The 114,535-nt window shown below is 39.1% G+C and overlaps 2 protein-coding genes and 1 long non-coding RNA gene across 6 annotated transcripts; 2 read left to right on the forward strand and 1 right to left on the reverse strand.

The window, feature by feature from the left end:
- Positions 1-2,711: 2,711 nt before the first annotated feature.
- On the reverse strand, positions 2,712-57,383 carry CCDC186 (coiled-coil domain containing 186). Of its 2 annotated transcripts, none has more exons than XM_058697850.1 (16): positions 57,200-57,383; positions 46,798-47,490; positions 40,404-40,530; positions 33,057-33,185; positions 27,805-28,017; positions 26,742-26,861; positions 19,145-19,249; positions 18,606-18,704; positions 18,336-18,422; positions 17,355-17,497; positions 13,953-14,208; positions 12,624-12,813; positions 11,423-11,503; positions 9,386-9,596; positions 7,865-8,084; positions 2,712-7,027 (listed from the first exon to the last, which is right to left on the reverse strand). In XM_058697850.1, the coding sequence occupies exons 1-16, from the start codon at positions 57,346-57,348 to the stop codon at positions 6,944-6,946; spliced, it is 2,907 nt and encodes a 968-aa protein (XP_058553833.1). In that variant the 5' UTR covers positions 57,349-57,383; the 3' UTR covers positions 2,712-6,943. The 2 variants fall into 2 exon arrangements, with proteins under 2 accessions (XP_058553833.1, XP_058553834.1); XM_058697851.1 differs by having other exon boundaries at positions 57,167-57,340.
- A 321-nt stretch (positions 57,384-57,704) lies between these two features.
- Positions 57,705-58,519, forward strand: LOC131493404 (uncharacterized). The gene is made up of 2 exons (XR_009252630.1): positions 57,705-58,104; positions 58,357-58,519. It is a non-coding gene; the product is annotated as an uncharacterized LOC131493404 (long non-coding RNA).
- A 3,643-nt stretch (positions 58,520-62,162) lies between these two features.
- On the forward strand, positions 62,163-111,523 carry TDRD1 (tudor domain containing 1). 3 transcript variants are annotated; one of them, XM_058697852.1, is made up of 26 exons: positions 62,163-62,314; positions 70,313-70,640; positions 72,869-72,918; positions 80,011-80,155; positions 82,262-82,367; positions 83,074-83,137; positions 84,108-84,212; positions 84,439-84,621; positions 85,134-85,277; positions 86,037-86,208; positions 87,284-87,370; positions 89,241-89,408; positions 89,530-89,637; positions 90,492-90,662; positions 92,260-92,502; positions 93,344-93,481; positions 96,305-96,415; positions 97,393-97,563; positions 99,466-99,741; positions 100,464-100,583; positions 102,706-102,822; positions 105,979-106,146; positions 107,192-107,419; positions 108,026-108,072; positions 108,154-108,246; positions 111,073-111,523. In XM_058697852.1, the coding sequence occupies exons 1-25, from the start codon at positions 62,186-62,188 to the stop codon at positions 108,244-108,246; spliced, it is 3,672 nt and encodes a 1,223-aa protein (XP_058553835.1). In that variant the 5' UTR covers positions 62,163-62,185; the 3' UTR covers positions 111,073-111,523. The 3 variants fall into 3 exon arrangements, with proteins under 3 accessions (XP_058553835.1, XP_058553836.1, XP_058553837.1); XM_058697853.1 differs by having other exon boundaries at positions 111,076-111,523; XM_058697854.1 differs by lacking the exons at positions 107,192-107,419; positions 108,026-108,072; positions 108,154-108,246; positions 111,073-111,523 and having other exon boundaries at positions 102,706-102,837; positions 105,979-106,099.
- Positions 111,524-114,535: the final 3,012 nt, after the last annotated feature.

A 114,535-nucleotide genomic window follows, 5' to 3' on the forward strand; every position in this document is an offset into this window, starting at 1 on the left:
CTGTGCTTCATACAAAATACTCAATGAGTCCAAAGGCAGGAAGAAAATCTAGGAAATGGTGAAAAAATGGCTTTATATGTGTGTCTTGTGGAACGTAACGGCTTTGAATTGGCGACAGCAAACAGCCTGACTTCCATCAAAACACAAATCATGGGGCGCACGGGTGGTTCAGTGGGTTAAGCACCCGACTTCGGCTCAGGTCATGATCTCACGGTCCGTGAGTTCGAGCCCCGTGTCCGGCTCTGTGCTGACAGCTCCGAGCCTGGAGCCTGCTTTGGAGTCTGTGTCTCTCTCTGTTTCTTCCCTGCTCATGCTCTCTCTCTCTCTCTCTCTCAAATAAATATTAAAAAAACAAAAAACAAAAGCCCACCACAAATCATCTGCGTGGGAGGAGTGTTCAAGCGATCTCCACGGCTTTGAAAGCGCCCCAGAACCTCGCCAAGAGTTTCTTCTGCTCTGTGACCAGTGGTTGCTGCAGTGGAACTACGTTATCCCCACAGTAGAGTCTGATCTGTAAAATCCATCGGCGACATTTGTGCTCGACGGCTTGGGATTTGGCACCCGAGATGCTAGATCGAGCACGACAACTTCATAACCCTTCGTGAGACTGGATCGTCCGATCCCTCAGGGGGCACCTGGAGCTTGAGCGTGTGGAACGTCCTCCCGCCACAGAGCTCTGTCTCCCGGCCTCGGCTTCAACTTTTTTTTGGAAGTTGGTGCCTTGGAGCTTAGAAGGCACTGAACCTCATAAAAGTAAAGAAACAACGTAATAAATATTTCAGGCAAGCACACAAAGGCCACTTTACACATAAACTTCGAGTAAAGTACTATTTAAAATAGGATTTTAGGGGGCACCTGTGGGGGCTCAGTCAGTTGAGCATCCAACTCTGGCTCAGGTCATGATCTCGAGGTTCGTGAGTTCAAGCCCCGCATCGGGCTGGCTGCCATCAGCACTGAGCTCGCTTTGGATCCTCTGTCTCCCTCTCTCTCTCTCTGCCCCTGCCCCCACTCTCTCCCAAAATAAATAAATAAACTTAAAAAAAAAATTAAATAACATGGGATTTCTATGAGAAAATGAGTTCTGAATTCCGGTCAGAATGCCGGGGAAAGACTCTTTCTGGCCTGCTTGTCCCAGCAAGGTCTCCCTCCAACCTTGTCTCAAATTCACAAGAACAAAACACAAAATCCAGAGAGAAGCTAGTTCTGAGCCCAAGGCGGCACCCTCCCTTGGCACGGGCTTCCTGGTTACCTGGTTTTTGGGGAGATGGAATCTACTGGGGATCTGGGTGGGCAGAAGCAGGGCAGACCTGGAGGAAGGACAGCAGCGGTGATGGGCATTTGGGGTTGTCTCACCTAGTCAGAGCTCATAAAGAGAACCTAAGAAACAAGTAGTGTGCAAGTTTAACTGGTATTTCCTGAAACAAGCAAAGTAGGAGGGTGCTGAGTACACACACACACACACACACACACACACACACACACGACTTACTGCCCTGCGCCTTAGTCATTAAAAAAAACAAAAAAAAACAAGACAAAAAAACTGCATAGTGAAATGATGTGGAAAGCCATTCTAATATTTAATGTATTTCCCAAGTTAATGCAGTAGAAGTTGACTATCAGTAAGTTTTTTGTTTTGTTTTATTTCAGTGGGTCCTAAATTTACAAAACTACTTTGGCAATGTGCTAAATGGTAGAGATTCTTCTCTGGAATGTAACGACATCCTATTCCGTGTGTGTGTGTGTGTGTGTGTGTGTGTTCTGGAGTGCAATTAGGAGCGGATAGTCTAGCCAACAGCATGGCCTTCGGACAATCAAAAAATAAAACAAGGCTGAAAATTCCTCAGAAATAGAATACTTCTTAAATGCATGCTTAAAAAAAAAAATCAAGTTTCTTAAATATAACGTAGGTTAATAGTGCATCTCTACAGGGGCAGGAACATCAAGTCTGGTCACTCACACTGTTCTCAGAGAGAATCATTAAAACAGCATTGGCATTTGTCAACCAGAGGCATCCTCTTAAGCTTCTGGTCCTAAAGAAGTGTGTACTCTTTATACATTCACGGATTGGAGTAGAGTTATTAAGAAAAAACCCAAGGGGAGCCCGGGTGGCTCAGTCGGTTAAGCATCCGACTTCGGCTCAGGTCATGATCTCACAGTTTGTGAGTTCAAGCCCCGCATTGGGCTCTGTGCTGACAGCTTAGAGCCTGGAGCCTGCTTCAAATTCTATGTCTTCCTCTCTCTCTGCTCCTCCCCTGCTCATGCTCTCTCTCTCTCCTTCAAAAATAAATAAAACGTTAACAATTTTTTTTTTAAAAGAAAAAAATCCAGCATGGAAAGAAATTCAGTGGGATGGTCTTTCCAATCTCTTCACTGATGAGGCTCAAACTGACAGTTAAGAACTACAAGCCAAAACGAAAAAACAAACAAAAACCCCCCACCACAGCTAGTATCTCTTTCCCTCGCTCATTCTCTTCCACGTATACATTCCTCTCACAAAACAAATCCCTAGGCTACCAAAAAAGAGACCATTGAGGACATCATGCAAGCTTCCTGTATTCTATTAATTTTCCCTTTATTCCAAGGATCCTGATTTCAGGGGATTCTTTCCAGTAGTAAAGTCATTAAGGTCCGTGGCATAATTTAAGTGTATGGAAAACAACACGGTGTGATGTGAAATACCCACCACACACACATTAACTTCATGAAATTAATGCCGTTTCCGTATCTTTTTATTGAACATATTAGAGCTTTATTATTAAAGCTAGATAATTTGGGCAAGTTACATAGTTTGGTGGAAAATGTGAATATATCACTGGCTCGTCCAGTTCAATGAGAAATTTTCACACAGGCATGTGAAAATGTCTATGTGAAGACAGGCATGTGAAAATTTGCCTTTTGTAAAAGGCCAAGTTTTGCTACCAATGATATAAACACAAATTTAAAATAGAACCTGGCATTCAATTTAAACTGCTTACTATTCATTGACTTCTAATAATAATTGGTATAATAAAGAGAACTGTGGTAAGCAAAACCTCTTAGTGGAGTTTAAAAAAGAAAATTCAAGCAATTTGAATCAGCCTTGCCAACAGTCTGGAGAATCAGTCTGTTTAGCAAGTGGTGTATGTAAATAAATAATCAAAGATGCTATAAAATACAACTTGGTAAAGAGGCATTACCTATTTAATAAGTACAATATATACATAGAATTCTCTTGAAAAGCTTCATTACAGAAACATATTTACAAAATGAACAGTGTAATCAAATTAAAGATTATCTGTACAATGCACACACACACATACATATATATATACACACATATATATATGTGTGTATATATATACATATATATATACACATACATATGTATATATATATATATATGTACACACTTTTGGAAGATAAACAAGTTTTATCATTGTCATCAAAATGGACAGGCATATGCATTTTAAAAAAGAATTCATACCAGAAAATACATCTTTAATATACAATTATATTTTTCATTTATTTTCCTGAAAATTCTTCATGTTTGGATACGTTTTCAATTATTTGCTCTTGTTCAGAGCCTTGAGAAATTTCAGGTTTCTAGTGCCACCAACTGGTGTTAAAAATGAACAATCTCAGTGTCAAAAGAAGATTGTTTTGTTTTTTAAAAAGGATATCGAAAAACAGGCTAGTAGAGTCAACATTCATAAGGCAAACTAACCATACCGAGTAACATGATTGAGAAAAATATTTTCACCACAGTAGCATATATATAACATTTACAACATTGATGGTTTTTTAATGTCTTGGTAAATCTTGATCTAAACTTTTATGAAGAAAATCTTTAGAAAAGAATATGCTGTGAAACAAAGTTTAGGAACACGCATGAAAACGTGATTAGATTCACTTTTATGAGCATCAAGTAGGCATTAATAATTTACTAAAATGGCAAAAATCAAATACTTGTCTAAGCTCTTTGGATTTTTCTTCTTTTTTCCTAAAGAAGAAGTAAACACCAAACTATGGCAGAGGACGTGCAGACCTCTCAGCCTACCCCAGAGCAAGGACTCATTTCCCGAAGTTTCATGCCACGGCGAGACTTCTGGGCCACTACTTGCACAACTGGATTAACCCTCTTCCTACGGCAGCTGGCTGGGAGCTGCAGAGGCTCAAAGAGCTGCTTCTGGTGCCTTCCCTGCCATTGTCACTAGACCTCAGCTCCATGGGGACAGCAACGGTCCTGCCCGGTCTGTTCACCAGTAAAATCACAATACCCTGGACGGTGCCAGGCAATAGCACGATAGCAGACTTTCAATACAGGTGTTTTTTTTTTTTTTTTTTAATGAATAAATAACATGCTGGTAGCCTGATAAAATAATTCAAGATAAATCACTTTAAATGGCGTCAAAGATAGAAAGTTAAAAGAAAAACCAAAATACCGAAGTTCAAACCCATTTCTTTGCTCAAACCCACTGTTTTCAATCCTGAACACTTCACAGGCTAAAGGGAAGTAGTATGCGAAAAAAGGAGCCACAGTAAGAACTCACTTCAAAATGAAGGCCTAGTAAGCATATACAGATAAGACACACACACAAAATAATTTCCTGTTCAAAGAAACCAAAGCAGTGCTAACTATCAATGTAGCCTTTGATATGTACAATGAATAATGAACATCTAAAATAAATATTCCCCCAGATCTCAGGTTTATTCAGGCCATTTTCCTTTTTTGGACACTCCACTCTTCTCTCCGTATATTCACTATAGTAAAAGACTCTCTAAATCCCTAAATCCTCACACCAGGAGCTTTTTGTGAGTTCGTATAAAGATGTGATATATGCACATTTTCATACATTACTTTGTTTGCTTCTAATCCACAACAGAAACTGAAGATACAATAGAAACTGAAGGAAAAAAAGAAGATAAAGCATTCTCTTCAAAAGTTTTCCATAGTTTCTTATATTTATGGGGGGGGGGGCGGTAAGTAACAATAAGTCAGAACATGATTTATGACAGCTTTCTTCTAAAGTTGCTTCACCATTTAACTTTCCCAAATGGTGGCACAAGTGTTAATACTGGAATGTTTTATTTTTGTATGTAATAAATGTGTATATTCTTAAAAAGTGTGTAGACATAGGACACTCTAGATCTGATCACTGTGTGGCCTCCATTCATATATTTTGTGTCTTGGAAGGAAAAAACAAATATTGTAGTGTATGAATCTCTATCACGTAAGCAGCCATAAAAATGTAGTTTTGTTGGCTACTCTAAGCAGTCTAGAGGAATATCAATAGTGTGTCTAGAAACAAAGGGGAAAATAATTCAGATTTGATTGCACTCACCCTCTTCTTTTATTTTGATATATTATTATTGGTAAAAATAACAAGACACATTATGGTAAGACTGACACTTGTTACAGCTATTTTAAAAATGTTTTTGAACTTCTATTTCCATGCTGAAAAGATTTTGGTTTTGGATGACAAGACAACTCGATACACAGAAAAAATAAGACACTACATTGAATCCTTAGTAAAAATTAAGCATATGATCCTTTTAAACAATGTTGATATAAAAAAAATGTTAAAACACATTAACGGGACACTGCCACCGTAAGCCCAACTTTCAGAGCCATATAACTTCTGAAAGGCTTTTTCATCATCCCAAAGCTTACTTCTCTTAAGGGGAGAGAAAAGGATGCAAAAATCCAAAACAAGAGTGACACTTGTGGCAACATCTGCATGTCAGCCAAGGTGTCCTATCGTAGAGATGACCTGAATGTAATGAAGTGTGAAAAACCACACACAGAAATGATAATAGGTGACAAATTACAAGAGAAGGGAACAAAATTCAATGATGCAGAAGTACCGATACCGTGGACTGGCGACATGTAAGTGCGTATTTTAAATAAATATTGTAAAAATCCAACAGGCTACACAAATTTGGCTCTAAATTTCCCCTGGTTACAGAGATGTAATTATTTTGTATTTTAAATAAATATACTGAAACACATCACATTTGGGGACTGTAAGATCACTCTGCTGGAATACATAATTGTATCAATGGTCAAGCATGGTGCTCAAATGAAATGGTTAACAGAGCCATACGCTGGATTCTCTGGGGAACTGGTTCTTCATAAAAGCCTTACACATTTATCTTAACACCTGATGTCAGTAAAACTAAAGTATTTCAGCTTCAAAGAATTCATTATTCATCTCTCTGTTCTAATGAATAATCTATTTCACATTTTAAAATACAACTGAAGTCCGCAGAGATTTTCTAAGTGAGCGTGTTATTTAAAATCAGATTTTGTGTAACTGAAGGCTAAAAAAACTCAACTATGAACTCAAACAATTTGAATCTGACGAAACGTACCTAGCACAGAGAAGGAAACCTGATGGAGGCATTCAATGGCTGATTATTGCTGGCGACCAAGAGCTGGCTTTCCTATTAGCGTCCATTAAAATGACAAGAAGTTAAGACTCACTGGCATCCCTGTGACACAACCAAATGGGATACTGGCAGGTCAAATATGATCTTTATCACTTTAGTTTTCTTCACGTTGGAGAAACAGCACATGACGGAATGACGAACACGTGTCCTTTCATGCAGAATTTTAAAAGCTGAATCATTTTTGACATTATATATTTTAAAAGGAAGAAATAAGGAGAAGGGGTTTTCAAAAGCCCTTGTAGTAATGTTCAGCACTTTGTATGACCATTAGCAATTTCGGGTGTTCTGATTCAGGGACAGGCTGTCACTATACAAAGACAAATTTCATCAAAGCTTTTGCTCTTACGGTATACACAGCAATGCATTCATATTGTAAAAGGATACTTTTTTATACAGATGAAGCAAAACAATTTTTCTACTGACACACAAAGCAGGGAAAAGTTTCCAACAATAATGGGCAGTGGCACCTGCTCCTTATGTGGCTTTTGTCTGTTTAGTGAATGAGAGCTTTGCGTTAGGGTTTCTTCGTTCTCTGTTCGAGTTCATGCTGATGTTTAATAAGGCGCTCAATTTCTGTTCCAAGTGTTTGTAGATTTTCCTTCACCAGTTAGAAAAAGGGGGAAAGAAAACGGAATTATTAGGTAGCGTAAGTATAAAGATTCAGTTTGTACTGTTTTTGCTTAAATTTTGAAACCAAAAGGGTGAGGATGAGTCTTAAATGCTCGGTGACACTGGCCAGGAGCACAGTGGTTTTCAGTAAAGGAGTCCTGTACATTTCAGAATCTTGTCTTTTTACTGAAGCGACAGTAAATTTTGGTGCACAAAATTATTACTAGATTTAAAATATTCTGTTTGAGGGACACCTGGGTGGTTCAGTCAGTTGAGCGTCTGAGTGATTTTGCCTCAGGTCATGATCCCAGGGTCATGGGACTGAGCCCCACATCAGGTTCTGTGCTGAACGTAGAGCCTGCCTAAGATTCTCGCTCTCCCCCTCTGTCCCCTGCTTGTGCACTCTCTAAAACTGAAAACTGATAATAATTAATTAAATAAAAACATTCTTTAAAATCCATTACTGACTATGGAGGCCCAAACACAGCACAAACAGAACAGTCAGGTCAGGTAATATCTGCAAAAAGTAGAGCTAGAATGTACATTAGAAAAGACACACCTCAATCTTAAAGCCTCAGTGATCAGTCATAACTGACTATAATAGAGGTCAGAGGCGGCCCACTGCAAAATAAACAACTGTCTGCCCAATAGTGACGCTGATGTTTTGCTCTTTCTTTCTCATTAAGAAAAATACAGAAATTTGATCTCTGGGTCAAATGGCTACCTTGCATTACAGAACTGGTCATTTACACGCCAGCTCACGCAATGAAAGAGGCCCCATTACGCCATGCGTGCTGGTTGGTAAGTAAATGAAAAATATAAATACCTTCAATGTAATGTTTTTTAGTAATGTATCCTCTAAAACAGCCTGTAATTTTCTATTGATCTCCAAAGAGAGTTCCAATGTTAATCCACTATCAGCTGGATGGGATGTATATAAAGATGCCATAATGCCTCCCCGTCTACTTAAATGGACTTTGTTAAAATCAGATGCCTCTGAAGAAAGTGTGCCTGATTCTTCCCGTAAAATGTAACTCTGAATTATTCTGTAAAATAAAATGACACTGTCAGTTATATACTTGCAGAATTAAAAACATTAGAATTTACAGGAGTTGGCTAATCATAAGCATAAAGATGATTAGCATAAAACAAATATCTATTAGGTTAACAAGAAATATACTAGAAAATAAGGGAACTTTTCTCATTCAGTAGTTTCTTAATCCCATTTTTGTTCAACATGGTATTTATATTAACGATACACAAACACTGCTTTTCAATTTCTTTATTACTTTAATTAAAATACTTTTGAGTAATTTCTTTATTGCTCCATTCTTAGTTAGCATTTTCTATTTTCCTGTTATTAAGCTCAGAACTTTATCCTTTTTCTTTTTTCAAGTCATGGGCAAAATTTTCTCCAAGACTAAAATTATTTCAAAATTAAAATTAAAAAGGCATGGGTACAGACTTTTTATATATATATAAAACCTCTTACTTAAAAGAATATGACATTTGTAAGAGGACTCTGGCACAGCACAGGCTCTGGAGTCAGTCAGAGCTGGGCCCAGACCTCCAGCTTTTGGTCACTTACTAGATGAGTGGTGACTCTGGAACATTTAGTAATTTGACCTGAGCACCACCAGTTAACGTATAGGTCACTCAGTTGTAAGAAATCAATGAAATTTCGTTAAGTCACAGGCACAAAATCTTGTACTTGGCAGGTGCCCAATAAATTACCCACTATATCCTACCTGATAGGAACAATAACCCACAACCCCATATTATCTCTTAGAGCCACAACAATGAAAATTGAAAGTGAAGTAGAATATTCTTTTTAAATGCAAAGTTATTTTAGTATCTTAAAAAAAATCAACATCTCAGGCATCTGGGTGGCTAGGTTGGTTAAGCGTCCGACTCTCGGTTTCGGCTCAGGTCGTGATCTCACGGTTTTGTGGGTTCAAGCCCCGTGTCAGGCTCTGTATTGACAGTGCAGAGCCTGCTTGGGATTCTTTCTCTCTCTTCCTCTCTCTCTGCCCCTAGCCTGCTCACGTTGTCTCTGTCTCTCTCAAAATAAATAAACTTAAAAAAATTTTAAAAGAAAAATCAACATCCACTGAACTCTCTGTATCACCTTAACGACCTGTTTTTTCTTTTTTTGTTTTACAGAAAAACTAGGTTTTTCTGTATTCCCAAAACCTAGAACATAGTTAAGTGATCAATATAAGACTGGGAAATTAACAAATATTTTTTGAAAGATGGGCTCTTGTTATAATTAGTTCTGAAAACAGTAACTTTACCATACAAATAACGGTATTTCAAACACAGACTGTGTTATCATAATAATACATACTTTGTTTTTTTCCTAATTTCTTCTACCAATTGTTTGATATGATCCTCCATAAATTCTATCTTTTCATTTTTCCGAGCATGTGCTTTCTGTAGCCTTACTATCCTCTCAATCAACATGGTCTTATCTACTTCTGGAAAGTTATCCACAGCTACTGATGACCCAGTATTTTCTGGAGATCGATCTTCTGCACTGCTTCGAGCATTGAGGGACCCTGAAGACAAAAAAAAATCAGTTTAGATGCTGTGCTTAGTCTAAAGTCATCTCTAATAGCGCATATTATTTCCTCTAGTATTATTTTCAAATATTCACTCTAACACAGCTGGGCACAGAACACAAGTCCTACCTGGCCTGAGCTCTCGCTATTGAACACATGGATGTCAGAAGTACCAAAGGGCCTATTATGTCTCTCAGCAACAGGATGAGGAAGTGGCAAGAGAGAAGCAAGAAACTCAGAAAAAGTCACAATAACAAGCCTGAAGTGAAACGAGGAGCCAAAGGCAGACACAGAGAGAGAAGACAGAATATACCAGTGGGTTCAGCTCGGAAGCCAGTCTCCTTAGGTACAAATCCCACTCCTCCGCTTTGTAGCTCTGTGACTTTGGCCACGTCATTTAACTCTCTGTGCCTTGGTCATTTCATCTTAAAATGGGAATAATGTTATTATTTACTTCATAGGATTGTTATCTTTATTTAAATGAGCTAATGTATGTGAAAGTGTTTGGAACAGTGCATATAATAAGCACTAAGTGTTAGCTATTATTTTTACCAACATCAGTTGAGAAAAATTTCTGATCCTTTTTATACCACAAACATAAGCCTTTTCAACTCCATTTTGTAGACTGAAGACAAGGAATAGATCTTATTCGAGGTTGCACACTAATAAGTGACAGACTGGGTTCTAAATACCTATGTGTAATTTCAAACCCATGTTCTTTCTACTACATGATTTTCCCATTACTGGAACAGCTGATTCTCCCTGTAAGGTACAACTCCTGAGAGGGAGTGTAGTGTAATGGCACGAAAGGACTCTAGAGGCTGAGAGTTCTGTCGCTGTGAATTCGGAGCAAGTCATGGAACCATTCGGAATCTTAGTTTCCTCATCTCTAAAATGTGAATTATAACACTTACCTCACACGACTATTCTGCAGAGTCAATAATATGTTTGAAGTGCTTAGCATGGTTCCTGGCATTCCAAAATGACAAATATACTGATTTTTTTTTTTTTTTGCTGATCATCATTTCCACAATGGTATCAATCATAATTTTTGGCATATTTATCATGAGAAAAGCTAAAAAATTTTAAAATACACATATATAGAAGCACTTGGGTGGCTCAGTCCGTTAAGCATCTGACTTCGGCTCAGGTCATGATCTCACAATTTGCGAGTTCAAGCCCTGCGTCAGGCTCTGTGCTGACAGCTTGGAGCCTGGAGTCTGCTTCAGATTCTGTGTCTCCCTCTCTCTCTCTCTCTGCTCCTCCCCCACTCATACTCTGTCTCTCTTTCTTAAAAATAAATAAACGTTAAAAATTTTTTAAAAAATAAAATACACATAAATAAAAAATCTGGTAATGATCATTTCATTAGTTTTCAGGTGTTAAAATATAAAAGGGAAAAAAAGAAAGAGGGAGAGGGAGAGGGTGAGGGAGAGAGAGGGAGAAGGAGGGAGAGGGAGAAGGAGGGGGGGGAGAGAGAGAGAGAGAGAGAGAGAGACAGACAGACAGACAGACTGTATTATACCCAATCTCTCTATATGGATGGATACAAATCTAAATTGAAAAATGAGGAAATTGTTACACAGAATAAAGAAGCAGCAGGTAAAAAAGGAGGTAGGGAGACAGACAATCTAGAATCCCGTGGCAAACTGGAAACCCTGGACGGTGATGAGAATGTAAATATTTAACTGGAAATGCTACAACTTTTTATAACTCAAAATGAGAAGAAAAAAAAAAGCATATCAATACCTTTTAACACACCAAAGAAGCTACTTCTTTTTACAGTCAGTCACTAGGTAACATCTGAAGCCTGAGATTTTTACCTGATGAACTAGAACGACTCCCCATGCTGCTGACTTCTTTATCATAGTTTCCATTCTCAATCTGATCTAATTTTCTTCGTGCTATAGGAAAAAGAAATGGATTGCTTGTGACAATTCTCATGACCATTTGCCCCCACTATCTCTGATCTTAATTGCTAAAATCACTTAGGCAAAAATGGCTTAAACATCAAGAGAAATTTCTTGAATACATACTTCAGACAGGAGAGATATAGTAGTCATTCATATAAAATGACATGTAGAAACGTACAGGTCAAATACAAAATATATAGAGACAACACTATGATGATATCATTTAGGTACAGTGACCTAACTTTCAGAATCCTGACGAATTTAGATGATCTCTGTGATGCCAAAGATTTCCCTTCAATTTTATCTATAAAAACAAACTGTATCCTTAAGGCAAATACCTGAATATATTCATATTAAGTAAATGCTAAAACTCTTTTATCTTATTACTATATTTTACCATATTTTACCACAAAGTAGTGAGGAATAGTAGAGATGAGGAATTCAGAATACATATCTTATTCATCTTTTATCCAAGCATATAGCATAGACTCCAAATAATTGCATGAATTTTTAGATGAAAAGAAATCTGGGTTCTAGTCCTAGTTGTTGTGTTCGGGTAATTCATAGCGTATCTGGGTCTCGGTCTCCTCTAAGATGAAGGGTTAGGGTTCAATGATCTCTAAGAGGTCTATGAGGTACAGGTACCTAGATGCTAAACAAAACAACTCATAGCATGTAGAGGGAGAGAATATGAGAATTTCCATTTATACTTGTATTTCGTCTGATCTTTTAAAATTTACATTTGTAATGTAGAATACACATGTTTAAAATTTATAAATAAGTATACATAAATTGGAGAACAAATGCTTAACTACTTTTTACTGAGAGGAGCATGTGGTCAAAAAAGTTTAGACACTACTTCCCTAAGGTACGTTCCCAACTGTCACATTTTGGGATTCTGCGAATAAGTGCCCTTTACATAGAGGATGTTATAGACTATTTGTGGAACTATAAGAGGTTTAGCGATTTGGTTTATGAACATTAATACATTAAAAAGAACACAGAGTTCTAATCAAAGTGGTAGAACCTGATGCAAAGTAGATTTTTTTCTATAAATCCTTAATGACTAAAAGAAACAATATTAAGGTCTGAGTGGGTGAGAAATCGGTACCTTGCTGGAGTTGTTTGATAAGATCCTTGACACTGGAGGCATGTTTACGTCTCTGAGTGACTAATTCATCTTTTAGTTCTTCGACCTGGGTGCTCAGTGCTTTAACTTCTGTTTGTCTGCAGGTGAGTTCCGCTTGCAGGGTCTGGACCTCCTCTCTCCGCAGTTCCTCCTCTTTCAACAATCTACTTTCCTAAATATTAAAAAGGATAAAACAAAACACACCAGTTTTAATACCTGTTTCCATTATTGCTCACAATTCAAAATCCTGAAAATACAAGGTCCCTGATGGTAAATGATGGTAGATTCTTCCAGAATCGCTTCTTACCAGGTTCTGTTTCCTGAGCTCTCCAAATTCCTCATAGAGGAATGCAGGGGCATAGTAACACATTTGCCATTTCATACATGCAAAAGAGCATATGACCGATGTTCTCTGTATTTTGGACTAAAATCTCAAATTATTTTTATGAGTAACTTGAAGATACTTTCATAACACAGAAATATTAAGCCATTTTTAAACTGTAAACATATAGAAATTTGAAATAACTTTAAAAAACATACAGTAATTCCAGTTAGGAATGACAAAAACCATGGTTTTCTTTTTTTTTTTTTGATTGTTTATTTATTTTTGAGAGAGAGAGTCAGAGCGTGAGCGGGGGAGGGCCAGAGACAGGGAGACATAGAACTGAAAGCAGGCTCCAGGCTCCGAGCTGTCAGCACAGAGCCCAACGCGGGGCTCGAACTCACAAACCATGAGAACGTGACCTGAGCCGAAGTCGGCCACCCAACCGACTGAGCCACCCAGGCGCCCCCAAAAAACCATGGTTTTCTTATTTTCAAAAGTGAAATACTTTTTCATAAGCATTTTAGGGAGACATTTTATTATAAATTAGGAAGGAAAAAGGACACTTTGAACAAATTGGAAAGAAAAACTGTTACTTTGCACAGCATTTGAAATTGCCAGAAAGTCAATGCCAATACAAAAATAGAGTTTAACTCAACTACCAGTGGGTTTATGCTAGTAGGAAAATTTAATTTGTGTTTCTTGCTATGTTGCTTTAAAAGTTAAACGTAGGGGCGCCTGGGTGGCTCAGTCGGTTGAGTGTCTGACTTCGGCTCAGGTCATGATCTCACAGCTCGTGGGTTCGAGCCCCGCGTCGGGCTCTGTGCTGACAGCTCGGAGCCTGGAGCCTGCTTCTGATTCTGTGTCTCCCTCTCTCTCTGCCTCTCGCCTGCTCACACACTCTCTCTCTCTCTCTCTCTCAAAAATAAATGATAAACATAAAAAATTTAAAATAAATAAATAAAAGTTAAATGTAAATTTATACTTACCAAATTAGTATTTGTCTGTTTCATTTGTTCACATTGGCTTTGTAACTGACTTTCACTACAGGAAAGCTTATCCAATTGTGACTGCAAAGAATTGGATTCAGACTGGAGCTGTGCATTCTTACTAGTGAGCTTTTCTGTAAACAGCAGTAGCTCAGATTCTCTTTTCCTACTGCCTTCGATGTCTTTTTGTAGGTCATTAATCAAAGAATTGAGACTTTCCACTTCTTCCTTCAAATTTTCAATTTCTTGTTTACCTCTAAAAAACAAAGTTTATGTTTAGGGAAAAAAAAAACTATTAAAATACATTAAGTTAATGGTTTCGGAGTTTTCATCAAATAAAATGTTTTATGAAGGTACTTTTACGCATTCATCCAAGATATTTGGATTTTTATGACTACCTGATATGTGCTAGGAACTAAGAGCTGGGAGTGTAAGTGAGCAAGACCGACACGGGCTTGCTTTCAAAGGGCTTTCATTCAAGTAAGGAAACTGTATGTGTGATAAAACATTTTTGATGAAAGCGCAGAGTGGGTTGCCTCACCTCGTATAAGTGATGTTTAAACAAATACTTAAAGTAAAGGTTAGCAAACTTTTCCTGCAAAAAGTCCAGACAGTAAACAATTTAAGCTTCTAGGGCACATGGCCCTGTGGCGACTGTTGTTCCCTGGTACCATGGTGTGAAAGCAGCCACGGACAGCCCATAACGGAATGAGAGCAGCTGTGTTCCAAAACAAAAAACTTATTTACAAAAAAAGGTAGCAGGCTGGATTTGGCTCTCGGGCCACAGTTTGCTAATTCCCGACCTAAAGAAAAAGTAGGAGTGACCAAGACATCAAAATACGTTCTTGGGTGAAATGAGCCATACACAGAGAAAGACAGATACCATGTTTTCACTCTTATGTGGATCCTGAGAAACTTAACAGAAGACCAAGGGGGAGGGGAAGGGAAAAAAAAAAAAAAAAAAAAAAAGAGGGAGGGAGCCAAACCATAAGAGACTCTTAAAAACTGAGAACTGAGGGTTGACGGGGGGTGGGAGGGAGGGGAAAGCAGGCGATGGGCATTGAGGAGGGCACCTGTCGGGATGAGCACTGGGTGTTGTATGGAAACCAATTTGACAATACATTTCATATTAAAATATATATATATGTTTTTGGTAGAAGAAACAGTATGTGCTAAATCTGGGGAGGGAACGACGGAATGACTTGTTTGTTGCTTCAACACTGATGGGGACAGCGACAGCATTATATCCCCAGCATTGAACACGGGAGACACTCAACATTTGTAAGCAATTGTGCTGAAAAAAGAGAAGGCACAGAGGGAGAAGCAAGGTGGCTACTGATCTTCCAAGCCATGCTAAGGCATCTGAGCTCACAGGGCAGTTTGAGCCAATGGGAAATCACTGAAAGCTTGTGAGATTTCCATTTTAAAAAGATTATGCTGGCCACAGTGTAGGAAATGGATTCAAAGGGAAGCAAAACAAAAACAAACAACCCCACCAAACTAAAAAAAGACAGTTTAGAAGTTGGGGCAGTTTTCCAGATGAAAGGACAATGATAGCAGTGGTGGGAACGTAAAAAATACACGACTTGAAGGATACTCACTAACACTCTGTTTCTGGTTAGATGTGTGAGGGGAAGGAGAGAAGAGCCAAGGAGGACCCCCAGGTTCCTGGGCTGCAAAGTCACGTGGGTGCTACACGCATCATTCACCTCAGGAACAGGAGAGGAGTGTATTTGTGGACAGGATAGATGAATCAGTTTGGGACACATTAAAGTTTGAGGCGTCTGTGATACTTGTGTGTCTGGAGCTGAACAAAAAGGGCTGAAGACAGTATCTGAAGGTCCTGCAGTATGGTATGGGAACGGTAAGGCTCACTCAGGGGTATGATAAAATAACAACAAAAGAGTTTTATGACAAAGAGAAGGCTGCCGAGGAAAGGAGAAAACGAGTGGCCACAAAGTGGGGAGGAACACCAGGAAAGCAGATATGAAATGAAGCCGAAGAACAGAGCATGTCAAGAAAGATAAGGGGCTTAATGGTCTCAATACTGAAAATTCAGGGCTCCTAGGTGGCTTAGTCAGTTAACTGTCAACTCTTGACTCCAGCTGGTCACGATCTCGCAGTTCATGAAATCAAGCCCCGTGTTGGGCTCTGTGCTAGATGTGAAGCCTTGTTGAGATTCGCTTTCTCCCTCTCTGTACCTCCAGCACTCATACTCTCCCTCTCTCTCTCAAAATAAGTAAGTAAAATTTTAAAAATACTGAAAATTCAAGCAAGGCTTAGTCTGAGAAGCGTGTGCTAGATTTAAGGAGGCATTAGCAGTTTTTCACGGGAGGTTGGGGTAGAACCTAGAAGGACGCAGAGAGAAAAAGAACAAAGGAAGCAAGGGCATGGAGGATGCGTATAGATGATTCTACGAAGATGCTCAGTTGTGAAGGACAGGAAAAGGGTAGGGGAGTCATAGGAATTTTAATGTTTTTAATATACAATATTTAAGTGCAGAAAGACAAAAAATTTAGAGAGGGGTAAGAAATAAAGGATAAGAGAAGCAGAAGAGCATGGGATCCACAGAAGTTGAGAGAAAAGCTCAATTCAGAGGGGAACAGGAACACTTCTTCCATAACAACAAAAGGAAAAGAAAGGTTGCAAAGGCTGGCGAGTTCACAGGACAGATCGAGAACTTGTTAGCTCCCATTTCTTTTGTGAGGTAAATAAGAGGTAATTGCCCGCTAAGCTAAGCGTAAATATCAAGGGGAGGGAGACCAGAAGTGTGAACAAAGCAGGAATAGATGCTTCCAGGTCAGGGAGAGGCTATGACTAGGGACATCATTATCATTTCCAGTTGAGGTTACTAACTAACCATGGATTTATCACAGCATCAACCCTGATGATGGCGAGAATTTTTAGCAACACTCAGCAGCAGATATGGGTAAGGTATGAAAAAGAAGGTATTTGGATTCAAGCTGAATCCACGCTCTGCCAGGTCATGTCACGAGTAGAGTCTAGCTAAAAGGTTTTACAAGAGGTCAAGGAATAAGGTCAGCTCCTGACTCTGCACTACTCACACACAAAGATACAGGTATACGTATGTATCTACCTTTGAGAAGAAAAAGTAAGTAACATAATTTGAAAGTTAAAGAATGGATAAAGAAACTAAAAACCATTCTGTCTTATAAATTGCTATTTCCAATATTGAGGGTATATACACTTTGATTTTTAGAAGCCATAATAGGAACTTCAAAGATAATCCAAAAAAGTTCAAACAAAGACAGGAATTTAAAAGTTTTTCACTAGTCAAATTGTAAAATCATTCTTGTTTAATGCAGTAATGGCATTTAAGAACACAATCTTGAGACAGAAGAGCCTATTGATTAGCATAAAGAAAAGTTGTGAAGTTTATACCTTTGATGCTGCTCCTGTATCTGATCCGCAATTTTCACTCTGTCCAATAAATTCTGAATTTCAGCTTTCTGGCGATTAATAATTTCCTTATATTTTGATAACTCATCTTCTGTTCTTAATCGTTCATCTTCTAGACATTTCACCTATCAAAAACCATAACCAAGTTAGCGTACAAACAATATTTTCTTGTTCCTTAATTACTTCAAATAGTGATTACATATTAATAATCCAAGCTAAATTCTGGAGTGGAACTAATTAATGTGAAGAAAATACAATGGGATGTTGACAGTCCTAGGACTCAGTCTCAGATTTCTTATGATTTAGTCTCGGGAGTTTTAGCCTGTCACATTGTTTTTGCTGAATCTCCATTTCCTCACCTGAAAACCGTATACCTTCCCTACTTACCTCAAAAAACTGGCATGGAGAACAAATGGAATGCACACGAAAGGCACTTTGAAAACTATTAAGTGATGGCAAATTCCAGGTCGTTACTTAAAAGCCTATTTCTAAATAAATAAATGGTATTCAATGATATTTCACATCCATATCAAAAGGGATACTATTCTTCCAAGAAGGACTATACTAGATTGTTAGAAATTAACACTGTACAAGGCTATATGGGAGAAATATAAAGTCTATTATTTTTTGTCACTCACAGTTCTAAAGTCCAACTTTCTTTCCAATTAATTCGCTGACAAGACTGCCTTACATTAGAGGCCCGAGGAGAAGTTACAGAAACAGCAAATGTGCTGTAAAACAGCAATGTGTGGCAAATAGTTCAAAGGGACTAAAGTAGAAGACATTTTCATTTCAATAAGAGACTCACCTTCGTTGCTAGGAAATCGACATTCTACTCCTCTGAGTTCTTTCATTTTGAAACATTTCTATATAAATATCCTTTCTCCAACACTTGGAAAATCAGAATGAGTCCCAAATTAAAGACATTGACCTTTCCTCTGAAATGACTAATGATTTAATTACCTTTGTTCTCAGTGTTCGTAGTTCATCCATGCCCTCCTTAAATGTCCTCTTTAGATCTTCCAGTTCTTTTATTTTGGCATGATGCATCTTTTAAAAAGTTTAAAAGAAACCACAAATCATTATGTACCAGACAAGATCTAAAAGTTACTGCGTGTTCCTTCGAAAAGGCCTTATTATTCTCTTATTACACTTACTATAACATTATTTATTATTTCTCTCCCTCTGTATTTATTACACAATCCACGGTATGAAAAGAACAAAGCCACTCACCTCTAGCTGGTCGGATTTTTCTTGCATCTGTTTTTCAAGTTCTCCTTTTGTGACTCTAAGCTTGGCATCCAGCTCGTTTGATTTAATTTCTTCTGACTCCTAACGGAAAAGAAATGAAAAAAGTATGACTTAACTTTTAAAGTTTTATACTTTGGAACGTGACAGCTTTTGCCATTGTTTACTGATTGTGAAATGCATACCTTACATACTAAAAAGGATTGCACTGAAAGGTTTTTAAGATGTCAATTCTGCACGAACAAGAATAGCACTTAAGATACGGAACATAACACAGAGTAGGTTTTATGTTATACGTTTCCTGTACTCTTCATTCTTCTGACATTTTCTAATGTTTTTATTTGGTTAAAACTTCCCCAATAAGATCTCTATTTAAGCTGCAAGTACTTTAACACAGGAAATAGTCTGCAATTTATTTAACTGTCCTACCAAATCCATTCCACACTACAAACACTGGAGATACAAAACGAGTACTGATATTTGGTGCAATTTTGTTACTAATCTATTTGAAAAGTTAAGCATACCTGATACGTTTTTATCATATCCTGACAATTTTTCCTTATCTGATCTGCTTCTTCCTTTGCTTGAGTTAACTTTGTTGTTGTTTCTTTGAGTTTATCTTTGGTTTCCTGCATTGACAAAAGACAGTGTGAGACAAGAAAAAAATACATAGTGGTCTTTGCCTTGGTCTTTGACACAAAACTCCTAAAACCCTTGTAATATCCTAAGTGATAAGAACACTAGGAGCATTTCTTGTTGCAATATTGTGTGTGTGTGTGTGTATGTGTGTGTGTGTGTGTGTGTGTGTGTGTGTTTGGGCGTGGAGCCCAACGCAGGGCTTGAACTCACAACCCTGAAAGTAAGACCTGAGCTGAGATCAAGAGTCGGACATTTAACTGACTGAGCCACCCACGCAACCCACTGCAATATTGCTCTTGGCCTCTGCTCCTGACATAGAGCTCTTGAAACCCCTGTAACTTCCTGAGTGACAGGAGTGTCTTTTGTTCTAATGAGACAACGCTAGGTGGGCTCCTGGATGAGAGCTGGTCACCAAAAAGACCATGTCATGATTAGAAGCCAGGAATTTTTAGCCCCCAAAGAAAGCCTGAAGATGGAGCTGACGATCCATCATGTCTACTTAACAAAGCCTCCATAAAATCCCAAAGTGTGGGGCTCAGAGAGCTTCCACGCTGGCAAGTATGACCACGCTGAGAGGGGGACGCCCGCCAACTCCATGGGGATGGAAGCTCCTGCGCCTGGGACCCTTCCAGACCCCACCCTACACAGCTCTTCATCTGGTTGTTCATCCGTGTCCTTTATCATACCCTTCATAATGTGGTAAACGTGTGTTTCTCTGAGTTCTTTAAGGAAAATTTCCAACCCAAGGAGGGGGTGGCTGCAACTTCTGATCTATAGCTGGTTGGTCATAAGCACGGGTGATAACATCTGAAGTATGTATGTGGCAGGGGGTGGGTGGGCATTCTTGTAAGACCGAACCCTTAACCTGTGGGATCCGATGCTACCTCCAGGGAGATGTGTCAGAGTCGAGTGAAACTGCAGGACACCTAGGTGGTATTCACAGAGAATTACTTGCAGGGAGGGAAAACCTCCACCCATCTGGTGGACCAGAAGTGTCAGAGGTCAAGTGTCTTGTGTAAAAGTAAAGGAGACTCACAGGGAAGAAAGACACAGTAGGGAGAACTGGGTTCTTCCCTACACTGGGGAAGGAAAACATTGTCCCTCACAGACAGCGACAAGGTTGAGCACAGTAACGTGATGAACGGTAAGAACAATGATCAGAATAGAGAAAGTTCTTGTCTTGGCACTGCCACTGAGGGGTCACATATTTTCTAGAAAAAACACTTTATGCTTTTGACAACAAATAAAGCGGCCTATGCAGTTAACTGATAGCCATAAAATAAAGTTAAATTTGACAGAGTTTTAAGTAATTCGCTACAAGTAACTAACATGATAAGCCAAGACGAACACAGCGTTAAACAGCTCTTTGCACACACACAAAAGACAGTTGTTTCACAGCCATGGTATCTATTCGAAACTGTCTTACACATCCATGCTGTGATTTGGTTTCTGTTCCTAACCACTCTCCTGAAATAGCAATTCTGAAGGTTTGGACGGACTACCCTTACCAAATCCAACTACTTTCTCTCATTTTTAATTCTTGACTTACCTGCTCCAGTTCTGACCCCTTCTGACTCTTTGGATAGCCTTCCTCTGTTTCTACTACAAGACAATATACTGTTTTTTCCCTCTTTGCTGTTGCCTTCTCTGTATCCTCAACTGGCTTCCTGCTTCCTGTGGCAATTTTTCAGATACAGCCCTGCTCTGCAGCTCATTTTCCACAGTTCTCCTTCAGAGCACCCATCCAGTCCCATGGTCTGGGCTATCCTGTGGATTTGAGACGAGGGTTTAGGTATGACCTCCTGGTAGCTGCTAGTCAGAAGGGGGTAGATGCTGCTATTCTGCCTTCCCATAGACAGAATCCGGGGCATCATAGGGTATAACAATGTACACGCCGTACTGTAGCTTTCGTGTTCCCCCCTTTGAGTACACAGCTTCTGGACAACCCCCGGCTTAGTACCTGCCACATGTTTATTGTTCAAGTATATTTGCTGAATCAACAAGGAATCACTAATATAAACTTTCTGCTGTAGGTAGGCCGGTCTTGCTAAATATCAAATACTCATCTCCCATTTTTCCTTTTTTCTTGTTGTTCCTCCACTTTGAACGTCTTTCTCTTCGTCTTTTGAACCATCTAAATTGCACCTATCTTCACACACCGCTTCTCTCATGTCATTTTTTATTATAATCTCTCATACAATTAAGTACTTAGCTAGACACTTCCAGTTGCTGGTCTTCTAGTAAAAACTTGGTTTGGATTAAAACTCAGCATCACTTCGGGGCGCCCGGGTGGCTCAGTCGGTTAAGCGTCCGACTTCGGCTCAGGTCATGATCTCACGGTCCGTGAGTTCGAGCCCCACATCGGGCTCTGTGCTGACCGCTCAGAGCCTGGAGCCTGCTTCGGATTCTGTGTCTCCCTCTCTCTCTGACCCTCCCCCGTTCACGCTCTGTCTCTGTCTCAAAAATAAATAAACATTAAAAAAAAATCTCAGTATCACTTCTAAAATACAAATTATTTGGAGAATTTTTCAAACCTTGGTTTTTTTTTGTTTTTTTTTTTTTTTTGATATCAGAGTATTAGCTTGAAGAGGGGAGGGGAGAGAAAAATCGTTCATATATTTTTTCCCACTTTCATATCAATAACTGAAATAGCTAGGCACACAGTAGGTACTCCACTCAAAAACCAGCAATTGAGAGATTCGTATAATGCTAAATCATTATTAAATAATCGAATAAAATAAGTTTGGTTAAGGTATTATGTGTTCACTGCCATGTAAGGCACTGTTCTAAGCTTTGGGGAAATATTACTGGAAGACAGTTAAAATATCTACTCTCATAAAGCTGGTATTCTAGTGATGATCATAAATAATACATAAAATACATAAGTAAAACGTTATATTAGATAGTGACAAGTGCTAGGGAGTAAAAATAAAGGGCACAAGCAAGTCTGAAGGGAGGTATGAATGTTGAGAGAGCCAGGGAAAGTGACACTGAGAGGTGACAGATGGGTAAAGACCTGAAAGAAGTGAGCACGAAGAGTCGCTAAAGGACTGGATATGGTGACTGAGAATTCAAGGACAATCCTCAGGTTTTGGGCCTGGGCAACTACAAGACTGAACTGCCATCTACTGAGAAGGGAAGCAATGGAGGGCGGGCACATTATCCACTGAGTTTTAGACATGTTCAGTTGAAGATGCCTGTGAGTCATCCCAGATGTCAGATGCCAAACAGCCACTGGACTCTATGAATCTGGAATTCTGTGTCCAAGTTATAAATCTAGGAGTCACTAACTAGCATAGCTTTTAAAGTTTCATGTTTTTCAAGTCCACCAATCTTGTCTTCTACAGTATCTAATCTTGTTAATTCTGCCCACTGTATTTTTCATCCCAGACGTTACATCCATTTCACCTTTTATGTCTCTACTTTTAACACACTCATGCTTTTATTTACCTTCTTGAATATATGGACTATATTTTTATAACAGCTCTTTTAACATCCTTACCTACTTCTTTCGCCTAGGTCATTTCTGGCTTTGTTTCTACCAATTGATTTTTCTTTACTTCTCATTATAGGCTATATTTTCCTGCTTCTTTGCATGTCTGGTAATTTTTTATTGGATTCCAGACACTGTCAATTTTAAGTTTGTAGATCCTAGAGATTTCTGAATTCAAGTTTTTTGGGCTTTCTTCTGGGACACGGTTATTTGAAACAATTTGATTTGAGGTTTTCTTTCAAAGCTTTGTAAGATGGGTCCATAACAGACTTTGAGTTCGGGCTAATTAGTCCCCACTGCTAAAGCAACACCCTTCTGAGGACCACTGGATGCCCTGTATGTTAAGAGCGCTCTCTCTTGGTTGGGGGAAACGTGAGCCGCTCTTATGAGCCCTAGGAATTGTCACCCCTACTCCTTTCTGAGTACTCCACCTCTTTCTCATACACATATACTGATTAGTACTGAAGGGAACACAGTGCAAATCTCCAAATCTTTCTCTTCTCTGGTACTCTACCCTGTTTCCCATACTTCAAACTTTGTCTCCTCAATTCAGGGAGACTTGCTGGGATCTGTCTGGGTTCTTCTTCTTTGCAGCAACCTGCAAATTCTCCATCTTGCTTGATTCCCTTCTCTCAGGGATCACTGTCCCGTGCTGCCTTTGTTGTCCCAAACCTAAAAACCTTCATTTCATATATTTTCTTTTTTTTTTTTTTAATTAAGTTTTTTAAGGTGGGAGGCTAAACTGAACCCTGTTACTCCATAATGCAACCAATTATAGTTATAGAAGAGTTACAGAACTGAACAGATACTTCTACCATGTGAGGTAACAGTAAAGCTAATTAAAAGTGAGCACCAGGGGCGCCTGGGTGGCGCAGTCGGTTAAGCGTCCGACTTCAGCCAGGTCACGATCTCGCGGTCCGTGAGTTCGAGCCCCGCGTCGGGCTCTGGGCCGACGGCTCGGAGCCTGGAGCCTGTTTCCGATTCTGTGTCTCCCTCTCTCTGTGCCCCTCCCCCGTTCATGCTCTGTCTCTCTCTGTCCCCAAAATAAATAAAAAACGTTGAAAAAAAAAATTAAAAAAAAAAAAAAGTGAGCACTAGTTTCTAATTAGTGGGCTTTATAAGTTAAACCATACAAGAATGAAGTTATCACTGACAACATAACTTTCAGAGAAGAGCACAGATCGTAAGTAGCAGAGTCTTGTTGAGGGAATAAATTATAAAATATACCAACCCTTAGTAGCACATTAGGTCTGCAGGATAGTACAATCTCTTGCATCTGGGGGTTTAGATGTTGTCCTCATATCCAAGAATCCACTCCTCAAGCTTTCCCTGAAGCAAAATTGTCTAGCAAGCACCCAGTACAGTCAAGCTACAGTCTACTGCCACATCTGTTGCTGGCCCTATCTAGGCTCCAGTGAGATTATTTTATCCTGGGACCAAGTAGGTAAATAGGTAGCAACCAGGTAGGTGAACAATTATATGAGGTACACTGTGGGGAAAGTCCTTCACTACACTAAAAATAAAAGGCTTTTGTTTTTAGAAGCTAGGCGTTAAAAACACATTTCAATTTAACTTCCAAAGGAGTTTCAGAAAAGGAATAAGTGAAACTATTTCCATTGTCTGATCCAATTGATAATTCTACTGATGAAGGAGCTATCCGATCGAACTAAGACTTAGTTTCTGGTAATAGCTCTGGAGGTCTGTTCAGCGGTTAGTGATCACAGTGAATCCAGTAACATCCAGAACTTCAATATTAATACCTAGGACTGGGTGGGCAGAAACTAGAAATTGGAAAGGGTGCCTGGAGAAAAACTTACGAGAGTCCTGGCTCTTGTTCACATTTTAAAAGGTGGCCTATACTGCCTAGACGGTCATTAAATCTTTGCATCCTTTGATCTAGAGACGCCACCTCACATCTCCTAGGTAAATACGTATAACAGGTAACCAGGATCCCATTCCAGACACTCTCTCAAAGCAATTACTGTGTCCTCCATGGCTTTTACAGCATCCATATTATTTCATACAGTGCTGTGCACAGAGGAAGGCCCAGTTAAACACCTGCTGGTTAATAAATGCCTTAAAAAAAAAAAAAAACTGGTTAATTTCTAATTTCCACATACTAGGTCAATATGCTTATTTTCGTTTTCTAGCAATCCACACCACGTGACCTCATTATGTCAGCCTTAAACTATTTCTCTAACCTACTTACAAAGTATCTGGTTTCATCTCACCTCAAAGCTGCCATTAAGTATCTATTATTACCAATTTTTTAACACATATGGTCACAGAAGACCAAATGTTAGCCTTTCACTTTTCACGCTCCAATGCTAGTATTCCAATAAGTTGCAGCATCCCATCCCTTAGGGCTAGAGATAATGAGGAGAAAAGTGCCACAGATATTAGATATGACCCACTATTATCTTCAGATCTTGAATCAATTTGGATAGTTTGGAAATCATTATCATGATGTAGGATTTGGAATTTTAATTCTTCATTCTGTAACTTAAAGTAAAGGGAAATTTTAAATGATTTACAGCCCTGCCTGTGTGAACTGCAAGGATTTCCGCTCCTAATTCCTTCTGGCAATTCCGTCTCTGCCTGTGTAGCTCGTCAACACTCCTGTGCGGATCAGCATTTAGCTCAGAACTTGAGGACAGCCGCCATTCTCTATTCTGTCACCACCGTCAACACTTCTCCCAACAGTTTTCTCTGATAATATTATATGCAAATATCCAAAGGTTATTAACAGTTCTACTTAGAATTATTTAGTGAGATAACCTATGATTATGGTTTTAAACAATATCATTAATCTTATTTTTGAAAACTTGGCAATTGTTATAAATAATACTGCTCTTCAGTTTAAATCCTATTTTGAAGTTGTTCTTTTACTTCACATCTGTCATCTTCAGATTTTTATTAACTCTTATACCAGTTCAGTTGGCGCTTAAAATCATGGCATCACATACCAGCCTTTAGGATCACTTATCATTATATTAATTTTTTTTAAATGATACTCATTAGGCATAATACCAATGCAATTATATTCATAATAAACAGATATGGAAACATTCTTAAAATCTTTATTATACTCTTATTAAAATAAAAATTTATATTTATTAAAAATTTTTCTTAAATGTTTATTTTTGAGAGAGAGAGCATGCATGTGCGTGCACACACGTCGGGGAGGGGCAGAGAGAGAGAGAGAGAGAGAGACAGAGAGAGAGAGTGAGTCACACAGAATCTGAAGCAGGTTCCAGGCTCCCAGCTGTCAGCACAGAGCCCAGCACAGGGCTGGAACTCACGAACCGCGAGATCATGACCTGAGCCGAAGTCCGACACTTAACCAATTGAGCCACCCAGGTGCCTCTATTTTCTTTTATTTTTGAGAGAGCGAGTGGGAGTGCACAAGGGTGCATATAAGCCGGGGAGGGGCAGGGGACAGAGGGAGAGAGAGAACATTAAGCAGGCTCCACACTTGGTGGCACACATGGGGCTCAATCCCACAACTCTGGGATTATGACCTGAGTTGAAGTCAAGAGTCAGACGTTCAACCGACTGAGTCACCCAGGCACCACATAAATAAGAATTTATATTTCTTGATTATAAGAATCTTAGCATCACTGATATTCCTTTTAAATTTTCAGAGTTTACTTTTAATTTTTATAAATAACCCACAGACTCCCCTCTTTCCCCTAAATTTCTGACGTTTAATATTAAATATAGATATCAAAAAATGCTTGAAGAACAAAATCAATTTTGGATTTATAAACAATGAATGACAAAGTTTAATATTTTTTAAATTTATAAAATTTAATAGTGTAATTTAATATGTAAATCATGCAAGGAAATATCTTTTCACAATTACCAAATATTTAGGCCCCACCTACTCCACAGAAGTCACTAAATTAAGCTTTATGCCTCATTAACTATTATTGCATTTGCTCTTAAAACTGGTTTTAATAATTTTGCCATTGCATTACAGTACTTACCTTGTGTGAATCCATTTCTGCTTTTAATTTGTTTTGTGCCCATTTTACTTTTATGACATGAGAGTTGATATCTTCTTTTAATTTGTCAATTTCTCTGGTGAGTCTAGTAGTTTCACTTTCCTAAAACAATATCACTAGGTCATATTTTTCACTTAAACAATCAACCAACTCTTTGTGTATCTTTTATGCCTCATCAAAATAATCAGTGCAATTAACACTGTATTTCAGGGGCTAGCATATTATAACCTACAAGCTGTAAACCTAATTTAAAGTTCAAATGATTAAGAGAGTAGCAAAACCCTACATCAAATTAATAGACGTAAGATGATTAACATTTACATTTTAACCAACTAGGTACGTTGCAAGTACAAGCACACCTTCATGATTCTTCTCAACTGGCTGGCATTCAGGCAAAATACAAATTAAATTTTTCCAGAATTCCTGAGAACAATGACAACATTTCTGAACTAAAAGTTAATTTATATAAAAAAAAAAAATAACATTCATCATCAAGAAATGATAATCCACTAGAAATAAGACCATGACATGAGGCAGCTACTTAACAGTAAGGACTCTAAAAAGCTCAGTAATTAAATCTTTTGGGGCAGCATCTAAGAAGAACATGTTTTTCTGCAAGAAAAATATAAATTCTATTCTATGATAAATAACTGTTACACTGAGATTCAGTCAAATTGTATACTTCTGGCTGAAAAATTGTTTACATCTTGATCATACTATGTATATATTTTACCAAAATAAAATGTTTTGAAGCAGGACTCTCATTTCTTCAACATATAGATATTAAAAGAGGACTTTAAAAAAATACCTGTCAAGAAAATGTTGTTTAATAAACATGTGTCAATCTCATTTTTTCCCAGCAAAGACTTTTCGCAGACAAGTAATGAGATATTAAAGTTACTAAAACATTCATGTTCTTAGAAGGCAAACTAACAAAACCACTTTATGTTTAATAGTGACTTAACCACATTAAGTTATGATTATTTGATTAAAGAAAAGCAAAAAGAATACATTTCAACTAAGGTACAACAGCACCACGTTATACCTTTGTCTCATACAGCTGGTGCAACCGTCCTTTCTCCTGAGAAAGCTGCTTAATTTTGTTAGTGTTTTTCTCAGATTCTTTATTTGCATCTCTGAGTTTTCTTTCAAGTATCTCTTTTTCCTTTCGAAGGTCTAAAGATTCCTTCTCGCCTCTTACATACTTCATTACCATTGCTTCTTTTTCCTGGCGTGCCTCTTCACATTTTTTGTTGGCCTTTGAAAAAATATCCAGCATTAATAAAACTTTTTTTGCAAAACAAAATCAAAATCAATCAAAATAAGTAATACTTAGGGCACCCGAGTGACTCAGTGGGTTAAGCATCCAGCTTTGGCTCTGGTCATGATTTCACAGTTCATGAGCTCGAGCCCCACATCCGACTCTGCCCTGACAACAGATCAGATCCGCTGTCTCCCTTGCTCTCTGCCCATCCCCTCCTCTCTCCCTCCCTCTCAAGAACAAATATTAAAAAAATAATAGGGGTGCCTGGGTGGCTCAGTCAAACATCTGACTTTGGCTCAGGTCATGATCTCATGGTTCGTGATTTCAAGTCCCACGTAGGGCTCTCTGCTGTCAGCACAGAGCCTGCTTCAGATCCTCTGTCCCCCACTCTCTCTGCCCCTCCCCTGCTTATGCTCTGTCTCTCTCAAAATAAATAAACTTTAAAAATAATTTTAAATAACAAAAAAATAATAAAATAAAATTCTTCTACAATATCACCAATGTATTTTTGGGTTTTTTTGCACAACATTCTCAGGCCTGTGTCATGAAATTTTTAAATGAAAGGAAAAATTCAGAATTACAGAAAAAAGATACAGCCAATAAATTACTATCACTACTATTTGCCTTTACTCTTTCCTTTTCCTTTTACTTTGGCTGACATAGTTACTGTTTCCCATTTACTCCTCCAGATCCACTCTTCCACTCTTTCCTATCCCACCCTGTGCTTTGGGAAGATGACTATCACGGACCGTATCAATAAGTTCCCTTGCCCTCATACTTCCAGTTGGATTCAGTCAACGGGAGGCATTAGGCAGATCAGAACTACAGGCAAAGAGTGAGACCTGGCTCCTCCAGAGTCACCACAGGTTCGCGGAAGGCCACTGTCTGTGTCAGGTGTCCACACTATACAACTAACCCTTCTGAGTTGCATTACCTGCTCCCTCTCCTTATTCCTTTAGCTCAAAGAGTAACAGTGGCTCCTCTAGCATCTCAAGACCCCGCATTTTCCTTTGGGTCCCCTAAACCTCGTCCATACTTTTTTGTAAAGAGTCCTTTCATTACATTCTCAAATCGGCAGTTTCTGTTTTCTGCCAGGACCCTGACTATATGGCTGACAATTCCTAAAATCTAAAAATCTTAGCTCCCTCGCTAACTGTAGGCTAATGAATGATCATCTGATTTCTTGTATATGAAAAACTTTTCTAAAGCGTTTCACTTAATAAAAAAATATCTAGGGGCGCCTGGGTGGCTCAGTCGGTTAAGCGGCCGACTTCGGCTCAGGTCATGATCTCGCGGTCCGTGAGTTCGAGCCCCACGTCGGGCTCTGTGCTGACCACTCCGAGCCTGGAGCCTATTTCGGATTCTGTGTCTCCCTCTCTCTGACCCTCCCCCATTCATGCTCTGTGTCTCTCTGTCTGAAAAATAAATAAACGTTAAAAAAAAAATACCTAATTGGATTGTGATATCTATATACTCTCAAAATTCTGTTAATATAAGCCAGTGCTCCATATTCTGAAGTTTCATGCAATGAAAACTTCTACAGATAGCCCTTCATTTAAGTAAATTTACACTCACAGCTTGCAAATATGATGGAACACATATTTATGTTATAAAAGATGAAACCTTAAACTTTAGGGCTTTTCATTGGCATCTAGTGGTAAATACCAACTGATACTATAACTGCATTGAAGAAGATAGAACGTTAAAGAGAATATAGGTAAAGCTACCATGGTCTGATGAAAAGTACATGACAAAGAACGTTTCATGAAGTTCTGCTATAGCTGATAAGCACATCTAGTAGACACTCAGAATACTATACAAATACTTTTCAAAATTGTCCAATTGGGCCCCCCCCCTGAAATAACCTGTTAATTTTCAGGAAAAATTAAGGGAAATATTGGAATAGGAATGTCAGAGATCCCTGAGGATTTCACGACGTAATTGTAGACAAGGATTGAGGAAACTGCTGGAACTGGTTAACGGAATTAGCTATATTTTTAGATAATTGAATAACTGTTCTTAGGAAAAGCAATTAATGATAATATCAACTTAAAAAGAAGTCTAGTTTCATAAGTTGATGTTCAGATAATGTATTAGCTTCTGGAAACACAAAGAACAAGTTGTGGCTTCTGTCCCAGAAAAGCTCATTATCTAGGTATGAATAACATATAAACAAAATGTTTACACATTATATAAACAACATATATACATATAACATGAACAAAAGCGCAAATGCCTAGTTGTATAAAATAGCATAACTTTTTTGAGGATATCAAGACATTTTGGAAGATTTAAATTTAGCATGTTGGTTGGACTGGGTGGGGGGAAGTAGTTATGAAACAGATTTAATTAGAGATTAAATCTTCAAAGGAAGAAGGGCTTCTCTTATCATGCTAATGAGTTGAGATTTTATCCTACAGGCAATGGGAAGCCAAAGGGTTTATAAATCAAACCTTTTATTAAACGAATTAGTAAGAGAACTGGTGGCAGGATGGTAGCTTCGCTGAAATTGAGAGATGGGAAGCAGAAAAACCAGAAAAAAGACAATTAAAATAAAGTAGAATAGTATGAGGTTCTGGACTATGCGAGGGATGTCCTGTTTCTCGGTCATCCGTGGATCAGCTGCGAAGGAATAACGTGGGGTGCTGAGTGTTCACATTTCTAGGTCTCAACCCAGATGATGGCAGCACCTACTTCCCAGAACTGCTGGAAGTATTAAACAAGATCATACAGTAACTATTGCTTAAGCTTCTGTAAAAAGTCTGTCCATTTAGGGTACAGATAAAGGAAGAGGAGCCAGTAAGTCTTTGGATTTGACCAGTTTAAGATATTTATCACTGACTTGGATAAACACATAGAAAGCAGGAATAAGATATTCAATAGGATTCAATAGCCAGTTAAAATTAAGATAAAATGTAAGATGTTCTGGTCTCAAAATAGGGTAGATAAACCATCCCCATCTAAAACACCAAAAATTTAGATGAAATACAACAAATATTCTTTTAATAAACAGTTGAGCTCACAACAAAGTATGAGAAACCCCCAGGGCCCAAGAAGCTAAGAGCAAGCAGGAATCCAGAATGGTATGCTAGGCCTGAACTCTTCATTGCCCTGTGGACATTTCCCAATCCAGGAATGGGGGTATAAAGGGAACATGCTGTAAGTCCTTGAGAATTTATAATATAAGCCTACCCTCCCGGAAGTTTGAGGTTCGTATTCATTCTACCTGCAGTCTGAGAAATGGAGAAACCTCAAGCTGGAAAATTAAACTGGGGAATGTACTGTGTGTGCGTGTGCATAAACAGGTGCACACTCATGCTGGGAATCTACTTCTAAATAAAATTTAACCAGGTTTGGTGACTCTACATGAAGGATAAAACAGTGTTCATTTTACTATTCTTTCATCTTTTCTAGAGGCTTAAAAATTTTCAAAAAGTTGACAGGAAAAGGTAGGGGTAAAAAGGAATGAAGCAGATCTATAAATATTTAAATGAAATGAACTCCAAAATCTACACCATAATACCCACTTCGTAGGGTTGTTGTGAAGATTAAATAAGTTGTAAAGTGCTTTGAACGTGGCCTGGCCCATAGCTAAATCTCAATACACTAGCTAATGTTAATAACTTCACCTATAGTTTTCATCATTATAGAGAGAACAATTACATAGTAGTGAATGCAGCATGTTGCCAATTATTTTAAAAAGGGGGGATGGAAGGAAGGAGAATACACACATGCTTGTCTAGGCAATAAACATTTGGGGAAAATACACAGGAAACTGGCATCGATGGTTACCTCTGGGAAGGGGGAAAATGGGAGAAAATGTTTGGAAGAAGCCTCATTTTTTACTGTTTGAATTGTTATTGTATATATCCAACTACTATTTTGTTTTTATTCGAAAATATAATAAACTCTAAAGAATACATTTTTTAAAAAGCTTGGTGGTTCTAATTATCAGTTACGTTTGAGTCTACTAAAACCAACAAACTCTTAAGGTCTCATCCTCTATATTTCTCTTCAATTAGTACAAAAAGTTTGAGAGCTGAGAGCATAGATTTTAAATCATCATATTGTAAAGAATCACAGAAATAAAGGTTGAGGATCAACTGTTTGCTAAAGTTCTTCCAGAAAGCTACCTATGATAGTAGCTTTAGGGCAGAAAGAACAGGCTCCATCTCACTGACAGTGTTAGCAGGCAGGTAACACTTTCTGATTCAATTCACCATAAGGACCAATTGTTAGGCATTATGCTAGGTTTTATGAATAGAGAAATGAAGATGACTAAGATCCTATACTTAAGAGTGCAGGCAATAATAACACAAAAACAATACTTAAAATGATCTCTTCTGAAATCCATATATACCAACTCAAAAATATTACCAAAATGAATTAAGTAGGAACCCCCCCAAAAAGATATACAGTAAGATTCCAATCAAGTAGGAGGAATCAGGGGGCGCCTGAGTGGCTCAGTCAGCTAAGCATCCGACTTTGGCTCACATCATGATCTCACAGTTTGTGAGTTCGAGCCCCACGTTGGGCTCTGTGCTGACAGCTCAGAGCCTGGAGCCTGTCTTCAGATTCTGTATCTCCCCCTCTCTCTATCCTTCCCCTGCTCACGCTGTCTCTCTCTCTCAAAAATAAATAAAACATTAAAAAAAAAAAAAAAGTAGGAGGAATAAGTATATGAATACATACACATAAGCTTGTGTGGCATACCTATGTATGTGGTAAGACACATAACAAAAATATTAATAATTACTACAGAACAAGGAGTGGGATATAAAGGGATTGGGGGCAGGAAGAGAAAAGTACAAATGAAGGAGGACTTTCACTTTTTTTTCTATATACTTCCTTAATTTTAAAAATATTTTTGTAGTTAGCATGTATTTATGCATTGCTTTAGCATTTTTAAAAAGATTAATTACCTATTCTTAAGATACCACTGATACTCAAAACAGTCTAACAAGTTAGTTTATAATAAACAAGAAAGAGTCACCAGAATATCAAGTTAATAATGATATTGATTTGAAAAATACCTGTTCCATTCGATGGGCCATCTCTTTATGTAACTGCTGAACTGCATTTTTAGCTGCAATGTCTTGAGCTACTAGTTTATCTTTGGAAGCTTTAACTTCTTTACTAAGTTCCTCTATTCTTGATTCTAACTGAAAAGAAAATTATTTCCAGTTATTTTCATAGCTATACCAAGTAGGCCACCAACACTTTAAATAAATATAAACAATGAAAAGGAACACAGAGGAAGTAATGAATATACTTCAAACACAGAAATCAAAAGTAAATGTTAGCGATAATTCTAAATCTCATTAGAAGTAAGTATAAAGCTGACACAGATTCTGGTAAGATGTATATAGTAAGCTCCAGAACAATCACTAAGGAAATAAAAAAATATAGTGAAAATATGAAAGAAATTTAAATGTTACATATTTACTTAATGCATAAGAAAGCAGTAAGGGGGGAACGGGAACAAAATAGACATGATACATATAGGGAAAAAATGGCAGACAGAAATCCACTGTCAATAACAACATTAAGTGAGATTGTGTTAAATAATCACATCAAAAGGCAGAGATTATCACACTGGAATAAAAAAACAAGATCCAACAATATGCTATCTATAAGAGGGAGTTTAAATTCAAAGATTCAGACTAAAAGAAAAGGATGTAAAAAGATACAGCTTGCAAACAACCATAAGAGGAGTGGCTATACTAAGATGCAAAATAAACTAAAAAAAAAAACAAACGTTACCAGAGATAAAGAGGAATATTTCACGATGGTTAAATGGTCAATCTATAATAATTCTAAGTATATATGTACCTAATAACATAGCACCAAAATACATGAACCAAAAACTGACAGAAATGAAGAAGGCAATTAATAGTTGGAAACTTCAATACTTCAATAATGGACAGAAGTACACAGAAGATTCACAAGGAAATAGGAGGCTTGAGCAAAATTATAGAACTGGATCTAACACATCTATACAACATTCCACCCAACCAGAGAAGAATACACATGCTCATCAAGTACGCATGGAACTTTCTCCAGGACTGAACATATGCTAGGTCATAAAACAAACCTCTATAAACGTAAAAGACTGAAATCATATAAAGCATGTTCTTCAACCAGAATGGAATGAAACTAGAGTCAATAACAGCCAAGTAATCTGAGAAAATCACAAATATGTAAAAATTAACACAACAATAACTAATGGAAGAAATCATAAGGAAAATTAGAAAATACAAGGTGGTGAATGAAAATAAAGACACAACATAACAAAACTTAAGGTTGTATCTAAAGCAGTCTTTAGAGGGAAGATTATAGCTATAAACACCCCTATTAATAAAAAAGAAAGATCTCAGGGAGCCTGGCTGGTTTAGTCAGTAAAGCGTGCAACTCTTGATCAAGGGGTTGTGTGTCTGAGCCCCACGCTGGGTGCAGAGATTACTTAAAAATAAAATCTTAAAAAAATAAAAGAGGCGCCTGGGTGGATCAGTCTGTTAAGCGTCTAACTCTTGATTTCAGCTCAGGTCATGGTCTCGCAGTTCGTGCGATCAAGCCCTGTATCAGGCTCTCTGCTGACAGCGCACAGCCTGTTTGGGATTCTCAGTCTTCCCCTCTCTCTGCCCCTCCCCTGCGTGCACACATGTTCTCTCTCTCAAAAATAAACGTTAAAATAAAATAAAATAAAATGAAATAATAAAATTAAATTAAATTAAATTAAATTAAAATAAAAAAGAAGATCCTAAATTAATAATCTAAATTTCTATCTTAAGACACTGGAAAAAGAAAAGGAAACGAAACCTAAATAAAGCCAGCAATAGGAAAGAAATAAATATTAGAATGAAAATTAATGAAATAGAAAATAGAAAAACTGAAAATTCAACAAAATGGTTCTTTGAAAAGATTAACAAAATTGACAAACCTTTAGGGAGACTGACCAAAAAGAAGCTGGTGGGGGGCAGGGGTCTTCTGAAATGGAAATGAAAGAGGGGCACACAGATCTTACAGAAGTAACAGAAATAAAACAGTATGAATGAATACTATGGCCACTTTAACTTAGATGAAATAAATGGACAATTCTTAGAAAGCCACAAACTACCAAAACTGGCTTAAGAAAAAAAAAAAAAATCTGAAGAGACCTATAATAAGTAGAGACTGAATTAGTAAAAAAACAAACAAAAACCTGCCCACTAAGAAATATCCAAGCCCAGGAGACTACACAGATAAATTCTACCAAACATTTAAGGAATACCAATTATTCACAAACTCTTCCCCAAAACAGAAGAAACACTTCCATTCTATAAGGAATGAGAAACACTCATTCTATAAGGTCAGTACTACTCTGACACCAAAACCAGAGAAATCACAAGAAAAAGGGCTATAAGACCTTATCACTGTAGATACCAAAATCCTCAGTCAATGGAAAATATAATACTAGCAAACCAATTCTGTAATATACAAAAAGAATTATACACTATGGCCCAGAGGGATTTATCCTAGTAACGCAAGGCTGGCATTATACACCCAGATATCAACTAATGTAATGTACCATATCAATAGAACAAAAACACATGATCACTTCAATAAATACACAAAAAGCATTTGATAAAATTCAATACTTGTTCATGACAAAAAAACACTGAGCAAAATAAAAAACAACAACACAAAACACTAAACAAAGTAGGAATAAAAAGGTACTTCTTCAACCTGATAAAGAGCACCTGTTAAAAACCCACAGCTAGCTTTGTACTTAATGGTGAAAGGCTGAAAGCTTTCTCCCTAAGATCAGGAACAAGAGAAGGATATTCATTCTTGCTACTTCTATTCAATACCATATTAGAAGGTCTAGGCAGGGAGGGCAATTAGGTAAGAAATAAAAGCCACTCAGATTGAAAAGGATTAAGTAAAACTCTCTATTTGCAGATGACATGATCTTATATTCAAAAAATCCTAAGAAATTCACCAAAAAACCTTCTAGAACAATGAATTCGGCAGGTTACAGGACATAATATACAAAAATTAAATGCTTCTATACAGTTGTAATTAACAACCTGAAAATGAAATTAAGGAAATAATTTCATCTACAATAGCATCAGAAAGAATAAATACTCCAGGAACAAATTTAATGAAAGTACAAACTTACACTCCGAAAACTACAAAACACTGTTTAAAGAAATTAAAGATCTAAATAAATGGAAAGACATCCATGTAAGTAGAAGACCTACTATTGTTAAGATGGTAAAACACCTCAAATGAATCTACAGATCCAAGGCAATTTCTATCAGAAGCCCACTTGGCTTCACTGTAGAAATTGACAACATGAGAGTAAAATTCATATGGAAATGTAAGGAATTAAAAACAGCCAAACATGGGGCGCCTGGGTGGCGCAGTCGGTTAAGCGTCCGACTTCAGCCAGGTCACGATCTCGCGGTCTGTGAGTTCGAGCCCCACGTCAGGCTCTGGGCTGATGGCTCGGAGCCTGGAGCCTGTTTCCGATTCTGTGTCTCCCTCTCTCTCTGCCCCTCCCCCGTTCATGCTCTGTCTCTCTCTGTCCCAAAAATAAAAAAAAAATAAAAAATAAAAAAAAAACCAGCCAAACAATCTTGAAAAAGAAGAACAGGGGTTCTTGGATGGGTCAGTTGGTTAAATGTCCAACTCTTGATATCCATTCAGGTTGTGAACTTGCAGTCGTGGGATTGAGCCCCTGTCCAGCCGTGTGCTGACAGTGTGGAGTCTGCTTGGGATCTCTCTTTCTCTCTCTTTGCCCCTCCCCTGCTGGCACTCTCTCAAAATAAATAAATAAACTTTAAAGAAAGAAAGAAAAAGAACAAAGTTTAAGAACTCACATTTCTCCATTTTAAAATTTACTACAAAATAACAGTAACCAAGGTAGTGTTGGTACTACTGGAACAAAAGACAAAGAGATCAATGAAACAGAATTAAGGGTCGAGAAATAAACCCATATATCAAACAATCTTCAACAAAGATGCCAAAACTATTCAATGGAGGAAGAACAAAGAACAGTCTTTTCAAGAGATGATTCTGAGACGATGGAATAGCCACAAAGAATGAAGCTGAACCCTTACATGATACTATGCACAAAAACTAACTCAAAATGAAAACCTTTATTAATTTTTTTTTTTTACATTTATTTATTTTTGAGAGAGTGAGAGTGCAAGCTGGGGAGGGGCAGAGAGAGAAGGAGACACAGAATCTGAAGCAGGCTCCAGGCTCTGAGCAAGTGTTCAGCACGGAGCCCAATGCGGGGCTTCAACCCACGAACCGCGAGATCATAACTTGAGCTGAAGTCGGACACTTAATTGACTGAGACACCCAGGTGCCCCAAAATGAAATAAAACTTAAATATAAAAGCCAAATTATAAAACCCTTAAAGGAAAACATACGGGTAAATCTTCACGATCTTGGATTTGGCAATGGAATCTTGCATATGACACCAAATGCACACGCATACACAAAAAAAGATAAATTGGACATCATCAAATTTGAAAGCTTTTGTGTTTCAAGTATACTATCAAGAAAAGTGAAAAAAAGGGGCACCTGGCTGGTTCAGTCAGAGGAGCATATGACTCTCAATCTCAGGATTGTGAGTTTGGGTCCCACACTGGGTGTAGAGATTACTTAAAAAAATTAAGATCTTAAAAGAAAAAAAAAAGCGAAAACACAATTCAAAGAATGGGAGAAAATATTTATAAGCCATATATCTGATATAGGTTTATTATTCAGAATATAAAAGAAGTATTACAACTCGACAACTAAAAAAAAATCTTTTTTAATGGGCAGAGAATTTAAATAGGTATTTCTCCAGAAATATACAAGATGTTCAACTTCATTGGTCATTAAGGAAATGCAAATCAAAACCACAATGAGATACTGCTTCACACCTATTAGGATGGCTATAATTAAGAAGTCCAGGGGTGCCTGGGTGGCTCAATCAGTTAAGTGTCAGACTTTTTTTTTTTTTTTTTTTTTTTTTTAATTTTTTTTTTCAACGTTTTTTATTTATTTTTGGGACAGAGAGAGACAGAGCATGAATGGGGGAGGGGCAGAGAGAGAGGGAGACACAGAATCGGAAACAGGCTCCAGGCTCCGAGCCATCAGCCCAGAGCCTGACGCGGGGCTCGAACTCACGGACCGCGAGATCGTGACCTGGCTGAAGTCGGACGCTTAACCGACTGCGCCACCCAGGCGCCCCAAGTGTCAGACTTTTGATTTTGTCTTAGGTCATGATCTCATGGTCATGAAATCCAGCCAAGTGTTGGGTTCTGTGCTGACAGCAGGAGCCTTCTTGGGATTCTCTCTCTGCCCCTCCCTGGCTCATGCTCTTCCTCTCTCTCTCTCAAAATAAACAAACATTAAATAAACAAAAACAAAACAAAAAGTCCAGTAACAACAAGCATTGGCAAGAATGTGGAGAAAGTGAACTCTCATACACTGCAGGTAGGAATGCAAAATAGTGCAGCCACATTGGAAAACAGTCTGGCAGCTCCTCAAAAACTTAAATATAGAATTATCATATGACCCAACAATTCCACTCCCAAGTATACAGCCAAGGGAAATGAAAGCATATAACTGATCACATAAAAACTTGTACATGAATGTTCATAGCAGCATTATCTTAACATCCAAATAGTAGAAACAACTCAAATATCCATCAGCTGATAAAAGGACAAACAAAATGCTATATATCTATGCAATGGAATATTATTCAGCCATTAAGAGAAATGAAGAACTGATACATGCTACAACTTGGATGAAACCTTGAAAACATGCTGAAAGAAGTCAGACACAAAAGCCACATGTTACATCCCTCCATATATATGAAACTCGCAGAAGAGATAAACACATAGAAAGTAGGTTGTTGTTCCCTAGGGCTCGGGGAAGGAAGGGGTTCAGAGGGAAATAAACAGTGACTACTAATGGGTATGGGGTTTCTTTGGGAGCTGATAAAATAGTTTACTGTAGTGGTAAAAGATGTACAACTAAAAACCATTAAACTGTACATCTGAAGTGGGTGAATTGTATGGTATGTAAACTATATCTCAATAAAGCTGTTGAAAAAAATCCCTAAATGTTAGCTTATGGAACACGTGCACTAATTTTCCTTATGACAAAATTACCTAGAGTGACACTGTCCAATAGAATACAAGCCATAGTATAATTTATATTTTCTAGTAGACACATTTTAAAAAGCAAAAACTGAAATATTAAACTTAATGTATCCAAAGTATTATCACTTTGACACATAATCAACATGAAAAGTTGAGAGATTTTACTTCTTTTTTATACTGAGTCTTCAAAATTAAGTGTCTGTTTTACCTTATAGCATTTCTTAATTTGGACTAGCTATCTTTCAAGTGCTCAGTGGCTATATGTGGCTAATAACAAGTTCATGAAATGAACAACTCTGGTTCTCTCCCATCTATTCAATCTGAAGTTTCTGGTCATAAGCAGTGACCTGCCTACCAACATGTGGCTTCAGCCCTTTATTAAGACTCCCTCGTACTTTAAAATTCTAAGTTTGGTTTACATGTGGTGTAGCTCTAAAGCATATAAAAATAATGATTAAATAAGTAAAATGTACAAATACAATCACTTTGTAATAATGCACTAAGTATACCAAAACATAAGCAAATGAAGCTTGGTTTAATTTTTTATTATTATGAATTGTTTACTATTATTTTCATTATATAGTTTTTGGTGAAGGATGAGACAAAAGGGAAGACTTTTAAGGCTAAAATGCTTCTAATCCTGTCCACAAGGGGGGAAAAAAGAAAAAAGCAGCTCAGAAAGATAAAGAGCAGCTCAGCTTTGCTACTAGTCTGAATATTCAATTTGCTAATCCATGCATCAGAGATCATTAAAAAAAATTTTTAAAGGAAAGAAAAAGAGGAAAGACAAACTGGAGAAGCCAGCTAGCCAGATAAAATCTGAAGCAGGAGAGCCAATCTTCACAGTATAGTTCACAATAATACTGAGAATGGAATCATCTTAAACTATAAGCTTAAAAATATTCTAATGCCATATACTAACATTAAGGTATATATTACTTCCACCCTTAATTGGTAATAGTCTTTCTTACTACCAAATTGAATCCTTTTTTCCTCTGATCTCTATTATATATAGAATACACTCACATGTCTCGTAAGAATTTAAATTTACATAAGGGAAAAAAAATCAGGCTATAATTTCCACTTCATAAAAAAGAATGCTTTATATACCAATCAATCCTCTGCATTTAAAATACAATTTAGCTTAAAGAACTTCAATTTATACGCAAATTTTCAGGAATGTATTTACTTTATAAATTGAAGTATAGTCTTTAAAGATTTTTGTCTTTTTACCTGTTTAATTGTGTTCATATGCTGCTTCTCTGTTTCTGTTCTTTTTTTTAATTCTTCTCTTAAATTGTCTTTTTCTGAACAAATGTCTAAGATGAGCTCCTGATGCTTCTTATTTTCTTTAATTAACCTAAATATAAAAAGGGTGGTATAAGTAAAGCATAATTAAAACTGGAGATGTGAAATAGAATCTATCTGCAGATTACAGGTACTTATGATAAACACATCAACATTCCTAAGTAATCCTTTCGTAATGATACATTATACTTAAAAAAAAAAAAATTCTCTAGAGGTCAGGCTATTACCTTCTTGCTAGAAATTTGTATATTTCAAATCAAGTGAAAATATAGTCCTATAAAGAAAACCAAATTCTTTTAAGTTTACTTCTTTGGGTATCTCAAATATGCACTTCATCCCTTCAGTATTTGAACTCCTCCAGATCAGTGGTTCATAATCCAGGGCAAAGCCCTTCCAGACATTTGCCTGGAGACATTTTTGGTCACCCCATCAGGGGTGGGGGGTTGCTACTGGATTATTTTGGGTGGAGATCAAGGATGCTGCTAAACATTTTATAATGCAGTACAGCCCCACCACCAACAGAGAATGATCTGTCCCCAGATGTCCACAATGCTGAGGGTGAAAAATCTTGCTTTTTATTTTAAGAATATTTCAGTGATATTCTAATAATAGTTACAGAAGAAGTTGAAATAAAATTAAAAATATATAAAATAGGGGCGCCTGGGTGGCTCAGTCGGTTAAGCGTCCGACTTTGGCTCCGGTCATGATCTGGCAGTGAGTTCCAGCCCCGCGTCGGGCTCTGTGCTGACAGCTCAGAGCCTGGAACCTGCCTCAGATTCCATGTCTCCCTCTCCCTCTCCGCCCCTCCCTCACTCACACTCTGTCTCTCTCTCCTTCAAAAATAAATAAACATTAAAATAATTTTTTTAATAAAAAAATTTTAAAAATAAAATAAAAAATATGTAAAACAAAATACAAAAGTTGAAGCAGAAATTTCATTGAGTCCCCTAGAAAAATATAAACAAAACCTTGCAAACTCAGAACTATAAAATAAGACCTCTAAGGAAGTTAAGAGCTAATATTTTAGATTTTTTCAAAGTTTTTTTTATTTTTTTATTTTTTTTTCAATATATGAAGTTTATTGTCAAATTGGTTTCCATACAACACCCAGTGCTCATCCCAAAAGGTGCCCTCCTCAATACCCATCACCCACCCTCCCCTCCCTCCCACCCTCAAAGTTTTTTTAAAGTTTTATTTAAGAGAGAGACCGTGAGCAGGGGAGGGGCAGAGAGAAGGAGAGAATCTCAAGCCCCCATGAGGGGTTCGAACTCACAAATCATGAAATCATGACTCGAGCTGAAATCAGGAGTCATACGTTTAACTGAGCCACTGAGGTGCCCCTAGAATAGCAACAGCTATTACTTAACATTGACTACTCAATTACTAATTTTTAAGTGCATTATTTCATTTAATGTTCAGGATTATGAAATTATTAAGTCTGTGAAATTATTATGTCTTATGTAAAAAAACAAAAAAATAAAAACCTGAAGCCTAGCACTTGTTCCAGGTCATATAACTAGTATGTGGTTGAACTGAGATTTGGCTACAGGTCTAATTCCACAGCCCAAGCCTTTCTCCTACTTTGAAGTTTGCTCATTTACTCAACAAATGCTTACTGGGTACCTACTATGTACCTATACTATTTTTTTTTTTAAGTTTATTTATTTACTTTGAGAGAGCAAGCAAGGGGGGCCGGGGGGGGGGGGGGGCGGGGAGGAAGAGAGAATCCCAAGCAGGATCCACATTGTCAGCACAGAGCCCTATATGGGGGTTGAATGCACAAACCGTGAGATTGTGACCTGAGCTGAAACCAAGAGTCAGACACTTAACTGAACCACCCAGGAGCCCCCCCTATACCGTCCTATGTGCTAGAAGTATGTCAGCAAACTATCTCCACCCTCATGGTGTTTACATTCGAAGGGAGAAAATGAAAATAAACAACATATAATAAAATGTCAGGAAGTGATCCCGTCCTCTTAAGAAAAGTAAAGGAGGGCATGAGGGCAGAGAGCAACTCGAGCAGCGATTTTAGATAAGGCAGGGTAGGCCTCTCTGAAGAGCACAGGTATACAGTGAGGAAGCAAGTCACACAAATGTTTGGGAAGGAAAAGAATGTAGCATGCAAGTTTATCCAAGCCTTTTTAGCACAGTGGTTTAACTTAGATTATTTATTTGTTTAGGTACACATTCAAGTTGTTGCAGAAAACTACCTGCAACACAAGAATCCTGGCTATAGTTCACAAGTAAACAATTTACCGAGGCAGAAGTGAAGAGCAGCAAACCCTCCAATTGTCACATCCGATGCACAACTGTTCCTAAGAATTCTGGTTGGGACCTTGGACAATATACTGATGTTAGAAAATAGAGACAAGGATGTGTAAACAAAGACATTTGGAAATAGATTGATTCAGGAAAATTTAAACCAAAGGAACTGAAAAGTAATTTTCTTTATAGAATATTAAATGAAGGCGAAAGAAAAAAAAAAAAGTTGTTCTAGAGCTAAGCCGAGTTACAAAGCATTTTCTTTGGAATTTAAAATATCATGTGAGGGGTGCCTGGGTGGCTCAGTTGGTTAAGCGTCTGACTTCGGCTCAGGTCATGATCTCGTGGTTCATGAGTTCAAATCCCTCTCTCTCTCTCTGTCCCTCGCTCAAAACTAAATAAATGTTAAATAAAATAAAATAAATAATAAAATATTATGTGTATAACAAAAGATGAACTTAGTTAAAAATAATATCTAGTATTTTTAAATGTCTTAACGTGTACAAACAATTCCATCAGATGTCATCCCCCTCACAGACATGAAAAATGTTTGGTTCAGAAAGGTTGATATGAACCACAAAACAGAGTTTGCAGGTGGAAGGGGGACTCTCCAACAGCAGGCCTCTGACCACAACTGTGCTTAGCCCAGTCTACCACGCGGCCACTATTCAGACAGGATGGGGCAAAAAGAATTTTCTACTATATTCCTAATATTTTTAGATAAATTTAATACAACTAGTTCATTTCAGATAACCACATTAAAAAAATCTTCTGAAGCCAAAGTAACTAGGCTCAGATTTTAACTCTGGCATCTACTAGCATGTGACCTTGACTTAATCTCTTTGTGCTTCGGGTACCTCATCTAAAAAATGGGAATAATAGTTCATACGACAGAGAACTGTGATTCCATGAGTTAATATATGTAAGTGCCAGGCATATAATCAACAGCGTGTAAGTACTTGCTGTTATTATTATTTAATGTACAACATCTCACAATTTACAAGAGGGGCATTAAAGTGAAGAGTCCAGATCTGAGCAAAGTGGGAAGACACATCAGAGACAATCTCAAAAAAAGGATCTGAAATTGCACTACTAGGCATTTATCCAAGGGATACAGGTGTGCTGTTTTGAAGGGACACATGCACCCCCATGTTTATAACAGCACTATCAACAGCCCAAGTATGGAAAGAGCCCAAATGTCCATCGATGGATGAATGGATAAAGAAGATGTGGTATGTATATACAATGGAGTATTACTTGGCAATCAAAAAGAGTGAAATCTTGCCATTTGCAACTATGTGGATGGAAGTGGAGGGTATAATGCTAAGTGAAATTAGAGAAAGACAAAAATCGTATGACTTCACTCATATGAGGACTTTAAGAGACAAAACAGATGAACATAAGGGAAGGGAAACAAAAATAATATAAAAACAGGGAGGGGGACAAAACAGAAGAGACTCATAAATATGGAGAACAAACTGAGGGCTACCGGAGGGGTTGTGGGAGGGGGGATGGGCTAAATGGGTAAGGGGTTCTAAGGAATCTACTCCTGCAACAATCATTGTTGCATGATATGCTAACTAATCTGGATGTAAATTTTTTAAAATAAAAAATAAAATTAAAAAAATAAAAAGGGTCTGACAGAACAGTACAAAAGGAAAATAAGGAAGTTACCCTAAAAATTAACAATGGTAAAAGCACTGAAGGTCTAAGCACAAAAGCATATAGTTTATTCATAACAGCAGCAGTCCAGTAAGGATATGAGAAGCAGCCATACCCAGGCACCCCAAGGGTAGTATTTTTAAGTTTATTTATTTTGAGAGAGAGAAACAGTACGAAAGGGCCAGAGAGAGAGAGAGAAAGAGAATCCCAAGCAGGCTCCGTGCTGTCAGCACAGAGCCTGACACAGGGCTTAATCTCTCGAACCATGACATCATGACCTGAGCCGAAATCAAGAGTTGAACACTTAGCTGGGCCACCCAGGCGCCCCAGTTTTAGGGTAGTATTAAGAAGAAACTTGAGTTTCGGGGTACCTGGGTGGCTCAGTTGGTTAAGTGTCCAACTTCAGCTCAGGTCATGATCTTGCAGTTCGTGAGCTCGAGCCCCACATCAGGCTCTGGGCTGACAGCTCAGAGCCTGGAGCCTGCTTCAAATTCTGTGTCTCCCTCTCTCTTTGCCCCTCCCCTGCTCCCACTCTGTCCCTCTCTGTCTCTCAAAAAATGAATAAACATTAAAAAAAAAAAAAATTTTTTTTTTTTTAAGAGAAGACTTGAGTCTCAAGAAGAATTTGTACACTCATGTTCACAGTACTATTATTCACAATAGCCAAAATGTGGAAGCAACCCAAATGTCCACTGACAGACAAATGGATAAGCAAAATATGGTATATACATAAAATATTCACCCATAAAAAGGAAGGCATTTCTGACAAATGCTACAATACGGATGACCCTTGAGGACACCCGCTAAGTGAAATAAGCCAACTGCAAACAGACAAATACTATGATTTCACTTTATATAAAGTATCACGGATAAATTTTAGAAACTTTAAAGAACAGTGGTTGTCAGGGGCTGAGGACAGGAGAATAGGGAGTTGTTGAATGGGTATGCTTTTCACATTTGGGTATGGGTTTCACATTTGAAAGATGAAAAAGCTATGGAGACTGGTTGTACAACAATAAACCTAACACTACTGAACTGTATGCTTAAAAATAGTTAAGATGGGGATGCCTGGGTGGCTCAGTCAGTTGAGCATCTGACTCTTGATTTCAGCTCAGGTCATGATCTCATGGTTTAGGAGCTGGAGCCCCCGCGTTGGGTTCTGTGTTGACAGTGCAGAGCCTGCCTGCGATTCTTTCTCTCCCTCTTTTTCTCTGCTCCTCCCCCACTCGTGCACACTCCCTTTGTCTCTCAAAATAAACATTTAAAACAAATATTTAAGATGGGAAATCTTATGTGTATTTTGTCACAATCTAAAATAAAAATTGAAAATAGAGAAAAAGAAAGGCTTTGGATGGTTCAGAGATTCGAGTTCACTGGATAAACCAATGAAGGGTAAGCTGGTTTGGGGAAGACTGATCCACTGAGGAAGAAAATCTAGAAGAGGGGCATCTGGGTGGCTCAGGTGGTTAAGGCTCAGGTCATGATCTCATGAGTGTGGGATCAAGCCCCAGGGCAGAGCCTGCTTGGGATTCTCACTCTCCCTTTCTCTCTGCTCCTCCTCCCTCTCTTTCCCTCAACATAAATAAACTTTAAAAAAAAAAAAAAAATCTAGAAGAGTAAACACTGGAAGCAAGAGATCATTAAAAGCCAGTTACCTATCTAGCAATATTTGGATTATATTTTTTTCTGTCACCCTCCTCTAGTATATAGACTGCTTCCACTCCTTTCTTTACATATGTATCTCCCATTCCAAATTTTTTTTAAGTATCATTTTAAAAAAAGAGAATCGGTCTGTATTTTAGTGAAGGTTAAGAAGGTTTCCTTTCTTAAAGGTTATAAAAGACTGTCTAAACATTTGCATCACTTAAATAAAAAAATCTAGAATAAAAATACAGGACAATATTAAGATGAAATAAAATTAAACCATCATTAAAATAGAAATTAACTCTATCAATCCAAGAGAAGTCTAAAAATAACTATGTTCTTAATTACTGATAACTAACCAATTCTCTAAATTTTAATTTTTAAAACCAATGGATTTACGATGGGAATTTTAAGAAAATCTTTTTTAATTGCATGACTTCTTGTTTCCTTTTGAATTTCTCATAGTTTTAACAATATTATGCTCTACATTCTTTCAAAACTGAAAAACTTGTCTTTATAAATATTTCTAGATCTTTAATGAATTCACATTAATATTTATTCCTTTAGGCATATATTAAGTAACTAGACAAACTTGACGTTTGCTCAATTATTCAGCACATATTTGTTGATGAACTGCAACGTGCATGACTATTATGGAATTCCAAGATGATACTTTCCTTTAAAGAATTCAATCTTTAATCCTAACCGTTGGGGGGCGTGGGGAGGGGGCACGAAAATGTTAAAACCTTACTTCTTTATGGTGTGCTCCTGTTGTAAATACTTCTCCTGCACACATTTTTCAAACATAACTAATGCATGTTCTCCCTTATTCATTCCATTTGGAACTCGGTGTTCTTCTGCAAACTCTGTAGATAAAAGCTCAGATTCTATTTCTTCCAACAAATCCTCTGACGCCGAAACATTCTTTATTTTTGAAATAAGTTTCTTGGTGCAGTCTGTATCGTAAGGACTTTCTGAATAAGTCTTTTGATTTGCTGCTTCTGTAAATGTAGATGACCTCAATTCCGCCAATATCTGTGTCACTGTCTGCTCAGTTTCATTTGTTTTCGAAGCTTGCTCTGTAAAACCTCCACCAGGAAAATTAGCTAGTTGTTCAGAATTTTCTGGGCATATGTCTGTTTTAGCACAAGAATCCTCACCTCCACCATGATCCTGAATATAGTTTTCCTGGGCTTCAATCTGATTGTGTTCATTAGGCTGACATAAAGTTTTATCAAAGTTTAATGATGGCAGCGTAGACTCATTTTCTAAGCTGCTGCTGTCATCACCAGAGAACAAGTTGCAGGAGTCTTCCTTTAATTCAAATGTTTTCCCGATATTTTTATCAGAGGAAATGGAGGCTATGTGCTCTGCCTCTGACATGCTGACTGGCACCACTTCACTCTGCACTGCTTCAAATCTGTTCCTGGTCTTCGTTTTACATCTAAAAAAGCGAAAACATCAAAATTGTAAAAAATTTAAAAAGTTTTGTAAACCATGACCTCATATGTATTTGCATATACTCCATGATATGAAATAATTAAGGCCACAAATTTACCAGTAATAACTCTTTGAAAGGGGGAAAAAAAACCCACAACAAGATAGGCAATCCAAGTGTGCCACAACCAGGAGGGTGCTACAAATCTTACTCTCCTTTCCTCCTTTAATTCAGTCACACAACTTCACTTCAGGTGCAGTGTGCATTCCTTAATCACCTCTATGAGATGTTGGGTATAAAATATACAAGTTTAAATTGTTAGAATTCAACTGAATTGTTTAGAATTCCTTCAGTTCCATGAGAGGCAAAAGACACTCTCAAGAATCTATCAGAAAATATTGAAGGAATATTTCACTAGAAGAGAAAAATTATAAAACAACTCACACTAACGATGATAACAATTTACTGACAAGGAAAACTCTATCTATAGCCCAGGCTCCTAAAGCTGGATGTTAAAGATCCCTGGTGGGAATTTGTTTTTCATCCAGGCAAAAATCCAGGAAGTACCATGGTGATTTTCAAACATTCTCATCAAGAATAAACAATGCTCAATGCAACTCAAACGGAGCCCATATGCACTGCCTGGGTCATAAAAGAAACGAATTCAACAACTAGAATACATTTTTATGCTGTTTATGAGGGTTACTATTTTAGCTATTTTCTGAAAATTAGTCAACTTCAAAAATTATCCTACGACAGATAAATCTAAAATATTTCAGCAATCTTGATGAAAAAGAACCATCAACTTCTTTTCGTCACACATCAACAAAGCATGTATAGAGTAGATGAGCTACCAGTGTCATATAAGGTTGGCTAAAAAAGGGGACAGATCATAGTTTTGACACAAACTAGGAAAGAAAGAATTCCAGATGGAAGGTGTATTTATGGAAAACAAAAATATAAAATTTTTGAATAACAGAAAGATATATATTCATGTTGGTCTGTGATGGAAGCATTGGTCAGGGATTCTGAAAAATGATAAGAGACTGTCAGGTGGAACCTGGGAATGATATGCAGGAATAAATTTTATGACACCATAAATCATGATGGACTTGTATACTTGATTATACTATAGTTTCTAGCACACAGTAGATTCTAGAGTATTGCATTAAAGTACAGAAGTGATCTAATAAAACTAGTACTGTATTTCAGAAACATTCTTCTAGGAGTGTAGAAAATGGGGAAGAATAATTCTAAGAAAAGAGGACCAGTTTGTTAAGTACCCTGTTTTTTTAGTTTAGACTGCCCTTTGAGGCATCAACTATCACAGACACTGGCCTTAATCCTACACATTACCTATCTGTATAACATATTTCCAAAGCACCAAATAGAAATTATCATTTTCTTGCTGCATATATATTATAACGAAGACAAAGCCCACACTTGTATTAAAGGCTTGGTTTACACAATACAAATTAATGCAGTAAGTTATAAAGGTATCATAAGCATGCTGTATTCTAAAACCTAAGATAAAATAATTCTCACACAGGGGCATTAACCACCTGTATAGTTCTCCCTAAAGTAAGTCACTGTGAGATATAACTTGTGAATGTGTTGCTGCTGAATTTGAAGTATTAATTTAGAAATCAATCTAAAAACTAATGAAGTGGTTTTAATCATCATAACCAGTCAATGTTATAGCAACTGAAGGTGAACTCAGAGCTGACCAAAATAACAGGTAACAGATAAAGAATCTATTTAAATGAGTTAAGTAATACAAAGGCATTGTGACTCTCCAGCACAGAGCAAGTAAGTTTTATCATTAGAGAACGTGTGCCATGCTTTGTCAAGAGAAAAGCACTAAGCAAATACTGAGTATCCTTTTATCCAGCTTTCATATTCTCCTGGGTTCAGTCTTCACCCTTTTTTCCCTCCTAGAATTCATCCACTTTGAAAATTTGAACCAACAACTCCTAGCAGATATCCACATTAGTTACTTTCAGTCCAGTATTCTTGAGTTACAGATAATGAATTCCTGTTTGCCTTCACTCTATCTCTGTACCGGTATTAAAATCTCCATCTGAATGTAGGCATTTCAAATGGATATTCCACCACAGCCTCAAACTGAAAATGGTTTAAAAATCTCCAATCAAAATTGTAGCTCCTATAATTGAGCACTCCCAGCTAATCCTTTCGATTTGTCAATGGTATCATTTTTCTTAGTCATGACTCCTTCCCTTCCTTTGCTCTCATATTCTTTTACCAACTTCATGTCTCCTCCAATTATACCTTCCTTTCTGCTGCCACTGTCCCCTACCTGCAACCCAATTCAGGTGTAATCACTTCATACCTTAACACTTGAAATGTTGATTTCTCAGTCTTACTCCATTCCTATTGTCTTCCCTGCAACTCCAAGTAAAAAAATAAAGAGCTTAATAAAAAGTGCAAGTGACTTGAGACCGCACTAGGTCAAGTATCACCCAATCCAGAAAAGGGGTTGAAGCATGTACTACAATAGCTCTGCCAAAAGGGAACAGGAGCTGCCCTGTGAAGGGAGCCGGCCCTCGATGGCAGAAGGGACCAGGGAGCTACAACACTGACCCTAGAAGATCCACACATATCATAACCTCCACAGAGACGACCACCAAATGCAACCAGATGAACCAGATTAAGACCAGGGATATCTCTTTCCTCTTTGGAGGTTCCTATAATAAGAATTCTGCCTCCACTGGCTGGTCTTCGGCCAACTACAAGAGGGCTAGCTAGAGAAAAAAAAGAGGGAACATATTTTAGAGTCAAATTACCTCTTCTTTAATTCAAGCAGCTGGAAACTTAACACCTTTATCCTTTCTTCAGGTAGAATAAGGAGTTTGTAATGTTTTTTGTGGCTTGTTTTGTTTCTTAGGTAATTGAAACCTATCTTAATTTCTGGAATAAGTTTTCTCTGATAATGAAAAGTGGCAGAAAGATAAAACATCAAACCCATACAAGGGACTGTACTTCAGAGGGAAGTAAAAAGGATGGGGGTGTTTTACAGAGGATGATTACGGACCTGAGAATAAAAACTAAAACCATGTTTATACCTCAGAATGTGATTCCTCCTCAGTAAACCAGTCATACTACTTGTCCAATCTTATCTCTCAACACATTCCTAAAATCCTAGGACCTCACTATAATCTACCACCCTGACCAGACTACTCAAGATTCCTTCAACCTACACATTAACATTTCCATGGCTTTGCCACGGAAAATGTCCTTCCTTTCAGTCTATTCGGAGTCTAACTACATTTAAAGGACCAATTCTAAATCCACATCTTCCTCCAAATTTTCTCTCATTGTAAGGACAGAAATAATCTCTCGTGTAAATGCAAACATACTGCATTTGTATATACTCACCAAGCACACAGTCCCTGCCTTCCTAATGACATTTCTGGACAGTCTTTAGCTTTTTAAATGAGCTTTGTACTTTCAAGGAACCTCACTCTGAAGTGAATCAAACTTCTTAAATCCCAAGCAATATAATAAGGGTAATAATGAATAATCTAACATACACTCTTTACTATATTTACATTTATTCTTGCAAATGTTAAATGTTGTTCAGTTCTCAATGAGGGTGGGACCCACTGAGTTTATACAATGATCTGAGACTTGTAATATACGAACAGCGCAGAATATTGTCTCACTCTCAATATTTATCTAAGTGAAAAAAAATAAGTCTGTTTTTATGATTACCTCAGCTTAGACTGTTTTACATATTACCCTTCCATAAATTAAAGGAAGCTTAGTTTAACCTCAAAAGACAAGTACTTTCTATATTGTTGCTCACTATATGCCCCTGACCTTTCACATAAATTGACATCTGGTAACCACTTAGTTTGCAAACTTAGTTTTCGGATGCTCAAATGAATACTACTTGCACAACAAAAGGAGAGGTGTTGAGAAAAATCTATGTGTATATATGTAATAAAGCCATCAACCAAAGATTACGTAACTGTACAAGATTATGTACAATGAGCTTGATTATGTCCACAATGAACCAGATAACTGGGGGGGAGAGGGACCAGTCAGCTGAGTCCTCTTGCGGGCCTCCGGTTGGCAACACAGATGTAGGCCAGTATGGTTGCCGTCCAAGTTTTTTCTTTGGGGATAGGGGAATTGTCATTGAAATTACTGAGGATCCAATAGCCTAAGAGCAGTTAGACACAGGTTTACAAAATTGTTTTAATTAAGAAGTGCTCGTACAAATCTAATCTACACTCACATATAAAGATACAGTGATTACAATTACAGTATCTATTCCTTTTTTTGAGTTCAAAATAACACAGGTTATCTGACTTTTTAGCAACTCTTACTCATTAGGGGAAAATGCTGTATTTAAACCTTAGCAGTCACAAAATTCCTCAGTTGAAGCTTCCCCCGCCCAGAGTTGGTTCTGTTTCTGACACAGTACTACAGGACCAATTCACACTTCAATATTGTTTCAGGAGTGAGAATTGGTTTCGCTCTTACTGGAGCTCATCAGCTGTAGGCAACTGGTCAAGAAACATTTTTTATTTGCCTTAAAGCCAACCATTATCTACCTTTGTTTTATTGATTTATTAACACTTATTCATTTTTGAGAGACGGAGTGCAAGTGAGGGAGGGCCAGAGAGAGAGGGAGACACAGAATCTGAAGCAGGCTCCAGGCTCTGAGCTGACAGCACAGAGCCTGACGCGGGGCTCAAACTCATGAACTGTGAGATCATGACCAGAGCTGAAGTCAGATGCCCAACTGACTGAGCCACCCAGGTGTCCCTGTTTTATTTTTTAATGAAAAAAAACCTCTCATTTCTACAAAATTACTTCCATATAAGAGCCTTACAAATAAAATAAAAACACTGTCTTTAAGAACTTTTAGTACTAGTACTTGTTTTCTTAGTAATTAGCAATATAAACAATAAAAAAAAACTTAAGCCTACTCAATATAACACAAAAACAAATGAATCCAATCCACATATATTTGGTAATAGGCTATCAAACAAGCCTCATACAAAAGTACCAAGTCACAAATACATTTCCAAACTATTAATTCATTCACCAGGTATGTACCGACTGAGCATGCATTACGTGCACATACTGTTCTGTGTTGAGTACGTGGCAGTGAAGAAAACATCCATCCCTTAGGGAATTTACATTTTGGTATAGTGGACCAATATATATAAAAGCTCCGTGTTAAATCTTTTACTCTTTTTGTTTATAGCATTTTAATATGAACATCTGTCAGTGTTCCCTCAGAAGCTATAGAAGATATGCATAAGTGTTTTAAATTCAACAGAAAAATCTGGCTCAGTTCAGCATAAATATTTACAACAAACTACACAGTTTTAAATTACAAACTATCCCATTTGAGTCTCAAGTAATACTAGCTGTATATTTCTTAGATAACATCCACTAAGACAAGCAGGTTGAGTCTGTGAGAGCACTCCTATTCTTAAATATAATGGTTTACTGTCCTTTGAAGGCAAAGTACATTGAAAGGTTTTTCACATATTTCCTAAATACACATTGAAAGCACCATGAACAAAATAACTTATATGACCAGTTCTAAGAAGGTTCTGATAAGTCAATTAAAATCAGAAGCAATAAATAACATCAAAGATGCATCCATAGTCCAACATAATCTGATCACAATCCTCAAGTAACCCAAGTAACTGGTTTTTGATGGATGTTACCTTTAAAATACAAACACTTTCCTGGATAAAGTTTTTAAACACAGAATAAACTAACAGGACAGAAAGGAACGTGTGTAAAAAACATGAAAACCTTTTTTCACATGATGAAAATATCAGACACTGAAGTTCACAGAAGGCAAATCAAATTCTACTTTTAAAAGATTAAAAACAAAAAAAGATTGGAAACTAAGATATTTCAAAAAACTCTAGATAAGTTCTATCAAAAAGGAGAAATATTTTGTACAGTAGTCACATTCTTTTAATTTTTTTTTAATGTTTATTTTTGAATGAGAGAGAGACAGAGTGCAAGCAGGGGATGGGGCAGAGACAGAGAGGGAGACACAGAATCTGAGGCAGGCTCCAGGGTCTGAACTGGCAGCACAGAGCCAGACACGGGGCTTGAACTCACGAACTGCGAGATCATGACCTGAGCTTAAGTCAGACACGTAAACTGAACCACCCAGGCACCCCCAGTACTCACATTCTAGTTAAACTTGTAAGTAAAAATTTAACTTTAATAAAGGAAACTTCGAGTTTCCTTTATGTGAAACATAGCACAATATTTTTAAAGTTGCCTTAAGTCTACAGCTTGAAGAGTATGAAGCCAAGGTCAGTATCCTTGTGGGGTGTGTTTAGCTTTGCACCCAAGACTCAGGGCAGAGCAAATTTTAGGGTTATGTGCATTATATCACAAAAGAAAACATTAGGACAGACTCAGGGCAATAGATGCAGCAAGAGTCCCCCCAAATAATACCAAACCCTGTTACAGGATAACAGGAGAAAGAGAAATTATGATCCATCAAGATTCCAGGAAAAAGAGGTTAAGTAACCATATAATCTATCACGTTATTCGGGGCGCCTGGGTGGCTCAGTCGGTTAAGCGTCCGACTTCGGCTCAGGTCATGATCTCGCGGTCCGTGAGTTTGAGCCCCACGTCGGGCTCTGTGCTGACAGCTCAGAGCCTGGAGCCTGTTTCAGATTCTGTGTCTCCCTCTCTCTCTGACCCTCCCCCGTTCATGCTTTGTCTCTGTCTCAAAAATAAAATAAATAAACGTTAAAAAAAAATTTTTTAAAAATCTATCACGTTATTAAGTCATATGTTATCAGTTTAGTATCTTAGACCCATACAATTTTATGTAACTCTAATAATAAGTTTTAAAGCAGAAAGTTTTTAATATAGAAATCTTAGTTTGAAGCTATCTGTAGAGAGCTATTTAAACTTTACTGAGTCTCAGAAAGGGTAAAAAGTCTTCAGCTAATTTTTTCCAAATCTGAAAATTAAAAGAAGGGTGGGGGGAAGAAAAATGACTGACCTATATAGTTCCTTCTTCAAAAAAGACGACTAATAAAGTTAAAAGTAAGTGGTAAGTCTGCCTTATATTAAGTCGTTCTGGTTAATATTTAAATTTTGAAACCACCTTTGGCCTGGGCTCAGTTAACATGGTATGATATAGTTCACTAAAAAAATTATTCATTAGTACTAACTACATAATCATCCCTATAGTAGATTACCAATTCATGTGCCCTAATGACAAATATACTCACAATCCAATCAGTATTTTCCTTTGCCAGGTTTAATTGATACTTTGTATCTATTGCCCCTCCATCCCAATATTATTCCTTTTGTTTACTTTTTAGCCTAAATATTTTTTTAAATGTTTATTTATTTACTTTTGACAGAGACAACAATCTGGGGGAGAGACAGAGAGAGATGGAAACACAGAATCCAAAGCAGGCTCCAGCTCTGAGCTGTCAGCACAGATCTCGGGGCAAGACTCGAATTCACAAACCGTGAAATTGTGACCTGAGCAAATGCTTAACCGACTGAGCCACGCAGGCACCTCAGCCCAAATAGATTTTTAAAATCTCAGTAGGTAATAAATAAGTTCAAAGAAGTCTGAAATCATGAGATTACAAATGATTTCAAAATCAAATTATCAATGCTCCTAGTGCTGCCCTGAAATGAATACTAAATGTAACATTGCAATATCCTAAACCCAATGAATGTTGTTGAGAAATGCAAAATTTAGCTTTATTTAAAGCTAGAGATAAGGGATAAAAGAAAAATCCAAGTTTTACTGAAAGAAAAAAAAAAACAAAACAAAACAAAACTTGAGACCAAGGATTCTTACTTTAACATGAACCTGTTAGAAGATTTTGGAAAACTAAAGCAGATTAGTCATTCTTCAAAGGGAAAGATGATTTTTCTAAATCTCTAAATAAGGCCGCTTCCACCTATTATCTCTTCGTAAAGGCTGAATATACAGTACAGTTACCTTCACTTTGAGATGTCAGCACGTAGCTGTAAAAAGTGTACTAAGCAACTGCCATCAGGAATGCTGTCATCGAATAGCACTAAAGGCCAAGTCTTGCATTTATGGGTGAAGGACCTAAAAGGTTAAGAGTAGCTACTGGGCTACACTACTCCCTTCATGTTAGTGGTTAAAACTCTGAAACATCAATGACATTCTCTGAACCTCCACTGTTTAAAGTAATCTCGAGGTTTATATGCTGGTATTCTGAATTTGACAAGGTTTTAAAAATTAATAATATCAACAGAAACACAATCCATGCATTTCCAGGGAAAAACAAGAATATAGGCACAAGCCAGGCATTTCCAGGTAGATTCTTCAGTATTTACATGTTGGCCTATTACACTGTAAAAAGGAGTTTTAATTCTTTGTAAGATTTGTGAATTACTCAGTAATTTCACTGAATTTAAAATAAAAAGACCAAAAAGGAAAGAAAAAAAAAACGAGGCCAATCATCACCCTTTTCTATTTCTGTAATGATGAACAAAGAGTTGAAAAGCAGGTGTACAGAGAATAGTATACTTTATTAACAAGGAGATAGTTCAGTTTCACTATCAATGTCTCTTGAACCTTAATTTTTCCCACAAGATCAACTCCGGCTAATACGAAGGTGTAGCCTGTCGTTGGTATGGCTACACCCACAATTAGCATACCTATACACTTGGTCTTTTTTTAATGATTACCAGCACAGCTCTTGAAATACTGTTGCACCGATTTGCTGCATACTTTTCTTACAAACACTTCCAGCCTATCATTTTGAAAGAAGTAAAAACACTAGGCATCAAGGGAACATCAAACACACACACACGGAGAAAACTGTCAAATGCCTTGGTACCGTATGCCATTATTTTTACTAAACTAATTCCCACAGGTAACAAGACTAACAAGTGAAAGGGGCAGATTCTAATCCTGATGCTCCGACTCCAAATCCAGGTCTCTTTAAACAAAACCAAGATGTGAATGTTAGCTACAGCTGTTAAATTGCTACAGCTAAGCATTAATTACACCTGCGCTGTCCCCTAGGCTTGGTACTAAGGAAACACGTAGAAGAGCCTTTCCCGTGTTACAAGTTTGATAAACACAAATCTGAAATATCCTTACCAGCCAAGGTTTAGCAAACGCCTTGGATGTCCTTGGAAGAAAGGCAACATAAAAACCAAGAACAGTATTTTTCACATCCAAAATCCCCCCAAATCTTAAGTTACTTAAAATCATAGTAACGGAAGTGTTTACAGGACGGTAAAAAGTCGCCACAACAGTAAACATAAAACAGTCAACTTGGAGACGAAAAGAGAAATAGGCGATTGAGTCTATGAAAAATCGTCAGGCAGGTGGGGCTTAGCTGCAGTTCGCCCTGGGAGACCAGGCAATCGGCCCAAATTCGACTGCTCTCCAGGCACCACTCAGGAGGCACGGCCCCAGGACCCCCACCGGTCTCTGGGCCGCCGTCTCTCCAAGTCGGCCCGGGACCCAGGGAAGAAGGCAGGGAGAGGAAGGGACTCCTAACTCTGTCCCCCTAGCGCTCGCCTGCCTCCACTGTCCCCGAGAGGCCAGGCGGACGGCCGACCCGGGCCCCGCAGAGGCGCGAGGGAGGTGGGCAGTCCCGCCGCGCCGCCACCACGACTCCCGGTCCGCTTCGGGGACCCGTCAAGCACTCACCCCACTTCTCCGAGCCTCAGGCCGCACCCCTACCGACGCCGCTGAAGCTCCGGCTCAGGACCTAATTTCTCCATAGTGGGGACCGGCAGACCATGAGGTGCGAGGAGACAGAGAAAAGGGACAACACCGACGCCGCGCTCCCTCCTTCTCGGTTTCCTCAAGCCCCCGCGGAGCTGACACATCAACAAAGATGGCGGCGACGCTGAAGCCGGCCCCACTACAGCTGAGGGGGCGGGGCTATCTAGAGGAGCCAATCAGGGAGGCGCGGGCGGTGTGACGCGACGCACCTCGGGGCCAGTGTAACCTGTCTGCAGTGGGCGGGGCCAGGGCAGCACCGCCTCCTGCACTTGAAGCGCTGAGACAGGCGCTCGGACTCTGGGCACCTACGCCCCAACTGACTTGGCTAGCCAGCGATCCTGCTAGTCCTGTCCTGTGTCTCGCGCCACTTCTGACCCAAGCCTGCTCTTTCTTTCTGTGGGACGCGCTCATTGGATATAAGCTCACCTCACCTTATATCCAATATAGAAGGTCAACCCTTCTCATATTAGTCAGGGGCATAAAGCAATAAAAGAGAATTCGAAATTGTGACTTCCCAGCTCTGATGCGCAAACCTTGCACCTGACATAGGAGGAATCAGCAGGAGCAGCCTACCTGCCCGACGACGATTCATCCGTGGGAGAGATTCTGGGGGTTTCCATAACACCGCGTTCGTGTGTACAGGGTGGCACTCATTGCCATTGTTTAATAATAAACTGTTGGTGCGTTCGTCTCTGGCACCAGGCTGTGACCGCCTTGAGTGCAAGAAGTGTCCTATCCGGCCTGCCAGCTGTCCTTATAGGCAGCGTGGGGAATGACATGCGGGAGGTGCTCAAATATTAGCAACAAAAAGTGTATTGGGGGGAAAAGTGTATTGAATACAGTTGCTTAAACAGGTCCAGGTAAGTAAGGTGAATAGTTTGTGGAGGTTTTGCAAACCTATACTGTCCAGTGAAGTGATGTTCTTTGGTTTAGGACTCCTTATTCACAACTTATGAGTGAAAATAGTTAATTGTGACAAGTTGTCGATGTTAGAGTTTGTAAAGCAAAGCTTGTTCCTGTTCTGTTAAGCTTCTTTGATACTAACTGCTGGGGTTGGAAATCACTAAAAAATTCAACATTGTGTAACTCTGTTCCTCTTTCCTTTTCAACAGGAAATAGCACCTCCTTCCTTAAATGAAAATAGTGCACTGAAACACACTGCAGTTAAAAGTGTTTTAACGGTGAAGAAATGATTTAACTTTAAAATAGTCAACCAAACATTCCTAGTGAGATATATTATTTCAAGAGAAAATAAAAATTTAGGCCTTTTTCACAACTCATATTGTCAATAATAACATTCCTATCATTATTTCTGAAATATACATATTAATAGTAAGCATTAAAGTAATTACGTTTCTTGAAACCAAGATTTTGAGTATTGGAGAAAGGAAATGCAATACATAGTCAAAGAAATTAAGTAAAAATTATGCAAACCTAAATTTGAATTTGGTAATATCAGTATGAACTCATGGTATTTTTTTTTCATTAAACGTCTGTCCACTGAAAAGGCCTGAAACAACGATCAACACAATGCACACTCTTATTCTCCATCATTGGTAAATATAATTTCCCACCAAGAGTCACCTGGGCTCCTCTTGGATATCAAGGACTGTTTCTAAGTCGGGGGCAGGAAAAGTACAATAAAGTCTAAGACATGTTGGTTGTATCAGAAAGCAAAGAAGAAAGTGAAGATAATAGGAGTTGTGTCAAAGACTCGGGGACAGGGGGTGGGCATTCAAAGGTATGCACGCTGGTCAAAGGACAATTAAGCATTCAAAAATGGTAACAGCAACTGATTGATACATCTACTATGTCCAAAATTAATGTGTGTTGATTTTTTAAAACATCATTTGGCCACCTTTGGAAGATGCCAAAGAATCATCACATTCTGAAAACTGATAAAAGAATCAAGCATCCTAACTTTCCTGTTACAAACTGAATCTCAAATAGTGTGGGAAAGTTCTTCACAGAATAACGGATAATAAATGCAGAAGATAGATTTTTTCCATTTTTCTAGGCCTGATGAAATAATGGACCTAGTTAACGATCATCAATGAGTCTAAAATCATTAGAAGAAAAGCCAGTGGAAAACTTTACAGTAGATGGATGGGGCTGACAACACTTGAACCTGATAGATCAATTTTAGTATTTCTCAAAGAGACATAACTAGATAATGAAGTGTCTTCTGATGTGATGCAATAGAGGAACACAATACCACCTGTGAAGTATTCTTACCAGAGGAGATGTGCTCAAAATTGAATCTAAGAAAAACTGCCATTACTTCATTTTTTGTTTGTTTGTTTTTACATTTATTTATTTTTGAGAGACAGAGTGAGACAGAGTGTGAGCTGGGGAGGGCCAGAGAGAAAAGGAGACACAGAATCCGAAGCAGGCTCCAGGCTCTGAGCAAGTGTTTAGCACAGAGCCAGACACAGGGCTTGAACCCACAAACTGTGAGATTATGACCTGAGCTGAAGTCAGACGCTCAACTGATGGAGCCACCCAGGTGCCCCTGCCATAACTTCAATATATAAATTGCAAGAAAATCATTAAAAGGAAATCTCTTTTGGGGTGCCTCGGTGGCTCAGTTGGTTAGGCGTCCAACTCTTCGGCTCTGTTCATGCATGGTCTCATGGTTCATGAGTTCCAGCCCTGTGTCGGGCTCTGCGTTGATAGCATGGAACCTGCTTAGGAGTCTATCTCCCTCTCTCTGCCCTTCCCTCATTTGCTATTTCTCTCTCAAAACAAGTTAGAACAAATAAACTAAATTTTAAAAAAAAGGAAATCTCTTTTTAAAGTATAGTACTGAATACAAATAGAGGATCTTGTTTGGAACCTGATTTGAACATAATTATTAAAAATCATGTGAGACGCTGGAAATTTTAAATACAAATTTTATGATATTAAGAAATTATTAGTGGGCCACCTGGGTGGCTCAGTAGATTAAGCGCCTGATTCTCGCTTTCAGCTTGAGTCATGATCCCTCAATATGTGGGATTGAGTCCCACATTGGTCTCTGTGCTGAGAGTCCTTAAAGAGGGGAAGCATAACTCCTCTTTCTTAGGTGTAGATGGTGTATAATGACTTCCTTCCAAAGTGTACAATATGCAAAGAGAGGGAAAACAAAAGTTAACTTTAGAGTACAGAAACCTGAGGAACACCACCAGTCAGGGGGGGTATGTCGCAAGCATGTTACAAAGGTATGTATGAATTGTGTCTTTCTACAATGTCAGTTTTATTCCATCATAAAGCAAGATTAATGTAACCGTAAAGCAGATTCAGGATTCTAAACTCAGTGAGATCTCTATGCGTTTAATTTGGCTTCCTACACATCACACCATGTACGATATAAAGTCATGCAACATACGCGATATGATAAGGATAAGAAGTTAATGAACAAAACAAAGTCAGTGTGTGAGCACACAGTTAAGATGAAGACTTGGTAGGTTCTGGGCCAGCTCTAGGCACCTACTGCTTAATATGTTCAAAAAGTTGAGGGTCTCTATTACGTTTAGAGATCACTCAGGCAGAGCCCTCCGCAGCAGGCGGTCAGATGAGGAAAGGTCAACACCCAGAGAGTCTGGCAGTTTGCTGCAGAAATCCTCCCTTTTAAGAGAAGTTTAATCAATCTTGGGCCTTTGCAGGTTTCTTTTAGTGCTAGTGATTATCAGCTCCTGATTCTTCCAGGCCTTACAGATTATTACCCCTCAGTACTTCCAGTCTATACTGGTTTTGGTGATACCTGGTGTTAGCTGCAGTACCCTTGGCTGCTTTCCTGATTACATCACAATTTGACCTCAGGGACGCGATCTTGCACTCTACAGGTGGAAAGCATCAACTGTCATGAATCACATCCAAGGATGTGCACTTGGTATGATGCAATATGAATGGCACTTTCCCTCTGTAGCCTTCTTTCCAAAAACCTATTAACTCCAGTCTTATCATGAGAGAACCATGAAACTGACAGTGGGGGAATCTTACAAGATGCCTAACAAGTACTCACTCCTGGAAACTATCAAGGTCATCAAAACAGGGAAAGTCGGAAAAACTGCCATAACCTAGAAGAGCCTAAGGTGATATGACAGCGAAATGTAAAAATGTGGTATCCTGAATGGAATTCTGGCTCAGAAAAAGGACAGTAGGTAAAAACTGAAGAAATCTAAATAAACCCTGGACTTTAGTAACAATGTATCAATGTTTGTTCCTTAATTGTAGCTAATGTGTCCTACTAAGGGGAAACCGGGTGTGGTTAATGTGAGAAACTACTAGCTTCTCAACTTATTCTGTAAATCTAAAACTGTTCTAAAAAAAAAATCCATTATGGGGCACCTGGGTGGCTCAGTCGGTTAAGGGACCAACTTCCGCACAGGTCATGATCTCATGGTTCCTGAGTTCCAACCCTGTCTCTCTGCTCCTCCCCCATTAGCGCGCTGTCTCTCAAAAATAACAAATTAAAAAAAAATCCATTATAAAGGAAAAAAAGATACAAGTCAGGATTTGCTTCCAAACAACAGGAGTGTGTGAGGGGTACAGATGCAGACAAGATCCACCGTGAATTGGCAATGTTCAAACTTGGTGATCACTACAGGGGGGTACCAGTTTTCTTCTCAATTTTTTTGAAAGGCCCCTAGTCCGCCCCCCCCCCCCAAAGTTTTCTAAGTATTTAAGTAGCACCAACACATAACCAGGTGCACTTGGGGGAAGAAAAAAGTGACCACCTGTGTTTAGTTTCCAAGACCAGGCAGTGGTAGCGGATTAATTTGAAAAACCTTGCAAGACTTTAAGTGGTTAATGCGACCCAAGGGACCTTTAGGGAGTCGGTTTGCGTCTTTGCGCTCAAAATTCGCCGTCCGCGTTCGCAGGGCCACATTTCTAGAAGCAGCCGGAATAGCTACGGCGTCTCCGCAGAAGAACTTCGTGAGCACGCGGCACCGGAGCACAATGACGTGGCCGGGAGACCAGAGCTCTGCTTCCCCAGCGCACGGAGGGCGCGCGGGGGCGTCGCGGAGCGCACGTGCGCGCGGACTGCGCAGGCGCCGCTCTGGCGCCGGGCCGGACTTCGGAGATGAGGTGAGTGCCGGAAGCGCACCTGGACGGCGGGGTTCCCGGGCACCGGCGGCCGCCACCACGGCCGGGCTTCAGAGACGGGTCGGGGTCGGCGGCCCTTTTGCCTCCTACCAGGTCAGGGTTCCCAGGCGCGTGGCGGAGCGAAGAGGGACTGCGTGAGGCCTTCGGGGCTTCAGTCGTTGGGGACCGGACGTTGGGCGCTGGACGTTAGGGTCGGGCGTTGAGGTCGGGCGTTGAGCGGGCACAAGGGGCCTGGAAGTGGAGAGAGGATGGAAGGGTGTTGGGGCCCTCGGAGCCTTGGCTGGGAAGGGCAGGTTTAGGGTTGGAGGTTGTGGTGGGGGAGGGGCGAGAGCCGTGAGACTTGAGCGCCCAGGCAAAGTGGGGGGGGGGGGGGCTCTGCCGTACGTTTAGAAAATAGTACTTCTGGGCATGATCCTCCAAGATGTGAACGTCCCCTGGCATCCCATTCGAGGAGCTGTTTTCTCTGGTCGCCAAAAGAAACTATAGTTTGTGGATTCAGTCACTGCTTTCGTTTAGCTCGAAGCTGCCTGTGCAAACGACATTTAACGCTGCCTAGACTTTCCCCCTACTTCCTGCCTTCTGTAGGGAACGTAGATGCGCCATGGCTTTAGCGGGATACGGGCGAGCCAGCCCTGGTTCCTTTGGCGAGGGTTTGTAGCTTGTCTGCTGGGCGCCAATCACAGTTAGCACTTGAGTCCTTGCTATGAATACGCTGGCTTGGTTGGCCTCTGGAGTGTGAGAAGGTGCTTCTAGTTTCCTTATTGAGCTCTAAGGGTATTGAATGCGAAGCGGCACGGTCTAGGAATCAGACCTGGATTTTCATCTCCGCTGTGCAAGGGTGCTCGCTCTGGCGCGCGGGGGTGTGGGGAGGGGATGGTTGGCAAGTTAGTTCACCCGCCCAGGTCCCCCTCACTCAGCTGGAGGAATAAGGACATAGGAATACTTTAAACCTCAGATTACTTCAGTGGGCAAAGTAGTTACTCATGAGTAGAAAAAGTTCTTGGTGGGAGTGGTATAAAAGTAAAGTCGAGATCATAGCTGCCTTTTACGCACTTTGTGAGCACCGGCCACGGTGCTAAGTCTTACACACATTCTCAAACTTAATCCTCATGGGTAAGTGTTATGAGGAAGTGAGTAAGGTTGGCCGCGTTTTGCAGAAACTGAATCCTAAAATGAAGTGATTGGGGTTGAGATAGCATAGCTGAAAGAGGAAGATGAGCCTTTGCTCAGATTTGGGTCTGACCCGCTTAAGTTTAAAACTTGTGTTCTGCTGAACCATTGGGTTTCACAGCTTTAAAACTGAGTGTTTCCTTTGAGTAGCCATTCTCTCTGAACGCGTGGGGAAAACAAAAGCAAACATCAGAGAAGAAAAAATCACAGCTCAGTATCTGTTGCAAGTACTTTTGGTATTAAAGGACAATGCACAGTGGTAAAAATTCACTTTAGCCTGTAGGCTGTAGTGTTCTGGGAGGGAAGGAGAAGGCTTACTGTGTCATTGGTTGCAGATGTATGCTGGGATGCTCCTGGCCACATGGAAGAGGGGGGAGCGGGATCCCAAGGGAGTAAAAGAAAAGGCTTGCCCCTCAGGGAGCTTCTTGTTTTATTGATGTCAAATCATGAAGCCCAGAACAAAATTTACAATACAAAGCTAAGGCCTTATTTTTGCCTGTAGAACTCTCAGTAGTCACTTCCATTCCATTGCTCTTTTATTACATCAGTGATTAACATAAATTTGGGGACCCTCCTAATTAACCTCTTGTGTTAGGTTAAGGAAATACATAACTAATTACTATGGATTTGGGAATGGTTATACATTCTTACCACCAGTAGCATGTAAAAAATAGTACATTTTATATAGGGGAAACTGCTTGTTTTACAGCTGGGTAAGATTACCCTATGAGGTCTCATGACCCTTGTAACAGTGTCTGATACCTCTCTGTACCTGTATACCGGAAGTCAGTAGCCCGAGGTTGGGAAGCATGGCATTATGGAATAGTGTCTGCCCACTCCAGATTCGAGCATGCCCAGTGATTGACACAGGATGAAGCCAAGTAGGGATAATTGCAGGTTTTTTACAAGTGTTTTTTAATGTCAAAATACATGTGTTAGAATTGATAGAACTGTAGGGGCACCTGGGTGTCTCAGTTGGTTAGGCGTCTGGCTCTTGATTTCAGCGCAGGTCATGATCTCACAGTTCGTGGGATCGAGCACAGAGCCTGCTTGGGATTCGGTTTCTCCCTGTCTCTCTGCACCTACCCCACTTGCGTGCACACATGCACTTTCTTTCTCTCTCAAAATAAATTAAAAAAGAAAAAGAATCGATAGGATTGTAAATCAAAAAAGGCATTTTTAATACGATAATAAACACTTTTTTAAAAAATTAAATTCTACAAGATTTTAGGTAATTGCAGGTTTTACATGTACTCACAGAATTCCAGGCTGCCGCTCCAAAAGCTAGAGCATGAGTGGAAGTGGTTAGTGTTCAAAGTAAGGGGGAGTATGATTCTGCCTCCCTGCTGTTGGCTCACGTCTGCAGTCCTGTGCTCTGTTAGAAGAAGCCTGTCTATATGAAGGTTTCTGATGAACTAGAGAAAGTCCAGACTTGTGAGGACCCCGGAAGGTGCTACATCAGCTGGTGAAGGACCTGGAGGAAAGTTGACCTGGTGGGACATCTCAGATATTTGAAAGGTAGTGATTACAGGGCAGCAACAGAATTGGGGGGGGGGGGGGGGGGGGGAGGAGTGAATTATTTTATAAAAAAGAATGCAGTACAATTGGCTGTCCAAAATTAAAGGAAGTTAAAAGCCTCTAGTTATAGAACAGGTCTTCACCACTATTTGCTCTGGGCGTTGGAATGAAAATTCCTGAATAGGGTGAGGCAAGTGAGGTGTCTTTCTAACCTACATATTTCACCTTTTTATTTGCTGCTTACACTTGTACATTGGGTCTAAGACTGATTCTGTTGTTCCTGAAGTCAAATTTGTTGGCTAATTTTTGGAGTTTGTAAGAGTGGATGTAAGACTTGAGGATTTGCTATTAAATTTCAGAAAACCTCATAACATGATGTAATTCTCTGTTTAAGACTGCCAAATGTAATTTCAGATAATGAATTTCATTTTTCCTGTCGAGATTGTCATGAAAATAGTGCAGCAGTGTCTTTTAAGTAGTTTTCTATCAAAAGATTCAAATACCTGGGGCGCCTGGGTGGCTCAGTCGGTTAAGGGGCCGACTTCGGCTCAGGTCATGATCTCGCAGTCCATGAGTTCAAGCCCCGCGTCGGGCTCTGTGCTGACAGCTCAGAGCCTGGAGCCTGTTTCAGATTCTGTGTCTCCCTCTCTCTGACTCTCCCCCGTTCATGCTCTTTCTCTGTGTCAAAAATAAATAAACGTTAAAAAAAAAAAATTAAAAAAAAAAGATTCAAATATCTTTTGAATACTTCACTGTACAAAAACACCATGGTGGGTGCTATGGGAAATCAGGGGGTTTTTGTTAATGGTTTTAAGAAGACATGGTTCCTGCACTCAAGCTACTTAAAATAACCTAGAAGACGGACGTAATTATCTATAGCTAACTGTAATACAGGGTGGAAAGTGACTGTGGATTGATTGTCAGCCTTACTAAATGACAAAGTTAGGAAAGGCTATTTTGGGAGTTACATGTTGTGTATTGAGGGTCCCACTGGTGTCTTGAGAAGAGGACTATACCCTACTTTTGTGGTTTAAATATTACTTGATCCTTTACTTGGTTTAGAATTAACTACACTTTAGGAGAAATAGGCTCAATTTAAATGTAATAGTAATATTTTAATTTTTAAGGATATTTTAATCTTTAAATTTTTTTTGATGTTTATTTTTGAGAGAGAGCATGAGTGGGGGAAGGGCAGAGAAAGAGGGAGACAGAGTCTGAAGCAGGCTTCAGGCTCTGAGCTATCAGCACAGAGCCTGATACAGGGCTTGAGCTGTAACTCACCAGCCGAGCCATGAGATCATGACCTGAGCTGAAGTCGGACGGTTAATCAACCGAGCCTCCGAGATGCCCCAGAGATGTTTTAATCTTTTTTTTTTTTTTAATTTTTTTAACGTTTTATTTATTTTTGAGACAGAGACAGAGCATGAACAGGGGAGGGTCAGCGAGAGGGAGACACAGAATCTGAAGCAGGCTCCAGGCTCTGAGCTGTCAGCACAGAGCCCGACGCGGGGCTCGAACTCACAGACCGTGAGATCATGACCTGAGCCGAAGTCGGCCGCTTAACTGACTGAGCCACCCAGGCGCCCCGAGATGTTTTAATCTTTAAAATGCTTTTTTCTGTAAAAGTAATTCTTATAATTTGGAAAATTATATATAGTGAAAAAGATTCCTTTGTCAACCTACTTTACACAACACTCATTGTTTTAAAATTTAATGTATTTCATTGATCATGCTTACATGCAGGGGTTATTTTTTTTTCCAGTCATTATATTGAATATACAGTGTTTCTGATTTTTCATTTGCTGTTCTAACACATTTCACAATATTTTTAAAACTAGGACCCTAAATGGTAACGTTAATATTCTATTTAGTAATGGCATCACAGTTAACTATTTTCTCCAGTATTTTTCATCATTTTAAATAGGATTTTTGTTATTTAGGATTATTTTAATGGGATGATTTCTAGAAGTAGAGTTGCCAGATGAGTGACTAGGAATGTTTTTAAGAAAACATCTATATCTCAGGGTGCCTGGGTAGCTCGAGTGTCCGACTTCGGCTCAGGTCATGATCTCACGGTTCAGGAGTTCGAACCCCACGTCAGGCTCTGTACTGATAGCTCAGAGCCTGGAGCCTGCTTTGGATTCTGTGTCTCCCTCTCTCTCTGCCCCCCTTCCCCCCGCCATGTTCTGTCTCTGTCTCAAAAATAAACATTAAAAAATTTTAAGAATACATTGATATCTTAAGAATGTATACTTAGAGACATACATATACATATGTGTATGTATGTATGTATATTCAAATTGTCTCCCAGTAAGAACATATTACTTTATATTCCCTGCAGTAATGAGTGTCCTTTTTAATCACACTCATGCTGGGTAGAAAATAAGTTACTTAATTTCAATTTTTGTTTTTTATTACAAATGAGGTTGAATGTTTTTACCCCTATGTTTATCAACCAGTCTTCATCTTTTATGCATTCTGTTCATGACTTTTGCTCACATATTTTATTGGTATCTATCAATTGTGCTGCAAATAACAGAAAACTCATGGGTTTATTTGATGCCATAGCAAGTCTATGCATAGATCAGAGCTGACGAACTGACTCCAGGTTACCGCCAGAGACCCCAGGTGCTCTGCCTTTCCAGCTCTACGAACCTTAGAGTGTGTGTTCTTCCTTTTGCTTATTTAAGCTTCCTGATTGCGTTATAGGAAGAAAGGGGTGAAGGATCCTGCTAGCCAAACCTGTCCGTGTTCATCAAGAAAGGACAGAGCTTTCTGGGAAGTTCTCCTCAGGAGGATTGATTATGGCCAGTGTTGTCTCTAGTGCCAGCTGACAAATCGGAGGTAGAAGATGGCCTTTTTGGGTCAATCACAGTGTCTGCTACAGTATCCGAATGTTTTTACTATTTATCCCATTTTTAAAAATTTTGGTGTTGAATTTTTCACCTATGTGTTAATCTTTATTTCCTGGCCTCTTTGCTATTTCTTGGAAGTTTTTGTTTTATAGAGTCATGTTTGCTATCATTTTCTTCGTGATATTTTACCACTTTTAAACAAACAAAAAACCCCGGAACGCTTCATCTTCTAATGTAGTTGTTGTAGGCTGATTCCCTGGGAAATAAAACCTGAGATGGAGGTTTGTGTACTGTGATGAGCGAACATGGCATTTGTGTTTCTGGAGTTTGTTGGGGTGGCCTTTCTAGTCCAGTATATGCCCAGTATTGGAAAAATGAATGCTTTTGGTTGTATTCATCGTGGTATTTAAAATATCACCACTTGCTTTCTGTATCTTGACAACTGTCTAAGGCACTCCTGACATTAAAAAAAAATTTTTTTTAATGTTTATTTTTTTCTGAGACAGAGCATGAGTAGAGGAGGGGCAGAGAGAGAGGGAGACACAGAATCGGAAGCAGGCTCCAGGCTCTGAGCTGTTAGCACAGAGCCCAACGGGGGGCTCAAACTCACGGACCGCGAGATCATGACCTGAGCCGAAGTCGGATGCTCAACCGACTGAGCCACCCAGGCGCCCCAGCACTCCCGATATTTTTGAAGTTGAGGTCTATTTTTATCGGCTATTAATATTAGTATTCCACCTTTTTTTTTTTGGTTGTTTGCATAGCATGTGTTTTAGTTCTGTTATTTACAACATTGCTATATAATTTTGTTTTATCTCTGCTGCTTATGCATAACATTTAGCTGGATCTTTTTCTCCCTAAGTCTTTTTCTCTTTTAATTGAGACTCAATCACTGATACTTGGATTTGGTTCTGTCACATTTGATGTTTTCCACTGACCATGCTTGGAATTTTTTTTTTTTTTCTGTTAGACTGAGATTTTTTCTTCAGTAATTTTATTTTTTTCTTCAGTAATTTTAAATTCATGTATTGTTTTTGTCCTTCTAGTAGTTACCCTAATATGTTAATGCATTTTTTTAATAAGTTTATCCGTTTATTTTGAGAGAGCACATGTGGGAAGGGCAGAGAAAGAGAATTCCAAGCAGGCTTTGCACTGTCAGCATGGAACCCGATATGGGGATCGAACTCTGGTGGTATTTCTTACCACGTCCAACTTTCTTCAGTGTAGGTGTGCTTTCCCTGGCAGCTGCAGGATCTCTCACTGTGACTGCCTATCTGCAGGCCTTGTGTTAGGGATCTTTCCAGGATCTGGTCCTCAGAGAGTTCCCCACCTTTGAGTGTGCCTGTGTGTTTCTTTTTATTTCATTATTTTTTTCTCTATCGTCATGGATTAGGCTAGGCCTAATTTAAAGCAGGAAATGAAATAGGCATTTTAGGACACCAGGAGGAGGACTTTTCTGGTATTTCTTTATCTTCTATTTAAAACAATGTTAAGCAACATTTAGATGATACTCATACCAGTTTAATTTTTTGTGGCTTTTTTTTTTGAGCAGTTTTGGAACGATAGGCAGTTTTGCCTGCAGTCAATAGACAAGCGGTGGTAACTCACTACACAAAGAAAAGTTGTTTGTCCACTTTTATTACTTCCCTTGGGCAGGACACTTAGTGTTCTTTAAGAGTAAGAGAAAAACAACAAGCCAGCATAAGGTCTGGATGGAGGTTTTTCAGAGGCACGTTGCAACAATATGCTACCTTCTTTTCAGAGAAGGATGCACACAGATATTCCTGAAAAACAGTAGATACAAGTTACAGTTTATGGAAGCGCAGCTGGAGATGATCAAAGCAGAGGCCTTGGGAAGAAAAACAGATCGCATGGAGGTCAGCTGAAGCAAACTGAAGGATGGCTGGGAAGAAAGGAGCTAACCTGGGGGATGAGAGAGGCGGGGACGGAGGGGGGGTGGCCATTGGGGAGTTGGGCTCAGCAGATACAAGGTCATACCATCTAAATAGGAGCCAGTAGAGAGATTCTAGAAAGGTAGGCAATGACCCGATGAAAACAATGCCCTTTATTGTATTTCACCTTTAAGTTGCATGCACTGAGTTGGAAATATTTCTTTTAAAATGTGAAAGTTCTATCGTTTCAAAAGCTTTTCAAAGTGAGAAACGGTGTCGAACTCTGAGATTATTCTTGATGTCTCTTGAGTTGTTAGTTTTTTGTCTGTGGTTGAATTGTGTGAAACTTGGGAGTTTGTACTTATCGATAGAGAATCGAATTGTTTTTTTTCTTTTGCCTTTAGGCCAGGCTGTGATATCACAGTTACCTCTGCTTTGGAATCATTCAGGAGCATTACCTGTTACATAAAAAGAAATCAGCTGGGCCTACAATGCTTCTACTTTTGTAATTAAAAATTGCCTTGTAAATATGCTTCTTCCCGTAGACTTCTGTGAATGTTGCATCGCCGCGTAGTATGATGTCCAGAAATCATTTGGAGGCATCTACTTATAAAATGACAGAGCCATTTAATTTTGAGAAAAATGAAAACAAGCTTCCACCATGTGATTCTTTAAGAAGTCCTGGAGGACATGCTAACCACCCTAGCTTCCGGTTGAAAAGTCCAGAGAATGGAAATAAAAAGAACAATTTTTTGCTTTGTGAGCAAACCAAACAGTATTTGGCTAGTCAGGAAGACAATTCAGTGTCTTCAAACTCTAATAGCCTCAGCAGAGAGGTGACTGGATCCAGAGACAGGAAAACGTTGCCTACAGGTAAGTGGAAACTACAGGTTTAATACTTCTTGATTCTGGTGGTTTCTTTGGCTTATCACAAGTATGTAATTACACACCCATGGGCTATTAACAGAATAATGAAATGGCCACCTTATAGTATTTGCATTTAAATATGAATCTAGAAGGAAAAACCAGGTGTCAAGTAGCTGCCTTTGACTAGATTCATCACAAAAAGGATTCCTGAGGAGAGAATGTCTATCTCCAGAGGAGCCCCCTCCCACCCCCACAACTGAAGGACTAGGAGTGGAGAAAGGAAATACTGTACTCTGGCTTTTTATGGGAACTCTACAGATTGACCATATTTAAAAAATACTATGCAAATTGTATGCATACAAAAGCTCACAAAAATGTAGCTAATACATTAAATTGTTTCATGAGGTGGTTTTTGTTGTTTTTTTTTTTCCCCTTTAGTCCTCAGTCCTAAAAACCTGGTTTTTAAGGAGGCTGGGCCCTGGATGAATGTGTATCAGATACGATCTTTTAATGTTATGGTGATGTAGTTCTGGCACGGGGTTTTCCAAGAGGTCAAAACTATTTTCTGAATCTCAGAAATCATTTGCTGCCTTTGTTGTGCCAACTTCATGCTGGTGCAAAAGCAAAGATGAGTAAAACAGTGGTGCTTGTTAGCCCCACGTAGGGACACCAGCCTGGGTTAGTGCTCACGAGTTTTTCATCGCTATGCACTTGTAGTTAAGACAGACAAAGGTGGAAATGCCAGTTTTACTAAAGTACGTCCTTGACAAAGCAGTAAGAGTTATTACGAAATCTTGAACCTTGCGTACAGGTATTTGTAGTAACAAAATGGGAATTATCCCCAGCTTCCGCTTCATAACGAAGTATGAAGAGCGTGTGTGTGATTGAGTTCTGAGCTGTATGGAAACTTTTTTCTTTGAACATCATTTCTACTTGAAAAGAATGACAAACTCTGGTTATTCAGATCTAGAGATGTGGCAGTCTCAAAAATGAACAAAGTGAGCCTGTCGCCTCAAGGAATACACCTGACAGTATTTTGTTGCTAATGATAAAATTCGAGCTTTTATGCAAAAATGAGAATTTCAGGAAGCTTGTATCTGCCACTCTGTGTGACAGCTTCTCAATACTTAAAGACTGTCCTCGTGAGATGCAGAGGGATGTTAACTAACACACGTGAATTTTTCCACTATTGTAAAATGAAATCGTCCACATTTGGAAGATCTGCGTAACTCAGAGTTTCTCAGTCTTTTCCAAATGACCAGTGTGTGATGTTGCGAAGTCACGTATGGGTTAAACGTGTATGAATGAATGTGCGTTCATGAATCAAAGTGCAAACGTATAAATCCACTCAAGGTGCAAGATGAATCAGTGGATTTCGGTGTCACATTATGAAAAAGTTTTAGATTCCACCTTGCAGCTACTCCTTAAACTACCTACCCCTTGAGTTTTGGCATGATGTTAAAGGAAAATATCCGTAATTATCTGAGAAGGCCGTTAAATACTTCTCCTTTTTGTAACCATGTGTCTGTGAGAGGCCAGGTTTCCTTTATATGCTTCAATCAAAGCAACATATCACAGTGGATTGAATGCAAAAGCAGATGTGAGTCTATCATTAAACCAAACATTAAAGAGAGGTGCAAAACAGTGCTACTCATAATTTTTTTTTTGCTTTAGAAAATGTATTTGCTTTAAAAATAAAAACAACCATGTCTACATGTAATAATTTATGTTTAAATGTTTTTAATTTTAAAAGTTTAAAATTTCTAATTATAATTTCTTTTTGTTAACATTTTTTTAAATTAAGTTAGCTTTAATTTTAAATTAAGTAAGCCCCGGTGTGGGGCTTCAGCTCACAACCCTGAGATCAAGAGTCACATGCTTTATTGATTGAACCAGCCAGGCGCCCCTTAATTTCTAGTATTAGTGAATATCGACAGACATGAGCCATATAAACAAAATCTTTGAGGTTCTCAGTAATTTCTAAGTGTGTAAATGAGTTTGGTGTTCAAAAATGTCTGAGAACTGCTGCCTTAGTGAATTGAGAAAAGTTCACAGTAAGAAGATTGGTATTTAAGGAAGTTTCAGGCAAATCCTTTATCATTAGGAAAAAGTAGGATTGTTTAGTGTACCTTTAAGGCTATTATGGTATAATTTTATTATTTGAATATCTAATTATGGTATTGTACATTTCTAGGAACAAAGTAATATTTGGCTTTTATGTTTTCCCTCTCTAGGAAACTCAGTGTCACCATTAAATGTTGCAAACAATTCACCACCCAAAGAAGTAAGTAGTAGTGTGATGTGTCAGGACTTTTTTTTTTTTTTTTTTTTCTGTTTTGTGGTTTTGTTTGGGTAAAAGATTCTAAACATACTTTGTATTGTGTTAATGAAGAATTATTCAATTTTCAGGTATTAGTCAAGGTCGAGCTTCCATTTCTTTAACCTAGTACCTGTTTTTTTTTTTTAATTATAATTTTTTTAATGTTTATTTTTGAGAGAGAGAGAGAGAGAGAGACAGGGTACAAGCAGGGGAGGAGCCGAGAGAAAGGGAGACACAGAATCCAAAGCAGGCTCCAGGCTCCGAGCTGTCAGCACAGAGCCCGACGCGGAGCTCTAACTCAACAAACAGTGAGATCATCACCCAAGCCAAAGCCGGACGCTCAACCCACTGAGCCACCCAGGCGCCCCTAACCTAGTATCTTTTAAAAACAATTCTTTCTTTTTAGGTAATTGTAGATTACCATGCAATTGTAAATGCAACTCAGCAGTTGACGTGCAGAAATAATACAGATCCTGTGTAGCTGTTTCCCCGTTTTTCCCTGTGGTAACTTGCTAACTTGCTGCAGAACTTTGTATAATATGACAACCAGGAGATTGACAGTGATAGAGTCAGGATACAGAACATTTCCATCATTCCCTTGCATGCTTTTTTTATGGTCCTATCCATTTCGCTCTTGCCCTTACCACTTCCTTAATCCACGGAAGCCACTAAATCTAATCCACATCCACAGTTTTGTCATTTCAAGGATGTTGTATAAATGGAGTCCTACAGTATGTAACCTCTTGGGATTGGGTATTTTCACTCAGCATAATTCTCTGGAGATTCATCTAGGCTGTTGTATCCATAATTCTGTTTTTATTGCTGAGTAGTAATGGTTTAACATTCACATGTTGAAGTACATCTGTATTGTTTCCAGTTTTTGACTCTTCCAGCTAAAACTGTTCTAAATATTCACATGCAAGGTTTATGTGAACATAAGCTTTTTGTTTTTGTTTATTTTTGCTCTGGGACAAAGGCCCAGGAGTATAATTTCTGGATCATACAGTATCACATATTTAAGAAACTACTAAAGTGTTTTCTAGCATAGCTATACCATTGTATGTTTGCACTGAGAAAATCTGCATCCAGCATCACCACAAGAATTTGGCGGTGGTTGTATTTTTATCGCCCCCATTCTCATAGGTATGTGGTGATATTTCATCGTGATTTTGTGCTCCCCCTAATGGCTAATGATAAACACCTTTTCACGTACGTATTTGCCATGTGTATATCCTTTTTGGTGAAATGTTTATTCATACCTTTTGTTCATTTTCTAATATGGATTGTTTATTTTTTTAACTGCTGAGTTTTGAAAGATCTTTATATATCCCAGATTCTAGTCTTTTGTCAAACTTGTGATTCACACATGTTCCCTCCCAGTCTGTAGCTTGTCTTTTCATTCTCTTACTAGGGTGTTTAGCAGAGCAAAAGTTTTTAATTTTAATGATGTCCTGATCTATTTTTCCTTTTATGGATTATGCTTTTGGTGTCCAGTCTAGAAACTCTTGCTACTTGGGCTTCAGGAAAAAAAAAATTTTTTTTCCCAAAAAGTTTTATAGTTTTACATTTAGATTTGTGGTCCATTTTGAGTTAAAGTTGTGAGACTTAGGTCAAGGTTGATTTTTTTTTTTTTTTAATGTCTAATTTCTCTAGCCCTATTTGTTAAAAATGATGTATTTCCTCCACTGAATTGCTTTTGTACTTTTATCAAAAGTTAATTGGGCATATTTGTGTGGGTCTATTCTGGATTTTCTCTTGTTTTCCATTGACCTATCTATATATTCCTCCCACAATACCATACATTACTGGAGCTATGTAGTAAGTCTTGAAGTTGGGTACTGTGATTCCTCTCACTTTTTTTTTTTTTTTTTAAATGTTTATTTATTTTGAGAGAGATCGACAGAGCACGAGCGGGGGAGGCGCAGAGAGAGGAGGAAACAGAATCTGAAACAGTCTCCAGGCTCTGAGCTGTCTGCACAGACACTTAACCGACTGAGCCACTCAGGCATCCCCCCGCCCCACGCTTTTTTTTTTTCCACGATTGTTTTAGCTTGTATGTAGCTCATATGCCTTCCAATATACATTCTAGGATAATCTTGTCCATATCTGCAAAAAGTCTTGCTGAGATTTTGATAGGAATTGTATTAAACCTGTATGTCAACTTAAGGATTATGGGTATCTTTGTTGTGTTGAATCTTCCAGTCCATGAATATAATCTCTCTCTTCATTTTTACTTAGGTCTTTGATTTCTTTCATTTCGTAGTTTTCAGCTTATAAGTTCTGTGCACATGTTATTATATTTATACCTAGGTGGTTTTTTTTAGTGATTGTAAATGCTATTATATTTTTTATTTCCATGTGTTGTCATGTTCGTGGCTAATATATATAAGTATGGTTTTGCATGTTTCTCTTGCATCCTGTGACTTTGCTGAAGTCACTTTAGGGATTTTTTTTTTTTTTTTTAGACATACCTTGGTATTTTCTATATAGGCAATTTTATCTTCTGCAAAGAGGAACAGTTTTATTTCTTTTCAATATATGTGCTTTATATTTCCTTTTTTTTCTTTTTTTTTTTTTTTTCTTTATTGCACTGGCTGGAACTTCTTTTTTTCAACGTTTTTTTTTTTTTATTTATTTTTGGGACAGAGAGAGACATAGCATGAATGGGGGAGGGGCAGAGAGAGAGGGAGACACAGAATCGGAAACAGGCTCCAGGCTCTGAGCCATCAGCCCAGAGCCTGACGCGGGGCTCGAACTCACGGACCGCGAGATCGTGACCTGGCTGAAGTCGGACGCCCAACCGACTGCGCCACCCAGGCGCCCCTAGAACTTCTAACCCTGTGTTGAATAAGAGTGGGGACAATGGATATCTTGCTTTATTTCCAAACTCAGTGGGAAAGCATTGAGTCTTTCACTATTAAGTGTAATGTTAGCTGTAGGCTTTTTGTAGATGAGCCTTATCAAGTTGATGAAATTTTCTATTTCTACTTTTTTGATGGTTTTTATTGTGAATCAGTGTTGAGTTTTTATTTTTTTTTAATGTTTATTTGTGAGACAGACAGACATAGAGGATCCAAAGCAGGGCTTCGGAGGGAGACAGAGGATCTTATGTAGGCCCGAACTCAGGAGCCAGGAGATCATGACCTGAGCCAAAGTTGGACACTTAACTGACTGAGCCACCTAGGTGCCCTGGTGTGGAGTTTTTCTAAATGCTTTTTCTTCATTCATTGATAATTGATCCTTTAGACTGTTAATTTGGTGGATTTCGTTGATGTTTTAAAATATTCTTTGGGGCACCTGGGTGACTCAGTTAAACATCTGGCTCTTGATTTTGGCTCAGGTCACGATCTCATGATGGGTCATGATGTGGGTCATGAGATTGAGCCCCGCATTGGGCTGGGCACTGGGCATGGATCCTGCTTAAGACTGTGTCTGTCCCCCTCTGCCACTCCTCTGCGTGTGTGTGTGTGCTTGCATGCTGTCTGTCTTCCTCTCAAAAAAAGAAATAAACGTAACCAGCCTTACATCTCTGGAATGAATTCCACTTTGTCATGGTGTATAATTATTTTTATATATTGCTGAATTACATCTGGTATCATTTTGAGAAGGATTTTGTTCGTAATTTTCTCTTTTTTACTGTCTTTGTATGGTTGGGGAGCAAAGGGAATATTAACTTTCTGAAAAAGAGGTTGTATAGGACTGGTGTTAATTTTTTAAACATTTGGTAGTATTTGCCAGTGAAAACCAGATAAGTATGAAGATTTATTTTTTAGGAGTTTTAAAATTATTTCAATTTATTATTTATAAGACTATTCAAATTATGTCCTATTGTGGTGATTTGTGATTTGCGAGGAATTGGTCCATTTTGTCTACATCATGAGATATATATGTGTAGAGTTCAAAGTATTTCACTATCATATTTGTCTTCATGGTCTGTAGTAAGATACACATTGTTTCATTCCTGATACTGATCATTTCTGTCTTGTTTAGTTTTCAAACAGTCTTGCGAGATCAATTTTATTGATCTTTTCAAAGAACCAGGTTTAGTTTCATTGATTTTTCTCCCAAGTTTTAATTTTTAATTTCATTGGTTTCTGTTTTTGGCTGTATTGTTTCCTTCTGTTTGCTTTGAGCATTATTTTTCTTAGTTTTTAGGTTCTTAAGATGGGAATTTAGATTATTGATTTAAGACTTTAACTCTTTTCTAACATGTGAACTTAGTGCTATAAATTTCCCTCTTGGCAGTGCTTTAACTGTGTCCTACAAATTTTGATTTGTCATATTTTCTTTTTTTTCAGCATTTTTTATTTCCTTTGAGACTTCCTCTTTGACTAATGAGTTCTTTAGAAGTGTATTGTTTAATTTTCAAATATTGGCAGATTATTTGTTACTGCTACTTCAAATTTGAGCCCACTTTGGTTGAAAACCATCCTCTGTATGTATTAAAATCTTTTAAGTTTGTTTTATGGCCCAGTATATGGTCTTAGTATACGTTCTGTTAGCATTTGAAAACAATGTCCATTCTGCTGTGGTTGGGCAGAATGATCTGTAAATGTCTAACAGAATCTGTTGGTTGTTGGTGATCTTGAGTTCTTCTGTTTCTTACTGATCTTCTGTCTAGTTCTATTCCTTGTTGAGGGAGGGATGTTAAAGTTCTGATGATCTGTTTTCAGTTTAGTTTTGCTTCACAAATGCTTCTATTCTAGAAGTCTGTTGTACTTACTGTATTTTTGTTTAATATGTTCTTCCTCCTCTTTTGTCCAGCGTTCTTTCCTTTATCATTTCCTTTATGTTTAGAGAACTTCCTTTAGCCAGCCATTCTTATATAGGATAGGTCTGCTGGTGACAAATTCTTAGTTCTCTTTCACTCAAGAATGTCTTGATTTCTTCTTTTCTGCAGGATATGTTTTCTAGATAAGTTTCTCAGCTAATGGTTCTTTTCTTTCAGCACTTGAGAAATGTTGTGCTATTTCCTTCTGTTCTCCTGGTATCTGATGAGAAATCTATTCTCATCTGAATTATTTTTTCCCCATAGGTAAGATGTGCTTTCCCTCTCTCTGCTAAGCTTTTTTGTCTTTAGGTTGAAGAATTTGACTAAGATGTGCCTTTGTGTGGATTTTTTTGATTTGGCTTGGAATTTGCTCACCCTCTTGATTTTGTTGATTTTTATCTTTTGCCAAATTATGTGACTTTGGGGCATTTTTTTTTTATTTCAGAACTTCTTCAGTTCTAATTGTTTATTTTTGAGAGAGAGTTGGGGGGGCAGGCAGAGAGAGAGGGAGACAGAATCTGAAGCAGGTTCCAGGCTCTGAGCTGTCAGCACAGAGCCAGACCTGGGGCTCAAACCCACAAACTGTGATCATGACCTGAGCTGAAGTCAGATGCTTAACTGACTGAGCCACCCAGGCATCCCAGGACTTCTTCAGTTCTGCCTTCTTTCTCCTTCTGTGACTCTGAAGACATGAATGTTAAATATTTTGTCATAGTTCCATAGGTCTTTGAGACTCTGTTAATTTAGTTTTTTTTTTTCTCCACTAGGTTTTTTCTCTGATGTTCAGATTAGGCATTTTCTATTGTTCAGTCTTCAAGTTTACAGATTCTTTCCTCTGTCCCCTCCATTCTGCTAATTGCATTTAAAATATTTCTTCTTTTACTCTTCAGTTGTAGAACTTCCATTTGGTTCTTCTTTATATTTTCCATTTCTTTGCTGAGACTCTTTTCATTTGTTTCAAGTGTGCTCATAATTGCTTATTACTTATGACTGCTATAAAATCTTTGTCAAATAGGGGTGCCTGGGTGGTTCAGTTGGTTAAGCATCTGACTTCGGCTCAGGTCATGATCTCGTAGTTTGTGAGTTTGAGCCCCGCATCGGGCTGTGTGCTGACAGCTCGGAGCCTGGAGCCTGCTTGGGATTCTGTGTCTCCCTCTCTCTCTGCCCCTCGCCTGCTGACAGTCTGTCTCTCAATAATAACTAAACGTTAAAAAAAATAAAAAAATCTTTGTCAAATAAACATCTCTGTCATCTTGATGTTGACATCTTTTTTTTTTTTCCCATTCAGTTGTGATTTTCCTGTTTTTTAGTATGGCAAGGTATTCTCTATTGAACCTGGCACATTGGGGCGTTATGTTAATGAAATGCCGTATCTTATTTAAACTTTGTTTTAGCTGGCTTCCTCTGACACAGAGGAAGGTGGGTGCTGCCAGGTGAGAGTAGATGTCCAGGTTCCCTACTCAACCTCTGACACTCAAGGGGATGCTCTTCCTTACTTCGGGTGAGGGTGGGAGTTCCTGACTCCTCGTGGGCCTCATGGGATACCTCCTCCATGGCTGGGAGTGATGAGTGCCTCTTGACTGACGTGGAAGTCAGGTAGAGTGGGGAGAGAGTAAGCGAGCCAGGGTGGGGAGTTGGAGGTGGTGGGAGAATTTGGAGACCCTCATCACTCTTGAGTGGTGGTGAGAAGTCCTCATTGTCCACAAGGCCTTCTCTTCCACTTCCCCAATAATGGTGGTGAGGGGGAGAACTCGTACCTGCCGGGTGGAAGTCCAGGTTCCCCATGTGGTCTTCATGGGGAGACCCCAGGGATGAAGTGCCAGCTCCCTACTCTAGAACAGGGCCACAGCTTTTTTCCGTGGTGTTTGTTTAGGGTAGAGCAGTTATTGATGAACGTTTTCTGTATTGCTGTGCTGCCTGTTTCCTGGTCATTTGGTTAAAGAGAGCAGACTTTTTGTTGGGGCTTTTATTGTTTGTACCATTTGGCGTTTCTGGGTTGCTGGCTTCTCCAGTACCCTGTCTGGGGTGTATGAGAGAAAAGGAAAACTCAAGAAACTCGTTGCCTTGTTCTCTGGGTCCCAAGTTTCCTAGCCTGTCTGCTGCTTTCTGTCAAAGTCAGCTTATGTTTATTTACATAAACGTCCAGGGTTTTTTAGTTGGACTTAATGGGAGGAAGAGGGAAAAGTACATCTACCTTACTTTCTCAGAAGAGGAAATCCCAAATACAGTATTAAAAAAAAAAAGTACTACCAAGTTTTAATATTGCTATTCTCTTCTCTTAATAGAAGCCTAGCAATAATGTGCCTCCTGCAAAGTCAAAAAAAATGCACAAGTTGGTTGGGAATTCCTTGTCCATAAATAATTCAGCACTCTTCAGATCCTTAGGACCTCCTTTGCGATCAACAACTTGCCATCGATGTGGCCTGTTTGGTAAGCATATTTCCCTCTGGTGTCTGGATTATTTTTTCACACATTTGAAAAAAATATATATTATTTTAGAGAGAGAGCAGGAGCAAGGGAGAGGGGTGGGGAGTGGGAGAGAGAGAGACAGAAAGAGGATGAATGAATCTAAAGCAGGCTCCACGCTAAGCACATTGCCTGGTGTGGGGCTCAATCTCATGTGCTCTAGATCTAAACTGATCACTTCATGACCTGGGCCGAAATCAAGAGTTGGACGCTCAACCGACTGAGCCACCTAGGTGCCCCTGAAAAATATTTTTATTATGGAAAGTTTAAAATTTATTAAATGTAAACAGTAGTATGTGTGTGTGTGTGTGTGTGTACACCGTATACGCATCTCACCTTCGGCAGCTACCAACATCTTAAAGTTCTTGTTTGTCCGTACCTTTGCACTCTTGACGCTTCTTCACCTGTTATTTTCTATAGTTTTGTTTGTGATAATATTGACATGCACAGACTCAGACCCTATCAAGATACAGAATATTTCTGTCTTCTTAGAACTTTCCCTCGTCATCCCTTCCAGTCTCTGTACTGCTAGAGGCAACCACAGTTGTTCTTGCACCATAAAGTAGTTTTCCAGCTTGTGAATTTCATATAAATGAAATCTTACAGTATTGACTCCTCTGTGTAAAGCTTTTTTTATCATTTAGAATAATTTTCAGATTAATCTATGTTCTTTGTAATTTTTGTTAAGTAGTATTTGTATGATTATATCACTGGATTGCTTGTGTTTAGCTTTGGCTGTTATGAATAGAACGGTCTACATATTTTTGCACAAGTCCTTGTGTAAGCATAGGTTTTCATCTCTCTTGGGTACATACCTAGGAGTACAACTGCTAAGTCAAAGGGTAGGTATATGTTGAACTTTAGAGGAAACAGCCAGACCATTTTCCACAGTAGGTGTTTCATTTTATGTTCCTAGTGGTACTGAATTCTGGTTGCTCCACATCTTTGTTATTTGGTGTTGTCAGTCTTTTCAATATTGGCCCTTTTCCTGGGTGTATAGAGGTATCTCATTGTGGTTTTACCTTGCATTTCCCTCATGATCAGTGAGCAGTATTTCATGTGCTTACTGGCTATTTGCATAGTTAGCTCCTTTGTGTTTTTTTTCTATCTCTTTTAGAGAAGAGGCATTCGAAGTCAGCCAGGTTTTATTGTTGTTTCGTAATGTGCTTTGTCTTGGTTTTTTAGATGACATATTTTTTTTCTGCCTGTATACTAATAGGATTTAAAACATTTTTTTAAAGTTTATTTATTTTGAGAGAATGAGCATGAATGGGGGAGGGGAAGAGAGGGGGAGAGAGAATGCCAAGCAGGCTCCGTGCCGTCAGCACAGAGCCTGATGTGAGGCTTGAACTCATGAACCGTGAGATGATGACCCGAGCCAAAATCAAGAGTCAGATGCTTAACCGACTGCACCATCCAGGTGCCCCACTAATAGGATTTTTAAATACTTTATCTAAAAAACTTCCTGGGTTTTTCTGGGTGTGATTCTCTTGATTAGTTTTTGGTTTGTATTTTTTTAATGGCACAAGATAATAAGCCACATCAGTCTGTTTGCACAAGTATGTTCTTATGGCCACACATTTTCTGTTTCCTTTGATTGCTTTTTTAAAAACATGTATTCTGGGCTCTACTTTAGGAAGGTTAGTTATCTGCCTCTCATATTCATCTTTGCATTCCTATTTGCAATTTGAGAGGGATTTGAAAGTTTAATCTTAACACCTAATCATAAACAGCATAATCCTTTTCAAGTAATCTTTAAAAGAATTTTTAAAAAATAAAAGAGAGATAGAGTGCGAGTGGGGGACGGGCAAAGAGAGAGTCAGAAGCAGGCTCCAGGCTCCGAGCTGTCAGCACAGAGCCTGACACAGGGCTCAAATTCACGAACTGGGAGATCATGACCTGAGCCGAGGTCAGACACCTAACCGGCTGAGCCACTCGGGTGCCCCTCAGGTGATCTTGATGTGATTAATGGAATGTGTTTGATATGTCTGGTCTTTGAAAATGTCTTGCTCCCAGCAACAAATACTTGGAATAAACACTGGCGATGTGGTGGTGGGGTGTGTTCTGTAGGGTCGCTGAGGTGCTCACAGTGTAAGCAGACGTACTACTGCTCCACAGCATGCCAGAGAAGGGACTGGTCAGCACACAGCATCGTGTGCAAACCCGTTCAGTACAAGTAAGCGCGATTTTCTTACTCATTAAAAGTAAGGTGGTTTTTTTGTTTTGATAGTGTAACGATCAAATGAGGTAAGCAGGCAATAACTAGGTAGAAGTTACTAACATAAACATAAAAGCAAATCTGAAATGAACAGCTCTACAGACTTAGGACTGAGTTTTCATGAATATAATTTTATTAGATGGTACATATTCAGTTAGAACTTAAAGTGAGTTTGTGTTTGTAATGATGAAAGCTTTAGAATGCCTTACTTTTATGTAATCATGTATTCTTTCCTGAATTTTGATGAGGTAGAGCTCTCACAATGTCTCTCGAATTGTGATTTTAAAATACAAAAATCCTACTGGCATGGTATTTACCAGTTTGCAAAGCAGTTTCCATCTATGACCTCATTTGATCCTCGAAACTGTTGAGGTTGTGTGAGGATTATCTTCATTTTGCAGATAGGGAAGCTGGGACTTGGAGATCGTGGCTGTATATATCCCTTTTAATTAGGTGGCTTTGAAAGAGGCGGCAAGCCCACGTACAGGGTAAACCATTTCATAGCCAGCCTTGGACTGTTTTGCTTTGTTACTACTGTGATTCTCTCTGGAAGAAGCTGTTTTTCCCTTTCTGGATTCTATTGATTGAGCATTTAACATCGTTGTGGCCCCTACTCTTAATTGGCTCTGTACTAGAAGTATTATAATCAGCTGCTTTATTTCAGTTTCTACAAACGTGAAGATAGTAAATCACCTTTTGAAACTAAGAACATGGAAGTGAAAAATGAGGTATGATAAACCTTTTGCCTTTAGAGTAAACTTTGAATGACTTTTATTGAATTAAGAGGACTTAAGCTAAATAAAATACTTACCCCTGATTTCTACATTTCACCAGTGTTTATTTCTAAGTGATCTCCACTCACAGTGAGGCACCAAGGGGCTTGAACCCATGACCCTGAGATCAAGAGTCATGGGTTCTATTGGCTGAGCTTGCCAGGTGCCCTGCACCAGTGTTTATTTAAAAACAATTTCTTGTTTAATAAATCTGTACATCTTAACGATCAATTGGGTGACTGTTGGGGGTCTTTGAGCATTGTGTGTGCCCGGCTCTTTTCCCCAAAGGACTTGAGAAATGCTGTGTCTCAGTGTAACTTCATTGGACTCTTGAGAGAGCCCCTTCTCCTGTAGTCCCTGCAGGCACATGTTCTCTGGCTTTGTGTAACAGCATCCTAATACAGGGCTCTGTGACCAAAGGAGCATTTTTTCTGTAATACTACTCTTCCATTTAGATAACTCTATGGGCTAAATCATTCATAATCTGAAAAATATTAACAGTGTCCAGCTCATGTCAACAAATATTTTTTAGCCTTCTCTAGCTGGTCCTAGCTTCTACTTAAAAAAAAAAAAAATCTGACTTCCTCAAATAATCATTGCTATAAAATGTTAGCAAGTACAAACTTAAAATGCTAAGCCCCTCTTTTTATTTCATAAACACAACATTATCATCACCATTATGGCCTGATTCTTAAGTGATTCCAGTGCTTTGTACACTGCCTGTAGACAGTGGGTTTTATTGGCTCTTGAAAGTACACGCTATTTCTCTACTTTCTTGTTGAAGCCTAAGAGGCTATTTTTGCCTCAATTCCAGCAAGTAGTGGTCACGGTATCACTGAAACATGTGTTTATGTAAATAACTCACTTTTTTTTTTTCTTGGTGTTTTTTTTTTGTTTGTTTTTTGTTTTTTGTTTTTTACCCCAGGGTCACTACCCTCTTGGACTTACTAAAGAAATAGCCACTTGTGCTGATAAAATAATGTTTTCTGATTTGAGAAGTCTACAACTCAGGAAAACCATGGAGATAAAGGTATTTGTTTAATTTATATAGACAGACATCCAAAGAACTATAGCTTTTTGTTCCTTGTTTCCTATTTTCTGTTTGAGTTTATAAGATAGCTACAAAATATAACCGATGTAATTGGTAAGGATTGCAAAAACTGTAATACCTTTTTAAAAACTTATTATAAAACTTTAAGAAATTCATATTTGCTTGTGTTCTCAGTGAGCTACTGCACCTTTTCTGTCTTTGAAAGGGTACAGTTACTGAATTCAAGCACCCGAGTGAATTTTATGTGCAGTTATATTCTTCAGAAGTTTTGGAATACATGAACCAACTTTCCGCGTGCTTAAAGGAAACCTATGCAAATGCGGTGCATGAAGAGGATTATATTCCTGTTAAGGGGGAAGTTTGTGTTGCCAAGTACACTGTTGACCAGGTAACCCGTGACGAAATGAATGATTTAAGATGATGTTTTAATTTACTTTGCTCATACAAACTCGACACCAGAGCTTTTAATAATGCATTTGATGGCTTGACAAGAGGCTCTGGTCACACTCCTCTTTCTCTTCCTCGGTCAGTATTGCGGGTGTGTCAGGTGACCTCCTTCCTGCCCTTGCCCCCTCCAGCTCTGTTTACAGACTCCTCAGTCGCCAGTTACAGACTGGCAGACTGTGAGTCCTGGATGGTGTTTATTTCTGCGGCGGAGGCATTAGTGTGTCTTAGAGTCTTGTGGGCTAGAATAACCCGGGAAGAGTTGTGCCTATTAAAGTCTCCTAAAAAGACAAATTTAGGGGTTTCTTAGCCAGATTCCTAGAAAATTAACCTACCAAGTGCCTCAGCAGACCAGTAGCCTTTCCTTTGTGCGTTCTGTAGATTGGCTGCGGGTTTTCAGGCGTAAGGTTATGAAACGCTGTTCTGAAGCAGGGCGCCATTCTGTTACACTTTCAGACCTGGAACAGAGTAGTAATACGAGATGTTGATATGCTGCAGAAGAAGGCACAAGTCTTATATATTGATTATGGAAATGAAGAAATAATTCCGGTAAACAGAATTCACCAACTCAATAGAAACATCGACTTATTTCCTCCATGTGTGAGTCTTTTTCACTTTCTAAACTCCTAAGTGTCTCAAAGGAGCTCTTTTTAATATTTTGATGGGCACCGTATTTGCTTGTTCTATACTGTGATTGTTGTTATTATGAAAAAACACCTTCTGGTATATTTTTCACCTTTTACCAAGTAGATAAACAATCATTGGCTTTCTTGGCTCCATTTAATAGGCCTTATTTACTTAAGTACTTAGATGAGAAACTTTGCATTTTTAGGGACATCTATCTTACCCATCAGCTCTTTTAAAATGATCTTTTTTTTTTTTTTTTTTTTTTTTTTTTTAGCACAAGCAGAGGAGGGGCAGAGGGCAGGGAGAGAGAGAATCTTTAGCAGGCTTCACCCCCAACACAGCCCCATCGTGGGGGCTCGATCTCATCACTGAGATCATGACCTGAGCCAAAATCAAGAGTTGGACACTTAACCAGCTGAGAGCCACTCCAGGGGCCCCTAAAATCATCATTTCTGTAATTATTACATTGTGTGGAAGCAGCCTGAATTTATATGTATGTGAGGGATAATTATTATCCTTTCATGAATTTTTGAGCTTCAAGAAGTCCCAAAAGGAAAAGCACTGTGGGTTAGAGTACCACAAGAGACAAATAATTATAAAGTTGTTTATTTGGTTAGTTTTTGAAGATTTCCAGTAAATTTTCAGCATGAATTATATTCACATTATTAATTAGAAAAAGTCATTTTCAAATAGTAACTTTTTTTTTTTAGTAACTTACATAAAATCTTTCAGGCCATAAAGTGCTTTGTGGCCAGTGTTACCCCAGCAGAGGGGAATTGGAGCAATGAATGTATCAAAACTATTAAATCACTGTTAATGGAGCAGTACTGCTCTATAAAGATTGTCGACATCTTAAAAGAAGAGGTAGTTACCTTTGCTGTGGATGTTATGCTGCCAAGTTCAGGTAAGATCTAAGTCTTCTTTTTTAGATGGAGCACTTAATATGTTATTTAGTCTTTACTTGTTGCACAGAGAAGAAATAAAAACACGAAGTGAAGCCAAGTAGTAAGCTCCACTCGGAAGTCATTCGGGTTGTGATAAAAAGATGGCTTTGGCCCTGCTCTTGGGGTTGGCAGTTTGTCAGAGACCTGGAGCACGTTCCTAGAAATGGGTGGGCCAAAAAGCTACATCTATACTTAGTTTGGGGATAACTCTGTTACCCTTTTGATATAGCCATTATGATCTCTATTCATGATTTCTACTCATTTATTGGGAAAAAGTCAAGAATTTCTTTATGAATTTGTCCATGCTTGTGTCAGGAGTGCTTTTTCCTTGAACAACCTTCGCAGAACTGCATTGGTTTAGTATCGAGACTTTGAATGCCTAGTGTTTAAGTGGAATACTAAATGGAAACACCTTGGAATCCTGTCCTTCTGTGCTGGCTTTCTGTGTGTTTGAAAAGTGACTTCTCAAGTTATTACTCTTCTACTTTTAGAGATCCGGCGTCACTTGGTGACTTGGTAGAAAATTGACTTAATCCTGTTGTGAAATTAAGTATAAAATCTATTTTCTTTCTTTGCTGTGTATGTTAACAGCTTGGGCTTCTGGATGTTATTTTATCGAACTTGAAGTTCATATCACACTGGCTACCCTTGTTTTGGCTATACTTTATGTCTGAGAAAAAGTAGTCCTATTTTAACAGCAAATTTATTTTTTCTCCTAAATGGTGGCCATACTAAGCATACCAGTGAGGTGGTAACTAAATCTTTCATGTTATCCAGAATTTTGAAGTGAAATACTTTCATTAGATTTTCTGCCAAGTGATGGTGAGGATTTTGCCTCAATTTTTAAGGCTGAGCATTGGAAACTGTATTTTGCACTTAGAAATGGAGCTGGTAAGGAATATACCAGTGTATTAATAGCTATAATCTCTAGATCATTAGATCATCTCTAGATGATTGTGACTCGTGTATTTATGCCTTTCTTCTAATACTTGCTGTAATATCTCAATGGAGGTACATTTTCTTAATCATTTTTAGGAAAACTCTTAGACGATGTGCTCATAGAAATGGGATATGGCTTAAAACCCAAAGGACAAAATTCTAAGAAACAGAGTGCAGATCCAGGTGAGTATACAGATTAATATTGAACAGTATAGTGACTCTGGGTACTGAAAAGTGTCTTCTCTACTGAACAAAAAAGGGCAGAGCTGTTGCAGTGTCAGATTTAATGGAAGCGATAACCATTCTTTGAACTTTATATAAAAAAGGTGATGCTTTTTCATTCAGTGGTACATCCTGTCTAGTTTCAGTTTACCCTGCCTGTTTTCCTTCCCTGTCTTCCAGATCAATCTTTGACATGATGGTTATCAGAAATTTTTAAAGTACTAGGGGCACTTGGGTGGCTCAGTCGGTTAAGTGTCCAACTTTGGCTCAGGTTATGATCTCACAGTTCGTGGGTTTGAGCCCCACGTCAGACTCTGTGCTGTCAGCCAGGAGCCTGGAGCATGCTTCATATTCTGTGTCTGTCTGTCTCTCTCTGCCCCTTCCCTGCTCGCTCGCGCACTCTCTCTCTCTCTCCCTCTCTCTCTCTCTCTCTCTCTCTCCCTCTCTCTCCCTCCCTCCCCCCCCTCCCCCCCCTCTCCCTCCCCCCCTCACTCTGTCTCAAAAATAAACATTAAAACAATTCTAGAAATTTTGAAGTACTAAATATGACACTTTGAGTTGAAGGGTTTTAGCTAAAATTTCCTTAGTTTAATTTTTCCTCCTTATTTGGTTATTCTAGAAATAATAAATAGGGATATAACATTCTGTTCTGGTAAGATGTTGTTTCTTAAGTTTTTACTACTTGTTTAATTATGTGTGTGGCTTTTCATTTAGTATAACAAGAGAACCAAGAAGATTTGCTATCAGCATTTTATTTTCTCATTGCTTAGTTTTATGTATTGTTTATTGCAGTGTTTTTGCCTTCACTTTGTTCCTTTACAAATTACTTTGGATGTGGACATACTTCATTGTCTCTTGCTCATTCACCCAGAGGTGATTGCCAGTTAATGGTGCTGTGATTGGATGCATCCTTTCATATACACAAATCGACTTATCTTTAAATCTACCTTATCCCTGCCTCCTGTCCTTTGCCAAGTCTTTATTGATGGTTCTTTCTAAATATTGTTTGTATATGACTTTTTTTTTTAATCTTTTTTTCTTTTTTTCTAGCTCAGGAATCCTTACTATTTGTGGATAATTGCAACAACCTTGTGACTTTATCTTTTGTCTCCTGCCTGTATTCTTACAGTATTGCCCATATGATATCCCCAAAACACAAGTGTTGGTGTGCCAGCTCTGCTGAAAAGTTTTCAGTAATTCTTTGCCATCTGGAGGAGAAAACCAAACACTTATTGGTCTAATGATTGAAACCATAAGTGTTGGTGGTAGTTTAGGGGGAGTATAGAGTGAGGAAAAAATAGGGAGATTGATCTGGGGCCTGCAACATCAAGTGAGAAACCACGATGGGATGGGTGGATAGAGGATGGGGAAGAAATTGCCAGAGCAATAGGAGGGTGAAGGCTTCTAGGAGGGACTCATCAGTAATAACGGCAAGTGTTGCACGGGTATCCAGGGGAAGGAACAAACATCTTCTGGGCAGTATTTGCTTCACTGAGGAACTGTGGAGGTACCATCATGGAGGGCGTTCTGTGATTAGTACAGACACCTAGAGAAGAGATTATAAAATGGTGTGATAGAGGATATGCACGCAAATGCCGTGGGAGCACCTAGGAAGGACACTTAACCCAGATTCGGAGGGAAGCCTTTTCAACGTGACGGCACACTGAGCAGGAAATAATCAGGTTGCTGGGGGATTGGGAGTGTGTCCTGGGAAAGAAGAGTGGCATGTGTTAAGGCCTGGAGGTGTTGGAAGGAGCCTGATTGGACCTGAAAAACTGCAAAAATTAGATTAATGAAACCAAAATGCCTTGTTTTTCTGTTTTCTGTTAAGGTGATGTTGAAGATGTTGGAAAAATGACAGCTGAAAACAAAGTTGTTGTAGACAGAAGTGATCTGATCCCCAAAGTGTTAACTGTGAATGTAGGCGATGAGTTCTGTGGTGTGGTTGCTCACATTCAGACTCCAGAAGACTTCTTTTGTCAACAGCTACAAAGTGGACGTAAGCAAATTTTCTTGATTGTCCTATCAATATAACCCACTTCAAGAGACTCAACATGCGAAAATGAAGATAATGTGTAGGTTTGTATTTCTTTTGTTTAAGATGTGATCTATATCTACAGATAAGCTTGCTGAACTTCAGGCGTCCCTTAGTGAGTACTGTGGTCAAGTGCCTCCACGCTCAGATTTTTATCCAACCATTGGTGATATCTGTTGTGCACAGTTCTCAGGTGAGGAAAGAGTATTCCTGAATTTTTTTTTACTTACAATGAAGTAAAAAAAACCAAAAACCCCAAACAATCTTCATTTTGCACTGTTTGGCTGCATTCAGAGTTTGAGTATTAAAGTGCACCAGTCAGTTTTAAATACATCCAGTTAAATGGACTCAAAGTGTGTGACGTAAGGGAGGAAGGGCTGTTGCAGTTGGGGGGGGGGGGGAGGGGGGTGGTTGGTAAAGAAAGTTTTTATTGTTTTATCAGCCGTTTAGTTTTGGGGACTGGTGCAGATAATTGTATTTACATCCGTACATGAATGTGCGATCTCCCGGGATCACGTCTTTACCGGTTTTAGTGGGAGTAGCAGGAGGCCTAGAAGCATGGAGCTGTCATGGCACAGCTGTATTAAGTGGGTTCGGTTCGTCTCTGCCGGAGGGGAGATCCTAGCAGCCTTCCCGTAAACTGGTTGCTTGGTTGGTGGAGTCTGGTTGACTCCTACTGCCAGGTGTTGTAAAGTTAGCCCCGCTTGATGCTTAGCAAATTGTTCCTGCATTGATCAAGGCATCGTTGTGATTTCACACACAAGACTCCGTCCTGCGAGTTAACTGTCTATGGGGCAGATGAAGCGGTGGTAAGTGGTGGCAGCCCATGGAGTGAGTGAGGGGTCTAAGGCCTGCAGAAAGATGAGATTTTAGGGGTTGAAGGCTTCCAGTAGGCAGAAGTAGCACTGTTGACTCAACATACGTTGTTCCGTAAAGCTTGATACTGTATTAAAGCCTACAGATGGCCATCTCCGGATTTGGGAGGGAAAGTTTGTATTTATATCTGTACTGGAAAATGATTTGAGACTGAGTCTCTCCTTTTTTCAGAGGATGATCAGTGGTACCGGGCCTCCGTTTTAGCTTATGCTTCTGAGCAGTCTGTACTGGTCGGATATGTAGATTATGGAAACTTCGAAATCCTTAGTTTGACGAGACTTTGTCCCATAACTCCAAAGTTGTTGGAATTGCCAATGCAAGCTATAAAGTGTGTGCTGGCAGGTATGAAATTTTTATGGTCCCCATATTCTTAAAATAGCAAAACCCCTAAGAGCATTAGAAATGAAGTTAAACCAATGAGCAGATAAAAGAATGTGTTAAGATATAACTTCTCTTAATGAAAAAATAATCCTTAATAGAACATTTAGGAAATACACAGGACTACTTTGCTATCTCTAATAAAATAAAATTTAATGTATCTGTTATAATATTGAGTATTTTTGGTATTTATAGAGTCTGCATTATTGATATCATAGAAGTGGATTCATGACATAAAGTAGGGCAAAACCTGCTTATAGAAACAGTAAGAACATTGTGCTTAGAAATTACTGTATGTAGAGGCGCCTGGGTGGCTCAGTCATTTTAAGTGTCTGACTCTTGAGTTCAGCCTGGGTCATGATCTCACAGTCCTGAGATTGAGCCCTGTGTTGGGCTCTGTGCTGAGCCTAGAGCCTGCTTAAGATTCTCTTTCCCTATCCCTCTGCCCCTCCCGTGGTCATGTGGGTGCTTGCCCTCTCTCAAAATAAATAAACATTAAGAAAAATTTGACTGTAAATATAATTTATCCCATCAAGAGCCGGGGCTTCTTTCCATGTTAATAAATTGGCTTCTTTATTCAAATGTACTGTAATTGAACTAGTATACGATTATCAGAAGGATATTTCCAAGTTCATGCTACGAGCAGTGTTCTTTTAACTGCATTTTGCAACCTATCCAGGAGCATTTCCTTGGCATAGGTTGCAAATGTAGTTATGTTACAAGACACCTCCGTAGGTGAAATGGAGGCATTGGAGGTATGTTTCTTTTTGTATGATATATATTACGATTGTTTTCCAGAAAGGGTAGAAATAATTTACACACCTATCAGAAATATAGCGGGGAGCCCATTACTTCACAAATTGGTACACCAAGTAGACACTTCTGTATTTCATGCTGATAAGTTAAAATGAAATCATTTCAATTACTTTATTACCAGTGAGGCTGAACATTTTTTCTTAAGTTACTTGCTCTTATTTTATGAAAAGACTGGGCATAACTCTGGGTTGTTAATTTGTAAGTGCCTTTGGAGTGAGTGATACAGGTGTTTTTGTGTCGTTCTAAGGGACCGTATTTCTTCCTGCATTGTTTTATACTTTTGTTGATGACTTTCTTAACTTATTGAGATATAATTTACATACCATAAAATTCTTGGTCTTAGGTACACAATTCAGTGATTTTTTAGTAAATTTACCGAGTTGTATAGCCATCACCATAATCCACTCGTAGAAATTTCCATCACCCTGATGAGGTTTCTTGTGCCCATTGATAGTTAATCCTACGTCCCCAGGCGACCACTAGTCTAATTTCTGTCTTAGAGATTTGCTATTCTGGACATTTCATATCAGTGGAATTATGTTTTGTTTACGTAGAAGTATAGCCATTTTCTCTTTGTAATTTTGCCTTCATTTTCATGGTGAGAAAATCCTTTTGCTCAGGTGGGACTTTCTGGGTCTGATGTTTGTCAGATTCCTTAAGTTTAACTTTATGGAAATTGGGAGCTAAATTTCTAAATGCCTGTTAGAAGAAATATTTTAACATTCCTTTAAAAATTATTTGTTAGGAGTAAAGCCATCATTAGGAATTTGGACTCCAGAAGCTATTAGTCTGATGAAAAAAATGGTACAGAACAAAATGATCACGGTGAAAGTGGCAGACAAGTTGGAAAATAGTTCCCTGGTGGAGCTTCTAGATAAATCTGTGACACCTCACATCAGTGTTACCCAAGTTCTCATAGATGCCGGCTTTGCTGTGGGGGAGACAGGGGTGCTGACGGATAAACCCAGCATCGTGAAAGAAGCCAGTGGTAAGTAAAATGTCTCCTTCATAATGCCCATGCTGCAGTTCAGACGGTTGTGTGTATATGTGGATTCTCATACTTTCAAAAAGAGTTGATGTTGGGGCGCCTGGGTGGCTCAGTTGGTTGAGCGTCCGACTTCAGCTCAGGTCACAATCTTGCGGTCCATGAGTTCGAGCCCTGCGTCAGGCTCTGGGCTGATGGCTCAGAGCCTGGAGCCTGCTTCTGATTCTGTGTCTCCCTCTCTCTCTGCCCCTCTGCCGTTCATGCTCTGTCTCTCTCTGTCTCAAAAATAAATAAACGTTAAAAAAAAAAAATAAAAAAGTTGATGGTAAGTGTCTTTTTGTCTTTATTATTATTATTACTAATGTTTGTTTAGTTTTGAGAGGGAGAGAAACAAGACAGAGTACAAGCAGGGGAGGGGCAGAGAGAGAGGGAGACACAGAATCTGAAGCAGGCTCCAGGCTCTGAGCTGTCAGCACAACGCCTGACGCAGGGCTCGAACTCGTGAACCCTGAGATCATGACCTAAGCTGAAGTTGGACGCTTAACCAACTGAGCCACCCAAGTGCCCTTTGTCTTTTTAAGATCCAGGCATTCATTTATATACATACGAGTGTGTTTGAGAGCTGAAAAAAAAATTTATGGGTCACTAGCTGCTGAAGGATCAGACATGAATTTAAATTTCAGTGAGGTAGTTATGGCTAGTTGTAATACTGATTGTTTCCTTTAAAGTCACTAAGAAAGTCACTGGAAATTCAGTTCTTCTTCAAATGCAGATACCTCACTGACCCCACCTCCCATCCCCACTTTGACCATTTGTTTTGCAAAATGTTCATTTATTTTCACAGTTCCCGTAGGTGTAGAAGCAAAACTAAATCCACTGGAGTGGACATGGGTTGAACTTACTGTTGACCAAACAGTAGATGTTGTGGTCTGCATGATATATAGTCCTGGAGAATTTTACTGCCATGTGCTTAAAGAGGATGGTAAGTTGACTCTTCTCATTGATTTCTTTGTACAAATACGTTGATGTAGATAATAACTGGAGATGAGTTTAATGAATAATAAAATTACTGTCTTTACAAGAAGGGCCAAGTGGGTAGGTATTTCTGCTTCCAAGAAAGATTTGGTTATAGTTGCCTTTTATTCCATTTTAAGCTATTATTTCTATTTTCGAAAGCTCTCTTTATATTTAAACCAGGTTAGATGTCAAAGAATGTGTTCTAAATTTGTTTTTGAAAATTAAATTTAATGGTTGATTATATTAAAGCATAGCACGCATATATACAAGTGCATAAATAGTACTGCATGACACATTGTCAGAAAGTCAAAACCCTGAATAATCAACATTTAGGTCAGGAAATAAAGCATTACCAGAATCCAGAAGTTTCCTTCGTTTCTCCTCTGATTACTACCCTTTTCTCTCTTTAAAAGGTAAATACTGGGGCACCTGGGTGGCTCAGTCGGTTGAGCATCCGACTTGGTTCAGGTCATGATCTCACAGTTCGTGGGTTCAAGCCTCGCATCAGGCTCTGTGCTGACAGCTCAGAGCCTGGAGCCTGCTTCAGATTCTGTGTCCCCCTCTCTCTCTGCCCCACCCCTGCTGTGCTCTGTCTCTCTCTCTCTTTCAAAAATGAATAAACAAAGTAAATACTGTCCTGCCTTTTAATAGCATAGATTAGCTTTTCCTGGTTTTGAACTTTATATAAGGAATCCTACAATGTGTGCTCTTGTATTCCTTGCTTTTTTTTTTTTTCCACGTTGTTTGTGAGATCAGTTCTTCATTTCCATGTGTGGCAGTAGCCTGTGTCTTGTTACCCCGGTGTGTTCCACCATGTGAATGTACTGTGGATTTATTTCTTTTTAAGGTTGGACACGGGGGTTGTTTCTACTTCTGATCTGTTTAACGATACTGGTGTGAACATTTCCGTACAAATTTAGTGCACGTGTGTATGTGTTTCTTTTTAATATACTCCCAGGAGTGAAATCAGTGGCCCTATCCTAACGGGTATGTGTATTTTCAGCTTTGATCAATGAAGGCCAGAAAGTTTCCGGAGTGATGATGATGACGCTTGTTAGTTTGAGAGTTTTAGTTGCTCCACATCCTTACACCTGTTTCCCCTTCTGTTTCTTTGGAGCTATTCTGGTAAGCAGCGTTAGTTGCAGCTTTTCTAAATCTTGGTTTTCCTCTCTACCAAATGAGGACATGACACTAGGTGCCTAAGCTCGTCTGGCTCCCAATTTGTGAGATCTGTTATCCTTCCCTTCAGAATTACCTGGTAGGTAGGTCACTATTTCGTATAGCATAAGACGTTAACATGTTAAAGTTACTTTTTAGAGGTGATCATACAAGCCTATGGTACAAAATTCAAAAGTTACAAAAAGAGTGTAGAGTGGGACGTTTCCCAGTCCCCCCTGAGTTTTCTGAATATCTTTTCAGAAGTAGTCTATGCATATGCTTGTGTGAACGTATATGTCTCTGTTTGTGTAGGCATACGCGGTAAATGCTGTGATGTCTGCACTTTGCTTTTGTCCCCGCATGGTCCTTTCTTCATTCTTCTTGTCTTCTAAATTAAACTTCTAATAGTGGAATAATTTTAGATTTACAGATAAGTGGCAGAGATGGTGCAGAGTTCCCTTACGCCTCTCAGCTAGCTTCCTCCATAGTTAACGTCTCACAGAATTGTGGTACGTTTGTTACAACTGAGAGAACAACATGGGCACCTAGTCATGAACTGAGATGGGGACATGTCCTTTTTCTTTCTACTCCCACTAATGGCCTTTTTCTATTCCAGGGTCTAGTCCGGGATGCCGCATTGCTGTTTTGTTTCCCTTTTCATGGTTACGTGGTGTTTCACTATGTGGGTTTATCCGACCTCTTATTATTGAAACATTCCTTGTGTTCTCAGGCTTTATTCTGTGAGTGTGTTGTCCGGGCAAATTCCCGTGTAATTATTAAGTCAAAGGATGCATGTGTTCGTGCTTTGGAGTACGCCCAAGGGGGCCGGCCAAGCTAATTCCCACAGACACATACATACGCCTTTCCCACACCATTTTCAGTAGTGTTTCTTAAACTTTGTAAAACTGAAAGGTGACAGCTTTGACTTGTTATAGTTTAGTTTCTGTATTTGTGAAGGGGCCTTTGCCACATGCGTAAAAGGCAGCAGCTGCTTTCCCTTAAGTTGTTGTGTAGTGTCGGGACCCCTTGACTCAGCATTTAAAGCTCTCCGTGGTGTGTACTTTCCCAACACAGTGCTGGTATGTTCTTCATGGTTCACTTTCCACTTCCCTGCTTCGCCAAACTGCTCCCGCCAGGTGAATTTTGGTTGCTTAATTTTGTACTTTGCCTCAGGGCCATTTCTGGTTCTTCGGGAATACCCTCTCCTTCTCTGTCCTATTTCTTTATAAAAGCAGCACACAGAGCTCACCTCTCTGCGTTCCCCTAGCAGATGTCTGTGCCATCCACTCAGTCATTCATTATATGTCCTCCTCCAGGACATATAAGCTTGTGTGTCACTTTGTGTACAGGCTTGTACGCTCTGTCCTTAGCCCTGTGCACAAGTTCGTGCTCTGGTGTGCTGGTAACCATGCCATAGTTGGGGATTACCAAGAGCTTTAACTAATTACGACTTACTTTCCCAGTTAATTTTTTTAATGAGAAAAAGAGAAAAGCATCTGGTATACTTAATAGTTGTTTGGGAATGTACCTGAGGTGTTATGATCAAAACATTTCCAACTTAAAAGGAAAAATCTGTGTGTTCTGCATGCTTTTTTAAATATTAAATGCTGTATGTGTATTGCATTTTCAGCTTTAAAGAAACTCAATGATTTGAATAAGTCATTAGCAGAATATTGCCAGCAGAAGGTGCCCAATGATTTTAAAGCAGAAATAGGGCAACTGTGTTGTGCTCCTTTTGCAGGTAAGTTACAGTTGGTACAGTCTTGACTTTGATAGAAAGTTTTGTTTCCTGATGTTGAGCCCATATTTTGATGTGTATTTTCTTCCCCATGTTTAAGCAAGTATTTCTCACAATCAAGACTAAATGAATGCAGAAAGTGTCATGTCTAATATTCTGTTTGTAACAAGGAACCTCCAAATGGAACTTCCTTACCTCCATTTGTTAAATTTCATTAAATGCTTTTCTTTCCACAATCTCTGATATTAAAGTAAGTTAGATAATGGTTCACTGCAGGTTCATTGTTTCTTCTGGTCACCTGTGTATATACTTAGTTTGGAAGTATATTTTATGAGACTCCTTAATTTCTTAAAAAATTTTTTAATGTTTATTCATTTCTGAACAACAGAGAGCACAAGCAGGGGTGGGGCGGAGAGAGAGGGGGACACAGAATCTGAAGTAGGCTCCAGGCTCTGAGCCGTCAGCACAGAGCCCAATGCGGGGCTCAAGCTCATGAACCGCGAGATCATGACCTCAGCCGAAGTCGGACGCTTAACCGACTGAGCCACCCAGGCGCCCCACCCCTTAATTTCATCGTATGAGTTTTTCGACTATTTTTATATGATTTTACTAATAACAAGTAAAACAGTTTGTCATTAGTTATGAGAGTATTCTAAAACTTCCAGATTGACAGATAACGTTTAAGGTTATTAAGTCTTACCTTCACTTTCACGCTCTGTTTATTGGATAGGTGATGAGTGAAATCTTAAATTTATATTAGATTAGTGTTAAAGTGTGCTGTAAAAATTTGGATGTGTTCTAAAAACACATTTTGATAACTCTCCTGGGGATTTCTGAATGAAAACTAGAGGCATCATCTGGAGAAGGAGAGCAGATTTATTAGCTACTTTACGCAGAGGATTTTTCTTTGGAGATAAAAATTTCAAATGTTAATAGAAAGGAAATAATGTTCTGTGTTACAAACTTTGTGTTAAATATAGGTGATGGTAATTGGTATCGTGCATTAGTCAAGGAAATCTTGCCAGCTGGAAATGTTAAGGTCCATTTTGTGGATTATGGGAACATGGAAGAAGTTACTGCAGATGAACTCCAAATGATCCCATCAAAATTTTTAAAACTTCCGTGTCAAGGGATACGGTGCTGGTTAGCAGGTATGGTGCAGAATAAGCTTTCAAAACTGTCTTCTAATACTTAGGGTAGATGTACTTTTAAGTATTAACATCTGTAATTTTAACATGTGAGCTAGAAGATCTTGCTTCATATTATAAAATTTAGAAACGTACTTTTGAAGATACTGGCCAGCGTGTTGAGTGTAGATGCTAAAAGGAGGGAAACAGCTGCTTTTCTGGGCTTGAGATGGGAATGAAAACTGATATGTCCTCTTGAAGACATTTTGCAGGATTTCTTAGGAGCTTCAAATAGTCCTGCCTTTTGTCTGAGCATTTTTACTTGTAATAATTTATCCCAAAGAAATGATCTTGGAGTCTCACAAAGTTCACCTACAAGGACGTTCCTTATACTGCTGTTAATAGCAGCAAAACAACGCAGGCAGCTAGGCAGGGGATGGGTTCAGTGATGACCTGTAGGGTTGAAAACCTCAGCACCTGCTTCAGATGGTGCCGTGAGGGGCCAGTGGGTGCTGAGGACAAAGGCTCCCCGGCCTGCACAGGCGGATTTAAGTGTTTGCCCTTGCTGCCCGGGCATTAATGTGTAGCAGATAACGAAGAGTACAAATTATAAGAGATGCAGGATAGTATTGTGGTTAAGAGGACAGGCTCTGGAACCAACTCTGCTCCCTACTAGCTGTGCGAGAATTTAAGCAAATTAATTAAACTCTCTGGTGCTTCTGTTTCCTCACTTGGAAAATAACAGTACCTTCCTCAAGGAGTCATTAAGAATAAAAGACATAGGGGCACCTGGGTGGCTCAGTCAGTTAAGCATCTGACTCTTGATTTCAACTCAGGTCATGATCTCACAGTTCATGTGCTTGAGCCACGTGTCAGGCTCCGTGCTGACAGTGCAAAGCCTGCTTGGGATTCTCTCTCTCTCCCCATCTCTGCTCCTCCCCTGCTCATGCTGGTACCCACACTGTCTCTCAAAAATAAACATAAAAAAAAAAGAATAAAAGACATAAAAAATATAAAGCACTAAACACTACCTGGCATCATATCCACAGTAGCTACTATTATTGCAAAGGTTTCTTTATAAAAGAAATCGGTATTATGTGTATGTGGGTCATTCCATACACACATGAAAATTATGGAAGATTGGATACCAAAATGTTAATAGTGCTCATGTCTAGAAGCATAGATGCTTTTTATTTTTCCTCTTGCGTGTTTTCTTTCTGCTTACTACTTACTGTGTTTCAGATTATTCTTAATACCATGTTTCATGTCCGTGCTTCTTCAAGTGTGGCCCCTAGACCAGCAGCATCAACTTGAGAACTTACTCAAATTACAGATTCTCTGTCCCCAACCAAGACCTGCTGCTAAATGGGAAAATCTAGGATGGGCCCCTGAAATCTGTTTTAACGAGCCCTCTAGAGAGTTGAGATGCACACTCAAGTTTGAGGATCACCATTGTAAAAATAAGGGTATCAACCACAATTATCAGAAAAATAATTTTTGGTTAAGTACTTTAAAATAACATTTTGAAATTAACCACTAGAACACTGCCCACAGAAGTGAAGGTGTGTGGTTGACGTCTCCTACCAGCAGAATTGGTGTAACTCATCATTGTGTATGTAACAGAACACGATGGTGGCTTCTAGAATAATCCCATTTTTGCCTGTTGGAAAAATGCCAGGTAAAGATACTTTAGTGGGGAAAGTAAAGAAAGTTTCTGAGTGACTCAAAACCCTACCGGTATGTTTACACCTGCCAGTATCTGTAACTCGGGCATGGGGGATGTAGAGATGTAATTGAACGTTGAAAAAAGATACCAAAATGGCTGACCCGAATGGAGTACTTAACAAGGACCCAGTCCCAGACACCGTTGAAGTGAAAATGCAGCTTGGGCATGGAATCCTATTTAATGCCGTTCTTCTTTGCCAGATGTAGAGCCGAAAAACAGACACTGGACTAAAGAAGCCATCACAAGATTTCAGATGTGTGTTGCAGGGATAAAACTCCAAGCCCGAGTGGTTGAAATCACTGGACAGGGAGTGGGAATTGAGCTCACTGATGTCTCCACTTCTTACCCCAGAATAATCAGTGATGTTCTGATTGAAGAACATCTGGTCTTAAAAAGTAGTTCGCCATGTAAAGGCTTGAGAAGTAATAGGCCTGTTAATAAACATGATCTTCAAATTGATGCCCTGGGGCTTCAAGGTAACATTTTTAAACCTTTGATTTGTTATTTAATGTATCCTTTGCTCTTACAGGTTATGAAAGTTTTTCTATCCAAATGATGCAGTTTTTCTGTAGAAATACATGCTTTGTGGAAATAGGTTAATAATAGGTTATGAAAATATTTATTGAAACATGGTTTTATGCAACACCATGCTCAGTTTTAGTGTAGCCACTTATCAGGTAATCTTGCACCATATAATTATGTGTCCCCTAAAGTTTCAACCAGTTTTAAGAATTACATTATAGGGGTGTCTGGGTGGCTCAGTTGTTTAAGCATCTGACTTGAACTCAGGTCACGATAGTGTGGTTCACAAGTTCGGGCCCCGTGTCGGGCTCTGTGCTGAGAGCTCAGAGCCTGGAGCCTACTTCAGATTCTGTCTCCTCCTCTCTCTGCACCCCCCACCCCCCCCCCCAGCCACACACACTCTCTTCCTTTCTCAAAAATAAATATGAAAAAAAATAATTACATTATATGTACTACAGAAGTAACACTGGAGTGCAGTAGGTCAGTAGATTGGACTCTTTTGTAATACAAAATCCCTCAAATTGAATAGATTGTTTTGTGAAAATACAGATTTTCATGTTAGGAATTTGTGAATGTTGATAATCAGCAGTTGATGAATAAATTGAATGAATATGTAACTGGGAGAGAATACCAAGTTTAGTCTATTTTATGCAAGATCTGTTTTCTGTGTTTTCAGCCATGTCTTCAGCTGAGCAGTGGAGGACAATAGAATTGCCAGTTAATAAAACTGTGCAAGCAACCATATTAGAAATCGTAAACCCACGCTTGTTTTATGCTCTACCAAATGAGATGCCAGGTAAGAAACCAAATTTTGAGACCTATTGATACGCATCTTTTTAACTGTATAATGAAAACACTTCTCTGGAGAATTCCTTAAGAAGTAAGAGGGAGAGGGGAGGCTGGTGATTTTTGTCTTACTCAATGTTATAAGGAAGAATTGACCGTCATAACACTTAAGGCACATGTAGTTACTCAAACACAAATGTGAACATGAAGGGAATGCCCTGCATTTAGCACCTGTCCAACCTTCAGGTTTTTATAAGGAAATCGTGTCTCTTAAAGAAATTGTGGTTTACACAATGGAATACTACGTGGCAATGAGAAAGAATGAAATATGGCCTTTTGTTAGCAATGTGGATGGAACTGGAGAGTGTTATACTAAGTGAAATAAGTCCTAGAAAGACAGATACCGTATGTTTTCACTCTTATGTGGATCCTGAGAAACTTAACAGAAGACCAAGGGGGAGGGGAAGGGAAAAAAAAAAAAAGGTTTAGAGAGCGAGGGAGCCAAAACATAAGAGACTCTTAAAAACTGAGAACAAACTGAGGGGTTGATGGGGTGTGGGAGGGAGGGGAGGGTGGGTGATGGGTACTGAGGAGGCCACCTGTTGGGATGAGCACTGGGTGTTGTATGGAAACCAATTTGATAACAAATTTCATATTAAAAAATCGTGTCCTTAATTGCTATATAATTTTTTGCTTAAAAACAGATATCTAGGGGCGGCTGGGTGGCTCACTTGGTTAAGCATCTCATGGTTCGTGAGTTCGAGCCCCGCGTCGGGCTCTGTGCTGACAGAGTCTGGAGCCTGCTTCAGATTCTCTGTCTCTCTTTCTTTCTCTCTCTCTCTCTCTGCCCCTCCCCCACTGACATTCTGTGTCTCTCTCTCTCTCTCTCTCTCTCTCTCTCTCAAAAATAAACAAACATTAAAAAACATGGGGGGCCTGGGTGGCTCAGTCGGTTAAGCATTTGACTCTTGGGTTTGGCTCAGGTCATAATCTCACGGTTTGTGAGTTCGAGCCCTGCGTTGGGCTCTGTGTTGACAGTCAGAGCCTGGAGCCTGCTTCAGATTCTGTGTCTCACTCTGTCTCTGCCCTTCCCCCCTCGTACTCTGTCTTTCTCTCTCTCAAAAAAAAAAAAAAATACTATCTAATTTGAATTGTATTTACAAAGCTAACATGTTAAGAAAATTTGATATGTTGAAAGTGTACTTTGTAATCCGTGTTAGTACAGTTTAGAGACTTAGAAAGGTGTTTTACACTGGTCCTAATCCTGAAAAAAAGTAACGTATAAATGTTTTCTTCTTTGTTTCATGGAAGTGTATATTAAGGAATCTCTTTCAACATATTTGAGTTTATCCTTGTAGTGTCAGAAAGAGAGTTAGTGCAAGTTAGTGCAGATTTAAAACAATTTGCAGGTACTTGAAGGCTGGAAAAGTGAATCTTTGTTTCACATTGTCAAACGAGGATGTGAGGGCGATCTGGCTCGACATCTGTCACCCCATTGATCGCCAGGGTCGATGGGGCTGATCCGGCTGGCTAGGCGGGAGTCCCCTTCCTCCCTCACTGCTCCATGTGCGTCCCTCCCGAAGCTGCGCGCTCGGTCGAAGAGGACGACCTTCCCCGATAGAGGAGGACCGTTCTTGGGTCAAGGGTATACGAGTAGCTGCGCTCCCCTGCTAGAACCTCCAAACAAGCTCTCAAGGTCCAAATTGTCAGACGACAAATTGTGGTGATACCAACAAGGGCTCTTAAATCTATGTCCAGCATTACAAATAATCATCTTTAATCTGTGTAGGTGGAAAGTAGGGTTATTGAATCCTGATGAATTGGAAGAACTGTGTTTTATTAACTAGAACACACTTAACTGAAAATCACATGGGAAAATTGTGAAAGTGGGACTCAATGAGTTTCTGTAGAGTATGGCCATGCTGGTGTGGAACTGAGCGCTCTGGAGGCTTCCCTCGTCCTCCCGCCCAGCACTGCAGCCCGCCTGTACCCGGGGCCGCCGTGGTTTCGTGGATTCTTCACATGTAAATGTAAACAGGGTCTTTAAAGTGATTCGATTTAACATTCTTTTTGTATACTGTCGAAACAGCACCGAAAATTTCCTCACAGGAAATTGCTTTTTTGTGTTTCAGAAAATCAGGAAAGACTGTGTGTGTTGACAGCTGAATTGGTAGAATATTGCAGTGCTCAGAATAGTCGATTGTCTTACCGACCAAAAATTGGAGATGTGTGCTGTGCCAGATACACAAGTAAGGGTCTTTGAGGTAAAATATTAAAGGGAAATATTTTGTTCTCTTTTACATGAAATTTTGTGTGTTTTGTTATTGAAGTGCACATTTCATTTTGTTAGAGAAATTAAGAAAGGCAGGGTTGTTTGTTAATTCATATGTTCTGTTCCATAACCATAAATTATGTTTAGGTAAGGATATAGGTAGGTATCTACCAGTACTTACAGATAATCAGTTTTACATAATAATATCATATTTATATGTGGAGGAGTTGCAAGTTTATAGAACTTTCTGAATGTGCTAAAAAAAAATAAATAACTGTGTTGAAAAGTCGACTTGTTGAATCAGGGACACTTTAACCATTGTCCTGTTGTTTTAATATTTCATGTTAACAGATTTCTTTTAGGAATAAAAATAACACTTGGAGTGAATATTCTTGGGCAGAAATTTTGGGAATTCCTGAGTCAAAAGATGTCAATTGTTTTGTACGTCCCAGAAGCATATTGCTCTCTGGGTATCTTAAAGAAATGTCCATATGTGCCAAAAGTTTGTGAGTGCCAATTCATCATCTCCTTGTCAGCAATGAATTTAAAGTGTTTTTGCTCTATTGCCCACATAGTGTTCATTTTTAAATTTAAATTTACAGTTAACCATATTACGTTTAGTTTTGTTTCCTTTTGTATGACAACTGGATCTACATTCTCCTTCCTTTTCTTCTGATAGAAATCTATCGTAATTTTTGGTTAGATAAGTATTCTTTATTACTTTATTAGAACTTTACATAAACACTGTTCACAGCTGTGTAGTAAACCATGATGTAATGAGATACATGGTTACATATCTCTTTTGCAGTCTTTGTTGTTGTTGTTACCAGTGTTCTGTATCCTTTCACTGATTATCTCCAGTTGTCTGCATTGGTATAAATTCTCTTTGTGAACATTTGTGTACGTTATCAGCTTTTATCATATTGTCAGTTCTTGTGGCCTTTGCGCCTCCTATCTAGACTGCTTGTCCTTCACGGCTGAGCAATCACCCTGGAATTTTTCCTTCATCATCATGCTGGTGATGGATTCCCTTTTGTTTCATGGATTTGTCTCTTACCTGACCTTGTTGGCCAAATTTCTCCCTCCCTCATCTCACCTTGTTTTCTGAATTCCTTACGTTTGGTTTACCCTAATATTTGGGTATATATCCCATCCTTCAGAAGCTGAGAAAAGATACACGTAAGGTGAATTTTCTCTTATCTCCCCATGTTCTCCCATGTTTGAAAAAGGCTTTACCCTAACAAGTAATCGATAGCTTGCCTAGATCTAAAACTCTAGATTGGAAATAATCTTTCCCTTAAATTTTTGAAGGCATTGCTTTTTTTCTTTTTTTTAAGAGTTTTTTTTTATTTTTTAGTAATCTCTACACCCAACATGGGGTTCAAACTTACAACCCCAAGATCGAGAGTTACACGTTCTTTTTTTTTTTTTAATTTTTTTTTTTAATGTTTATTTATTTTTGAGACAGAGAGAGACAGAGCATGAACGGGGGAGGGTCAGAGAGAGAGGGAGACACAGAATCTGAAGCAGGCTCCAGGCTCTGAGCTGTCAGCACAGAGCCCGACGCGGGGCTCGAACTCACGGACCGCGAGATCATGACCTGAGCCGAAGTCGGACGCTTAACTGACTGAGCCACCCAGGCGCCCCGAGAGTTGCACATTCTACTGATCAAGCCAGACAGGCCAGTCTGCTTTTACTGTTTTTTAGCTGTAGCTGTTGCTGGTCAAGAGAGAAGGATCATTTAGATTCTCCAAACTGTATGTTTTTTTATCCTGGATCTTGTAGGAATGTCTTCATCCTGTTCTGAAATTCATGATGTGACTTAGTATTGGCTTTCACTGTTGTGCTGGGCGCTCGTAAGTGGCTGGGCCCTTAAGGCTAGAAAGTTGTGAGCTTCAGTTCTGAGAAATTTTTCTGAAATTTTTTTATTCCCTTCTTTGATTTTCTGTTCTCTTAAGAATTCTAAATATTCTAATGTTGGACTTGAAACTCTTCTGCTAAGTTTCCTCTTTTCTCTTTCACTTTTTTTCATTGTTTTCAAGAGAGTTCCTCAATTTTATTTCCCAGCTTACTGAGTTTTTAACTTCTGGTACCACATCTCTAGTTTCAGTAGCTTTGTTGTCTGTCTTCTCAAGTGTGTGTTTTTAATAATGTCTTGGTATTCCAAGGGTGGAAGGTGTTTTCTCTGGGAATGTTAACATCGTTGTAATTTTCAGTCTTCTCCCGATTCCTAGAGTTCCTGTTTGTTCTGATCTTCTCCGTCGTGTCGGAGGCTTACTTCAAATGTCTGGTGATCTTTTGCTGTTCACTTACAATGGGGCGTCTGATTGGGAGCTTCTGGTGGCCTTCACTGTAGGGTGATGGGGCCCGTCCATTTCACCAGGACTCCCGCTGTTGAGAATCTTGAAGTGCATTCACTTGGGACTGGTGTCTCCTGCTTGGAGTGGGTAGCTCTCCTGACATTGTTCTTGGCAAACTTCCTTCTCTGCGCTGCCTCATGCTTCCGAGTCCAGTAGTCTGGTTCATCCTCTCAGGAGAAGAAACCTCTAGTCTTCTGCCCTTGAGTAGGAGCAGTTGGCTGGAAATGAAGAGGGCATTCGAAGCTTTATTAAAACCCATGAACATAAAAGAGATCATTCTCTTTAGCAACTTAAAAAATAAGTGTTATGTGTAAATGTATTTATAAACTAAAGTCTGTTCAGATGTCTTGGGAAGGAGGTACACTTCCTTTCCCCAGGCCTGATGTTCAGCTTCATCCTTACTACTGCCTTTGAATGGCTTGATTGTCCAGGCTTGGGGGTTTGAGGTGCAAATGAAGAGGCTTCTTTGCTTCCCCACGGCCAGGCCAGCTTTGCTTGAGCACTGCTACCTCATTTCCATTCAGGCATCTGCTTTCCAGCTTCCGGTGTTGTCTTCTCTCTTGTTCTCTATCCTTGTGGTTTTGTGCTTTTTCCTTTTTAATCATGCGGTTGTCTTTTTAGTAGACTCTGGAAGGAGTGGAGGTGATGCTTGTGTTTCATCTGGACTGTAATCAAAAATTTTCAGTGATGTAAATGTAACTGAATAACTATCTGGAGGGAGGGAGAGAGTCATTGAATGTACCTTCTTACCTAAGATTGCATTATATTTTCAGATGATGACTTCTGGTACCGTGCCATTGTTCTGGGGACATCAGATGCTAATGTGAAAGTGCTCTATGTAGACTATGGAAACATTGAAACTCTGCCTTTTTCCAGAGTGCAGCCAATTTCCACCAGCCACCTGGAGCTTCCTTTCCAAATTATTAAATGTTCACTTGAAGGTAGGCAGTTAAGTCACTTTCCGGTTGAGATGTCTGTGTGGTTTTCCCTTTGTTTTATAGCCCTAGGTCTGAGTCAAATGGGCACTTCAATAACTGCCCAGATTTCTAAACATCAAGCAGAGTTTACCAAAAAAGTTTCGTATCTTCTATTCTTTATTTCATTCTCACAAAAATTATATTGCTAGCCCGTTGTTCAGTTATTGTGTTTGGCCCCGGGTTGCACAGCTAGAAGTGGCAGTGCCTGGGAGAACTGGGCCTTCTGACCCTTATCTGAGGGCCTCTCTGCTCTGTCATGGCTCTTAGAGACAAGAGACATTCAGATGACACCATTCGGGCTAATTCACTGTGCACTGTATCTGCACTGATATTCAGTTCCTTCCTTTGGTGTTTGAGTAAAGCGAACAAAAATGCTAATGTAGCTTTTTACTTTCACTCCTCATTTTGTTACCCAGCGGTCCCAGCAGATAATAGCTCACTCATTGGCTCCTAGTCTGCTTTGGTTTTGACTCAGGGAGAGAGTTGGAAAATTACCTTTATTATTGTTTGCCTTTCCCATTAGGACATATGTCCCTGGCAGTAACTGTTTTCTGTTTTGTGCCCTCCAGACTCAGATTAGTGCTCGATAAACAATAGGGATCAATGAATATTTATCGAGTGATTTTTTTTTTTAATGCAACAGCAATAGTACATCAAAGCATACCTAAACTCAGCTGGAGTGAGGCTTTTGCTTATTTTCTTTATTATTACTTTTTATTTATTTACCTTGAGAGAGAGAGAGAGAGAGAGAGAGAGAGAGAGAGACAGCACAAGTGGGGGAGGGACAGAGAGGGAGAGACAGAGAGAATCCAAGAAGGCTCCACATGGCCAGCATGGATCCCAAGGCGGGTCTTGAACTCATGAACTGCAAGATCATGACCTGAGCTGATAGGAAGAGTTGGACACTTGACCAATTGAGCCACTCAGACATCCCTTTGCTTATTATCTTTAGATGTATGTAAATTTTTTTTTTTTAAGGCACTTGATTAATATTCAGTTTTTTCCCCAGGACTAATAGAATTGAATGGAAACTACTTGCAATTAGTGATAGAACTACTAAAAAATTTCATGCTGAATCAGAATGTAATGCTTTCCGTAAAAGGAATTACCAACAATGTCCATATGGTGTCGGTTGAGAAATGCTGTGAAAATGGTACTGTCAGTATAGCTGATAAGCTGGTGACTTACGGCCTGGCAAAAAACATCACATCTAAAAAGCAAAGTGCTTTAAATACAGGTATCTGTTTTCAAGTTTAATTAATGACAGATGTAAGTGTAATTAAGAAGCAATGTAATCAGTGTAGGTGACCTGGTCTTTCCTTACTCTGCGTGGTCACATTCCCTTCCTCCTCCCTGTCCTTTGTAAATCCAGTGGCACGGGGACCTACTGGGTGGAAGCAGGCCTCCCGGTCCAGATTTTCCTTAGCTTAGGCTCAGCAGCATTGCTGATACATTGATGCTGAGAGCTTTAGAAATGTCTGGCATTCAGAATTACTTCCAACTTACTTTCGACCCTGACCAAAGTGAGAAGAGTTTGCACTTTTGAGACTGGATCTTCTGGATATCTCACAAGAGGATTACTTGATAGGCCTGCCCTCGGCTGAAGGGCTATCCCATATATGATAGGCAAAAGACCTAAAATCCTAGAGATGAGGGCATTAATTTGGTGAAAACTAGGACACAGTAGTAGAAAATATTAAAGCCCAAATGAGAAGTAATTGATTAGGTCCTTGATAGTGAGAACCCATGCCTAAGGGGCAGAGCTGTGTAAATTCAGTGTTTCGTCAGTGTTTTTGTTACATATGGTGTGTGTTATCTGATGGCTTTTTGTATTTGCTTCTAGAAAAGACATGTAGGATGAATTGCTGTTGCACAGAGTTACGGAAACAGGTGGGTAGAGTTTATTTGAAGTGAAATTATACTTCTTACATTTTTAGAAATGAAGTAATACTATTTCTTTATCACCCATAGGTTGAAAAACATGAACAGATTCTTCTCTTCCTCTTAAACAATCCAACCAATCAAAATAAATTTATTGAAATGAAAAAATTGTTGAGAAGTTAAGTAAGTTAAATTTGATGTTTTCACCACTTCCGTCACCACCAACGGGACGTCTCAAGGCATGTCAGGGTAGAACTCATGGCATGAACCACGTCATGAGGCTGTTCTTTATTTTGCGACCTAATGATTTGAGGTCTGGTTGTAATGTGTTTGTTGCCTTGCCGAGTTTTTGTTTTTTTTTTTTTTTTTTTTCCTAATTTTTTTTTTCAACGTTTTTTATTTATTTTTGGGACAGAGAGAGACAGAGCATGAACGGGGGAGGGACAGAGAGAGAGGGAGACACAGAATCGGAAACAGGCTCCAGGCTCCGAGCCATCAGCCCAGAGCCTGACGCGGGGCTCGAACTCACAGACCGTGAGATCGTGACCTGGCTGAAGTCGGACGCTTAACCGACTGCGCCACCCAGGCGCCCCGCCTTGCCGAGTTTTATTTGCTGATCTGAAGTTGGCCGTTAATGGGACTGAGTCCAGGGGTGTTCACGTCGTAACCACTCACTGTTGTTCAGTTCCGAATGCTTACATTATTGATGGCGCAGAGGGACTTGTAAAAATTGTTGTGAGGTAAAGCTTTACCTCAGATTCTTTGTGTCTTAGGGGTGAAATGAACTCTCACTTGGGCATGTTGCGGTAAAAATGTTCAGCATTTTTTGTGAAGAGGTTTTAAAGGGCCAAGAATGGAAAATGGGCTTCACTGATAGTGTATTTCATTTCAAAACAAAGCCTACTCTCTGGTGGTGATTCTAGTGTGTAACAATGATAATTGGTGAGTTTGGCACAACAGTTTCCCCACATTGATTGATTGATTGATTGATTTTTATTATTTTGTTTTTGGTCTGGGATGCTTTGTTCGAAGGTAGCCCTCAGAAGTACCTTGTGATCAGAGGTCAGTTAGAATTTCTGATGAAAATGAAATTGTCTTTCCTACTAATTCCAGCCAAAAGCAAAGGGTCTCTGACTCAGTGCACTCTTGTCGGCTACAGCACAGCCTGGGTCAGACCTTTTTGCAAGTAGCCCACGGGATGGTACCTCTGAGCGCCTGGTGATTGTCCGTGAGTTCACGTGCTCTCTCCTTCTCCGTGTGGGAAGGTCCATTATTTTGTTTCTGCTCCTAAGAAAGTACAGCTGAATTCTGAGTGGAGTGTCATCGCTGCTAGAGCAATAGTTTTGTCTCCTGATTTTCTTTACAAGTTTTGGGTTATTTCTAATAAATGCTCATCTGCCATTGCAGTTACAGCCTTCAGTCCTTTCTGATGCACTCGCTTTCAGTATTGACTACTGTCTTGTGTGCTTGAGTCTAAGATCTTAAGTTAAAAAAAAATGTAAAGTCAAATCTTAAATTTCCTGATAATTTTGTAGGGTAACGGACATGCAGTGACATGGACTTCTGGAATTTAGTCCTAGCACCAAATCATCTCATTTTTACCTGTGTAATAGGCTTTTTTTGTAAGGATATTGAGAGTGCTAACCCGCACGAGATGAAAGTTCTATTTTCTCTTGTTTCTACATAGATTGAAGACATTGTTTAAAAAAAAGACAAAAACAAGATGTGATTTAAAGACTAGTAGTTGAACTAGCTTTTCCTTTACTGTGGAATAAATACGTATTTTTATCTACATTTTGAATATAGTATAATGCCTTATGTATTATTTAAAAAGCACTTGAACATCTAGTCGCATACGTAATCATTACAGTAGTCCTGGAAAGAGAGTAAGACCCCACTTTATAGATGAGGCCAAGGCTCAAAGAGGTTAAATGGCTGCACTGGATACACACAAAACCAGGTCTTAGGCTCAAAGCTGAACCCTCTCTGCTGCTCCTTGCTGCTTACTGTCTGCTGTGCTGCAGTGTCCTTAGATTCAGTCAGTTTTGAAGGACATGAGACTGAGGAGTTATATTAGAAGAAATTACAGGATACCCCGGGTGGCTCAGTTGATTAAGTGTCTGATTATAGGTTTCGGCTCAGGTCATGATTTCCCGGTTCGTGAGTTCAAGCCCTGCGTCGGGCTCTGTGCTGACAGCATGGAGCCTGCTTGTGATTCTCTCTCCCTCTCCTCTCTCTCTCTCTCTCTCTCTCTCTCTCTCTGTCCCTCCCATGCACGTGTTCTGTCTCTCAAAATGAATGGATAAACTGAAACAAAAAAAGAAAAAATTACATACATGATTGCTTAAGCATACTTCATTGTGGTGGAAGTATAGTTGAATATTCACTCTTTTTTTTTTTTAATTTTTTTTTAACGTTTATTTATTTTTGAGACAGAGACAGAGCATGAACGGGGGAGGGTCAGAGAGAGGGAGACACAGAATCTGAAACAGGCTCCAGGCTCTAAGCTGTCAGCACAGAGCCTGACGTGGGGCTCGAACTCACGGACTGTGAGATCATGACCTGAGCCGAAGCCGGCCGCTCAACTGACTGAGCCACCCAGGCGCCCCGAATATTCACTCTTCTAAAATGTTTTTCCTAGATACAGAGAAAATGTGTTTAAAATTGAAGTGTTTAGTCTTTATTGGAGAAATTTTTAAATAACTGTAAAATCGCCCAACTAGGAATGCTGTGGCGATAGGCTGTCCTCTGTGGCTCAGACGTGATAAATAAGTGCTTCAGCACACAAGTCACTGTAACATTCTGTATCGGAAGGGGAGTGCACACAGCTGTGTTTCGCTTTGGTCCAGGGCGGTCCAAACCACGGCAGCTCGTGCACAATGCTGTGGCGGTGCATTTCTGCAACAGATCCGACTTGAATGTACACTTTGGTTTGCTTGCACTTTAGAAATTAAGTAGGGTGATTGAGTCTCTAATAAGGCATATTGAGAGTTGATTTTTCTCTTTCAGAAGCAGTCTGTCCCGGAGATACATGCTTACCAGAAAGGAAACAACGAAGGCTAGACTTAGAGGCAGCACGGCACCCCGCGTGTTCATCGCGAATGTTGTCTTCTGTGCCTCCGTTTCTGTTTGCTTTGCCGCTCTTCTGTTGGGTTGGGGAGTTGTGTTTTTTTCCCTCTAAGTTCTTCCTCCCAAATAAGTCTGGCGTGGAAGTTTCATACCACATTCATGGGGATATTGGGAAGAGATACATAGGGATTTTCTACTGTGAATATAAATTTTTAGGACTTAAAGGTAACAGTGAAGAAAATACGGCTTCATATTACTAGCAGATAAATCTAGTTGATAGATGCATGAGTTTCTTTGGATTTTTCTGTATGTTTGAAATACTTGGTAATAAAACATGCCTTGCTCTGTCGTCATCTGCCTCTTCCACTTAATAAATGTTTCTTGGCTTGTTGTTGCTTCGGTCCTGGCTCTTCTTTTCCTGTCCACTCCTGAGATCGTGAGCTGCTGTCTCCATCCCAACTCGGATCTCTTTTCCTGTGGCCTTTTGGGCTCAGAGTCTATCCTCAGGCTCTCAACCGCTCCTCAGCTGCGGAAGGGACTTTCTCTTTCTGCTTCTACAGAACATCCATACCCTTCCAAATCTGCAGCCATCTAGACTTCGTTGTAGGTAGAATTTACATTTTCTGAAATACAAACGCAGTTAAGTTAAAAATTAGAGTGTGCATTTTTCTTGAAGCACATGAAGGAATCTTAGTTGCTCCTAAAACATGTGCAGAATTATGGGCCAGCTGACTTTCCTGCCAGCCTGTAAGTTTCTGTTGGGAAATTTTCCATGATTTAGTAATTTAGTATCAGACTCCTGTCCAAGAAGAGGTTACCAACTCAAAGAATGTTTTTTGGGTTTTTTGGGTTTTTTGGTTTTTTGGTGGTTTTTTTTTTTTTTTTTTTTTTTTGCTTTTACTGGTAACGTATGTCAGCCAGATTAAATGGAATTTTTCTTCATGTAACAAGTTCAAATATTGATGTGCCTTTTTTTTTAAGTTTATTCTGAGAGGGAGAGGGGGAGAGAGAACCCCAAGCAGGCTCTGCTTTGTGAGTGCAGAGCCCAGTGTGGGGCTCAAACTCACAAACGACAAGATCATGACCTGGGCTGAAGTCAGATGCTTAAACAACTGAGCCCTTGTGCTTTTCTTAGATAAAAATATATGCTGCTTTGCTCAAAATCCTTTCACTTTTCAGCCTTGTGTTCTTGTCACTATTTTGCTAAGTTCTTTTTCTGATTTGTACATGTTTGGAGCCTTGGATGCTTAGTTCCGTCTCAGTCCATTCTAGCCACAGTGAGAATACACATAGAAATTATGGAATCACAAAGTTGACCTTTTCATTGTGGAAAAGTAGAGAAGCAAGTCAGAACATTAAAAAGGTCTGAAAGTTTCAGATTCTGTGGTTTTACATGGTGCTGGCAATTTGAATACAAAGAGTAAATGGAGTTTAATACGAGGATTCAGCTATTAGTCTCTTTTGGGGAACAAGACAGTCTATGGAAGTAGTTTCACAATTGGAGATCTGGATTCATTTTACATGATACTATACTGGACCTACTTTATTTTTTTTAAATTTTATTTATATCCAAGCTAGTTAACATGTAGCATAGTAATGGTTTCAGGAGAATTTAGTGGTTCATCATTTACATATAACACCCAGTGCACGTCCCAACAAGTGCCCTCCTTTATGCCCATCCCCCCACCGAGCACCCCTCCAGCACCCCTCAGTTCTCTGTACTTGAGTCTCTTATGCCTTGCCTCCCTTTGTTTTTCTTATTTTCCCTTCCCTTTCCCTGTGTCGTCTGTTTCTTAAATTCCACATGAGTGAAATCAGGTATTTATCTTTCTCTGACTTATTTCGCTTAGCATTATACACTCTAGTTCCATCCACGTTGTTGCAAATGGCAGGATTGCATTCTTTTTGATCAGCGAGCAATATTCCTGTGTGTGTGTGTGTGTGTGTGTGTGTGTGTGTGTGTGTGTGTGTGTGTGTAATCTATATACCGCATCTTCTTTATCCATTCATCAGTCTATGGACATTTGGGCTCTTGCCATAATTTGGCTATCGCTGATAGTGCTGTGTAAACATTGGAGGTAATTTGCCCCTTTGAATCAGCATTCTTGTATCCTTTGGATAAATTCCTAGTGCAATTGCTGGGTCTAGCAATAGCTAGCAATAGCAATAGCTCTATCTTTAATGGACCTACTTTAACATTAATTCACATTCAAGTATATACTGACCTCCATTTACATTCCTGAGATTGAAATAAATGCTGTGTTTATTATTCATCATCACCATGTGCGGTCTATCACATCTGGTGTTCAGTTTCCCTCAAAATATGTACTTCAGTTAGATAAGCACAAAATTGCTGAAACCATGTAACCAAACAAATTATTCCTTGGCAGAGGACATGTAAATATTGTGAGGAAAGTGTGTCTGTGGAGGTATATTCGATACGCCTTTTCTTTTGGTAGAATTCTTTTGTTGGGGCAACTAGAAATGTAAAAGTCTCAAAACTGAGTGAAGGTGATTACTTTTCTGAACTTGAGCTCTCTTACTAGATAGTAAATGCTCCAGAAAACCAATAGGTGAGGATCCTTATCTGTAGGGCCCCAAATAGCCAGATTCCAGGAGAGGAATTAAGTAAATGTGAGGCTTAATGCTGGGAGGCTGCTAGCCTGGAGCAGTAGACCCTTAGTGTAACCGGTGGGCTCACCACTGACACAACTACTGCCCGGACTTCGTAAATTGAGCCCTTTGTGGGGTGGCCAGAGAGGAACGCCTGGGCTATTCACCAGCTGCCGGTGGACCTGTAGCTGGCCATGTGCCCAAGCAGTGTGTACTCATTAAGCACACAGGATTCTCAAGGATGGTTTTTGCTTTGTTTTTCCAGATAAAAGGAATTGGAGGGCAGCCTGTGGTTCCACACAGACAGTTAAGAGTTGTAGGTTGATTTTGCTTGCTGGATTAAAGTGAAGTTCAGTTACAAGTAAGACTGCTGCCCACCTGCACAGGCTGGGAGCGGTAGAGGCTCACCCAGAGAACGGACACATTTTTCTGCAGCCCTGAACGTTCGTGGGTCAAGTTCCTGCTTAGACACTGCAGTCCATCTTCCCTGGGAAGCTTCTCTAACCTTGGCAGTAGCTTTCAGATAACCCAGAATTGGTTTCATTGAAGGCTTTAGCTGCCCAGCCTTGGCCATTTTCCTGTGCTTCCCTTTTTACCTTGAGACTCTGAGGTGATGCCATTTTTGAAACCTTGTAGTGATAGGAAGCCTTCCAGGAAGTGAGACAGACCGTGGGGCTAATTCTAAGAAGCCCATCCCCAAGGGTGTGCCCAGATTCCTCTCGAAATGCATTCAGTGAACACATAAGGCATTCGTGTGTGAAACGGGAGATACAAAATTTGGAAGTCCTGG

This window comes from Neofelis nebulosa, chromosome 13 (genome assembly GCF_028018385.1).
Source record: "Neofelis nebulosa isolate mNeoNeb1 chromosome 13, mNeoNeb1.pri, whole genome shotgun sequence".
Classification (NCBI taxonomy): Eukaryota; Metazoa; Chordata; class Mammalia; order Carnivora; family Felidae; genus Neofelis; species Neofelis nebulosa.

What these genes read in the sequence shown, in the direction of transcription:
- CCDC186 (XM_058697850.1), bottom strand. Translation starts at nt 57,348, where the DNA reads ATGTGTCAGCTCCGCGGGGGCTTGAGGAAACCGAGAAGGAGGGAGCGC. An exon ending in AACAGACAAATACTAATTTG is followed by an intron (nt 12,814 to 13,952) that starts GTAAGTATAAAT and finishes TTTAATATTTAG; the next exon opens with GAAAGTAGATTGTTGAAAGA. An exon ending in TATCAAACAACTCCAGCAAG is followed by an intron (nt 11,504 to 12,623) that starts GTACCGATTTCT and finishes TTTTTCCTATAG; the next exon opens with CACGAAGAAAATTAGATCAG.
- TDRD1 (XM_058697852.1), top strand. Translation starts at nt 62,186, where the DNA reads ATGACGTGGCCGGGAGACCAGAGCTCTGCTTCCCCAGCGCACGGAGGG. An exon ending in TCAACAGCTACAAAGTGGAC is followed by an intron (nt 89,409 to 89,529) that starts GTAAGCAAATTT and finishes CTATATCTACAG; the next exon opens with ATAAGCTTGCTGAACTTCAG. An exon ending in TCTACCAAATGAGATGCCAG is followed by an intron (nt 100,584 to 102,705) that starts GTAAGAAACCAA and finishes TTTGTGTTTCAG; the next exon opens with AAAATCAGGAAAGACTGTGT.